Raw genomic sequence first — 109,349 nt, 5'->3', positions numbered from 1 at the left:
TAGGTTTCTCATAATAATCGCTACCAATGCAATTAGTTTTTCAACAGCTAGAAAATCTTGATTCTTCTAGCGCGCTGCAGGTTTAATTTCAAAGTGTAAGCAGAGCAGCTACTTCAGAGCTAAGGTAGAGGAATGCCATTAGGACAAGTAAGAGTAGCCCTATGGTTTTATTAAGCTAGCTAGGTAGGTGAGCTGATTGGGAAAGATGAAACGACAGCACTACTGTGTATATGTACGTAAATGAAATCTTTACTTTTTACGTCCTCCAAGTTTTTACTTTAAGTCACTTTGATCTTTGATCTCATATGTCGGGAACCCAGTAGCTAACTTGCTTTCTGAATTGTGGAGGAAGCAAGACCATGCTTACATATATAAATAGGTAAAGTTAACTGTGACTTGACAAACACTTTCCTAAGAAATATGAAACACATGCATGGGTGCCAATCATGATTTCGGCTATTTCCCAAATTCAAAAATTACTCGAATGCATATTCTGGCGATTGACAATTATCAGTTGGAGACATGCATGCAGCTAGTTCGATCTTATATGTTTTCATATGAATATATCTCAAAGAGTTAGAGTGGCTGTGGAATCTTCTGGCAGATTAGCAGCACGAAAATAACGTCGTAAACGCAGAGAAGATTTTCGAGCAAGAAATCTTGCAAAAGAAGAAAATGGGGGAACAAAAAAGGAGAAACTGATGGTACATTTATCAGAAAGTGAGTGAGGTGTATATATGAAACCCAACTCGAACTTTTCCGGAGAGATCGAACCATGCAAAGAAGAAGCAAGATATACAAATGGATGCACAAACCAATAAGTTTGGGAACATTAACTTTTCAGTGAAATGAAGGAAACAAACAAAAGTTTGGAAAGCAAGATTGAGGGTTTCCTCACTTCCGCAGGAAAAAAAAATGCAAAACGATCAAAAATATTTTGTTTTGGGACCCAAATTATTTGCAAAAAGCTGAACCAGAATATATTTGTTTATCCCTACAAACCGACCATGACCTTTATTTTCTCTCTCTCAATCTTGCTTAATCAATCAACATTAAAGAGCCATGGCCGACTGCTTCTGCTGCCTTCTGGTATGATCATTTATTTTTTAACAAATGTAACAGTAAAAAATAAAAAAGGAATTCTGTTTCTGGCAAATGCTGCTGTTGTTGTTGTTTATAATTTGAAATCTTGGAGAATCAATGCTCAGATGATGCTGATTTGAGCATCTCATTTTTCAATTGGGCACCACTACAATAACTTTTCCTTACTGCTCTATCATATATTCTCATTTCAGGGTAAACGACAGTTCGTATTATCATCACTCTTTTTGTTTAATGCTGATCATCGGGTTCTGTCAAGCAAACCCTATATTTAAATAGTCGATGACAAAGGGAAAAGATGAGAATCATAAGGCAAATGTAGTTGGAAGAAGAAAGGAAATTGAACGATCCACAATCAATGTTGCGATCAGATAATCTTAAATTAATTGTTAATATTGCTTTCCCTTGATTAAGATCGATCCCTTTCTGGAAGCTTGGAATATTAAGGATACGTGGTGCCATACAATTCATATACAGTACAAGATTCCCTCTCAACCTTCGATCTATGCGATCTGTACAAGCTTGGAAACTGTAAACACATACCTCTCAAGCTAGTCTCCGCAACATACTTTCTTTTCTAATGGATAAACAACTCAAATGTTACTTACGAGTCGGACCTTGCAACCGCCGACTCATGAGACTGTCACTAATCAAAATGGTACTATTTATTTCTTATGTAAGTCTTTTTTTTTTGGTAATTAAAATTTCTTATGTAAGTCGGTTACGAGAAACAAATAATATCAACACTACCATTTCAAAAAAATAATAATATCAACACTGTGGGGTGATTGTTTTGAACAACGGCAACATCACGATTCGCCCTACTGAAAACCTTATCGTCGACATGGTAGCAGAAGCGGATTAATGAATGCACGGAAGTGGGTAGGGGCACAACTAGTGTCTCCTCATATGGATCTAGGTACTCTCCACTCGATTTTCCCTAAGTTATCATCTACTCTATAAATGTATGTATGGACACTTGCTTAGCCTGTGGCTCCAATTCGACCTTTAAGTCTTTTACCAGATTTATAACGGTGGGCTTTTCCTCACCGTCGCTATCTAGCTCAAAGGGACCACTCCGTCATTTCAAAATCACCATGAGTGTACATCACGACGCCTTTGTACGTTTAGTAAACACTCACTCGACTTTAGGCTCCAACCACAATAATTGAGGTGAAACTCATATGAGATACGGTAAATTTCTCACCAACTAGTGCGACCAACTCAATCTGGGTATAGTTGGATCGATACACTTCTCATCAATTTGCGCTTCTGGGTCATTGTCAGGAATAATTGCCAGCTCCATATAAATTTGAGCTGGCCATAATACACAAGTTGGAGAGTTAAATATAGAAAGCTCACTATAGAGTTAATAAGTAAATTTCAAAGAGAGATTACTCTCTTTCGCAAGTACTATTTGCGTCTTTCTCACTTTTTTACTTTGTGCTTTATTAATGGCATTATGGAGCACTTTAGTGACTTTACTCAGTAATCAGTATAGACTATAGACGCATAGTAGGACAATTCGGATAACTCGACAATGAACTCGATTTTTGTCGAATCATTTCATGAGAGACGACGTACATATATAGCTGAGTAAATAATTTTGAACATTTTAAACTATTTCTGAATATTACAATGTTACACTAGACCGAAGTTTGGCATTCCAGAATTATGTTCTTCGACCAACAATTGAAAAAGCTGTTTTGAATTTCACTATCAATCGAGTGTATTATTGTGAAGATAAAATGTATGTAATTTGGACTTCATTAGATCGAAATAAATAATTAAGTGTACGTATTAGGATTTCATCATCACATTGCATTTTTCTTAACGTTGGAAGTATGGATGGAGAAAGGAAGCAAACCATATAATAAGTTAGAAAATTAGGTCCTCACTCTGCATCAGAAAAACACATGATCGAAAGACATGGACATAAGCCAATGAGATATTTTTGATCCCCTCTCTTTCCAAAGGCCATATATAACTACATATATAACTACATATAATCTTAACTCTTCTTTCTCATTATTTGCAGGGTGCATGCAAACCGTGCAGTACTACTACTGCTATGCGCCCTACTTCAAATCCCGCAACCATTATCCACGCGCGCAAAAAAAAAACGTACAAGTTCGAGCTGTACTGTTGAAATTTGGCAAACTATGCATTAGATTAGCCAAAACTTGTGGTATGAGACCGGACAATCGATCTATCTCCTCGCGCCTCTTGTGCTATTGAAAAGAAAAAGCAAGGCCACTGCATGCATATACTAAACTATACTACTAATCTAAAGTTGTTAGTATGTACTACAAGTTTCTTGGAGCCAATTTATTCGCGATTGATTTCTTGAATTATCATTACGTATACGAATTAAAATAATCTCTGTGTTGTCAAACTTCAGATTAGGGTACCGTATACCTAGCTAGGGTTTATATTCATGAGAAATTATTGTGGATCGAATAGTCGTACGTACGTTATTGGACATATGTCGCTCTATTTATGCGACTTTGCATCACTTTTGTTAGGGGTCTGCAAGTAATTTAGACTTATATGCTTACACTAGACTATATATACTATTATCTACATCACTTAGCAGAGAAAGGCTGTATACTATATATACAAATACTCTACACAAAGAGCAAAGCAGTAGAAGCATCTGGCATCATTTTTTGGGGCAAACTGAAGAAACTGTAAGAACCAGTATCTATACTCTTTATAATGAAGTGGGCGGCTTCAATGGTTGAAAGAAGAGAACCATGCCAAACTATATACATAATATATATGTCTCATGTGTATCATACCAAGGAAAAATATGTGTATTTATATGGGCCTCTTGTGTCGTAAACAATCAAAACTATACGGAATATATATACTGTACGTACGTACCTTTAGACGGCTAGAGAGAGCGTCTTTAGTTGTAGTAAGTCTAGGTCAATCGCCCCGTTCATGTAAAGTCAACCACCAGTAAGGCAGTAATCAAGTTATATTTTTACTATTCTGTTAGTCTGAGCTATAGCCTATAGAGCATGCATGCAGTTTATATAATTTTTCGTATATAGATACTTATTAGTAAATATATAAGTATATATATAGTACTGATGTGCCTCTCCTTTCGATATGTTATTACGTACTCTGATTTTCAACCTTTGATGCCCTAAGAAACCGCCTCCTTCGAATGCTTGTTCGTAAAAGTTGCAAATGTTTTGTGTAATGTGAATTAATTAATAATCTGTGGAAGCCTTATAATTAGAGGATTGCATGCAAATGGTTGAAACTTGAAATCCTAATTGCCTAAAGATTAGTCTGATGGGACTTTGAAAGCCGAGCTAGCTAAAATATAGGTCAACTTAGTTACCCTAAAATGTCTAGCTAGCTCGACCGCTAAACATAATTTTCAAAAATGATAAGATCACATAATGGTCCAATTAATGCGTCTAATTCAAGACATTATGTATGTCGATCTTACTCTTTGCCGGCTCGAACTAGTGATTCTGTCTTCTAAGCCAATTATCATGCATGTTTAAGACGGAGGTGTTTCGATCGATCATGCATTGTCGAAGACAAACGTACGTGGACAATCCAAAGAAAGAAAAGACACATAACAGTGGGAGATGGGACATGTTTCATAATGATTTGATCGAAAATAATGGCCTAATTCGAACAATCAAACCTCTATGATGAAAGAGTTGTGTTATGTGAAATGAAGAAATTAAAAGAAGTACGTCATTTTGGACAATCGATTATTGCAAGTTTCGGATTACATGGTTAAAGAATGTTGAGTAAACAATATAACTACGATTTGGTATGAAGTTCTATTAGCAGACGATATCATATAGTCGCTAAACTCTCTTATTGATTAACCACGATAAATTGCTAGTCAGTACCTAGTCACTCCGAAATCAACTTCATTAATTAACGTTAATTTAGAAAATGAACCACCCCTCTAGACCTTGTACTAAACTTTTCAACCAAGTTAATCCGAGTCCTTCAGAATGTGACACTTAACTGAAAATAACGTAAATTACGTTACTATCATCGCTGAACTTTCTTATACCACCTCCATCCCAGAGATTCCCTCTGGGCTCTGCCCTCTGCTACATTCTCAGGTGCCCACTTGTTTCTTTGCCCATCATGTAAAGGACAAACCGGTCAAATTAACAAACCGTGTGCCCTAACGGTTAAATCTGGTACAGACATGGCGGTGAAAAAGAGAGGTTAAATAAAACACTAGCCAATAGGAAAATTGCAAAGTGTTTCTCTGCTCGCCAGCTGGAAATATTGGACGGTCGTGGAAATTCTACCCACATGCCCAGGCACACCCTCCCGTTAGGCCTCAACAAACTCCCTCATTTGATAATTGCAGTAGATTTCAATGCACACCCTTTACTTTTTATAACCCTTTAATTTCTTAATTTCCATTTTAATATGAGGTTTAATTTTCCTCTGTAATCACTTTTCCTTCTATAAATTGGCCCCTCCTCACCTTCATCAACCTCTTCCTCTTCTCCTTCCCTTCTCTAGCTTTCAGATCTTAGCCTCCCTCCTCCTCCTCCTTCCTTCAAGGGCTGAAGCTCTGCTGGTTTAGGGTTTTGTCTTCTGAGTTCTGTGGGGTTGTTCTGGAGTTCCGTTCTTGAATCTTGTGTTTTGTGTTGTTTAATTTAACAACAAAACCCCACATAGATCCAATCAACTTAGGTTTAATTTGTTTTCTCCGAAGCAAAAAAAAACCCTGGAAAATTAATCTTAATTAGATGCTGGCTCTTTTGTCCTTGATGTTTGAGATTCATGTCTCCGGTGCTCAGTGAAATCCTCCTTTCCGGGTTTATGGTAGATTCCGCCCTCCGGCGCAGGACCCATTTAGTTCAATCCTTCTCCGTCGTCTTCCTTTACTGGTTCTATGTGTTTTCATAAATCAGCTCCCAACTCAGCTTCGTAATACTACTATTATACTACCAAATTATTATCATCAGTAAACTATAATTATCAGAATAATCGTGGTCCTGCGTCGTGTCGTTTTAAATCTAAAAGAGTTTCTGTTCTGTTTGATATATATTATATCGATCACTCTACCATATTTATGGCTTCTTCGAGTGGAAACTCATCGGGGTCTCAACTTCTGAATTCGGGGTCGGAAGGCGACCTTCAGCATGTGATGGATCAGCGGAAAAGGAAGAGAATGCAGTCCAACCGGGAATCGGCGCGGCGGTCGCGGATGCGGAAACAGCAACACTTGGATGAGCTGACGGCTCAGGTGACGCAGCTGAGGAAGGAAAATGGTCAAATTCTGACCAGCATAAACATCACCACCCAGCACTACATGAACGTGGAGGCCGATAATTCGGTTCTCAGGGCACAGATGACGGAGCTCAGCCATAGACTGGAATCTCTGACCGAGATCCTCAACTATATCAATGGAAACAACAATGGTAATAATAATAATGGGGTGTTTGAAACCGAACCGGCCCAGCTGCTTCAGACCGGCTCCACCGCTGCCGATCATAACAGCTTCATTATGAACCCTTGGAATAATTTGCTCTACTCAAACCAGCCCATCATGGCCACTGCAGACATGCTTCAGTACTAACTGTTCATGATCATCACCACAATGGCCCCCCAAAGAGGTCTGTGATTGGTCTATATCCTTGTTGTCTTGTTCTGGGTCTCAATGAGTGGGAGAGGAAAGAACAGAGTGTTCTTTTATTTTGTTTGCTGCTATATAATAAAGATTATATATAGATATAATGTAAAGCTAGATTTATGTATCAGGCGAGTGATTAGGTGAAGCAACATGACTGGTGACGAGAGCTTAATTGGCCTGATGGACAATTGGAAAGGTAGCTAGCTAGGGACCCAGAAAAGGGTGTTCTTGATTTGAAAATGGAATTTGGGTCATTAATGAAGTATTGTTATGTATTAGTATTTGTGTTGAGGGATTTTATGTAATATTTCTATATTTAATTTTCTTGGTCTTCACTTGAGTATTATGTTTATTAATTAGCTCTTAATCTTCTTCTTTTGTTCTAAGGTAGTACTTTTGTCTGAATTTCTTTGAGCTAATATATATTGTTATACAGAACTGTATTGTTATATATGATGATGACCACTCTTTCAAAGGGAAGTTCACACCAAAAGAGCCTTTGGTTGCTTTCAAAGAGTTAGTTTTTTTTATGCGGTTGATGACAAATAATTGACAACTTGTTTAAACCAGGTTTGTCCAACCTATTTTCTTATCGTCCATGATGGTTACATGAGAGTTTGGTTGGATTCATGTACTGGTTTTGGTAGATGATTGTCTCAAGCACTTCAAAAGTCATTTTACAGTTTAGAAAACATGTCATTTTCAACTCACAAAATAACTACAGAGGAATGCAGAATGGCTGCCAGGACTGCAATACGTATATAAAGTTTGTAAAAGCTTTGTAAATCAAATGGTCAATTATAATGGTGCCAAGATAAACAAATTAAATTTTCAGTTAGAGACAAATTCAAGGATGAAACTTGACCTAAATCGAAAGTGAATACTATATGTTAGAATCTTAAAAAATGATGTATTTGAATCTTCTTCTACTTTCTCTTTGCGATTCTACAAAAAAAAATATATAAAAACAATATACTACACTTAAAACGTAAAATCGATAATGTTGTTTGTCAAACATATAACCAAGAAATTACTTAAACATCGATGAGGAGAGACTTTAATAATTTGTTGGTTCCTTTTTTTTGAAACTATGACGTAAGGTCTTATATTAATAAGGTAATTGTACGAACCAACATGAATATACTTCCACTCCCATTTTGGAGCCACGATACTTGAAAGTATGCGAAATATCTAACTATTGGCAATAACCCTAGACAAACTAGAAATATAACTAGAAGTCAAACATGATGAGGGTTTGCAATCGGCCCAGAAGTAACCAATAACAATGCCCTGTTAGCACATCTAACTTATTTAGAGCAACTAGAACCTTAGATTTGGACTTCCAATCTAGATAGAATTAGAAACCCAAATATGCTAAAACCAACCACTAGGATTCCATATCTGATCCCACCTGTGAGTGAGCCTAAAAGTAACATAATTAAGCTCAAGGAAAATCCTGAGCCAGCCCAAGCCCACATAGATGTGATTTGGGCACCTCGCCTCTGCCCTTGACCCTAAGGCAACCAAGAGCTCGGCCGCATCCAAACCAAACCACCATGAGATGGCGACCAATGACTGCACCTCCACCTACTCAGCCAACAACAATGAGCACCCTCCTTATCGAAATAAACCCTAACTTCAAACCATGAAGGAAGGATGAGGTGTCGCCGATGTAGCAAGGTCTCGTACCTTAGCTCCGGATATGGACATGGATCCCACTGCCAAATACGAGTCCCCATATCTAGCAATAACGGCCTTAGAGCAGCCCCACGACGATCTAGAAGCACCACACACCTTTGAAACCATGATAACGCAGACTTGGCCGGAAACCCGCAGAGAGCCACGCCACTGCGCAACTTTAAGGAGAGACTGACGCTGGGATGGGAAGAACGATCTTAGAAGGGTCGACTAAGAGATCCCACAAAGGGGATTGAAGATTTGGCGCCACGAAGAAACTAACCCTAAAGTTAGCAGCCGCCTAAGATGAGAGAGCACTCTCGTTTTTTTATTTAAATTTCTTAATTTGTTGGCCCATTTGAAATGAAAAATTTAAGAATTAATAGAGACATCGTCATATTTCAACATGTTATGGTTTCTCGAATTTGGGAGCATTGCGAAAACCGGAGGCACTCTAGGGTTCTAAAAAAAATATCTCGTTTTCTATCCAACGGCGCGTTATTTGACGTTGCCGTTGGATGAGAGTGGCGCTGGGTCCGATGGGGGCTTAGTTCGGGGGCGCTTGTGGTGGATCTTTGGAGGGTGGAGGTTTGGTGCGGTCGGAGGGGTTGAATCGGTTTTTCTGGTGGCGGTTGTTGCTTTCGGCGGAGATATTTTCGCGTCGCCTTTGAGCTAATGGTTGGGTTTGTGTTGTCGGGTGGAGCTAGGGTTTGTACAGAGTTCAAAGATTGGGAAGCGGCAGTGGCGGTGACAATATACCTAGTTTGGTATTCAAATCCGGGTCGGATTTTGGTGCCTCGGTGTTGGGCTGAATCCTAAAGGCGGAGGAGCTGTATCTTGGCGTTAGATTTGGCAGGAGGCTCTCTGACGGAGGCAGGCGTCAACAACAAGGTAACAAGTCGGTGATCGGAAGACTGGGGCGTGTCCGGCAGCCGCTAGGCTTGCTGGTCTTTGGTGATTCAATGGTGATGGACCTGGGCCTTTTGGGTTTGGGCTTAGGTCAATGTAGGTGGGCTTGGGTCTTTTGGCCTAGGTCTGTTTTTTTTCTTCCTTTTGTTGGGTTTTTTCAGTTTTTTTTTGTCGTCCATCCCCCTTGTCTGAGGTTTTGGTGTCGGTAAGTAGTGTTTGGTCGTGTCGTTAAGTGCACATGTTTATGGTGTATGTCATATCCAGGGATTATCTAAAAGTTGATTCTTTATGGGTGTCTATGTAATATAGCTTGTATTTGTAAATATGTCGGAGGTTTTAGTATGTGATGCTATTAGAGCAGTTCTCTTCTCGAGATTGGCAGCGAGTAGGTTATCAGCTACTTTTGAAATTGGTTTTGATTGGTTTGGAATTTGGCATTCTTGACTTATGTCTATTACTTATTGCGATAGTCCTATGATTAGCAGTAAGATGACGTGTAAAAAAAATATAGTTTCACCACCGAGTATTCATTTGTTTGTAACCTTATTTTGGTGATATTTTTTTTTTCTTAAAAAAAAATAATGTGTTTGTTTTTCTGATTGCCCCCTTTCTTTTACCTCCTTTGGTGTGTATCTTTTATGCGTAAAATCTAATCATAAAAACATGTAGTGGCAATTAGAAGAAGGAAATCGGCAAACGAATATGCCAGTTTTCAAATTCACCACCCCTGTTATCGAATATGGATGATAATTTAAACTATATAAGATACATTATCAAAATGCCTCTGATCACTATCTCTACCTCTTTCCCATGTTTCCTATTTATTTATTTTATTTAAATATGATACGACTACGTAAGGAGAGACAACTTCATATCATATAGTTTACTTTAGCACTAATGTACTACATTACGTCTTGTTGCCTACTTGTTACATGATAAATCTCCAATTCAATACGTTTCGACCTAGAACATATATATGCTATACCCAAATAAGGTAGTGATGTGCTCGTATTATCTTATATTTATATGCATCATATCATTTGTTTATATGTTTAGTTCTCTAATTTATGATGATTTATGTTATTTTAGTGTGTTTGTAGGTTTGTGTCAAAGAGAGAAGAAAAGAAGCTAAAATAAGTTAACAAAGATTAAATGACGATTATATTTTTCATTTTTCAGAATATATGAGAGTTACGGATCGAATCAGCCATGAGCTTATATCATTGGAAAGCTACGGATGTCTATTTTATGTAATAAGTTACGGATCTTGATTTAGATACTATGAGAGGAAGTTATGATTATTTGAGTGACGAAATGTCATAGCTGAAATTTGCTCGGGTTTGCTAACATTCATGGAGAGCTCAAGTTGTGTTTCCAAGTTCATTCAATTTCAACACATCGAGGTTAGTGATTCAGAAGAAGATGTAGAGAGTACATGAATTCCTAGTTTTACAAGAGATATTTCAAGGTTTTCCCATTCCATATGAAGTTGGGAGTCTGAAACCAAGTCTGACAAGGAAACTGAAGTCAAAGATGAGCAATAGTCTTCCTTATATAAAGGAGCACGAATTTCATATGAGAAGAGGTATCTGGAGCACAATGTAGACGCCAAAGGAGCAGAGACCATCCATCCATTTTTCACCATTCCATTCTTTTATGTTTTTGTTATGTTTTTCTTAGTCATAGTTTGTGGAACCTTTTTCTAGGGTTAGGATGGTGCTCTATCATGATTGTTTATATAGTTTGATGTTTTATTGATGAATTTATAATTTCTTTATGATGAATTCTTAGTCACTATTTGAATTGATGCTTTATGTTTAAGTTTTCTAATTGATCACCTTAGGGCTTTGCATATAGTAATTCGAAGATAAATTTGAATAAAAGATGCAATATAATTTATGTAGCTTCTTATGATTAAGTGTGGTGAATTACATTGTTACTCGAGAGAAAATGATAGTTTGCTTGATTTTCTTGTTTTCTATAATGTAGTGAGTCATGCATGTTAAATTTATACATGAGAATGATAAACTGCATGAGAATGATAAACTGCTTAGCTAGGATATGTGACATTTACCCAAGAGGGAGATCATCATACACTTAAGGAAAACTATGGTCTAGTGTACATGAGAAAGACATAGATACGGGAATTGTCATCTTGAGAGATGAAAAAATCCATTAGTTGTATTGATACATAAATAAGATTGTTGGTGGTTGATTCTGATATCCTAGGCACTATCTTATTTATTTATTTCTTTCTTTAACACTCGTATCATTTGTTATATGAAAATCTTAAAACCACATCTTGATTGTTTTTGTGTTCTTAGATTAGATTAATTAAGTTAGAATTTAGACCGATTCTCAATCCTCAGTTGGAACGATCTCGTACTTGCACACTATATTAACGACGATTCGTGCGCTTGCGAGTTTTTAAATAAAATTTCACGACATGTAGTAACCAATAATCATATCTCAAAGAAAGGTGGGAGAAGTGGGTAAATTAGGTAGAGTATCTTTGATTAATGCAAAAAAGGAAGCGAAGGATGATGAAATCAAGAGTAATGCATTTTCCATGTTTGTTGTATTGAGTCCATAAGTCGGGTGCTAATGGTATAAAGTTTGAAAGTTGAGCTTAAACAATGTAATGAGGAAGATGATGATGAAAGTAACTCACCTTATCAGATATGAAACGAAAACGCAGTGAGCTACACTGCCTGCACTTGCATCATGGTGTCGTTTTCGATCTCTATCAATATCGGGCTTTAAGTGTAGTGGGAAGCTTAGCTAGTAATTGTTTATAGTGAATGGCTTTACGTATTGGGGAAAGGTTGTGATGGTATATACAATATACTACACACTTACTCAAGTGTGTTTTAGGTCGTCATTCTTATATTTGAAAGCAACAATCAAATGGTAGGCTTTGTTGAAAAATTTATAGTAGTTCTATAGTAGTTTTCATCGTATGATGACATGCATGAGCGCCTGATCACCAAATAAAAATTAAACATTTCGCCTCCAAATGTCTCTGAGCCTGCAATAACATAATGTGCTAGTGTTACATCAGCCCTATATATAGTTTACTAGTTTTCAGAAGTGACATTCCACTTATATTATGTCGAAGAAAATGACATTGGAGCAGCTCACCATGATTGAAGACTAGAACACAGAGGGCTCACCTCACATTATCTACTTTGCAGCCATTGTTAATTCAATTAAAATGATTGTAATAGGTAGAGTTAACATCATTCAAGGTTTCAAGTCATCCATCCACAATTCCATTTTAAGCTATCCAGAAACATGCCTCAAGTTTCTTATCCGCTTTTGAATGGGCATCTGCACATATCTACTATCAGGCCCAAACCCAACACCGCACCGGTAGGTTTCAGGGGTAAAACTGTTATACGGGCATGGTGTTTATCTAAACAATTATTAGGAAGCTTGCTTAACTATTTAAATGCATATCAGACTGACCTCCGTACCACCTATAGTACCATTTCCTTTGAGTTTCTTAACCACACAACAGCAGAACATTAGCATTTGAAAGTTGAAACTACAAATCTGATTAACAGCAATGGAATTAGCAAACACCACCTTGGTGAGAATTCAGCTACAACACAAATGCGACATATCCAATTGCAACCTCTACACAAACGCTGTTTCAGAACAAAAATCACTTCTGCTAACAAGATTCCTCTCTTACAACGAAATTCAAACAGATGGAAAGACAGCTGATTTTACTCCTATATATGCTTTCCTTTGACCTATTAGTCATAGGGAATTTGAATATATGCAGCATCACAAACAAATGGGATATCAGCGTACATACCGGCAAGAGCACAGCGTATGCACTCCAACACTGTAAATAGGTAAGCAAATGCAACGGCTGTCCAAAAGTGCATCCCGAATTTGCCCCAGTAAACAGCAAGTGGCATCCAACGGCTCACAGTCCCTATTACTTGCAAGGCAATCTCCAGAAGCATGCCCATCACTACATGAAATCTGAAGAAGTGAGGCCACTCCTTTCTCCTCACAATTCCAAGATATGCAACGAAAAAGTATGCCATCAAAAACCAGCTGGGCAAGCTCCCAATCGCGCCAAGGAAAGGGTATGTGAAGAACTCAAAGTCTTCCAGGAACGGGTGCAAGTGATAGGCTGTCTCAGCATACATCCATGTCTCGTGTAGGGGCATCAAGTAAGGGAGACATGCTAATGTCCTCCACCACCACTTTGGCTTCTTCATCATGGGAGGGAACCGAAAACTGTATGGGACATCCTTAGACGCTTGAGGAGCCATACTAGATCTGCCTCGCCTTTGCAATGTGGGGATGGTGCGTAGAAGGCTGCCTTGATCCCCACTGAAAAATGGGCTTGATGCAGCACAAGGATGCACAAGTGGCATAGCTACAACCAACATACAGTACTATGCAGAATCAAATCAAGCACTCACCATATGTATTAGCACGAGATGGCAAATCACTGTCCTAGTTTTCTGATAAGTCTATTCAACAAAATATGTGATTGTTTGAGTAAATGTCAAGTGTAATGTGGGTGGAGCAATTTCAGAGAATGATGCCTTAAATTGAGAAAGACAAGACATATAAGAACTAAAACTACACAAAACACAAGCACAATGAAACATGACTAAATCATTCACAGTGTCGTATTCGACCAGGATAAGGCTAACCTTTCTGATGAGAACTCCATGAACTGATGCATTGAGAAGCACTCTTGCTCCGAAAACGAGGAACACATGACAACACAGGGCTACTGCATATCGACGGCTTACATACTCCCGAATTCACAGAGCCTAACCCACTGGGTCTAGCACACGCATTTGGAATCATAGCCAAGTACCTAATGCAAACCCAAATCTCATAAGTGAAAAAAACTCGTAAAGCACAGAAAGTTAACTAATGTAAAATTAACAAGAACAAACGCAGAAACCAAATGAACCGTAAAGTTCGAATCTTTACATCAATTACAGACCAAAAAGGCTAAGAACTCAGAAACCTAATCATAACTCAGCTTTTGGATATCAACAATGCTAAGAGAAATGAAATTGAGCGCAACCCAATCTCTAAATTCATGTTGGAAATGAAGAAAGGAGCTACCTTTTGGTGATACAAAGCCGGAGTAGCTACTACGAGAGCTCCACTGCTCCAGCTCGATCAATTTAGGGTTTTCCGCAGCCAATTTCTTGTTGGGAGAGATGACACTAAAGACTGAGAGCCACCGTATCTGAATTAGAGCTAAGAGTCTAAGACTAGAGAGAGAGACAAAAGCAGGCCGTCTGATATGGGCCTAAAGCCCAACTTAATAAGTGGGCCGAATAGGTCAAACCATTGTATCGTGGAGCGTAATAGTGAGCTAATAAATCAATTTAATTTACTAGAACTGAATTATGTTTCCTAAGTCGGTCGGTGTTTTCCTATTCAGGTTCGGGTTTATATATAATGAGGGGGAGTGGGTTTGTTGTAATTGAAATCCAATTTCGTTTCACTCTATTCGAAGAGAAGAATTAAGAAGGGAATCAATGGCATTCCGAAAGCGATCCAAGGCGAGGCAACAGCAACAAGCTGATGATAAGGGCTCAAGTACATCAGATTCAGATAGTAGTGATCATGTCTCAGAAAGCCTTTCTGAGATTGATGACGCCGAGATTTCTCCATACCTGTTAACCAAGGAGGAGGCAATCTATAAAACCATACTCTGGGAAGCAATGAACAGAGATTATGTGGAGGAGAGAAGTAAAAGAAAAAGAGGCAGTAAAGCCAATGAAGCCGGTCCTCGGAGAAAGGCAACCAAAACTTCTACCAACTCGACGGCTAACACAAAGAAATCGAAGGACGGGGGCAGTAATCTTGCACCGGACGTGAAAAGACGGAGTTCGAAAATCAACTATGATGTCGTAAACGAAGAGGAATGCGGATTTGAGGAAGGTTTGGGTCGTAGTGAGAAAGTCACCAGTACAGGGCACAGTGAAGAGGCTCAAGACGAACAAGGCTACGACGACAATCTTGAGTACGAGCATGAAGATCAGTACAATGAAGAGGATGAGTCTTACTATGCAAATGATGATGATAATGGGCATAATGATGGATGGTTTTGATAAATTTCGATTTATGTTTGATGACGTACATACCCTGTATGTAATTATTCTGACCTGTAATATCATGATTTATCTTTATATTCATGCTTGAATTGCATTATGTACACAGAAAAAAAGATGTCGATAACAGTTGAAAGAAAAGGGATTTGGAAAAGCTTAAGATTAGTAACAACATGCATCAGCTGCTATACTTCACGATTCATGTTAACATGAGACTGGGTTACTTCAGTTGATCAAAGCTACAGCTTGACTGAAATCCTTTGTTTTATTTTGAATCCACTATCATAAACAAATTCACTATGTTGCAAACGGTTTATCCATTTGGTCAATAATACTCTGTAATCCAGATCTATAACTAGGATGAAGAAGCCTGACTCCTAGTTCATTTTTCAAATGAGCATTGCAAACTCTCTTCTCACCTAACAAACCATCTTTCATAACAGTTGCTGTAGATTCTCTTTGTTTAGAAGAATGTTTGATCCAGCCTGGCCACTTTTTGTCAACCAAGTATCTTGCATACTCGAACACTGCTTCCCTCGGGGCTGGGTCATCATCAACGATATTGTAAATTTCCCTGAAAGTAATTTAAGAAACCAGTGAAAACAGTACATTATGGTAACATAAGACTATTATATACACATCAAAGTGTGCAACGGAATTTTATATACATATATATGCTATGTATGAAAGTTGCATGGTGAAATATTAGATAGGTTAAAATAAAAACCAGTATGAACAATAAAGACCTTTTGGAAGAAGATGCGCAGATACTGGCCTTAATGGCTTGACAAATGTCCTCGACATGAATCCTTGATGTGAACTGCTTATCTCCCCTCATTCTCTGAGTTTTTGATAACGTTTCCTGCTTGATTATGGTGTCAACAGCACTGTAGCAGGAAACATTTTATAAATCTTTTAGAATGAGAGAGAGGAAATCTAAATCTGCCAGCAAGAAATGTCACAGTAAAATAAAAAAATTCGAAATCCTCCTAGCCTTGCAGGCAGACAATCATTTTTGTATTACTAAAGGAGCACTTCTCAACATTTCTATGAGAACATGAGAAAAGTTCCTATTATTACTATTGATCACATAAAGAACGAAAAGGAAAGGCTATTTTGTTCATACAGCAGTAGCATCAATCACAACCTTCTACCAGGACCATAGATACCTCCAAGCCGAAATACTTTGGTTGAGAGGCCCAAACTCTGCCCCAAGTGTAACCATCCTTTCTCAGCAGCTAACCTTAATTTTCCTACCTCCCTTGTCGGGTTAGTGGGATAACTACCACATGATACGTAACGATTCAGTAACTGTTGATATTGCCCATAAAATAATTTCCACACCAACCAATTCAACACGTACTCACTTACTCCTCATCAACCCATGCCCCTCCACAATCTCCATATACACCTAACAGAAGAAATTCCACATTGTCAAAACTAAAACTATGAACACATTTGAGGGATAGTGGAGATAAATATACCAGATTGCATTACTTAGACAAAAATCACAATGCTAGATCGTCCAGAAAACTATTTCCAATAAGCTAAAACTAAAACGATCGATAAACTGAATCATCGCGAAATGAAGACATACTAGTTGAGGACAAATAACAGAGCCACTGAAGATTTCCACCCAAAAGTGCTTTCTTTAGAAGTTGTTCATGTTGCAGCATCTAGGACACAACAATCACCATCAGTTGAAGCTAAAGAACTGACACTAAATACATTTGAAACAGCTTTACACACACATTAAAGAAGCACTTATCAATATCGTACCGGATCACCAACACCAGGAATTGGAGGGATTGAGACAACCGCGTGAGTATGGAACTTCATAACATCAATGGTGGCCACACTGCACAAATAAACAACATTGGGTACCCAAAATAAGCAAAAAGAAACAAACTTTGTAAAAGTTCATCATTATCTCAATGAAACAAGAAATGAAAATTTGACCAACTCTGGTTCATATGCATCAAAGAGGTACATATCAAAGCCCATTTCTTCCTCAAGTTTCTTCTTCTTGGTAATGCTTGTACATGTCCCAGAGACACCCCTAACAATTCAAAGACTTGAGCTTTAGCTAAACCCTAAACCCTGAATATGAAATTGAGTTCAGAGCAAACATTACCATCCCTGTTTCTTGAGGTCAATCGCCAAGGCCTTTCCGACGAAACCCATCCCGGCGATGAATATCCGGTTCGGAGATTTTACTTCAGGTGAGCCGGTCATTCGGGTGGCGGAGTTCCGGGGCAGGTGACCCGATTTGAATGCCGATTGACCCGAAATTCGACACAACTCCATCCGAGAGATAGTGAGGCGATTGAGCTGAGATAGCAACTGTTACTTACTCCAAACTCCAAAGTCCAAGTTAGTAAGTTTTACAAGGCAACCATTTTTACTTTTTTACAATTTACATTCCTTTTAATTTCCGGATAAAAAGAAAAAAGCATTTTACATTCCTCAATGGGTAAATGTCTCAAACCTGAAAGGCAGTGCTTATTGAGCTTTCACACAAATATGAACAAATTAAACTAGTAAAAAGTCATCCTATCCAACAAAGAATTATTCATCTAAATGTTCTGCTTGGATGAAAGTCTCCGCTACAAGACTCAGCTACCTCAAAACTTTTATTGATCACTATATTCTTGAGTCGATTCTCATTTCTTGATTTCCTACCTCAAAGGTTTATCATGAGGGCTAAGTTTTTTTGTCGACCACCTTATAGTTTGACTATTGATTTGTTTGTGGTGAGTGACAATTTTCTTTAGAACAAAAATGATATGAAGGAATCAAAAATAATTGATTTGTCAACTAACACACTTATTCTAAGAGTTTATATATATGTTTTTTTTGGTAATGAGTTTATATTTTTCTTTGCCAAATTATTGATGGAAGGGGAAAGAAACATGGCTGTGGTTCTTCTTTGATTAACGTATAATATTGAGGATTGACCAAGAAAAGAGAAATAAACAAAGTTGATGATGATATGTGTTCCTGTCAGCACACATGCGTGATTCAAATTTCAAACAGAATGCTGCAAATAAACCAATCAGTTCTTGTTTTCGGGTAGTTATTAGATATATTAGAAGTTTGGTGTAGATTATCGACTCATATATAAACCTTGAATTCTTGATTGCACAACTAACCTACCCTCACCCACATCTAGCTCCGAAATTAAATGAGGTTCAACTATAGTGAGCATACATACCTCTCTCTCCTCTCGTTTTCTTCCTTAACTAGGCTCATTGATTTGACACAGTCCCAGAAAACCAGGTTATAAGCTTCAGGAGTAGAAGAAGAAGAAGAAGAATGTGTCCAAAGAGATCAATTAAGATGGAAGAGCATGGAGTTACAAGTCTTGTAGTGTTGGGAGTTATATCATGGACAACAGCATTTCTATTCATCAGAAAAATGTGTCCAAAGAGATCATTCGGATTCTGCAACCGCCTTGTTTCGACAATCCATGCAACAATTGCTGTAACCCTAGCTTCACTCTCCGTGGAATACTGGAGCTGCCCAGTTTGTCCTCTGGCTGCTCAGTCTTCTCCTCAGCAGGTTTTTCAGTAAAGTTTCATGAAGATTAATCTGTGTCTGTAATGGTTTGTTTCTGAACTTGGTTAGCTAAATTAACTTTTGAGGTTTTTGGTGCAGATGAAGGCACTAGCAGTGAGCCTTTCCTATCTCATCTATGACCTCATCTGTTGCCTCTTTGACAAGCAAATCAGTCTTGACAATTTCTTCCACCATCTGGTGAGCATTGTTGGAATTGGAGCAGGCCTTTCATACCGAAGGGTTAGTACTCTGACCATTTTCCAAACTTGATTACCATTTTTTATCCTAGATTTGAGCAAGTACTTTGTATTTTTTTTAGTCCGAGTACATTAGTAGCAATAATGTAGTAACATTAATTTTTGATTATGATGGATTACTGATGTCCTTTACCCTCTGCAGAGAAAGAGACAACTCCATGGGGAGCTGTTGAAAAACCATACAGAGTTGGTCCTAGTCATCCTACCATTATTTTTTTGAAAGATCCTACCATTTTATATAGTTAGTTATCACTTATCAGTATGGGAAATTGGTATAAATCAGTTTAACTTTGAAGAAAACATCAAAATTTTATCTTTTCACCACTAATAGTACATTTTGTTGGGCTCATTATAGTGTGGATCAGAGATGGTAGCAGCACTGTGGATAACGGAGGTCTCTAGTCCTTTCCTCCACTTGAGGGAGATTCTCAAAGAGCTTGGTTACAGGGACACTGATATAAACTTAGCAGCAGATGTATGCTAATATCTCAAACAGACTTAACAATGCTGTAAACTTTCGTATTGCAGAAACAGAAGCTAATCTGAATTTCCTTTTTCATGTTTGTGTGTAGATTTTATTTGCAGCTATATTCTCCGTTGCAAGGATGGGAGTCGGACCTTATCTCACCTATGTAACACTATCTGCTCACAATCCTTTGCTCATTAAGGTTCGCATTATAAACAACCGAACCTAACAACACAGCAGTAATAGTTATAGGCTGACGCCTCAAAGTAACTTTGCATGTATTTTAAGATGTTGAATAAATTGTCTATGATCAACAGGGAATGGCTGCTGGACTGCAGCTGGTGAGTGTTTTCTGGTTCTACAAGATTGCACGAATGGTGATATATAAATTGACCAAGAGGACTACTACTGCAACGAAGAAGACTGACATCAATCATAATGGTGAAAATTGAATGACTGAGACAAATTTTTACATTTGCAAAACTGTATGTACACCATTGATAAATAAACATTTAGCAACTCAACGACCGTACATGATTTCTTGGTATCAGTATCACTTTCTCTATTTACCATATCTTGCTACATATGATATAAATGACTTACAAAATGATGCAGCACATTCTTCGTCAAGAATTGGAGGGGAGCGAAATATTTTATCAATATTGTGCTCCTGCAAATCAAGAATTGGCATGGCTCTTTGCATTCTGCAATACCTCCTTTAAAACCAAAGCGATCCTTTGCACCATGTGCGGTTCCAAAAATCTTTCTTTGACTCTCTCATATCCCTTCTTGCCCATTGTCAATCTCCTCTCTATATGTGTGGCCAGTTTCACAATGTTGTTTGTTAGGGATGATACACCTTCTTTACCAACAGGATGCAGCAGTCCGGTCGTGCCATTCACTACAATCTCCATGGTGCCCCCAGCTGCTGTCCCCTGGAGTGATTCACAAGAAAGAAAAGTAAAATTACTTGGATCCTGTTAATGTAATCTACCAACAAAATACATTGATAAGACAACTAGAGGACATAAGCATGATTTTTGCACACTAATACAGGTAGATCATACACCGGAAGACCAAGTATGATTGTGTAGTAAAGAACAAACCAGTACAGGCAGCTGAAAGGCCATTGCTTCAATAGTTATCCTTCCAAAGCACTCTCCTCGAGCCTACACATGATTATAAAGTTAAGCTCTAAGATACTTAATCTCAAATAAAAACTACCCAGCAAGATATCATCTCCAACAAAAGTTGCTGACTTGAGTGGAACCTACCTGAGAATTCTGAACAAGAACGTCAATAGAAGCCAGATAAGGAGCTACAGTCAGGGTTTTGTTCACAAAGTGAACACAATCCTGAAGCTTTTTCTCTATCACAAAATTACGCAGCTCCGTTTCAAATTTAGTCTGCTTATCCATGTCACTTCCTACTATTACTGCATGCATAGATGGCACTTGCAATTTCTTCTCCTTAACAATTTGCAGACTTTCATGAAAAGCGCGAAGAAATAGGTCCTGACCTTTCCCACGTGATACACCTACATTAAATCATCAATTTTTTTTTCTGAATGCAATAGTCATGCACAATGCATGAAACTGAGTTGTGCTTAGATAAACAGAGAAGTGAACAAGTAACATATTGGTAGAATATCTGTGTATGGCTCACTGATGCAATGCAAAGCATAATGGCGTAGGTACAATTCTACACATTTAAGATAGGGAACTGATGAAAAAATCTTAAACAAAGGGATTGTAAAGAAAGAGTTTAAGTTCAATCGGGAAGTACTACAGCCTCAAACCACAAAAGCAATCTTTCACCAAATAAAAATGTGAACTTCCGGAAGAGAATAAGTGTTTGTAATTCTTAGTTGGCCTCAATCAAAAACAATATGGGTTCAGTTTTGTTTTATATTAACACTCCCCTGAAGAGGTCAAAGGCAAACTGATGCTATAATAACAGATGTAATTGAATAGCAAGGATTTAAACTATAATCTCTCACTGTAATCCGATTGCGTACAAATAGAAATTTATGTAAAGAAAAAAGAAGCTTACTATTTATGATGGCAAAGAGTAGATCTTCACTCCGCACTCCAAGAGATTCTCTGACATGTTCACGGAGGACCCTCCTGGATACACTATCTTCTGCAACTTCCATTAACTCCTTACTATTTCCAAGGTGCACAACATATGTATTAGGCATTTTAATCCTGCAAGTCACAATCAGACTATATCAAAATCCAATATCACCGCTAATATAACACTGACGAAACAAACTAAGATGCATGTAATCATGCGATTCTTTCTCACCCTAAACGTTCCCGAGTCCTAGTCTTCCAATACTCTGCTGTCGTATGTGAATCAATCATGGCACCTGCAACAAAAGGGAGATGCTTAACATACTCCATTTTGAAATAATGCCCTCGCATTTCATGAATCCACCACAACACCTTAGGTAGAACCCGAGGTACATTCTCCTTGAGCACAGCATCCAGCCATTTTCCAGCAACAGCAGTATTCAAAACAACCAAATCAGCCTTAAGTGCTGTGTCTATAGCCTTCTGACCCTTTGCAGACAGCACCTACCAAGCGTAATTTTGCGAAAGTCATAAGTTCATAAAGCTATTGACAAAGTAACACATTTTTGCCCCGACGAATTGAATTGACAAAACTACAGATAAAGCAAGATTACCTGTACTCCTCTGTCCAGCATTTTATTCTCCAAACTGTAAATCACCTCGTCGGACTCCGGCGGCTTTTGGCTTGTTATCCAAACAACCTCTGATCCCACTCCTCTTAACAAGAATGCCAACTCCATCAACAACAATGGACCCCCTTTTTTTTTTTACCATAAACAAAAAAATAAATTAACCACACCAAAAGTTTCCATCTTTTTACTTTTCTCTTTTCCAGAAACACAAAGAAAATAAGAGAAAGCGAAACTGTTACCGGAAAGAGAGAGCTCGTGTGAGACCAACAGCACCAGCTTCGACTTCATGAACCGCAGGGCGCTCGGCTCGCCGGCAACGGCGTCGTTCCGACGAACCGCCGCCGGCGCGGCTCGGTTGTCATCGTCTTCAAAACGAGCGGCGGTACTTGCGTTGCAGGAAGAATCAAAAGCGGTTCGCATCAAGAAAACCATGGCGGTGGAGAGAGAAAACAATGCGAGAACCACCAGAGACCATTTCTTCTTCTTCTGCATAATCCAAGCACTGCTCGCCTGCTTCGCCATTGGAGAAAGAATCAATCTTTAATCTTACTCTGTCATGGGTTTTGTGTGATGTGATTTAGATCGGCAGTAGAAGAGTGTAGAAGATCAAATCTGGGATCTTTGAGCGTTTTGAGTATTTTAATTACTGAAGAAAGCTTCAGCCTTTGAGACTTGAGAGTACTTGATGTTAGAATGTTGGATAACTACTAAAGTAGTAAAGTGTGGGCCCAACTACTCTCTACCCTACAGGCTTTAGAAGCTCTTTAAAAAGTTACCCACGCTTACTGGGCTTTCCGGTCAGACTAACCCGGAAACCGTTTTACTAGTAGTTCCGGTGAAAGTTGAGAACGCTAGACATATGTATTAATACATATGTTAGACTCGAAGGCTAGACATATACGGTCTATGTTCAGTTCTGTTCACGTTCAGTAACTGATCATGAAATTCATGATTAACCACTATTAGATGTAAATTCAAGAGTTGAAAACAAAATAACTTAATTTCAAAAAGATTAATTCATGTTCAACTACTGATCGTGTGAACGATACTGACTCTATGTTAAGTTGCTTCACTAATCTTATCGCACCAAATGGTTAATGTGATCTAAGTTTATGTCAAAGCTGTCATTTTATAAACCATTGATAAATACTAAATAGTAAAACAATATGTAGGATGAGGTGTGTTATTGTCTAATTACATGCTTAAGATGTAATTAGAGTGGGGTATTATGAATCTAGGATATTAAAGACTTTAGGTGCTTAGTGTAATCAGCAAGACGAAGGAGATTATGGAATACTAATTGGGAAAAGAGGAGTGGAAAAATGGGATAAAAGAGGAAGCAAAGGTAACGAAGAAAAGAACTTTGGCATTTGATCCTCAAGAGTTCATACACGTGAAAAGGTAGTCACATTCTGAAGAGATGAAAGAAACGAATTATACTTTCTTTTCTCGTATGGGGAAAGAAAAGAATTTATACTTGGTGTGCATGAAGTTCCTGATACAGTGATACCTGAAACTGCATAACCACCAAGAGAGAAAAGGAACAATGATTAAAGATGTGTTTAACTTTCTTTGATTAAGATGTGCTTAACTTTTGGATTACAATGTGCTTAGCTTTTCTGTATTGAAAGAAAGAAAAAAAAAAAAGCCGAAAGTGGAAACTGGGAAAGTGCTTGAGGATTTGGTTTTGTTCTGCAGCTTGCTAAAGTTAAGTTACGGCTTATCTAAGTAATTAACCATAGTGGTTGGTTGAAAATTCTCATTCAATCCAAATCTCCATTGGTTTACAGGAATTGAAGTCTATAGAACACACCAAGTTAACAGTTCTGAATTATTCAGCACATAAAATTTAAGAAGCTAGTGCTTCTTAGTTAAGTACTTAATTAACTCGGCGACAGTTCTTCCTAACTTGACCCTTAAGCCCAGTAAGAGGACTTATGTTCCCCATCTTAACCATAGACTTAGCAAAGTGCTGGAAGAAGAGGCCCTCATTATCCGAAAAGCTCTTGACCAGCTCCATGGTCTTCCCCTTGTTCCCGGTGAGAAGCACTTGGTCCGAAGTAAGAAGTCCCTTTCCCAAAAGTATGAGCTTGAAGTACGTATTGTCAAATCTTGCGGGAGAAGCAAAGTCCAAGGGACTTATGTTGTTGTCACCACCTGATCTAGGGCAAACTGATTTCAAACCAAATAAGTAGGATCTTTCAAGAGTAGAGTCAGGTTGGTTGTTCCCGTTTTGGTTGTATAGCCTCTGCTTGAATGTCACACACCTTGCAATACCAATAGTATGCCCTCCTGCATGAACAAATGTTAATGAAAAAATGATATATAAACAAGGTCGGCGAGGTGAAATTCAGTACCTGAGAGTGCAACAAGGTCTACTTCATCGAGGCCTTGACGCTGGAAGAAGTTTAAGAGGGTTGAAAGAGTGGAATTTGGTGCAGGAATGTTTCTGTTCGAGCCACTTAAACTTGCAGTCGTCGAGTCCCTTCTTCCTAGTGGTAACACCCAATTCGGTCCACCACTCTGTTCATGCAAACTTGATTAGTTAGTAAAATTCTTGGATGATCAAGTTTATCAAAATTAACTGAGGCTTAGTTAATAAAAGACTGCTTACTAGTACTGTGGAGCCTCTAGCAGATAGGGCAAGAATGTCAGCACAAGAAACAGTATGAGGGCATGCTTCTTCTAACTTGGCCTTGATCTCATCTATCACTTCAAACCCTCTAAGTGAGTTCTTGTTTGGACCAGAATTCTTTTCACTCGAAACTGTCGCGCTGTCGTCCAGCAGAACAGATGCATCACAACCCTGTCGAAATATAATCTCATAAATTAGCCATACACATTTGCAATTAGTATAACAAGCAGTACTGCTACTAGAGCCAAATCATAGTGAACAATACTGATACAGACCTGAACAAAGCAATCATGGAAGTGAAGCCTAAGCAAAGAAGCAGCCACTCTTGGATTGTTTGCAATGGCCTTGTGCAACACAGACATGACAATGTCATTAGCTTGAGGGCATGAGGAGTGATAGTATTCGGGAGAAAGACCAGAGTTCCCTCCTCCACCACTGCCACTGTTTCCACCGTGACCGCCATTGCCACCGGGACTGCCCCATCCCCAGCCAAAGTTGAAACCTACCGGGTGAGCTAGGCAGAGTGTCGCTGAGTATGTTATTGCCACAAGAGCCATACAAGTTACTTTGAAGACTGCCATTGAATATTTTTCAAGATTTCTCAAGTCCAAGTTAAGTGTCTGGTTTACTATTTCGCACCATGGCAATTTATAGAGCTTGATAGATCGAGAACCAATAGAACCACTCCTCTACCAATTCCTCTCTGACATACCTAATGTGGATACACGACCCAAGAGTCCAAGAAAATGTCAAAGTATTCGTGTTTCTGCCTTTCTGGTATTACCTGCTCCGGTGCAAGTACAAGTTCTATTACATTATTTTCCATGGGCCCGAATCTTCTTCACGTCACTATTGCCATATTGGAAGACCCCTCATTCCTTATATGGGCAGGTGACTTGTTCGTTTGGTGAAATGCCAGTGCTGAACATACGAATCTGGAATAGCTTCACCTTTGAACCTGAGCCTGGAGTTTTGGAGCATCATTTTTACAGAAAATGGCAAAGATAACAACACAACAATATGAAACCGCGTATCTGGTGAATACATTCTGACATTATTGGTGTCACATTGTTGATTTTGTATAGGTGTTTGAATGCTTCAATGGTGCAAGATATTAATGATGTAACAAGAAATCAAATATGACCCTAAATGCTGTAAATTACTCCTGATAATCTATTAGACCGTCACTTGTTTAGTAACAAGATACAAGACCATGTGTACAACATTATTTACAATTTCTATCACCGGGAATCAAATATGAGACTTGGAAGCCGTATTGGATATTGCTTGTAGAAAATCAAGATTGTGTACACACAATTGCCTCAATGGTGTTAGTAGCCTGGCAAACCGTAGAGGTACGTGTGCCTTAATCAGTGTACCATGTTCAGTATATTCCTATAGATATAGAGAATGTTAGGACTTGAAAATAATATGTAATTCCAACACTTGAGAAAATTTCAGAAAAGAAGGAAAAAAAAAGATTGTAGGAAAAAAGAAAGTAATCAACATTCACCGGATACTTACTGTTTTCTCCACGATTCCAACCTTATGTATGGTACTAAGAAGCTCTCCTTGTTCAAAAGGGATCAAGGCTTCCACCCATACCATAGAATCCTGTTAAATAAAAGACATTCTGATCATTAACTTTGTATACATAGACAATACTCGAGTTGAAAATGTGACGGAGGAACAAGCACAAGTACCTTCAATGCCTCCTGGACTGCACTGCAGAAATCATTTAAGCCCTGGCCACTCAGAGCAGATATGCAAACAACATCATCTCTCTTTTCTGCTTCTTTTCTAATGCTGTCAGGATCGCTCACCTTATCAACCTGCAAAATGTAGCTATCTATCATCAAGGGTGCACATAAATTAGAGGAACTAAAGCTAGTACATTACATATACTGTAGAGAATATAATCTAGGAATTTAAAATTAACATGACAATTACCATGCCAATCATTTGTTCAGTAGTCTAAATGGAATCAACAGAATAGCTTCCCATCTAATATAATGATCTGACTACAAAAATCTTTTCGCACATTCAGCAGGTAAGGTGATGCGATACATTGTCAACTTACTGAAACACCAAAAGAATTGACTGTACCTTGTTCCACACCATCAACCTTGGTATTGCAGACACATCTAGTTCTGACAAAACTCTGTCCACAGCTTCCATCTGTTGCTCAGCCAGTGGATGACTGAAGTTGATAGCAATATAATAAGTACTCGATGTCTGTTGCCATGAATGTATCATTTTAATAGGTGGCCACTCTGTACCTGATATCAACCACATGCACCAGTAATGCTGACTCTGATATCTCCTCGAGAGTTGCTCTGAAGGCAGCAACCTGTAAGATGCAGTTGACAAAAATAAGTGAAAGAAATTATCAGCTTGACTCTGGAATTGGATTGCCATTCATCAAAAACCTTGTCTCTAGCAGTAAAGTCCAAAATGAACAAGGGGATATAATTAAACTGCACAAGTGGTGGTAACTTATCAATAAATTGGTCAAATATCTTACCACTGTAGTAGGTAACTTCTGAATGAAACCAACAGTATCTGTAAGGAGAAATTCTTTCCCATTCTTCATCTGGAAAAGATTGAAACAAGAATATAACATTCCACAAATTATTCAACATATAACATATTAAAAAGTTGCGCAGGATACTAGCATAGCAATAGGAAAACTTGAAATGATTTTACATAGATTATATGGGCATATCAATGAAGTCCTGATGTTTCTGTCGTAGAAGATACAACAATGACATAAACCCCAAAATCTGGCCTATAGGCCATTGATATTAGTTCATAAATCATAATCACGCAAAGAAACAAAGAGTATCACATCCCAATCAAGCTTTGCAATACATGCGACCTTGTGAAACTAGGTAAAGTCACTGTACTGTTCAGTAATTTAGATGGTTAAGAACTCATACTCGTGCTATATTATGAGATTCCTCGAGTGTGATCGTACCTGAACCCTTCTTGTGGTTGGATCTAGTGTTGCAAATAATTGATCCTCGGCATACACATTGGCTCCAGTCAATTGATTTAAGAGAGTACTCTTTCCAGCATTGGTGTACCCAACCTAAGTTTCCCAAAGCATTACATGTACAGCATCAACAACAGGTAGAAGTAGAACCCTCTATAAATTTTGAATCTATGATGGTACGTATTTACTTACCAAGGATACCACTGGGACTGGTACTGAACGCCGCTGATTCCGGTACTGCTTTCTATGCTTCCTAACAGAATCTAGCTCTGACTTGAGAGAACCAATCTAGCATCCCAAACATGTTTGTAGGCAAATCAATTTCAAGAGACAATTGCTTTTTTAACAGAAAAGAACCTACGGTCTAATATTGATATAGAAATAACTGTATTATTAAGACAAATCATATTGGAATAATGATGATTCGATTATGAGGCCTCACTTGAGCACGTAAGATACGTTTATCCACTTCAATTTGTTTCTCACCCATACCCTTCACTTGACCTCCTGATTGGCGCTCAAGATGCGTCCACATTTTTGTTAATCGAGGTAGCTGGTACTCCATCTGTGCCAATGCAACCTAGAAACATCACAATCATTACTGTGAGAATTCTGGAAATATAATAGTTTTAGTGATGAACAACTTAAAACACCCAAAAGGAGGTGAAACTTCCAACTATCACCAGTTCGTATTTAAGGTAGCTTTAAATGGAAATGAATAAAGTAGAACTACTAATTAAACAAGAATAATAAAGTGCCTGAAGAGCTGCTTCATGTGTTGCTGCCCGCTGGTTGAAAATATCAAGAATGAGGGCAGTGCGGTCACAAACTCTAACATCTCCACCAAAAGCCTTTTCCAAATTGCGTAATTGCCTAGAATAGTAACACTTGAATAATTAAAAAAAAACGAAAAAGAATCTCAAGAGTACAAAATGTGTGTCATCAAGGCTCATCATACCGAGCCTAATCTTTCCTACAAATTAAAAAGAAGTTGGTCATCTAAAGATCTATATAGCTGTCAAGAATATGGCATTGTTGATGATGACTAATGAGTGAAGGTTGTGTATGATAAACACATATCTGCTGATAAAATTTTATGAAGGATTCAGGATAAGCAGGTGAAATCTAAACAACTATTATATCAATGCCCAAGAAAAGACAGTTCAATTCTGGTTAAAAATCTTCTAATGCAAAATAAAATTTCGTAGAAATCTATCTCAACGGAATCACATACACGTATGAAACAACTATAATGTCATTATGTTCCATACCCTGCAGAGAGCTCATCATCAAATATCACAGTCTCAACACCCAATGCCTGAATTGCAGTCTTGATTTCTGCAACCTTGCCGGATCCAATGTACGACCTTGGATTCGGATTTGCTAGTCTGCGTTAAGTACAACACAAGCAATTTAAGCTAACTAAGCTAGGTTGAAAATAGCTATATACTAGCAACAAAACAATCTGATCATCGAGAATTACTCACTTCTGATATGTTGAACCAACAACCATTAGTCCAGCAGTATCAGCTAGCTGGGTCAGTTCATTAAGTGACTCCTCTACTCCAAACAAATCCGGCGAACTTCGTTTCAGTTCAACACCAACAATGTAGGCTTTTTCTTCAAATATCTGGGGAAAAATGTAGTATCACACATCATTTACCTAGCAAGAACAGGAAATAAATATCTTTACCTTTCTAAAAGTAAAAGAAGTAAAAAAATCCAATGCCATAGTAAACAGTTAACAGTAAAAACTAAATTTTTACCTCCTTCCCGTTCCTCAGCTTGAACCGATTCTCCAGCTCGTTCTCATCGTTCTTCTTCTTCTTCTTGTACCTCGGCGACGGCAGCAAATCCTTCTCCTCCGATTTACTCTCCGCAGCTCCATCAACCTCTCCAATTCCTTCTTCCTCAGCCTCAACCACCGCCGCGTCGTCCTCAAACGACGAGTCGTTTGGCGACACGAAGCCGACGCCGTCGGCGACGGCTCGTACGACGACGGTGGCGGAAGCGCGGGCGTCGTATTTGAGAGCGTGAGATGAAATAGGGCGGTGGCTAGGGTTGGGGAGAGGCCATGAGAGATAGGGTTGGTGGTGAAGTAGAGGTGAGGAGGGAATCAGAGTGAAGCTCATCATCATCGGACTTTGCTTCTTCGAGTTTCAATTTCCGACTCTATTTAATGGTCGTTTTTGCACTTATCTCGCGCGTTCTGCACACGACAGGTCGTGTTTTCAGTTTTTTTTTTCGTTATTTTTTTTTTGTTTAATTTTTAAAGTTTTTGATCACAAACTGATGAAAGTTGAGACTCGAGCCCTCAATGGATTTCGCCCTTTAGTATCATAGGTTATGAAAGAAAAATGCGTGACTTCCTATTTATTAAGACCTGTTGATTGTTCGATTTGAAAGACACAATGAACTATTTTTATTTCGATGTCTCGAAATAAATGTAAATGTCAATATTGATATCAATCATGTTCACATAGTCAGTAGCTGATTATGAAACTCATGCTCAATTACCATTAAATTTACATCCTCATTCATCTAAGAATGATGAGAATCTTTTTAAAGTTGAGTTATTTAGTTTTCAACCATTTGATGTAAATCCAATGATAGTTGAGTATGTATTTTATGATTAGCTACTGATCGTGTGAACGAGACTAGTATTGATATAATGCTATATCAACCACAAATTGATGAGATTTAAGAATCGAAAGTGTAAGATTCTAAAACCTCTGGAACTTGTTAGTTAAAAGTTTAAAAATGCACATTTAAAAAAAATTCAAAAGTGCACGAGCTTTAAAACCTCACAAACTTGCTGGTTAAAAGTTCGAAATGCACAAATTTATAAGCCTTTAAACCAAATGGTCAGAAACTTTATTGGAGTTTTATTTATTTAATTTTTTTTGGATATAAAAAACGACACAAAACTGATCACTACACTGGAACATAATTAAAACCCGCCGGAAAACCCGAAGGTTCAAAACCTCCACATTTTCACAGCTACACTACACAAAAAAAACGGCGTAGAATGAACTGCTTGTCGCAGGTCTCGTCATTCGCCGCAGTGTTTCTCCGGACGACAGGTCGTTCCTTTGGGACGACGGGTGCTCTGTACCAACCTTGCAACCGAAAATTGACCGTCTCCGCCGGTGTGAACCTAACCACCTTCGAATCGGCGGTTTCAAGATTCCGAACTCAGCTCTACTCGTCTCAAACCAAAGCGGCGTCGCCTCGGCCGCGGAAGAAGAAGAAGAAGTCAGCTATGGACCAGGAGAAGGACGCATTCTACGTCGTCCGGAAAGGGAACGTCATCGGCGTCTATAAGAGCTTCGCTGATTGCCAAGCTCAGCAAGGCTCGTCGGTAATTTCACTAAACCCTAAACCCTAAATTTTAAATTGAATTTTTGAAGTAAAGTTTTGATTTTTTATGATGTTTGTTTGAATTGGGTTTGTGGTAGATCCGTGATCCTCCTGTGAGTGTGTATAAAGGGTGCTCTTTAAGGAAGAAGGATGAGAAGTATCTTGCTTCTTGTGGACTTAAGAATGCACTTTATACGATTTCGGTTGAGGATATGGAAGATGGGCTTTTTGGCAAGCTTGTGGAGTGCCCTCTTCAAGTAAGCTGTTTAATTTATGAGAAATGTTTAGATTTGAGCAAAGAGGAATACTTGTTTAGGGCTTAGGCTGTAATGTACTGTGTTTCGGTGTTAATGTGATGTGATTTTGTTTGGCATTATAGGATCCGGCAGCTTCGGAAGTGGAAATGTCTGGTAAGACTGCAGCCAAAAAGAGATCCCAACAAGAGGCTGAATCAGAAAATGTGGTGAGTTTTAGAATCATAAGAACCTCCTAATGTTGTTGTTCAAGACTGTAGAGAACCGTGTATTTCTGATTAGTGAAAACTTTTATCGTGTTCTATGGCGTTGTTAGCCATGTTGTGTCGCTGTGATTTATCTTTTTCGATCTTAAGTTCATCGCTGTATGTGATGTGGCTACAACATACTGCTGTCGTTAGTTGATTATAGTATGATTCATTCCTGAAAGGATATGTGTCGATGGCCTTTCATATGGCTGCATTGAGTGTAAACAATTTCAAATGCTTGTAGGAAGTAGCTGGTTCAACTTCTATATCAGATACGCCTTCGGGAAAGCAGGCCAAGAAAAAGACTGATGTTGAAGTTCCCCCTTCCGGCCGTGTAAGTTCAAGTCCAAGTGATTATTTATCTGGAACTCTGTAATCATAATAAGAAGATGTGTTGTATGCCCCCACCTAGCCACTCTCTCTATTTAACAAAAAGGGAAAAAAGAATATAAGACTAATGTGTCCCATGCTACAATTGTAGGGCTGTACTCTTAAATTTGATGGTGCATCAAAAGGAAATCCTGGAGCAGCTGGTGCTGGAGCTGTACTGCAAGCGGATGATGGAACCTTGGTATAAACTTTATCTTGTGAGTTTTATATTTGTTCATTTGTGTCTTTTGTAGTCCTGACCATGTATTTCTTTTAGATCTGTAAACTACGTGAAGGTCTGGGTGTTGCAACCTGTAATGTTGCCGAGTACCGAGCTATTATTTTAGGGTTGAAACATGCACTGGAAAAAGGGTTTTCCAGGATTTTCGTCCAAGGTGACTCCAAACTCGTCTGCATGCAGGTTGGTTATGTAGTTTGTGTTATCTCTAATTCATGGTCTTCGATTATTGTTCTTGCATGCCTTTTCTGTTTTAAGTAATTTTCATGAACCCTTGGACCCTGTTAACAAATATATTGGTTGGCGTACTGAGATGGCATCTTAGGTAAGACAATCTCTTATTATATATTCAACTGATAAAAAGGTTACTGGTACAGGTTCAGGGTTTATGGCAGGTGAAAAACCAGAACTTGTCTACTTTGTATCAAGAAGTGAAGAAACTTAAGGATAGATTTGTTTCCTTCAAGATCAATCATGTTCTTAGGGTGAGAAAATTTACTTCTATTTGTCTCGGTATTTTTGTGGATAATCTTGTTTGTTTATTGCATGCGTGTATAAAATCTGCCTTCATATCTGTCAAGTTTACTGCCTCATTGGGGATGCTTATAACATCCTGACATGTTCTTGTATACCTGTATAGGAGAAAAATTCTGAGGCAGATACTCAAGCGAATCTGGCAATTACTCTTGCCGGTAGGACTTTTAAACTTGACTTTGCATCTATGCAAGTACTAGATCCTTGAAACGTTCAAATGAGCTAATGGCACATCTTCTCTTTAATTTGCAGATGGTCAAGTCCAGGAGGAGTGTGAGAAGTAGATAAAGGGATACAAGTTGCTGGTTATGTCCCAGGTGTGTAAATATGATATAATGAAAAACCCTGACGAGTAGAGGATTTTTTGGCTTCCCTCTTGGTATTCTGAGAATGTGGCTTGCTTGGTACATGCTACTATGTGACATCTGGGATACCACCATCAAACACCAGAAGGCAGGATTCAACACCAAAATTGAAGCTTCTGTGGTTGTAGAGCCAGGTAAACCAGGATCAAAGTGACATTCAGATTGACAAGCAACTTGCTTTTGAAAAAGAAAGATGTAGTTCATAGAGGGAATGGTAAGAGCAGAATATGTAATCTCTTACTAGCATTATTAATAGTTTTTTTCATTTTGCAATAGGTTCTTTAGGTGTTTATGTATCTTTGTTTCTCGCCTGCAGTTATCACTTTGTGATCTTCAGCATTTAGTCTTAATACAAATAATTCTACTCAATACTAACATGAGCTCCAAAATCAAATATAATTAGTAGTTCAAAGTACATGTAAACAACCCCTCGACTTTCCAAGAGTCGCTGATCAACTTCACAAAACAACCTTCTAACTCTTTCTAGGTTGGTAACTCTCAACACTGAACTCCACACTTGAAATTATTGCCAACACTTGAAAATGACAGTCCAATCTAATTCTTCTCTGCTCTAATCATCTGTGTGATCTGTGTTGCTTTCACCGGTCATGGAATTACTAGCTACTGGATTATCTTGTGAAGAATCTGCAAATTCTTCTCTGTACATTTCCTCTATCATAGGTTTCCAAAGTCGAACCCTTGCATTTATGAACCAATTTGAAACCTGAAACAGACATCGATTCCATGAACATATCGACAATGATCACAGTCAGACTAACTATATGAAATTATTACGATGATGGCATGTTATGAGATCAAGGAATAGACAGTATTACTTGGTTCTTGGACAGGCCTGTTTGTGATGCCAGCATTAGCTTCTCAGAGTCATTTGGATAACTGCACCATGAGTAAATGCACCATTACCAGTCAAGTTAATTTGAATCAAACCTCAAGGAAAGGGCAAGTTACTAATTCGATTGGGGATTATAACTTACGGATGAAGAAAGTGTTCAAAAAGCCAAGTGCGGAGAATTGCCACTGAGGTCTCAGGCAACCCTCTGATAGGTCTCCAAGCTGCTTGCCTTTGGCTATGAATAACCCCAATCTGTTGGAGCGACATTCTCTTTTGTCTACTCTCTCGATCTAGCAAGCTGAGTTGTGCTAGTCCGCTGCTCACTTTCGGAAAATCAGGCATCAACTTTCGCTTTTCTGCATATATATGTGACATTATGGCATCCCTTAAACTGCCAAAGTGCCTGGACATTGCCTTGAGAGCCAGAGCTGTGTAAGACTTGGCTGCTCCTGCACCTACTACCATCTCAAATGATTGCATCACTTCGTCCATTTGATGGTAGTACTTCTCACATCTGTCCTCAACCTGACCAAAGTAGCAAACCAAATGCATCATACATAATAGTTTAATTAAGAAAAATCATTCCAACAAATTAACTAAGAATCAAGATAATGCATAATAAACACAATGCACTACCTCTTCCAGCAAGGTGATGAGGTTTGCGATTTTCGCTTGGAATTCATGTCTGTCAGCTGATATGAGGCCATTGTTACACAACTCTGCTTTCAATTGAGAACAAAGGCTTATTGAACCTTTCCTACCTCCACCATACATCTTCCCTGCTTGTTTTTCACTGCTGATATCAACTGACTTTCCACCAACACTAACTATCTCCTCTAACAGTGACTGAGTTGGCTTCAGATATCTTGAATTCCCAATTACTGCTGCCAAAGACTGCGGATTCATCAAGCTCGAAGACGAAGCAAGCGCATTTCCCATGAACGAGTAGTCATCACTTGCATAATGAGCAGAATGTGAATTAGGAGCAAGAAACATCTGTGAGCCAAGGGACAGTGAGAGTGCTTGGTGCTGATCCATTAGAAGCCTTGTGTGGCTCATATGATCTGACCCCTCTGCTGCAACAGTTGGAGGAGCATGGAGAAGGTCTAGTGATCTAGACATTCTCTCCTCAAGAGAATGAATGCTGGGAAGTAGACCAACAGACTGAGGTAATGTGCTAGTGTTGGTTCTAAAATTAGAGTAAGCAGCACCAAGCTGGTGTTGGTTTTCCATGTGGTTTTGGGCAGCCATGGAGTCTGAGACAATGAAGTGGTGGAGAACACCTGAGGCTTGGTTTGGGGGTGAGTCTTGTGAAACCATTGGAGACCTGAAGTTGAAGGCTTAAAGGTACCAAAATTTAAAACTGCTGTCAATTAACTTGTGATACACAGCAATGGTAACATGTCTATGTCAAGTTGTAAAGGAAAGACATTAGCAAATCTAGGAATGGACAGAAGAAGAAATCAATGTGAAATAGGGAAGGTGGGTGAGACCTAGCATTCAAGAAGAAAGCTTATCTGAAAGACTGAAAACAAGGAACTTTGACCCGTTAAGATGAAAGGTGCAGTAATTAGTAATTACTGAATCAGATGCTCAAAGAGAAAACCTTTTGATGGGACAGCAGAGGAAAACCCAACCAGGTTATGAGAATGTACAAGCTGGGCTGAGATGACCCATGACAAAACTGAATTGATGATCAACAGTGAAAGGGATGAAGTGAGATGAAAACAAGATGCAAAATTGATTAATTAGATTAATGGGGCTACTAATACCAAACCTGATTGGTAGAGGAAAGAAGGAAGACCTACCTAGCTAGTTATACAAGCATGGCAAGCACCAATCTGTGAATTCAAACATTGCCTTTAATTTTGTTGAAGCAATGATTCTCTCCCTCTCTATATACATGTCTTGTCCTAACATGTACAGGTCTAATCCAAGCAGCAAGAAGCTATAAAACATAGACGTGTGCTAGTTCTTCAAAAGAAACCAAGTTAATTGGCTAAGTTAAATCTCAGAAAATGACAGGAGAAAGCTGGACCCCAAGAGCAAAAGCACCATCAAGCTTCCAGCTTTAGTTGTCCTGCAATGCAATGCTCACATTTCTTTGGGAAACTCAAAAGGAGGCTTCTTTCATCTCCCCTCTCTCTCTTCAACAGTGTATGGTGCAACATTTCACAGATTCACAGGGCAATGTCAAAAATGAATATTGTTCTATTCACTAGTCTGATACACACTGCATTCTGTAAAAGGCAGAGAAAAAAGTGTGCTGTCTTTTGCACACTCCCAGTTCTAGGATTGTCAGCTTCTGAGCCTCTAAACATATGGGAATATCAATCTTTTTTTTTTCCTGCTAGATAATGAGAGCACATTGTAATGGTTACTGAACTGTAAATGAAGGTGGGTTCTTGTGCAGCTAATTAATTGGGGATTGGGTACTAATTCTTGGTTTTCTGGGTGGGATTGATTCTATTTTTGGATGGTCTATTTGTGAATGGCTAGTAATCATTGCCATCTTTGTTCCTTTGGCCTCCTCACCAGTTGTCACTCTCTGATTCTTCTGCTTTTGTAGCTTTGCTATTCAATTGGGCCCTAAAGGCCTACAGTCCTTTCTCCTATTACTATGATTAAAGCTGTGTCTGTCTCTGTCACTCTGTCTCTCTCTCTCTCTCTCTCTCTGCAAACCCTGCATCATCAACCATCCCAGTAGATTTCAAATCTAAAATTTGCGCCAGAACTCACTACTGTTTCCCGTGATTATGCTTTGGGATAATCACCTTCCAACTCTGTCCAAAATAAAAGGGTACCCTTTTGTTTTTGGGACAATCTGGTTGCAAATGCACAAAGAGATCCATCAGAAATATCAAATCCTTGGATCAGTTGGATGCATAGTGTCACTGTCATTCTACTACTCATTCCCAAGTTCTAAAGCTTGCCACTGAGTTCTTCTTAGGGAGGGGAGAGAAGAAACAATGGTTAAAGAAGCAAACCTGAAAACATGTTAGAATGTTAGATTAACTGTCCAAAAGAAACGATTACATTGTTGAAGATTTGAGGTAAATTCTGAAGTAAACTCTTAGCTAGATGATCTTTATTCACATAAAAATAAGCACTTCTTGTATCACATCTATTTCCAAATGAGACTACTAGACATGGAGCACTTATGCATAGTGCAATGTTCAAGTACCTTATTTATGGAATGCACAAGATATTCCTTCATCTTATCTTTACAATTTTTCTTTACATATATGACTAGGACTAGGGATTCATCACCAATCTCTGTTATATTACATGTTGGTACGATACACGCATCTACATCTAATTCCGTTGCTAGCAGCTTCAATGTTCTCGAGCTATAAGCAATCGAATTCAGCACAGCTAAAGCAACAAAACAAGAATTCCCATTTATGTTCTTCAGTTTCTTCAGACTACAAAATCATGTAGCAGGTGTGAATTGCCAAACCTGTATTGCTGCTGCCCTGGTTCTCCATAGTAACAATCTAAAGACCCTTCTGGATCATTACCTCTTATTTCGGATACATTAGGTGCTGGAAATCCATCACGTTCCTCACAGTGCCGCAACTCCAATGCAAGAGAGACCTCATTACCAACTGCATTCCCCAACCCTGACATATTATATGTAGCAACTGCATTCTCGTTGGGATTCAGATAAACACTGCGGTTGTCTGCATTAAGCCTTTGATCATGATCTTGTAACTTTGTTATTCCAGACTTTGAGTCATGCAATTGGCCTGGTTCGACACTATCAGCTGTCGCAGACATCAGGCTTTCCTGTAACTCATCTCTCCTATCCTCCGATGAAAATTCAACTCTTGCTTCTTTTAGCCTATTTTCTGGTGAAGATTTTGAATCCATGTCTTCCCCAAATTCTTCTTTGTACATTTCCTCAATCATCGGCTTCCAAAGACGTACCCTTGCATTAATAAACCAATTGGCAACCTAAACAAGAATAATGTTAGGTAATTATTATTATTAAAAATTTGAAAAGAGAATAATGTAAGGTTTCACAAGTCACAGTGGATCCATGTTCACATTTTCAGCCAACTAATTATCGAATCCCAATTACAATACAAATGGATGTTAAGAAACCATTACAGAATATATAGTGGTGATCAAACTGTAAGAAAGCTATAATTGACCTTACCTGGTTTCTGGTTAACCCTGTCTGCCTTGCTAGCATAACCTTTTCAGCATCCTTTGGGTACCTGACACCAAAATTTCGAAAGAATCAGTGACATGAAGTTTGTAAAAAGTTGGGGTAACAATTTCAAGAATTCATGCAAGTGGAAAATATTTCCAGTTACATACGGGAGAAGGAAGTGTTCAAACAACCAAGCGCGAAGGATTGTGACAGAGCTTTCAGGAAGTCCCCTTTGAGGTCTCCAAGAATGTTGCATTACACCATGCTGCTGCAATGCCCTTTGCTGTCTGAGCTGCTGGTCCACGTAACGAAGGCGAGGTATTACTTCTCCTTGAGCTTCTGATGGAGCATCTTTCTCTCCCAGGCTTTTTTGTGCCGCTTGAATCTGGCCCTTGATTGCATCATGCAAACTACGAAAATGACGGGAAATAGCTTGTAGAGCTAATGCTGTATATGGTGCTGCAGCGCCATTCCCAGCAGCCTTGTCAAAAGAGGACACCACATTTTGCATTTGATGGTAGTAGTGCTTGTATCTTCGATCTACCTGCATCAAGGACATACATTTAGACATTTACTGATCTTATAAAATATGTACAGATCACCAAAAAAGAAAACTATAAGATCAGGCTAATAATTTGAATTAAACCAACTCTATCACAAACAATTTATTTGTCCTCTCAAACATATTATAATAGCAAAGTAATTTACAAATACTTAGCTATTAGTCTTACCTCATCCAACATGGACAAAAGTTTGGTCTTTTTGTTCTGCAAATCCTGCCTTTCTGCCGGTGATAACTCAACTGATGACACAGCATTTGCCTCACTACGATCGGATGACATATTTGTCCCATTGTTCTCTTTTGAGCCATCTGTTCTTTGATGTTTGTTCGATCTAGACTGATTCAAAGCCTTTCGTACATTTACCACTTCATCAAGCAATTGCTGAGCTGCCTTGAGGTACTTGGTGTTTGATAAAGAGTTGGACAAACCTGATGAGTCATACAAGTATGCTTCGGATTGCATTTCTTTGGGAACCATAGGGCACATAGGATTGGAGAGATTCTGTGTTTTGAGTGAGTCATATAGACCGGATGTCAAATTTTCAAAGTTTCTAAACAGGTCACTCTGGCTGTAATCATCACCTTTACATTGGAATTCTCCCTTCCCTAGGAATTGAGAAGTGCTCAACACCGAAGGGAGACTTGAATTCAGATACTGGTACTGAAATGAAGGAACAGAAACCGCAGGTGGAATTTGTGTGGAAAGGCTAAGAGACAATCCATGATCCTGCATACCATGTTTGCCATCAAGAGACCCTAACAATGAATCTCCACCAACACAATCTCTGACCGGGCCGCTTGTAGGTGGAATAAACATCATTTCATTCCTACCACCATCAGACTCAATGCATTTGTTTGGGGAGAAAGAGCCGCCGGGCAACACCTCGGTGTAGGATCCAGGATATGAAGCTTGATTCAAATACATCATCATGTTACTAGGCTGTTCAGGATAAGAAGCAAGCTTCTCATCCCCTGGATAGGGGGTCAACAAATTTTGGTTACTTAAATTTTGGAAATATGTAGCCATAGTCTGTTGCCTCCACTTTGTCCAAAAGCTCGACTAATCAGAACTTGAAGGCAGGATCACCAGTATGAATTGGTAATTCCCATCTATATATATTTTCAACTACTGAAGTACAGAATCCTAACACAAAAAAACAATAAACTCATCAAACACTAATGTAAAAAAAGGTCAAACTTAGCAACCACAAAGCAATCAAACAACCAGAATCAATTTATAAATCTTGAAGAACAACACACCAAATAAATCTCCTAAGCCCATGAAACCAAACTAGATGAAAATCCAAACTGAACTCAAAATCAAATCACCCATGTACTTTAACCCTTGTTTACTACTGCTAAAAAGAAAGCATCTTTAACTAATTAGACACAATCAAGCTCTTAAAGAAAGCATCTTTAACTAATCAGAGACAGAATCAACCTCGAAAAAGTCCATGACAAATAAGTCTGCTTGATCACTATCTATAACTAACAACTGAACAACACTTGAAAAGGGTAAAACAGCAACATAGAGAAAGTGTGAATTATCCAAAGAATACCTGAAACTGAAAGCAAGCTCTGGGAAATGAATTGTGTTGAGCTTAATTGAAGTAGGAAAAGTCTATGCAAGCAAAGACTATGAGACTATCTCCCAGAATCGGAGACAAACAGCAATCCCAAGAGATTTAAATTCCTTGCCAAACAAGACCAACCTCCTTATGATTGGAGCAGCGGTTACCAACTCGTTTAATAGTAATCATATAAAACTCGAAAATCCAATAATAAAAGAAATGAAGGGGGGAGAATAATCAACACCAACTTGAATATAATATTCCAATACGATACCGTTTCTCTATCTTTTTTAATAGTTTTGACCATATGCGTACGCTAACACCCTAAAAAACAAGCAAAGAGAAAGTTCCTGCAGAAGAAGAACAAGAACAAGAAGAGAAGGAAGGTGGTGATATTGGTGGTGGTGGTTGTTTGCTAAGTAGTGTTTTTTAGACGCTATTACGCTAACGGCTAACCAGTAACCACCAGCTGGTAAGTTTAGTCTTTCTGGGCTTTGTTGGGCTTAGGTTGTGTTTGCGTTGGGGCTAATTAGCTGTAGGTTGTGGAGGGAGGGAGGTAGGTAGTAGTTGAAAACGTGGACATGACGAAGTGGAAGGAGGAGTGCAAATATGGACGTGTTTAGTTAAAGACTTCACAGGTTAGTAGCTTTGTTGTCATGTCTGAAAGGGTCTGCATTACCAGCTTCTATCTATCTAGCTTATGTTTCTGTTAGACCAAACTAAACCTCACAACTCATCAAAACTTATTAGGGATTTGATTATAGCGTAAGTTTATACCTCACATTTCAAAACCCGGTGGCTTAATTCATCATGGGTATAAGGTTGGTGCCATAATCCAAATCATTGTGGATATGGATGTTGAATTTAGCATCTTGCAAATAATTGAAATTGTTGAATGAAAGAAAATTTGACGGAAACGCCGATAAATAAACGGAAAAAACGTCTATTGACATAGTTAATAACCGAAGTTGTGTTACAATGTCGCGACTCGCCAGATGTATCATCAATTATTAAGTATTTATGTACACCAAGTTTATAATTTCAATAGTTAAAAATATACTATCTTGTTGAACTCACGATAACCGAGCACTATTTTAAAACTCAAAAATTTCAAAGAAATTCAAATCATTACTCATACATCGGCAAACATCCAACGCCTTCAATTCTTCTTAATCTTTACATTGATATTGAGTTGAAGTCACAATCTTTCAATTACGAGCATCTTTTTCAAGCAAGTAATACACAATTAGACCAACCGGTATTGAAGTCGGAAACTAGCTAAAGTTAGTACTATTTTAAGTTCAACACACTATCTCGTGAGGAAGAAGACCTTTTGATCCCACTAAAAGAAACAAGAGAGAAACGATGTAACCGAAAGAGAACAAGAAGCTAAACCGGACCACCGACGATGACGAACATCACGCAACCACACAACCACCGTGGCAACTGGCAACATCGCCCACCTCCCAAAACCCCAGATATTTCCACTCTTTCACTCTTTACGCGCGTGTGATTCACCACCCAAATTTTCTTCTTTATTCCCACACACACACTCGTAGCAAAAAAAACATTAACAAAAAAAACAAAAAACCAAACAGAAAGAAAGAAAGAGAGAGATCAGTTGTGTCGCGTAAAACCACGACTTATTCTCAAATCCCATTCATTGACTAATTTTAGTTTCTCCAACATTTCCCCGATGAGAAGAACAAACTAGAACCCCCGCCGATACTCACCTCCCCGAAACGCCGCCGTTCCGCCCCTCACTCGCCATGACCAGCTCCTCTGCCGCTTCACGCAAGGTTTGTTTTTCTCTCATGGTTTTTTTTAATTCTTTTTAATCTGACTAATTCGTGTATTTATTTAATCTGACAATCTATATGTGCTTAGGCTTTGAGCAAGATTGCCTGCAATCGGCTCCAGAAGGAGCTCGTGGAGTGGCAGGTGAATCCTCCGACAGGATTCAAGCATAAGGTCACTGATAATCTTCAAAGGTTGATTCTTTTTTGTGTTTTTCTCAATTGGTCTGATCAAAGTTTTGATTTTGATTTTGATTTTTTTTTTGTGTGGAGTGATTATAATTTTGTGGTTTGGTTTTGGATTAATGGTAAAGATGGGTGATTGAAGTCGACGGAGCTCCGGGGACTCTGTATGCCAATGAAATGTATCAGCTCCAAGTTGATTTTCCTGAGCATTATCCCATGGAAGCTCCACAGGTCTATTAAAGATTCCCAAATTTGCATTAAAGATTCCGACTTTATAATACTCTAAATGTTGTGTTACCTGTTGAGTGTGTGGAAAAGAAAAGAATTGGATGAGTTGGGAATTTAGTTTTCGTGTGTGGTGGTAGAGTACTAGAATGTGGTTGTGTTAGTGTTTGAGAGTGCTTGAAGAGAAACTAAGGAGTTGAATTGTATTGTATTCGCTGCAACGTAACGGTGCCTTACTGCGTGTGATTTGTAGTTTTGATAATACGTTTTGCTCTTTCAGGTGATATTTCTCTCACCAGCTCCTCAGCATCCGCACATTTATAGCAATGGCCATATCTGCTTGGGTACCCTTTTCACTCTTTCAAGTTGTTTTCATGCTTTTACCTCTCAATTTAGTTTATAGTTATCATGCCTTTATCCTTTTTGCGGTTTGATGAAGATTGGTTTATTTGGTAAAGACACTCAAATAAGCAAGATAGTTAGGTAACTACATGTGAGTCGTTGCTTTGACTGATGTGATTGTAAGAATGATGACTGGTTGTGAGGCTGTTCGACTGTCACATCTTTTGTTGTTTACTTACAAATTAGGTAACTTCACAATAAAGTTGATTTGGTTCTATTGAATTCGTAGGCCATGCAAGTTTGGCAGTTCTCTAATCTAAGCTTGAAGAAGTTTGCCACTTGCATCTCATTGGATTATAGCACTTCTTATAATGTTTCATTTTCTTATTTTGTTCCTTTTTAATTGTTGGAGAAATTACAAGCAAGTGCAGGTCTCATACCTGAAATATTATTTCAGGATTAGACTTACAGTAGTGACTATAAAGAAAACAGTATGTATTTGGGTTCCAGCTATGCTGGAATGAGGCTGTTAAATTATAATGGGCAAGGTGTAAGCAGCCAGAGTTTGCAGTGCTCGCCCACAATCAGGTCTAGTAGCAAACTCTGAAAGTTAGGCAGATACGGGCACGGAAGTTTAACGTTTAGGTGCCGTAGATAATTGCAACTGAAATTACCGGGGCCACTTCTATTTAGGTGCCCATATATGTTTATAAAATCTACTAGACTAACTCTACCCTAAAAACCCCAAGGCATATACCAGTTCAGCCACTGATAGAGAATAATTAGTATCAATTGATTTGGTCGCTTATGAGACAAATCTTGGTACTCCAAAGGCATAAGGGGTACCAGCAAGATCTTTCATAGGTGTGTTACTGAATGAAATGCTATGAGCTTTAAAATAATTGTGTTTCGTAGACTTTGTATGTCATAAACCATGCAGTAGTACACTTTTAGTCTACAATTGTGTTAGTTTCTGGAGAAGATAAGATAACGAAAATCGACATGACTACCCTTCCGTGTTCTTCTATTATTTCCTCTGAAATATCAGCTAAGGGAAGCAGAGTTTGCTTTAAGCAACGATAACCTTCTGACTAGTTACTCCTATTTTTTAATCTTGTGTTGTCTCCTACATATTCTTGCTTCGGCGACAGAATACTTAATCCGTGTTGGTTGTTATCTGATTGCAACACTTGAGCTACTTCACTATTTCTGTGTGCACTTACCGGTTTTGATAATCATTTGGCAGATATATTGTATGACTCATGGTCTCCGGCCATGACCGTCAGTTCTATCTGTATCAGCATTCTCTCCATGTTGTCCAGTTCCCCTGCAAAGGTTTGTGTTGATTTGTTGGTGAATTGTAATTTTTGATGGTTTACTCCTTCTGTAATTTAAGTGAACTCATGACCCACTATTCATGCAATTCATCCCTTTGCAGCAACGCCCAGCAGATAATGATCGATACGTGAAGAACTGTAGGAATGGCCGATCTCCCAAGGAGACAAGGTGGTGGTTCCATGATGACAAGGTGTAACAACATAACAAATAATTGTTAACTTATGTATGAAGAAATGAGGCTCTGAGCCTGAAATACTATTTAATCAATGGCATTCAAAAGGGGAGCTGGCTGGGGCCGATGTCTCCCCCACCCTTCTATACATCTTGCCCGCAATTGCATACAAATACATATCGCTTGTGACATGTTTATTCAAATCCCAAATCGCATACAAGTTGGCATGCATGTTTCTCTGGTTGATGGGGAAAAGAGCATCAGCGAGTCTTGCACCATACCGGAAAAGCAATGCTGCAGCCATATCCGCAGTGATAGACATTTGTGTTTTCTTGCTTGTGATCAAGAAACAACTTTGCTTGTGATCAAGAAACAACTTGGTTGATCAAACAAAATTATGCCTCCACTTTTGAAGATAAATCTCCCTCCAAAGCAGATAGTATCGTCACTCGCTCTACAAATTTGAGCATAACTATAATCTCAGTGGCTGTCTATGCCCATAAATTTTTAACTTAATTTGGCGCTCGTGTAATACTCTATTCATACATTGTGGTTATGTCCTCAAAGGATTCTTAGACTCCTAGCTTCGCACAAAACGCTCCAATTATGAATTGCAGTGTGCTGCATTTGAATGTTGGGTTTGTTTCGGGGTTAGGAGCCCAAATCATCTTCACTGTATATTGGGCCTGTATACGTACATACAGCTCATTTCAGCAAAGAGATAGGTCCTCTGTTTGTCCTCTGAACACTAAATTGACTAAAACAAATGCTAACACGCCGACTTCCCTCTACGGCGGCCGCTTTCTCGCGCCGCCGGGCCGGACAAAACCTGCTTCGTACTCGGACATCTCTTCAAACACTCCCTCTTTCCCCCAATAAACTCACCCTTGTTTCTCTCTGTTCCACCGCACAACTCTCCGACTCGATCTCAAAACAAGTAATCAACACTCCACTTTCATACTACAATTTCGACAAAGATTGTACATTTCCGTAATTTCAGGTTGGTTTGTGTTTCACAGGGTGCTCTTAAACCCGGTTTATACCTGGTCGGAACTCCTATTGGTAACCTTAAAGATATTACCTTCCGGTAACTCCTTAACTGTCTTAAGCAAACCTCTTTTCTTTTTTACTTTTACTTTTTATCCGACGGTTGATTAGAAGTTCATCAATGCAGGGCTCTGCGTGTGCTGAGATTTATGGTTTTAGAGTGCAGCTGAGCTATCACAAGTTCAACGAAGCACAGAGGGAGCTGACAGTGTTGAAGAGGTTGAAGGAAGGTGAGATTGTCGCGCTTATTAGCGATGCTGGCATGCCGGGAATTTGTGATCCTGGTACTGAACTGGTGAGTGTCTTCCCCTACATTTTGCTTTGTTTGTGTTAGTTAACATCTAGGTACATCTTAGGTAGAACTTAGAAGCTTGAATTAGTATATGTTATGAAGAATGTAACTGGTGCATGTATAAATTTCGAGTCTTGATGTAGGCAAAACTTTGTGCGAATGAGAATATACCTGTTATTCCTATACCTGTACGAACGAGTTTACTTTTGGTAAGATAGACATATTCCTTGATTCTTGGTGTGACTAGTGATGTACTAGTTATACTTCTTTAGTTGGATTCCTCTCCAAACATGCTGGAACTAGAAAAGAGAGGCTAGCAGTTTCTGCAAGTGAGGCAACAACACAGATATTTTATGTTCCTCCACACAAGTTTATTTAATTCCTTGAAGAGACTTCTGCAATTCTCGGTGTTACAAGGTGCATGTTTTTCTTGCCTTCCGTAAGACACAAATGTCAAGTCTTTGCACCTTTCAACAAACCTTGCTTCACCAATCCCTGCATTGCTTTCTCACCAGCAACGCATATGCCATAATCTGGTAGTGTCTGCATCATCATCTGTAGTCTCAGATATTTAATATAAAGACTAATATTTTTGAAGTGATAGTGGCTTTTCAAGTAGATCATCGTCTAACTTTAGGTTTAATTTGCAATGCAGACAATGTGTAATAGCTCGTGAACTGACAAAAATTCATGAAGAGGTATTATATTTTTACCTCTCTCATATTGTCAGTGTTATGTTGTTTTGATGGGTTTCTTAGAACCTTAACTGTGACAAGCACTATTTAGTTGTGACTGAATTATTGAAGATGTGCGCAACTGTGATGAATCTCACAGCATCATACCTTATAGGGTTGTAAAATCAGTGTTTTGGTATCATTAAGTGCAGTACTATAGTTTCACAAGTGATTGAGAAATGAGATATTACCTGTTTCAATTGTAGTATCTGTGCTACTCTTCGGACTGTACTTGTGTTTCTTATTATTTTGTACTGCTGCAGTTTGTAGATTTGAGCAGACTAAACTACAGCATATTACACCTAAAGTTTACAAACATAATAGACGACTGATGACTCATAACAGCACTGATCATTGGTTAGTGGATAAATGGGTTGATGGGTGCGCTATCTAGGACAAAGATATCCACTGGGAAACAAGCTTGTCAACCTTGACCGATACATCTTCCAATTTCGACTGACCTATCTGCCAATTAAAGATATGAGTTGGTTCAACAGTTATTTCACCTTGTCTCTATACTATTCATTCTGTACTTCTGGATCTTTGTTTTGTCAGGCTTTTCCTGCATTCTTTGGATTTGAGCAGGATATAACCACATTAGTAACTTAGTTATATGATTAATACCTCTTCAACTGAGATTGGATATTTAGGGGAATAGCTGAGTAAATCCATTATTTAACCTTAAGATACAGAACATGTTAGAACACTGCTGCTATTGATTTCATTCTCATTTTTGGCTTATGACACGCCTCATTAGTTTTGGCGAGGTACATTGGGAGAAGCAGAAGAATGGTTTACGATCCACCAGCCAAGAGGTGAAATTACAGTGTTAATTGAAGGAAAAGAAGAAACTCCAGCTGAAGCTCCATCAGAGTCTCAGCTTGAGAATGACTTGAGAGATTTGATCTCCAATGGGCAGTCTTTCCACGGTAATGACACCTATCTTGCATTCCTTAGGAGCTCATTTGAAGCTTGTTTATACTTTTGCTACTTGATTAGAATTACTTGTTAGTGTAGTGATTTTTCCTGGTGATAGCAATCTATTATATTTTAGAAATAAGTACTAGTGACCGAAAGATCCAGTTACCACATCTTACTAAATCATTTGAAGCTCTCTCTTTTCCTGTTCACAATATAAGCATCAGAAAATTTTGAGTGATCATTAGCAGATTGGAAGTGAGTTTACTGTATATACATCTTGTTTTAATTCCATCGGACCATCTCATCATGATCCTTTGTATTCTAGGCTGTCAAATTAGTAGCTGATGGAAATCGGTGAAAAGGAAAACAATATATTCAATGGCATTGAGAAAATTCGGGAAGCAACAACTTGTTTCAGAGAGTGATCCTTCAGATCAATCGGATCTACAACAAGAGTGACCTCAGATGCTTACTGGTGTAAAAGTACAATTTGCTGAGTAACCTGTATGTCCAGTGTGCTTAACATTTCTTTTTTCCAATCTGTATGTCTCCCAGATTACAGGTGCTGGTGAAATCTCTCTGAGACTACTAATAGTCACTGTTTTACCATTTTATTCAATGATGTCTCTAATTAATTACAAGGCTGTAGTAGTTCCCATAAACTTTTTACCTAGCGGACCAATTCAGAAGGTTACAAAAATGGTAAAACAGTAAATTGCCAAACCGTTATGTTGAAGGCCCAGACACAATGGGATGTCGGGCTCGGGGGGCTGCATGATACAGTTACAAACAAACATCACTTTGGTTTGGGACACCCCTGAAAAAAAAAACCTTTTTATAAGCCTTTTCTAGTTTTACTTGTTAAGAGAATACCCTTCGCTAGTATTAATTTGTACATCGAGCCAGTTAATTCAAGAGGTTTGTCCCTCGCTAAGGCTGCTGCTACTACTATCGAATCGTTTGTACATGATGGAACACTTTTCCGATCACAATTGATCGTAACCCCGGTTAGAAACCGTAGACGGGCCGCTGAATATACGTTGGCCGGTGGCCAAAATCTGCCGGGGATCGAACTCCATCTTCCGCTGGTAAAACCGAGGCCACTTATCTCCGAAATGGTCCATCCATTCTTGCTGTGTTGTGTAGTGGGGGAGGTATTGCTTCACCTTGATCCCTGCTTTTTCACAGAACTTGAATATCTGACGGTTTTGATTGGTCAGGTACTCCAACGTATGAATCTCGTCCCCGGAATCCAACGCCGATCTCAGCAATGCCACCAGGTAAAACACATCCTCATCCGGCGTCACCACCGAGCTCCGCTGGTCCCACCTACACAATCAAAAGGTAAAAACTAAAACCACCACCAAACGCCAAAAGCAGCGGCATCGTATAAGGTGGTTGGGATTTGATGCTTCTGATCGAGTGAATCATCATCAGAGTGACATGTCGTTCTATGCCCATGCAATGCAACGATGCATTGAGCTGTGTTTTTCTGGAGCTGTCTACGTTAAACGACATGGATGCCGTCGTAAACTTGATTGGCGCTGTTCATTCATATATGAAGCTGTGTTTTTGAGCTGGGAATTAGAACTTACTTGTCTTTGTTCATAGGGTAGATGAGGACCGGGCCGCTTGTCTTGTTTCCCAGTATGCCCTTGAAGACTCCCTCGTCGAAGTCAGAAATCCTTGATTTGGGGACAAAAAGGTTGAGCCAAGGATGGGGAACATCCCACAATCCCTTGGACCGGAGCTTCAGCTCCGCCTTGTGAACCCGGTCCAAGAAATCCACGTAAGGAAGATCAGTAGTGAACACTGATGTCGGTACGAAATCCAGTTTGTTTAACAAAGCCTCTACTTCCTGCGAGAATTTGAAAATGAAAGAAACCCAACTCATCAGACCTTAATTTGAAGGGTTTAATAAAATGTAATCAAAGTACACAAATATGACCTAAAGCTGCTACCAAACAGATGCTTTTGTCAGGATAAGTGCCATTCTAATTAGTTCCTAGCTAGCTGCTTAATTAGAAGAATAATACGGTGGGTGGGCGGCTTAGATTTGGTAATAATATAATTAGAACAAATTAAACAAAGCTTGTATTCAATCTTAGGTTTTGGCATACAATAATAGATCACAGATCTTCCAAGTTTACTTGCGTGTGTCTGATACATTATTATAGTAACAAATTAATGAGTATATTACAAACTTAAAGACTCTAATCTCAATCATATAATAGCTTTAGTACGTAAAACACCAAAAATTAGCTAGCAAATTAAACTATACATGCTATCATTGGATTAAATGTGAACAATGCCAGGCCTGGAAGCTACTCTAACCAAGCATAAAACAATGTGATGTACGTTAATCATCTAGTCTTTAATTAAATTCCTGGAGCACCAACCATCCGATCGGTGGTCTTGCTTGTTTAGTATGCAGGTTGCTAGTGACCAGACCCTTGATTAATGTGTCCAGATTAACGACCATATATGCTTTAGGGTTCGCTATCTGTTTTGGACAATTACCCTCTCTCTCTCTCTCTCTCTCTCTCTCTCTCTCTATATATATATATATATATATATATATCTGTTTTGGATAGGCTGCTTCTCTACTTAATTAACTTGCAAGCCTTAAATTCTATCTTGACGAATTAGATCCACTGAATGCTGCTTTGTCTTATAAAGGCTAGGAACAATAAGGTGGCCAATTAAATTAGTAATCAAGCGAATAAGCATGCATGTAAATATGTATATACCTGGTCAATAGAATCAGCTGTTGAATCATCGTAGTTTTTGGTTATTTCCAAGCAATATAAAACACCACCATTCCCATTAGAATCAATGGATGAAATTTTGACAGGATTCCTTGGGGAGAAGAAAGATGACCTCCAGTTGTTGATGAGGCCTTCGTCGACAATAACGAAACCCTCAACGTAATCAAATTTCTGGCTGCTGGGTTGCCCATGCAGAGAGATCAGATATTCCTGGTCTTTGGTAAATGCCGTAAAATTTGAATACAGTACTCGGATCCACCTCACCTATTGACAATAAGAACAAAATACTAATTAAACTAAGAAGCAAAAAAGAAGAAACCAGATTATAATTAGCAGCTAGCACGTACAGAAATGGGACACGTCAACAACATCGCCAGCTATGGAAGAGCCGTTGAATAAGCATTCGAGTAAATGGACTACACATTTTATTCGATATCCCTTAAAAGAAGTACTTCAAAGGGGAAGGAAAAGGGAACCATTAGGTCATGATATCTAAGCTTTTTAGGTTTTGTGGCTTTTGTCCAACATAAACAAAAACCAGGAATTACTTCCTTTCTGCAAAAGCAGTATATGAATGTCTATCTGTCCCACTAACACCGTGGAAGGCGGAACCAACCAGATTATAATCTGTAGTGAAACAATCATATAAGTTTTGGAAAAGTGAATTGTACCCTTGTGGGTGCTGGTTCGACGGCAATTCTAGCCCTAGTGATGATTCCAAACTGGCCAAGCCCTCCAAGAACAGCGTGGAACAGCTCTGCGTTCTTCTCTTCTGAACATGACAGGAGTTCACCTTTGCCTGCATCGCAGCATTGGCTCACATGTTAAGCATATTTCAAATCACACATGCTGATTAGCAATTTCGGGTAATAAGGCAGACGATTAACGACAACAACTACATGATTTTAGAGTACGTACTGTTGTTATGTCACCAATAATATCAGGTACATAACAAAAAAGAGGCCATGTGATGGTATATCTTGTTGTACCAAAGAAGTGATTTCATCAACTACCTTGCTACTTTGGACAACTCTATTAATTAGCAAAAACAAATAATTGTACCGAATTTGTGCTAAATGATTGAAACCAATAGAATATCACGAAGGAACGGACCTGTGACAACGTCAAGCTCAAGAACATTACTAGTCTGAGGTCCATGATTGAAAGCTTGGCCACTGATTCCGGCGTTGGAGAGTGTACCGCCGACTGACAAGTATAAATAGTCCGTCCACGACTTGGGGGCGAGTCCATACTCCAGCGTTGCCGCCAACACCTCTATCCACAACTCTCCTCCCCAGGCGTCCACGTACAAACCTTTCTCTGAGACAATTGGACCTGCCTTCTCGCTCCGGCCGGCAGCAATCTTCCCCGATCCTGCGCGGTTGCCACCGCTCATCTCCACCACCACTCCATTTATCGCCTGAGCCTGGCCGTTGATCGAGTGTCCATGCCCGCGAGCTGAGACTCTGAAGCCATTGGCCGACGAGTACGCGGCCCTCACGAGCCGTGCTACGTCTTCCGCCGAAGACGGGTGCACAACGGCCAAGGGCTCCGCTCTACTCATGAGACCGAAGTCCTTGGACGCCGTCTCCACTTCCGACGGATCCAAGCTGAGCTGTCCCTCTACCGCGAGACGGAGCAGCTCTGCCGGGTCCATAGTCAGTCCTACCGTAACAAGCAACCTACATATCGCGAATATAATCAAAACAAGCTTCGTAGCCATCTTGATTGTTCGTCTTCTCTACACAACACCGGCGGCGACGGGGAAGGTGAAGAAAACAGTAGAAAGGAACCTTGAGGCAGAGATGTTGGGATCTAGGGGTCGTGAGGAGAACGTAAGCTGTGATTGGCTTTATTTTGGAAGCAACCAACATGCACGTACGATGGTCGATGGACGAGTGTGAGTTTTGGTTGGACCATACACTACTGATGCATCACATTCTAATAATACTATTGAGGCTAACGAGGAGAAAGGAAATCACAGAACGATTCAACCGAGTCGAGCCTGGCAGTGTTTGTTTCTGTGCTAGCTGGTTAAGTTCTCTCTGCGCTTGTGTCTTGGATATAACATGCAGGTCCTCAATTTAAAGAACAGAGGGCTCGGGGAGGGAGGGTCCCCTAACACGTGTTTGTTCACGTGATAGGGTGATGAACACGTGTCGGGAGATAGAGTATGGGACATGATGGGAGATGATATATCCACACCCACTCTTTGGGGGAAGAGGATGCATGGGATGGGGCCCAGGGGTGGATACGGAGGATCTGCGTGGGGACACGAGCAAGGTACAGTCACGTGGGTGCAGACACCGGCGACGATGTTAGGCTTATGCAACAACGGCGACTAATCAAGATTCTCTGGTTCTCTTTTCCAAAGAGAGCTTTTCTTAGGGTTAGGGCTTTATGATCCTCATCAGACTCCAACCAAAGCGGATATTTCCTTTTTGGTTACCTTTTGTTATCGGAAAGAATGTTTCTTCATTCACATCTTTAAGAATATATACTGGCCTCACCGGAAACATGACACAAATCGGTGATCGAAATAATATTACACTGTATAACTGTATTAATCTTTATACAACGTTTAGAGAGCCAATTTGCATAATCTTTGGTGCCCGGCATGTAAATGCACGACTATATGTGAATAGTAATCCTACTTTAATGTGAGTGGTTGAAATAGATAACTTTAATATAGAATATATAGACGATTAAAATTGCATCATATTCTTGCACATACATACAAGAACTTTTAGCCAAATTGTACTTTTGGCCAATTTGACATTATTTTCCACAAACATGTAGCAAAAATTAGGGAGAACGCAACCCAAGCGAGAATATCTCCAACTACATGATTAAGAATAATTAATCAACTGATTGTTAATAAACGGATAATAAATACTAAATTAGTATTCTGATTTTTTATTCAAATATGAATTATCAAGTTCTAAGAATATCACATAAATCTAACCCTTGGATTGCATGAGGCTAGCGGGAAGTTATGATTTGCCAAAGCTAAGGTAAAATACGAGAGCTTAGCTGATCAAGACAATCACACACAACAAGTGGGTACGTGTGTTTGGAAATTAAGTAGTCAGTTGGATCATTAAACTAATTGAAGTCTTACGAAAAATGTCAATTTCGCTGCTATGAGCTCAAGTGGGTTTCAATTAATAAAAATGGTAGCCACTTTTGGATTATCTGAGCTATATATATATAAGTATAATTTCTCCATTTAATTAAGTAGTTAGCTGATGATAAATGCAATAGATATGCCGATATGGAATACCGACTAGGAACACTTTGGTGGATAAGAATAGAACGAATGATCGTTTTCCAAGTGTTCTTATTCTTGATCCAACAAGCTACCTGCTTCCAAGGAGTTTTCCATGCCACTTAGTTGCGTGGAAGATTGTTATACAGCCTTAATTATTTTCTAGGAAAGATAATTATTCACCTTTATCTCACCATGTCCAACGTACATAATGGTGTGAAACTTTCATGACTCGATTTCGTGGAAATGGGAAGAAGAAGTTAAGTAGCAGACGTTTTTAATTATACAATGACGATCGACATCTCCATACTGTCAATAGCAAATGTTGTTTCACATCGATCGTATGGGGCCTGTCAGCGTCCAGTCGATCACTACGTATCTTGATCGTTTTACATCATGGACCACTTAATAATTGCTTGTCTAAAGTCTAGACTAAGTAGTTTTGAATTAACTATAGATGTACGTGGTTGCTCATATTTCAAAGTTATTTTTGTTTCTTTCCTTTTCTTTTATGAAGGAAAATAAAACAAATAGTACGTATCACAACTCGACTCATTTTACGTCCGTCGAATTTTAAGATCGGGATGATTTTACGTTCAATTAAGATATATAGGGTATCTGGTGTGATATTGCTTGCACTTGCATAGTTCCTGGGCAGTAGCCAACAACATCAAATAATTGGCCGGTGTTGAAAATAATACGTACATAAACCAGATTGATATTGACCCTGTTTGAAACGATCGGTCATGGACGTAGATACGCAATTCCTTCTTCTTCTTTTTTCTTCAAAAAACATGCCCACATGATCAGATGGGCACGCCTTCATTAATTTGTGATTTGAATTTTTGGTGTGAACATTAATCGAACACCATTAATAGTTGGAACTTAGATACCATATCGACACAGGAAAATACCTTGATCAAAATGTCAGATCGATCATGCATGTAAACGAGGAAAACATTTCGAAGTCAAGACCCATCGGTTTTTTCCTTAATATTAAGCCTTGAATATGAAGTCTTGTCTCTGTCGGGATGACACAGCTAGCCAAGAACAATGATCGAGTGGTTTAGAATATCTCCAACAGCTCTTTTAAAATCTAAATAATCTTTATTATAAAATAAAATTATTAATTTTTAGCTCTAACAACTTCTCTAAATAGTTCTCTATAATAGAGAAAATGGGAAGAGAGATAAACAAAATATCTACATTTGTAGAATTTTCAAAATCTGTATAATTTTCAAAACAATTTATAAACTTTATTTCTTACCAAAACAAATTCACTTTTTATCCTAAATAATAACAAAAAAAAGGAATGATTTATTACTCATTTTCTAGTCTTAGTATAAATTATGACATTATGAGATCAATGTAATTTTCATTTAATTATACACATTTTCGTTTAATTTTATACAATATAATAGAAAAACTGTTAGAATTGAGGTATTTTTTTAATATAATTTGGTGTTTTCACCCTCTATAATAGATAATTTTGAGAATAACGGTTAGATATGCACTTAATAAGCCTGAAATGCGAACACTAGCTAGTCAATATTTAGAGCCAAATTATTTTGATTTGTCGATGGAGTGGTGCCTAAATGTCTTTGAGACTAGCTTAGGGATTGCAACACGAGGTCCTGTTTTGGGACCAAAATACCTACCAACAACTTGGACGCACTCCAGCAATTTAATACCCAATTGGTTTGGTCACAATCCAATTGGTTAATATATAATAATGCATGATTTCCATAAGGTAAGGGGTAGTAGGACACGACTAATTAACACTAGCTATTATTCAGCTTCATAATGAATTTCAGATGGACGTTGAGTAAGCTTGATCTTAGGGTTTTCTATTATGGCGCGTAACTGATATGCGGTTGTGTTGTGGAATTTCTTTAGCAACAAACGTTGCCTCATCCTCAAGCTGATCAGTTGCCAGACTGATGTTTTCCTAGTTCAATTTAACTTAACGTCAGAAGATCGACATAGCATAATATGCTTGATAATGTTCTTATTCTTTTTTCTTTGAAAACGAATGTTCTTATTCTTTAATTTGTTAATTTGCTACGACCTAGCAGCTAGGGGTCCTAATTGGAATCTATTATCACTATTTAGGTACTAGTTTCCCTAAAGTATATATACATTAATTATGCCATAAATAGTATCAACTTGGAAAAATGCATGGTTGCTATATAATTATTTAAGATTGACACGAGCGTATTGCCCAAATTTTCTATTATGCAGCTCTCTAGACTAAATAAGTTTCAGGTACGGTATAGGGAATATACCCAATTATAAACACTAACTGTTTCTCCCAAATGATCGATTATCTCTTAAATAATGATAATGCGTTGTGCATGCATGTTTTCCTTATCCAGATTATATACCTGCTTTTGTTGTAAAAAAAAAAGATTAACTAGGTTTTTTTTTATGCTTATTATATGCTTGATAATGTTCTTATTCTTTAACTTAACGTCAGAAGATCGACATAGCAACCTAGTTTTCAATAATTCATAAAAAAAAACCTAGTTTTCAATAAAATTGATTGAGTTCTATATGTAATTATCTATAGCTATAATAAGCTCATTAGTATACACATACATTGTCCAACTAATTCTGTCAGGCATGACCATTATAATGCAACTGACCACTTTTCCCCGTTTAAATTATATATATTGTTTGGAAAATAAGTGCAAACATATGATGCATGGGAGGTAAGATTGAACGTCATGTAGATGATCGATCGAGGATTTATCAATAAGTTCCACAAAAAGAAAAAAGAAGAAGAAGCAATGCCATTCTTTTTATACGTACAGTATATGTATATTGTTTAGTATGTTCCTCTTAAATACTAAAACATACTGCAGATCGAAGATTAGATCTAGAGATTGTGTACTCATATAGATCATTCAAGTCCTGCGAATAAAATCTGCTCCTGAATAGCCAACTCGATCGATCAACCGGACTATTTTCGGTTTTCGGCAAATATATAGTTAGCTGGGAAGATTCGAGATGTAATGAATATAAAGGAGCTAGTGTTTGTTTGTAAAGTGGCTGTGATCGAAAAAGAAAGACATAATTTTGTCCATTTGCTTATTGCGCGCTTCGTGATTTGCTCATGTTGCTGTCTTGCTTTTTGAGTTTGAATTTAACTTGATGCAGGCCATCTTTTAGAGCCAGGAAAGAGGCAAAACCAATGTACAAATTAAAGTGCAGCAAATCAAAGATATGAATATTGGCTACAAATTAAGGACCTACAGAGCTTTGGCTTTACAGGCAAGCTGCTCAGTAAAGCAATGCACAATCTCCTTTGTGTTACTGAGAAAGATAGCAGCTAGCTCTCACTGCCATGCATGCCCGGCCTCTTTTTCCCATCCTGACACCATTATATTGCATCTTCTTTACATCAGATTCTTCTCCACTCCTTTTCTATAGAGAATATAACGACTAATTAAATTGGAGCAGAATCGACCATATATAGCTTGATCTAGGTATATATATATGTAATATGTGTTACAGACTCGTGTAGCCTTTATAAAAAGGAAACAGCGCGCAGTGCTTGCAATCTTAGATATAATTAGCGAGAAAAGTTGCGCGCTTTCCTTAGCTTCTGTTTTCCTGGTTTTCATTACATGCAGGCCAATACCGATCTTCGATTTTGAATATTCATTCTCCATTTTTAATTTACAGGACATCCAAAGCCCCTGGTAATCTGGTATAGTGGTATAACCCTAATTAACAGGGGAGCTGTGACAGCTCAGGTAGTCGACCAGATGAGAGAATTTAGTTCTTCAACATTATTAGTTAATTGGCCACCTAATTAACTAATAGTTTGTTAGCTAGAGATCGAGTGACTCCACGTTGTTGCTGTTAGGGTTTGTTAATTAGAAGGATGCTGCATAATTGCACATGCATAAACGACAGGAACTATCTGAAAGCAACACAACACAGCACAACGATCATTTTTCCTTTATTCTTCTCAAATTTTTTTTCTGTATCAAATATATAGTTGCGATTCCCACTTCTTATATTTATCTCTTTCTCTTCTATCATACAATCTAACAAGATTCGTTTTCCATTTATTAAAATGCATGGATTTTTCTACTAAATGCGTCCTAATAGTCTTCTTTAAAAAAACTCAATTATAGAGTAAACAGTCTGATACAAATTAATTTATGAAATCTAGATTCTCTTTATCCTTCTCATAGCACGATATAAATCGAATAATACAAACCTCGATATAATGCAATCGAGCTTGTAGTCTTGGTTTCTGTCAAGTAAAATGTACCCCTTTGCATCATCTGGTCCTCCAATGATCCATTAATTATACCCCTTGACCTGCATGCGCTGAAACATATTTGATCCCCGGCCGTAACCCTATATGATCGAGAACTTGATACATATTATGCTTTTATAAACTACCATGTATTTTAAACAAATTAAAGCTCTGAAGCGCTTGCGTTCCCCCATGCACAAGATAGCTAAGCTACAGGAATAAAATCTAGAACAGAATCTCGGTCCATCATCTAGGGCCTAGCCTCTGTGTATGGTATAAGAAATATAATAGCAGTCTGCCCTGGAGATTTCCCCAAATCCATTTTGTTACTCGTAAACAATTAGTTGCATCAGATCTGACATCATTTGCTCACAAGTGGTACTGGTACGCGAAGTTAAGTTACATAGGTCTCTGTTAAACAGCGACATGCGTGATTCATTGACCAATTGCACCGATATTGTCCCAACATAGTCACCTCACAGGTATTGAGTTTTAATCTCAAAATGTCTCGGTACAATTAGTTATTATCCACCCACTTATAATCTCTATTTTATTTGTCACTTCTTAGATATGAGATCTCTCATCTCCAACACGCTCCCTCATATGCAACCTAATTTTTAGGTATGCACGTGACAGATTAACATCCCACACACTGAGATGAAATAAACCAAGGTCCAGTAACTAACGACACTTAGTGACCATCCAATCGGAAAACCCTCCGATGACATGATAATGGCACCCATCATGACCCATGACAAAGTGACACCCAATTCAAGCCCACTACAGATTGAAGGCGCACTGGAGAGGGACATGCTTTGATACCATGTTAAACATCGACAAGCGTGACCCATGGATCAACTGTACCGATATTGTCTCAAATTAGACACCTCACAGGTGTTGGGTTTTAATCACAAAAGACCTCGGTACAATTAATTATTATCCACCCACTTATAATCTTTATTTTATTTGTCACTTCTTAGATGTGAAATCTCTCCTCTGCAACAGTCTCATGCATTATATTTCTTTTCTCTTCTTGGCAAGAGTCTCTTAGCCATGCTTATTTATTTCATTTTCAGCTGTGATCTATGGGCATCATCCAGTTTTACATTACAACGAATCGACCATATTGGCATAGAAGCGTGGATCAACTTTTTCCAATGACGTCATTGGATTCTGATGTGTGAGGAGTTGTGTTGTAAACTTGTAATATTATTTTCTCAGCCCAACAAAAAAAACGAAGAAGAGCAAGTATGTGAGGCCTATGCTTTTATACGATGAGCATAATGTCCCAGATGAACAAAAGCTAGTTCATGTAAAAATTGAACAACACTTGCTGAAAGAGCAACATGTAAGAATCTAAAGACGACATCACCAAATCAAACACACACACACATCAGAAGTTCTACCGATACTGAGAAGACACGGTACAAGCCGATCTATCGTACCCTTGGTCGTTTGGCGTATAAATAAGTACAACAATATGTGTGCTCACTGCCTCAGGCTTCTGCCCGATCACAGAGCAAGCAAATGCAAATAAGGCACCTTCGCCTAACCTAAACGTAACTGATGGTCGCACAAGTTGGCACCGGAAATATACAATTTTTGGGTTCTTCTAGCAAAACGTTCAAGTTCAGCATTGGAGCTACGAGTAGGAGCCGCTTGTTTGACCTCCATTGGACTAGCATTTGGCACCTGATTGAAGAATGAAACTAGTAAGTTGATTTAAGTGATTATAGTCCAAAACCAGAAGGACAGCAATCATGATGAAATTTCTCACATTGTATCTAGTTTCTGCACCAAATTCAGTATGCTACGTTGATGGTCTGTTCGGCACTGCAGGATACAAAGAACAGTTGTACACCTGCGGAGCATATGCACACTTAATTAACACCTTATGAAGGCACGTTGAGGAGGACTTTATGCACATATAAACATTTTGCAAATTAGCTTGTAGCAATATCATATTTGTACGTGTGATGAGTTACAAGATGCTAATTTCTCACCTTGTGTTCGGTTCTTACATCACCCTCTTCATCTACTTTATCAGATTCACACCACTATTACTGGATTTGTCCGACTTTAAGGTGAACTTGTTAGGCCTCGCTTGTTTTACCACCATCGGTGCTGCTTGTTTTACCACTGTCGGCTCTGCTTCTGTTACCACCACCAGCGCTTGTTTTAGGAGATCATAAATTACCACCTTCGGCCTATGATCTAGCACCTGATTGAAGAATGAAACTAATAAGTTGAATGATGAAAGAGCAAAACCACAAGGAAAGCAATTATGATGAAATTTCTCACATTGAATTCGGTTTCTGCACCAAATTTAGTATGCTGCGTTGATCGTCTGTTCCGCCATGCAGAATACTTTCCCAAAGGACGGGCGTTGTACACCTGCAGAGTATACGCACACTTAACACCCCCTGAAGGTATGTTGGGGAAGACTTTGAGTACATATGATCATTTTGCAAATTAGCGTGTAGTATTGTCATATATGTGTGCAGTGAATCACAAAACGCTAATTCCTCACCTTGTGTTCGGAAATAAAAGCAAACTCTTCTGCTACCTCATCAGATGCATTCCTTCTCCATGGTTTCTGATGGCAGTAAAGTTGTAAGTCATTGTTTGTACGACGTAACGGGTAAGTTCTTGAACACACATTTCCCTATATCAAGTAGAGCAACCGATGAACAGGTCTGGAGTAATTTTAATCCGCATGCCATAGAAGGGTTTATACACATAATTATCTTTCATAATAATTGTTAGTGCTCGACCATATCATATATATGAACCTGATTCCGAGCTCCAATATTGACCCAAATAAAGATAGATCGAACCTGAAAGATCCTCCATGCACAGTAACTTTATTCTGCAGAAGAAATTACATGCCTCTCGTCGTGCCTGGATCTTAGATTCCATAAAATGTCATTCCATATGCAGCACAGGGGAAAGAAGGGATCAATCTTAACACCTGTCTCTACAGAAATCCAACTTGTATCTTTTTACCTTCATCAATAGTCAGATTGAATGTAGTGCGGAATAAGTGGAACGATCTTTTATAGAACTTTTTTTTTTCTATCTCTCCATTACTCTTGATTTTCCATACGAGAAGTAAATTTTTGGACTATATTCCTCTATATCTATTTGCTTCTTAGGGTTGAACATCTGCTTGAACAATCAAAATTGTGTGACTGCTCGACTAATTCAATCAGGTACTCTGCTGAACTAAGTTATAAGTTTAAGCCTGCAAGAAGATAATTTCCTTTTTTTTTTTTTGCTCGGGTATCAAATACGTATATATCCTAGCCCCCCTGATAAACTCGACTCCTATATACGAGAAAACCAAACTGTAAAGTACTTCATCAGTAGATGGAACTAGATTATCTTAGACGCAATAGCTAGTAACAATAAAATAAATAGAATTGATAAGTGGGAGAAAAAAATTGCACTGTACCTGTCATCAAAATGCAGCAAGCAGGAGGGGTTAGCCTCACATCTCCGCAGTATCATGTCTAAGTGTATATATTGCAATCTCTGTTTTGCGTGAGCCCATTTCACTAGTAGTGGTATGCAAATACGCAGAAAAAGTTAACATCTTTGTATTCATATATAATCAATCAGATACATGACAGATACAAGGTTAAGTAGGTCTGCAAGAAAAAAGGATCGCATGCGGGATATTCACCTCTAGAACATGACAATCCCTTCCAAAAAAATCCTGTTTCAAGTATCACCAATCTATACAAGTCCTAGATCATATCTCCCCCTACCAATAATCGCCACAAGAACAACGCCCATTACTAAAATGGTGCCAGGACATTGAATCACTTAAATATATATCACATCCAAAAGCCGCCGATAAATATTTAGCTGTTCGATGGCAATCTCCACAAATTCTCAGATCTTTCACTATCCTAATACTTTTGGGTATAGATGGGGAGCCAATGAGGGCAAAAGCAAGTGCAAGTTTTTCACTGTGGACCATGCTGATTCCCTCCTCTTCTTCTTCTGCAATACCAAGCCCACAACGAAAATCAGGTTCATTTGCCTTTTCTGCTATGTCTTGTAACCACAAGTTTACATACTTTGAGCATAATTTCGACCTATCTCCTGCAATAAACGTATGCACGGTGTTGTTAACTTCCATCCAACACTGACCAAGAGATCTCTTTATTGTTGCATTCTCTTTATAAAACCTTCTCAATTTTGAGGTATCATCCGGTTTCCCGGATAAAGCATATGCCTGCAACATTAACTGTTGAATCAGAACATTTCCTGGTTCCAAGTCAATTAAGTGCTCCCCTGCATGAATTGCCAGGCCAAGATTCCCATGATTTCTGCATGCTGTGAGTAAGGCAGCCCAAACAGAGGAGTCTAGTTCTATTGTCATATCTTCAATGAACCCCATTGCTTCTTGAAGCCTACCCGAACGTCCATATAGATCCACAATAGCTGCATAATGCTCTGGACCTGGTATTATTTGATACTCTTCACTGATACTAGACAGAGCTTCTGTTCCCTCGTGTACCATTCCAGCAAGACTGTAAGCATATAGAATACTTGCAAAGGTACCTCTGTTAGGTTTCAGCCCCAACGTCTTCATCTGGTCAAAAAGATCAAGTGCAACATCTGGATGACCATGTAAAACATAACTAGAAATTGCTGAGTTCCAGGTGATAATATCTTTGGATGACATTCTATCAAATATGGTTCTGGAATACTTTAAGTTTCCTGATTTTGCATAAGTGTCTATCAGAGAATTTGCAACAGGGACTTCAGACTCCAATTTTCTTCGAAATACACTACAATGGATCTCTTTTACCTTTTTCATGGCAACTAAACTCGCACAAGCAGGGAGGATACTCAACAATGTAACTGAATTGGGACTAACACCAAAGGCCTGCATCTTCCTGAATATCCTAAGTGCCTCGTTAATTTCTCCAAGTTGTGCATAACCAGCAATAAGAGAGTTCCACGATGCTGTATTTCGCTTAACTGTCCCATCTCGTTCCATAAAATGGAAGAGATCCATAGCTTGATCTGCATCTCCATTCTGAATATACCCCGTGATCATCACATTATACGTGATGGCATTAGGTATTACATCTGATTCCTGCATCTTCATGAACAGTTCATAGGCCTTACCACAGTACCTAGCTTGACAATATCCCCCTATCATGGAGTTCCAAGTATACACATCTTTCTCTGAGATCATATCAAAGACCTGCTCAGCAGCTTCCAGGTCCCCACACTTTGAGAACATGTCAATGAGCGAATTTCCAACGAGTACATCATCAATGAGACCCATCTTCACAGCAAAAGCATAAATCTCCAAACCTTTTGCCAGCGATTTCAAAGACGTGCAAGCAGAGATTGCACTAGCAATCGTAATGCCATTCGGTTGCACTCCCGACAATATCATCTTCTTCCAAAAATCCAACGCCTGATTCGTCCTGTTGTTCTGAGCAAACCCCGAGATCATAGAAGTCCAAGTATACACATCAGCACTGATCTCACAATTCTCCATCTTCTTCATCAGCTCCATGGCAACATCACACTGCCCCGACTTGTTAAAACTCGAAATCAATATATTCCAAGTAACCAACCCCGGTTCAATCCCCTGTTCCATCATTTCATCAATCAGCCTACGAGCTTCCACATTCTCACCCTTCCTGCAATAACCAGATATAACACTGTTCCAGCTCACCCCATCCCTCACTTCCATCGTCTCGAAAAACCTCCTCGCCGACTCCAACTCCCCACATTTCGCATAAACAGCCAACAAAGCATTACTAACATGCAAATTGCCACTCAAACCACACCTCACCACCTGGGAATGCATCATCCTCCCCGCCTCCAAGTCCCCACAGTCCCCACACGCCTGCAGCACTTTCGGAAACAGAAACCAATCCGGCAACACTCCATCTCTCACCATCCGCCCGAAAAGCTCCACCACCTCGCCCCACCTCCGGTCTCTCAAGCACGCGCCGATCATAGCCGACCAGGTGTACAAATTCCTCTCGCGCATTTCGTCGAACACCTTGCGTGCGTCTTCAATGGACCCGCATTTCGCGTACATGCTCACCAGCTTGGTCTCCACGAAGGGGTTGACTCCGTCCACCGCGCCGATGCTCCGGTGGAGCTTCCGACCTAATTGGATAGAATTGGACTCAATGCAGCCCTGGAGGAGGCTCATGTAGGTAGTCGGAGGTACCTTGGAGCCGGTCTGGGCTAACGAGTCGAGGACGGCGACGGCCTCGGTGAACTGGCGGTTCTTGCAGAGGAGGTTAAGGGTTTCTAGGGGCGGAGCTTTCTTGGAGAAAGTGAAGGTGGGCTTGCCGGGTCGGTCGGGTTTGGAGGGTATTATGGGAATTAGAGGGTTGGATTTGCATGGGAGAGTGAAATTCTCCATTTTTGAAGGATTGGAGAGAGGTGTAAAGATTTTTTGATGTTTCAGTTAGTTCATGACTGAAGTATGAAGCAAAGATTTGCAGGGTGTGTTTTCTGTGGAACTCACTGGATTGTGGAATAGAGTTTTAACCACTATTATTCGGCCACGTGGAAGCATAAACTACGAGTGAACAATTATTATGGATTTACAAAATTTATCAAAACAATAGTAATAGTCCAGCATGCACAACATCAACATTCCGTTGTAGTCTAGTTGGTCAGGATATTCGGCTCTCACCCGAAAGACCCGGGTTCAAGTCCCGGCAACGGAAATGGTGGAATTGTTTTTGCCGCAACAGGAAAAGGTATTATTCTGGAAGCAAACTCTAATAATGGTGTACAAATTAAAGTTGAGAGCTTATAAACTTTTGTGTTCTGTGATAAACTCTTAGGCTGAATTAGTATAGAAATGATCAGAATTTCTTGAAGAGAGAAATCCTGGAGGTTTTCTGAGTGCTTCCCAGCCAATGTTGCATATGAACTCCGACGGAATCCAAATACAAGCTGCTCCGGCCATGGAAGCCAACTACCTTGCCCTCAGTGGTAGTGGAAGTGAAAAAGGTTCCGACTTCCTCTCCGAATGGACCATACTTGCCTCTGCTTGTGTAGAATGTCAGTGACTTTATTATCTGAGGTCTCTCATTTTTACTAATGCAACCATAATAGCCTGATATACAAGACAGCACTTCATGTGGATACTCCAATTTTATCTGCAAAGTGTTAAACAATCACAGTTAGATTCACATAAACAACGAAGATTATTCTTTGGATCCGGGAATAAGGTGTACATACTCGATGTGGGGAAGTGCCTCCATTGCCTCCATGCTTAACAGACCAAATGAACTGACCGCTTCGATCATATTCAATCTGCATTGAGCAGATTCCTTCTGCTGATCTTGTCAAATGTATCTGCCTGATACCGGTAAACACTCCATCATCCCAAGCTCTCCCTCCATCTCCACCCCAAGGCCCCGGTCCAAATGGAGCCGGTTCCTTTACCACCCCACAACTAACCTGCCAAAAGAAAGAAAAAAATTACTTGCATACCAATCATCCTTACTCCACTGTCAATTAGTTTAAATTGGGTTGGATGCACTTACTTCTTCAAATGTTCCTTTTTTTGTGCAAACTAGTTTGCTAGACCAGTGAGAATGATCTATCTCAGTAATGGCACCTGCAGGTTCCTTTGTCAACAAAGCACCTGCAGGTTCTTTTTTCACCAAAGCACCTGCAGGTTCCTTTAGGACCATAGCACCTGCAGGTTCCTTTGGGATCATAGTGGTGATGGCATTATGAGAAGAAGTTGTGAGAGCCAAAGTCGGTGACTTCTCGGTATGAGTCTGAGTAGTCTCAACCTTCACCCTTCCCTCTATAACATGGACTCCAAAAGCATCTAGGAACAAACCGTTCCTCCCATGAATTCCAACAATTTTTCCTTCTTTGAGCTGAGTGCTGAATTGGGTGCCTTGTTCTTCTCCATATGGCCCGTGCTTCTTCTTTGTCGTGTGAAAGCTCATTGACTTGATCACATTAGGCCCCATCCCCATTACAGGACCAAATGTTCCAGTGATGTGAGTCAAGATTTCGTTCGGATAATCAAAAATGATCTGCAACAGAATTGTAATGTGTCCAAACTGCATAAGTAACTATGCAAGTCATTGCTTAAATTGAGATACAAGTATAAGAACCAACTGACCCTGTCACTTTTGTATCCTCCAGTTCCTCCATGTTTGGATCCCCATACAGCTCCACCATCGCAATCATACTCGACCTTTATGTAAACAACTCCTATGTTCCTGGACAACTTGATTTGTCGAATACCTGAATAAACTCCATCATCAAACACATAACCACCACTCCCTCCCCAAGGACCATATGTCACCACCCCTTCAACCTTTGAAGGAAGTCTCTCAATAGTTGGAGTCTGCAATTAAATTTTTTCATGTTATATAATTGAAATTGAAAGAAAAAAAAAAGATCCGAGTCTAATTTTACCTTGTGTTTGGTTCCTTCATCACTGGAGTCTTCAGAACTAGAAGATTGCCTAGAGAGATTTTTAGGCACTGATACTACAGGTTTAGTGGTAACAGAATCATCCTTGGGTCTTATAGCAAGAAACACATCACAGTTTTGGAGCAGTGAGTAGCCAGCAGGCATGTCAGTACCACCAGACATATAATTGTACTGTGTGTGAGTCATAACTACCTTTGAGAAGTGATTTTGATCATTCTGAACCGGCTTGAGGTAAGCTCCAATTGCATCAAGATACCAGCCAGACTTCCCATGAAACCCAACAATTTTGTTACCAGGTGTTACTGGGAGGGAAAAATAGGTTCCTTGTTCCATTCCAAAAGGTCCATAAGATCTTTTGTTGCTTATGAAAGTAAGCGATCGGACTGAGACAGCTCCCCAGTCACTTATCTTACCATAATGTCCATGAACTGAAGTCAAAAATTCCTCTGGATAATCAAGCTTCACCTGCAGTAGTAATATGTTAGCTAGCTAGTTTGTAAAGTACTGTTAATAATATACATGGGACTAAAATGAGGGCTAACCATGTCTGTTTTCCAGCCTCCATTTCCACCATGCCTGTCTGACCAAAATGAGCACCCTTTGCTATCATACTCAATCTGGATGGAGTCAACCCCAGAGCCATGAGCTATCACCAACTGCCTCACGGTTGAGTAAACTCCATCATCCCACATGAGCCCGTTGTGGCCTCCCCATGGTCCAACTGATATAGCTTTCTTCTCCGTTTCCTCAAATGTACTCTGTATCATTTTAATGTACATGTAGTACTCTAATTTGTTAGTTACAAGGAACAAGAATTGCAAAGACAAATAAATGATTTGCAGAATACGTATACTTAGTTACCATTTCAGTATAGTGATCTCTGAGAGAGGTGGAAAGCTAAGTGATGTTGTGGGTGAATGAGATTGAATGGCAGCTGCAATGAGAAGAGTGAGTATAGGGAATGAGGAATTTATACCAAGTAGGTGATGATATAAAAATAGAAGAGTGCAGAGGAAGCTAATTCTGTTTTCCACTATGGAGCGATGGGGTTCCAAGTTAAAGCATCAAATTATTCAAATCCTGTATGGTGTAGGATTGGTATGATCGCCATATGTGTTAAAGAGCCTTATATCTTTTCTTAGCTAGATTGCATTAACTTTTTGTCCAGTCTATTTTACAGTTCTATCAAAACGAAATAATATTGTGAAACTGAAACCAGCACCCACTCACTCATGAATAGAGGAAAGCTTGTGTGAAACTGCGAATATAGGAAGCTAAACTTTCTGGTGATAAGAGTATTAAATTGCAGGAGGATAATTTAGATACGCATACGTACGTAATCTGAAAATATCTGATATATGTAATATGTTCAACCTTGTTCTATTCCATAGAATTTTCGACACGTACATGACTAATCAAGAATCATCCTTTCAGAATTTCTGAGGCACAATGTTCTTCTTTCTGGCAATCTTGGTTTGCTTTAGAACATACAAGAAAGAATCTGGTTAGTTTTCCCACTTGCCAATGTATTGATTATTGACCACAATTTCTGTCCTCAGTCTACTACACCAGTTTAAATCAATCCAGGACAGTGTGCTAACTAGCTAAGATTTATTGTGAACAGTTTATCGAATACATCCATTAATTACCATATTCTTCTTCTGTTCTATTACATATATCTGCAGGAATTTGCAAATTTAGTTGTGTCATCATTTAGCTGTGAATAAAGTACATACTTGATGAGTTGATGAGACAACTCACAACTCATATTTTTACCCTAACAAACAATTTTAAGCTGGTCTGTCTAGCTTTATGATAATCATCCACATATTTCTCATAATTTCATGATGAAAATTTTATTAACTCGTTCAACTACAACTCAGAAGTATGGATATGGCTACATCCAAACTAATATCATCATCCTCATCTACCATGGAGTTTAAAAGAGGATCCAGATTCTCAGGTACTGAGGCAAGAAGAGCTGCAACCTTGTCTTCCTCGGTGATCCTCACCTTCGAGTCAGACAGTTCCTTTAGCAAATTGTTGAACTCCGTAATATGGTCATTCATTGTTGTATGTTCACCCATGGTGAACCTATGAAGCTTCTTCTTGAGGTCGATCCGCTTTGCGCAAGTTTCTTCATTAGAATTTTCAAGTTTTCCCCAAATCTCCTTTGCAGACGTTGTTTCACTTGTGATGGTAGACTTGATCTCCTTCGGCAGATAGCACCGAATTATAGAACAAGCATAAGTATCAAGCTTACGCCACTCGTCCTCCTCCATATGAGAGGGTTTTCCATCCAAAACAACATCCAAATCCTCCTCGGCTAAGATGTTCCTCACTTCACGTTGCCATGTCCTCAAATCGTTCTTCCCATCATTTTTATCGATGTAATCAATTTCATGCATCGTGAATTGACCTAGTTCTTGTGCTTTGATCTCACTAAAGCCTGAGATACTACTTGCATGGCGATATATATATATAGTATATACTGTAGTCTGTGTATATGTTCTTAATCTGCAGCTTACCTTTTCTTGCTTTGCAATATTGATTTGAGAAAATCTGAACATAGTATCTTTAAACCATGAAAAAGAAGAAGAAAATCACCAGACTTGCCGATTTTCTTTTACCATCTTTTTCCATAATGAGAAACTACAGAGCGTCCTTTATCAAAAGAAGTAACTAAATCCACAGAAAGGATTTACTTCAGCTAAATTATTCTTCGTAATCGCAATATGATTAAGAATACACAAGTTTTATGATCGGAAAAAATCAACTTAAAACCTTTGTGACATGTTCGCCATCTTAAGCAGTAAACTATTGATATACAGCGTGAGCAAGGGTGCTTGTTTTGTGTTGTTGCTCGGGTTGCTTGTGTGTCGATTCAAACAATACTTAGTTTTGCCTGCACCAGCCAAAAAGAAACGAAGATTTCAAACCAAAAAACTGAAATAATCGTCATGGCTTCATAATGTAATTCACCACCTTCAATTTGAAGACAATATCATTAAACTGAAAACTTCATCATAATGTTTAGACTACTAATAATCAAGGAAGAATAAAGGAAGAAACTTAGCAGACCATGGTTGGTCTGCTCTAACTGACCACATCCACTCATATAATGACACCTGCTTGTTTTTACAAAACTAACGGAGGGGACTTCCTTTTCATCAGACTTCACTTGTTCAGATGTCTTCTCTTCCTCAAAATTCTTGCTATTGCCTTATATCTGTGTTCAGTGTGTTATACACTGGTTTTGGCCCATAACTTGAGAACATTATGATTCACAACAGCCTGATTATCAGTAGAACTATGTTTCATGTATGGTCGTATATATGGATATCAATTTGCAAAAGGAATTTAATATCCACGGGTGAATATGAGCACAGTGGATCAATGGTAATACCATGACCTTTTCTTTTCTCCAAAAGAATAGCAACGCCACGGTTTTGTTTTGGGGTAAGAAGAACCATTGTACTGGGGAATGAGTTCTTATCGCCACGGAGATGGAGATCGATAGAGAAAGAGGCACAACATCATTTGGTTTCGACAGCAAAATGAAATAAAGTTGCAGAATAGACATATGTCATTATATGGCTGTGGTCAGGTAGTGCTAACCAGGACTGATCTGCCAAGTTTCTTCCAAGAATAAATACATTCATAATGCCATTATAAGCTAAGCCTGATGCATTCGACCTAAGTAATATGCTTTATAAATTCATACTAGTATTCCTCAATTTCTTCAGCTCCAGTTTGGGGCAGTGATTCAGAACATGTCCGATTTCGTGACAGTAATGACACTACAACTTTATTATTTCTGGACTTGGACGATCCAGAGGAACTCACTGCAACTCCACAGAAACCCTGATCTTTGTTTACTCCAGTTTTCGCTTCAGCACTCCTGTTCTGATTTCTGGTCACTGCATTTCTATTCTCATTAAAGAGGAGCATTTCTTCGACATCATCACAGACTGCAGTGTCCTTGGCATACAGCATTCCCATCACCAAGTCATTATACTTCTCAGGAAGAGAAGCCAGAAGAATCGAGACCTTGTCTTCCTCACTCAGCTCCACATCAAAGTCCGACAGCTCCAACACCCTCCTGTCAAACTCTTCAAGATGGTCCCCAAACTAGTAGTGCTCTCATCCATCCGCATCTTGTATAGTTGCTCCTTGAGACTGATCCTCTCAATGAAAGATTCCCTTTTCAAATAAATCCTTTCAAGTTTATCCAAAATGTCCTTGGAAGTGTTCCGCCATTTTGTGTTAAAATGCGACAAGCGTTGGTCCGTTGACCAACTGTACTGATATTGTCCCAAATTAGCCACCTCACAAGTGTTGAGTTTTAATCACAAAATGGCTCAGTACAATTGAGTATTATTCACTCACTTATAATATCTATTTTATTTGTCATTTTTTAGATGTGAGATCTCTTATCTCCAACAATTTTTGGACATCTTCGGATAAATAGAAATCTTCCTCAAAAGTATTGATCATTAAGAAATATATGGATTATGCAGATGGATCATTATATTCTCATTAGTCATTAGGAGCAAATGTTTGCTCACTTGCGGCTGATTTTTATAGCAGAAAAGTTGGCCTACATAACGTTCAAATGCCAAAGTCTTAATCAAAACTAAATTCAGCATTAGCTACCTACACATTGAGCATTGAACATCCTCTTGATCAAATTGTTATTTCTCTTCTTCAGCTCCAGCTTGGGACAGTAATTCAGAATGTGTCCGATTTCATGACAGTAATAACACTCTTTGGCTTCATAATTTCTCGAGTTAGAAGCCCTGGAACTCTTCGAACCACTGCAACTCGATCTTTTGTAACTCCAGCTTTAGCTTCAGCACTCTTACTCTCCATATACAGAAGCAATGATACGACATGATAAAAAACCACACTGTCCTTCCCATGCATCATTCCCGTCACTACATCATTATACTTCTCCGGAAGCGAGGCCATAAGAATGGCTTGTCTTCATCGCTAAACTCCACATCATACCCTGAAAGCTCCCACACCCTCCTGTTAAACTCATTAAGATGCTCCTGCACGCTAGTAGTCCGATCAAGCGCATTCCACTCGGCTTGCTTCATGTAACTGGGTTTCCCATCCAGAGCTTCGACTAAACCCTCAACAACTAGAACATCGCATATCTCAACTCGCCACATTTTGAAATTGTTCTTCCCATTGAACTCGTCTATTTCCCAGGACAGAGCATGTAGACTATAGTCTTGGTCGCACCCTAGTTGCGGATGCCAAATATTGTCGTGACTAACTGGTTTAGACATTTTCACAAACACCTGGTAGGCATTTTCACCATGTTAAGTTTTTAACTTGAATGACCGTGTACTGTGTATCATGTTTATGGAATGTAAAAATCACCATTAGAAATATAACTTGAGTGATTACGACAGTTCAGAATGAAACTTACAGAGTTACAAGCAGCCTCCACGGCTCCCCAAGGTTATGTAATGACCGCCATCTTCAACTGCTCTGTTTCTTCAGTAAAAATTGGCAGTTTTTCTTCTAACAATTACTATTTCGAATCAAAAGAGTTAATGGGCTTGAACCGGGAAATGGCCTAGCCCAACCTTCTTCAGTTCGGGCCTCAGGCCCGGTGTGGATCTCCAGATGGATTATGATGATTCGCACCGACGTAAACGGAACGGAGATTTAGTGAAACAGAGTGAAGTGGGACCCGCTAATTATAAGTAGAGGGAAACAGACGGCCGTAGACGGTGGCCCGTTACACGTTCCTAACTCATCGTTCAATGATATCTTCAACTTTTAAAACAGACATTTTTTAACTTCTTCTTTAAGTTTGAGCCAATATAGAAGATAGTTGGAAAAGCAACAGTTAATTGTTAAATCTTGTCGACAAGAACATTTAATTTTTGTTTCAGGAGACTTCTAATTATTTGAAATAGTTCATTATACACTTTAAAACATTACACTAAAACTCACCGACAATTTTCACATGATAAATCCGATATAAATGTATAACAACTCATCTTTCTTCTCTTGTCTCTAATGAGGTTGTTATCGATACCTTTCCTTTGGTGATTGGTAGCTTCTATCAATTATTTGTGTGCTTTCCCTTTTCTATGAAATGGTGATGATGATTAGACTGATTTGAAGTATCAAATCTGACTTTAATACTAATATATTTTTTCAGTGATATCACCCTCATGAGTACAGCCCCCGTTCCCATAGTCAGCAGTTGAGCACCAGATGACGCTCAACTGCCATCCGATTTGACCGGCCGGCCACTATTTGGCCAAATCAAACAACAGTTGAAAGTCACGTGTTGCTCAACTGCTGACCAGGTGATCAGAACACCTTATGAGTATGTTATAAGTCTGATATAAAGGTTATCTAATTGAAAAACATTGGTCATCACTGTCTTCTCCCCTCTATGATTTCATGCTTCAGATTCAAGTTATACTAGAAATAACCTTAATCACATGGCCTTTGCTTGAAAAATACAAAACTCATGAACAGAGTTATTGCTTCTGCTACATATTGAAATCATAACAAGAAAAACCACTAGGGAGTTTCATGGATTGTCGAGTTTTCCACCTGTTTACAAGGACCATGGTGCCTTAAACATTAGGGTAGGTGTCCTCCCGCACTAAATAAACACCCAACAATAAGAGTGGAAATGAAGCAAACTGTCTGAAGAGGAGTGGACCAGACCAGTGTCAATGACTTTGAACATCCAGCATGTTCCTGCAAATATCTGGGCCGCTGTTATAATGTCGACCTTGCTTCTTATCCAACCTGATTTATTGCCCTTTATTCACAAAGTCATGAGAACAAAAAATACTTAATGAAAATGAATATGTAATTAGTATCACATGATATATACTATGCTTTTGAAGTATTGTAGTGTAGAGTTGAAAACACAAAGACCTACGCAAGTAACACAACAAACGACACATCATATGATGTCCAAATTCGATCCTGAAATTTAAGATCTCGAATGATGTTCATATCGACAGTTATCAACATTATCGAGTTTCAGAGGTGAAGGTGCATATGCAGTCTGGTTGGTGTTGAGTCACGAGCAAGTTCCAATCAGTCCACCCCATTTGGATATATAAAGATATTCCATTAAGCTCATCACCTCCCTCAGAGTGGTTGGTTCAATACCATAAATATTCTGGTTAATATGAAAAGGATTTGTTATCAGAAGCTTAAGGACATCTCACATGGCCATCAGACAAAGACAAAGCTCTCTGTCTTTAGCTTATATATAGATTTAGACTTACAGCAATGCATTACCCTTATCATATATACATACATCAATAATTTGAATGGAGTTGGCCAACAAAACAAAAAAAGGCAAATAGCACAATCGAATGGGCTCCATTTTCAGAAGCAAATGCATTATCGGACATGGCAAGAAAAGCACGGGAGCTTGTTTTACATGTTTTTGGGAGCATGTGGGTGTATCATGTCCATGTGAATCATCATCTTCCTAATCCATCTTACCTACTGGGATTAGTTTACTAATGCATGATTAATCACTTCAAATTCGAGTGCTTTAGTGTTATGAGCCTTCGTTTTATCGACTACACGCGGTTTGCTCAAAAACTTTCAATACGATAATCGTTTAGAACTTTAGATTAGTACAAAACACTAAATGTAATAATAAAGTAATCTAACGTCTTACGCATTCCGCCTACAGTAAATTTTTTGAACTTCACAAGTAGAAAACAATGCTATAATTTCCTATAGGGTTATAGTATGACTTTTGATTAGCCAAGTTCAGATTTTGTTTGACTGAAAAATCTTACAGTCAGTATGAGATTTAAACAAATACTTAAACAAATACCATGACAAGAGTAGGCATTGATTATAAAGTTGGATAGTTGCTGTACTAGTCAGTACAACATATTTCAAAACAAGAACTCAGTGGTTGCTGTCAGCCACTGCAGAGTTGCAGAGTTGAAGATCAGAAAGCTCATAGCTGCTGCTTCTTCTTCTTCTTTGCCTTTCCATACATTCCACCATTAAAGCTCGCATTTTAAATTTCCCTCCACAAAAAATGGAAACTCACTCGGTTTCCAAGCTCTTAGCCCTGTACATGGTGGCCATGTTGCTTCTGGGCTCTGAGCTGATCCAATGCGCCACCGTGAGCTACGACAAGAAGGCTATTCTGATAAATGGCCGGAGAAGACTACTCATTTCCGGCTCAATTCACTATCCCAGAAGCACCCCTGAAGTATGTACACTTCACTCTCTTTTCCTGTTCTGCTTTTGTCTGGTTTTTCTGTAATTCTTGTGGTGTTTTTGGTGATTTTGTTTTATGTGAGTACTGAAATGGGAGGTAATAATTGTTGCAGATGTGGGAAGGTCTTATACAGAAAGCTAAAGATGGAGGGTTGGATATGATTGATACTTATGTTTTCTGGAATGGTCATGAACCTTCTCCAGGCAATGTACTATTCTCGATCTCCACTCTCTCTTATTTGCTTCTATCAAAGTTTCAGTCTTGAAGTTTTAATTGTGGTTTCTAATTTTGTTTTTGTTTTTTTCAGTACTATTTTGAAGGGAGGTACGATCTTGTACGGTTCATAAGGACAGTACAGAAAGCAGGGCTCTACCTTCATCTGCGAATTGGACCTTATGTCTGTGCAGAATGGAATTTTGGGTACAGTACTGGTTTTATTTTTCTCTGTATATTAATTCTAGACTTACAGTACTGGTTAATGATTCATATCAGATTTATTTCTTCAGCTTCTTTTTTTGTTTCTTGGCAAAAAGAAAATATCTCATTTTGATTGTTTGATTTGACACAGAGGATTTCCTGTTTGGCTGAAGTATGTTCCTGGAATCAGCTTCAGAACAGACAATGGGCCATTCAAGGTACTTCTGAATTCCCTTATCTTCCTAAATTTTCAATTTTTTTTTAAATTTTCAAAATTTAATTTGGATTTGGAATTTATGTGATTTTCTTTTTTACTTTCATATGAAGATGGCAATGCAAGGGTTTACCCAGAAAATTGTCCAGATGATGAAGAATGAAAGGCTATTTGCATCACAAGGAGGCCCCATAATCCTTTCTCAGGTAACCAGGTTCTTGGATGTACATGTTATTGATAGATTTGTATCTTGTGAACTTTTTGTGGTAGAATTTTAGCACATTCTATTGAAACTGCATTTTGTCCCAAAACTTATGAACTTGTTTGGTCCTATGTTGTGCGTGCAGATTGAGAATGAATATGGGCCAGAAGGCAGGTCACTTGGAGCTGCTGGTCATAACTACATAACCTGGGCTGCCAAAATGGCTGTTGGAATGGACACTGGAGTCCCATGGGTTATGTGCAAGGAAGATGATGCCCCTGACCCTATGGTGAGCTACTTCGGTAGTTACAGTTTTTTCGAATAGTAAATCAACATTTGGTTCAAGAGTTAATATCCTGGATTTGGTCTAATTATATCTTTGTTACAGATAAATTCATGCAATGGCTTCTACTGTGATGGTTTCACTCCTAACAAACCTTACAAGCCTACTTTATGGACTGAGGCTTGGAGTGGCTGGTAAGTGTGATCTGTACTATTACCTCTGAAGTTGATTGATGTTTCTCTGCAAGCTTACTCTTCTGATCTCTGCAACACAACAAAATGATTAGGTTTTCTGAGTTTGGCGGCACAGTACCCCACCGACCTGTTCAAGATTTGGCATTTGCAGTTGCTCGCTTCCTGCAGAAGGGTGGCTCGTATGTTAATTACTACATGGTTTGTATCCTTGTTAATAAGTTCAAAGTACAAGACTAGAATATGAAGCTGAATTGTTGAGCCTCACTGTTTATAGTTTATGACAGTATCATGGTGGTACGAACTTTGGACGCACTGCAGGAGGTCCATTCATTACAACAAGCTATGACTATGATGCTCCAATTGATGAATATGGTAAAATTTAAAGACTATCTTCAATTCCAACATCCCAAGACTTTGAATTTAACTTCAGAAATCAAGGATAGTTTCTCTAGAATATCTTGGCACAAGGGGATCGAGTTTATATAGTTGAGCTCTCAGTTGGAACTAACTGCATAACTGTTTTCAGGTTTGATCAGAGAACCTAAATATTCTCATTTGAAGGCGCTTCATAGGGCTATCAAGCTATCCGAACATGCTTTAGTTTCTTCTGATCCTACTGTTACTTCACTAGGAACCTATCATCAGGTACGCCTTTTCCTATGCATAATTTTTCTGCTAGTATGAAATTTCTGGTTATCATGACGTTACAGAAAAAGCTTACATGTGTTATGGTTATCTTGCAGGCTCATGTGTTCCATTCAGGGCCAGGAAGTTGTGTTGCTTTTCTCTCGAACTTTCATATGACATCTGATGCAACGGTGACTTTTAATAACAGGCACTATGATCTACCTGCTTGGTCTATCAGCATACTTCCTGATTGCAGAAATGAAGTATTTAACACTGCAAAGGTGCAAAGTGGGGGCCATATTGAAATCTCAGTTCAATTTTAATAGTAGCCTGCAAACTTACGATGAGCCTTAATCTTTACATCTCTCTTAAGTTACTAAAACATTGTCCTTATTTCATCAAGGTGGGTGTTCCAACTTCACATCAGCATATGACCCCGTCCAGCAGTCGGTTGCTTTATTGGGAGACTTATGGTGAAGATCTTTCCTCTCTACATGATAGGTTGAGCATATCAACTATTGGACTTCTAGAGCAGATAAATGTCACTAGAGATACCAGTGACTATCTGTGGTACATGACCAAGTAAGCGCACTCCCTTTAATAAGAAAACAATGTCATAGATTTTCTGGTACTAGTAGTGGTCTTGTAGTAATTTTTTCTCAAAATACATCATCTGTGATCATACTTGACGTTTTCTGGCTTTTATGTTATGTAGCGTTGATATCAATTCATGGGAGTCATTTCTCCATGGAGGAAAATGGCCAACTCTTACTCTGCAGTCCGCAGGTCATGCCGTCCATGTCTTCATCAATGGACAGTTCTCAGGTATGTCATAGCATTTTTGTTAGATAACAGAAAGACTTATTGTTCTATCTGATCAGGCTTCAAACTTTGCATCAGTCTTGACTCTTATCTGAACATAATGACAGGGTCGGCCTTTGGAACTAGGGAGCAGACGGAATTTACATTTACAGGACCAGTAAACCTCCGTGCTGGAATAAACAGAATTGCACTGCTTAGCATAGCTGTTGGACTACCGGTTAGTGGCCTTCCTGCATCGACTTCCAGATATGGGACAGCATGAGCTGAACCAAAATTTAATTTCAACACATACCTAAATGAGTCCCATTAGTTATCTAGTCACTTATGAAGTTTTTGTTTGGTTGTTGAAGAATGTGGGGTTGCATTTTGAGACATGGAAAACAGGAATTAAAGGTCCAGTTTTTCTGGATGGTCTTAGCCGGGGAAGGAAAGATTTAACAATGCAGAAGTGGTTCTACAAGGTCAGAAAAAAGAGCTGTCCCTATAATTTTAGGCACACTCTTGTACTCTTTTTTCTCGAAAGATTTTAGTCTCATGCAAACTCTTCGCAAACAGGTTGGTCTAAATGGAGAGGCAATGAACTTGATCTCTCCCACTGGAGCCTCATCCGTTGATTGGATAAGAGCATCACTAGCTACTGGAAACCAGCAGTTAAAATGGTACAAGGTAAGGATATCAAAACAGTGAAGGAAATAGGAAGAACAAGAACACATAAGCAGCTGTCTGTGGTAAAAATTAGTAAGATCTTAAGTAACTGTTGTCTGTTGGCTTTGGATGTGCAGGCCTATTTTAATGCACCAGAAGGAAATGAACCATTGGCTTTGGACTTGCGGAGCATGGGAAAGGGTCAAGTATGGATCAACGGGCAGAGTATTGGAAGATACTGGATGGCTTTTGCCAAGGGGGACTGTAGTATGTGCAGTTACGCCGGGACGTACCGACAGACAAAGTGTCAACTAGGCTGTGGTCGACCAACTCAACGATGGTAATACTTAAACTTACTGAACTGTTCAGACAAATATGAATTCTTCTCCTAGTTTGTCAAACAAAGTTTGGTTTCATTTTACAGGTATCACGTCCCTCGGTCTTGGTTAAAGCCAACACACAACTTACTAGTAGTATTTGAAGAACTTGGTGGCGATCCATCTAGGATTACCCTGGTTAAGAGATCTGTGACATGAAAGCCTATCAATCACCGTAGAAAACATTGTCTGCAGTCTGCACACCAAGCTAGCACTGAAGCAAAGAATCAGGCATTTATTTATCAATACTTACCAAAATGAGTGTTTGGGTTGGCAATATGATTCTGTATAGTAGCTTTTTAAGTATAGGCAAATGCTTGTTGCCGCAAAGTTCAATTACATGGCTCGGTTTACACGAATATGACTTGAATATGATTCTTGATTGGCAATTTAGCAAAAGATGGAATGGAATTATGATATTGATGCTTGTTGTTGAGACATCGTTCACAATACACTATTTATGTCAAGGAAAATATGTTGAAACTGTGAGCAAAGGGGAGGCAATTCAAATTTTAAAACATTGGATAGCTAGAATATCATCTTAAGAATCTGAACATTGTAACAAAAGCATACACAGATGCTTCACATAACAAGGGAAACTAAAGATGGCAATATACATACGCATAGTAAAACACTGAAATTGTAGGAGGATCACATTTCTCTCCAGATAGAAACTAAGCAGAAGCAGTAGCAACAGAAGCAGCAGCATACTGTCCAACTTTGAGCACAAGGTCATCCTTCTTGGCACCAACAACCTTGTCAACAATCTTGCCTTCTTTAAGGAACACAAAGGTGGGCATTGCCTCCACAGCCCAGTCCTCAGCAACCTTCTTCAGCTCATCAACATCCACCTTCAGGAAAGTGATCTCCGGGGTCTTCTTGGCCAGCTCCGCCAAGATTGGGGCAATAAAACGGCATGGTCCGCACCATGAAGCAGTGAAGTCCACAACAATCTATTCAAACAGGCACCACGATAATGCATGTTAGTTCCAACTCTAGAATCAGAGAGCATAACTCTAAAACAAGATTTTACAAGCCAAAGTACATATCACAAAAGCAGTAGCAGCAAATTCTTTCTATACACAAAAGTAACCAAAAATCCGTTTCTTGAAACTCACATAATAGCCGTAAACAACTTCCATCTACTGACATTGACGACACCGACAAAACAACTCAATCAGATAAGACAACTTGTTCCACGGTTCTACCTATAAAACAAACTGTATACTTGTGTTCTTGTAAACCAAAACTTGACCTCATTCGAAACCAAAATTGTGGCAACACAATAATCAATCCAATCTACAAGGTCAAACAATGTCCATAATCATTTCTCTAAAATATAAGAGGGCCCATCACCACAGCCTAAATGCAAATCACAAAGCAGATTCAGACAAAAACTCAAATTCGCTTTTGCTTACCATAAAAAATCGCAACCTAACCTAAATCTGTAGCCACAAATTCAACATCTTCAAACACAGCATCATAGTATGCAAATCCAGAGTAAGATTAATTTCATTCTCTCGAATCAAACTTAGGAGCAAAAAATCAGCTGAAAATTGGGATTGAAAATAGGAGTAAATACCAGCTTCTTGGTCTCGTTGCCCTTCCTAAGCTGCTCTTCCCAGGCCTCAGTGGTGTGGCAGGCGATGACTTGTCCCTCTTCAGCGGCCATTTTCTTCTTCTTCTTCTCTCTTAGCTTGTTCGAAAGGTTTGTGATTTTTCGGTCTCTGACTTTTGTCTTCTTCTTTTTTCTGCGGTGAATGAAAATGGGCTGAGCTGCGGGGTTTATATATAGCCCACAGCCGACCGACCAAGAAGTCAAGTTTTATTTCGTAAGTGCCATTAGGTGTGGCCGTGTGATTGTCGTGGTGTAAAACGCGGCGTTTTGGGGGATGAGAGTGACGCAGGCGCATATGTCAGTGACGTTAACAACTTTTACTTTTGTTTGGGTCCGTTTGGAATTCGGCTGAAGAAAAGAACGCCCAAGTCGATGTGTTCACGCGGCGTCGATGGAACTCATGGAAGCTCAGAGACCGGGAGACTAGATAAGGAATATATTTACAAATTAGGAATTCAGAACCTAAATTATATTAGATTTGGTGTAATTTGATTGAAAGTACGTTTTAGGATATTTTCATTTGACATTAACTGTAAATTCCTTATAAAAAAACATTTCCATTTAAAAATATTTGAATTCAAGATAATATCACATCATGCCTAACTTCATGCAGGCATGAATCCAATTTTCATCAAAACCGTATCAACATGCCTTCACATTCATTCACCAAGAAAAGGAAAAGAAAAAAAAAAAAACTTCTCTATCTCATTTCCAAAACAACTTGTTGATCCTCTATTACTAATCCAAAAACATCTATGGCTTCCCCCGTTATTAAAGAATTGAAGGCTCAGGTCAGTGTCCACAAGCCTCTAAGTATTGCAATATTTACATACGCATGCATGTAAGCAAGTGTGATTGCATTTTCTATGTGTTTGGCCGTGTACGTATTTGTTTTTGATTTGCACCAATATATGATTCTTTATTTTTTAGGGTTTGTTCATGGGTATGTTTTACATGAATAACAATTATAGAATGCTGCAAATAATATTGTTTGCTTGTATGGTTTCCTACCACGGTCTCTTTCCCTTTATCCCAACCTTGTGTTATATTAAGGCACATTAATTTGAGAAATTTTGATGCTGCAGCCACATCGAAAGAGGATTGTCAAGACAGTTTGTTCGATAAATGCTCCTCGGCCGAAGAAAAAGTTCGCATGGGACACGAGTGTTGTAAGTAATATATGGCGTTAAATCCTTGTAGCATTCGTAACACGCGTAATTTTAGTCATATACGCTGATCCACTGATGCCTCAAATTTCAAATTAATGCAATCTTGAATTTTCATAAGCTAACCAAACGAATTGGACTTTGATTTCAGTTGTTCCAGCAGCCCCAGCAGAATGCAGAGGTAGTTAGAGCTGCTTCTCCTGAAGTAAGGATCATTGCTCTAAAAGCTGATCGATTTATGCCGCTTGATTATAAATGTGGTCTTTGATGTTTCATAAGCTAACAAATTTGAATCGACTTTTTTTTCCATTGCAGAAAAAGCCAAGGAAGAAGCCTAAGACATCAACGAAGCGAAAAAATAAGTTCGCACCGGTTTCTAAGACACAGCTAGAGATCGCAGAGGAGTTTAGAGATGCTCCAGCTGAAGTAAGGCGCATTGCTCTAAAAGCTGATCGATTTATGCCTCTTCATTATAAATGTGGTCTTAGATTTTTCATTAGCTTACACATTTGAATGGAATTATTTTCCGTTGCAGGAAAAGCCAAAGAAGAAGAAGCCCATGACTTCATTCGAGCAGAAAGAGAAGAAAAACGTACCGGTCTCTGATAGACAACCAGAGATTGATGCAGAGGTTTCTAAAGTTGCTTCTGCTGAAGTAAGAAGCATTGCTCTCCAAGCTAATTATAGACTCATACCTCATCTTATACCTAGCTAGGGTATCTTCCTTCCTTTATATCTAACACTAAACCCTAACAATGCAGATTGAGATTAGCAAAACAGATGTACCCAATTTGAAGGCGAGATCAGCTCCACCCCGACTTCCGAAAACGAAGCCATCAACAACTCTTGAGGTAAAAGCTGAGGCCATTTCTGGGAGGAAACGTGCAATAGCTATTGTCGAGTGCAAAGAAGCTTCGAAAGCAGCCATAGATGCAGCTTTTAAATTTGCAGAAGCAAATATGACTCCTGGAACTCAATCGGTGGTTAAAACGATGAAACCTGCCAATGTTTATAGAGTATTTTGGTTGGTAAGTTGCAAATACCAGTTTTACGCATTTTTGATCGACAATGTAGTGAGTAGTAGAGCTAATACTATATGTAATTATAGCTCCGAGTATCTAATCGATCGATCTGTTTGTTCATCTCATCTTCAAGGGACTTCCAAAAGCTTTTTGTAAACCGAATTTACCCAAGGCCAAGTCCGAAGTAACCTTAGTGGACAATAACGGGAAGGAATTTAAAGTTGTGTATATTCCTGAGAAGTTCGGCCTTAGCGGAGGGTGGGTCGAATTTGCAAGAAAGAAACAGTTGCACGACGGCGACGCCGTATTGTTTGAAAGCATTGAACGATCACGATTAAAGGTGAGCACCCTTTATACAAGTACATGTATACTTTCATGGCTCTACTTAAATCTGGTTTAACATTCTATTCATTTTACTAATTGATTGAGAATATATGCGTATTTTTTTTGTAAGCGTAGAGATGACCAACATCCTCCTCATACGAAAATTTATTGAAACAAAAAATGATAGATACAAAGAGGAATAAAGAATACAAAACACAATTATCCCTCAACCAACTAAGAAACAGCTAACGAAAATGAAAATTAGGAAATCTTAATCGATCACTATTACAACGACTCACCATAAAATCTAAAACTAAATCCCACCAAATAAAACTATCTGAATAAGCACCGAAATTAGTATTTTAAATATATGTGTGTATAGTTGTGCTTTCATTTTAAAAGGCTGGATATTGAATTAATAAGTTTGTAAAATGGCAGGTTCATATTTTCAGATCGACGGATAGTGGAGACATCACTGAAATCGAATAAAGTAGAGACCCCGAAGAACAACTAACTATATACAATTCATGTGATATGAGCCTAACGAGATTGTTCGCTATGGAACACAAGAATGTGAGCTGACATATACTTAAGGGGGTGTATTCAACTTTGATTTCAAATGATTATGATTGATTTATTATAATCAATGGATTCTGAAAATCCATAGATTATTTCAACTCCACATAGATTCAGCCAGATTTCATTGTATTGTATTTACCAGATTTGTCTTGATTTGCTTGGATTTCACAAGTGCATGTATGATTTTTATATTATTATTAAATAATAAAATATAGAACATGGAGAATTAATAAGTTGGTTTTCTTTTTTAACAGGCTGCATACTCATCCATTCCAACCTCATTGTCATCATAGTCTTCATGATCCATCTCATTCGCATTGTCCTCATTACTTTCATTCGCATTGCCTTCAATATCATTGTTATCTTTTTGACTTTCATTATCACAATTTTGTGGTCTATCTTCCCACATAGCTTCAGCAATATTAAGTCTCCAAGTATTAGCCTCTACTCTTTGTTGTAGTTGACTTTGAGAAAGTAGTTCAAGATTCTCGTCTTCCATATCAAGTTCTTCATCATTTTCTATTTCAGGAGAAAATTCATCGGAACGACATTCTTTATGCATACATGTTAAGCAATAACAAACATTCATATGTATTGATTTGAGCAATTAAAATATAAAACACATGATTAAGAACATAAAAATTTTCGGTCTTATTGAGAGAGAGAGAGAGAGAGTACATCAAAATCTCATGTCTAGATGCTTGATTTCTAACAAGCATGATATAGTGTAAAAATACTTCAAAATCCAACAAAATCAACTAATAAATGAAATCATTCAAAATCAATCGATTTTTGAATACCACCAGAATTCATAGGAGTTTTTGAAATCTTAATTGAATACCTTGAGATTTCAATGGATTGTTTAAAATCTTAATTGAATACCACAAGATTTCAAAAGATTCTTCAAATATAAGAAAATCTTATAGAATCCTAATTGAATACACCCCCCTTAGTGTGGTTTATCTTTTAAGTCACTAAATTCTATGGTTTCCCTAGCTTGCTCTATCTATGTTTTAGTTCTCCTTTCAAACAATTTGTACAATGCCTACATTGAGATTTAAGACTCAAGATTTTGCGATTTATTCGTAAACGTTAAGAACTTCTATCATGTCTCTATGGATATGCTCAGTCTCGTTTACACGGTTAGTAGCTGACCATGAAATTCATGCTTAACTACTATTTGATATAAATCTAAGGGTTGAAAACAAAATAATTTAATTTAAAAAATGATCTCATTACCTTTGAATTTACATCTAATAGTGGTTGAACATGAATTTTATAGTCAGTTACTGACTGTGTAAACGAGATTGTGGATATGTTATGCACTTGCACATCAAGATATTTGTGGTGTTAGGATGAAAACGACAGCCCAAACATCACAGACCACCAGGCCCAACTCCCACGTGGAAAATCCAATTACCACATCCAAACCAGGAGAGGCCCCAAAATTCCCTTCTCCATTCTCTCTCCATTTTATCCACACCCTCTAGTCTCTCCCTCTTCAAATCCACCACATTTTAATTATTTCAAAAATTAAAATTAAAATCAGATAGCACAGAAACACTAAAAACACTCTCACCCCCACTCATGGCGCTCTAGATTCTCCAGAATCTCAAATCTTTATTATCGTCTCCATCAATGGCTCTCCCTCAGCTCATTCCCTCTCCTTCTTCTTCTTCCTCTCTCCATCCTAAACCCTCCTTCGCTCCCTATCCCCTAAACCCTAACCCTAATTTCGTCCCTTCCTCCCCCCTCCGCCGCCGCCGCCACCGCCACCGCTCATCCTCCCTAAAATGCTCTGATTCTTCCTTCTCTGAGCGCCACCACACGAACTCGAAGTCCGACGACGTCGTCGAGCTCCCGCTGTTCCCGTTGCCGCTGGTTTTGTTTCCCGGCGCGATTCTCCCGCTGCAGATCTTCGAGTTCCGGTACCGGATGATGATGCACTCGCTCCTCCAGACCGATCTCCGGTTCGGCGTCATCTACAGCGACGCCGTCTCCGGCACCGCCGACGTCGGCTGCGTCGGCGAGGTCGTGAAGCACGAGCGCCTCGTCGACGATCGGTTCTTCCTGATTTGTAAAGGCCAGGAGCGGTTTAGGGTTACGGATTTGGTCCGGACCAAGCCGTATCTGGTGGGGGAGGTCACGTGGCTCGAGGACCGGCCCTCCGGCGAGGAGGACCTGGACACATTGGCGACGGAGGTGGAGTCCTACATGAAGGACGTGATTCGGCTCTCGAACCGGCTCGGCGGCAAGCCGGAGAAGGAGGTGCAGGACCTGCGGCGGAACCTATTTCCGACGCCGTTTTCGTTCTTCGTCGGCAGCACTTTCGAAGGCGCGCCGAGGGAGCAGCAGGCCTTGCTGGAGCTGGAGGACACGGCGGCGAGGCTCAAGAGGGAGAAGGAGACTCTGAGGAACACGCTCAATTACTTAACGGCGGCCTCCGCCGTTAAAGACGTGTTCCCGTCGTCGTCGTCATCGTCTTCGTGATCGGATCAAGTCTCCGGTGTGATGTTTATTGAGGTATCAATGATCAAAAGCCCAACTTAATGATCAAAAGCTCAACTGTTGCTCTAGGATTTTTAGATATATTATTGATTAGATGTTTGGCCTATACAAGTTGAATTTGCACATATATTTGAAACTCTATTGGAATGTTTGTGTTGAACAAAGTCGAATTGATAAGGCCCTGGTCTGGAAAGTCCTATACCTACCAGGTTTCCTAATATTGCTATGATTCAAATCCTATATATGAACCTTGCCGTATATAGCTCCTATTTATAAATAGATTGAATAAGAAGAACCTGTAGTTTTTAAACGGTATTAGATGCATTGTTCAGAAAAAAAGTAAGACTGCTCCGGAAAGCCCAGAAGCTTCAACTTCGTCACCTGTCTTGCGCTTTGATCAGTCTAAACAGTTGACGGAACAAAGCATGCCGTCTGCATCTGTTGATCGATCTGCTCCGGCGGGGGAGAATACTGATTCTGATGACGAGAAATCGTTGAGTGCGTTCGCGGAGGTTGGATCCAATGAGGCAGAAGATTCAGATTCTGAGGATGATGATAAATGGCCTCTGTCGTCAAGGTGTTTTTAAAGGGTAAAGGGAAAGCTTGCAAGAGACCTTCAGATCACCAGACCAGTATTTCTGAGCAGTCTAAAGCTAAAAAACCAAAAATTTCAGGTTCTCGTCTCCCTTTAAAGAATAAGCAGGTTTCCTTATCGAAACATGAACCAGAAGTAGATTATGATGACATTACAGTTGCACAGAGAATGAAAAAAACTAGATCAGTTAACAAATCATCGACGAAGACAAAACAAAACGCACCGCAAATCAGTTCATCCTCCAAAACGATCAATAAGGGCAAAAGGCCAGATAAAGTATTGAAGAATCAAGCTAGCTTTAAATCTGAGAATAGGCAGAAGAAGTGGACTAATTTAGTTCACAATGGGGTTATTTTTCCACCACCTTACCAGCCTCATGGGGTGAAGATGCTTTACAATGGGAAACCAGTCGACCTAACTCCTGAGCAAGAAGAGGTAGCCACAATGTTCGCAGTGATGAGAGATACAGATTATGTGAAAAAACAGAGATTCAGAGATAATTTCTGGATGGATTGGAGCAAGTTGCTTGGTAAAAAGCATGTGATACAGAAACTGGATGCTTGTGATTTCCAACCAATATATGAATGGTGGTGCCGAGAGAAAGAGAAGAAGAAACAGATGAGTACAGAAGAGAAGAAGGCTGCAACGGAGGAAAGATTGAAACAAGAGGAGAAGTATAAGTGGGTTACTATTGATGGTGTAAAAGAGGAGGTGCAGAACTTTAGAGTTGAGCCACCTGGATTATTTCGCGGCCGTGGCGAGCAGCCACAGTCAGGCAGGTTGAAAAGGCGGATTGTTCCAAATGATATTACAATCAACATAGGAATGTCCCGATTCCTGAATGCCCCATTCCCGGTGAAAGGTGGAAAGAAATAAGGCATGACAATACTGTTTCATGGTTAGCTTGCTGGGATGATCCAATTTTTGAGGAGGAAACAAAATATGTAATGCTGGGAAGTAGTAGCTCCTTGAGGGGTCAGAGTGACAAGGAGAAATATGAGAAAGCGAGGAAGTTGAAGGACTAAATAGAGGATATCAGGTCTGCATACACAAGAGCTTTTACTATTGCTAGTAAAGAAGGTGGTGCAAATTTGAAGCAGCAGATAGCAGTGGCTACTTATCTCATTGACAGGTTTGCGCTAAGGGCTGGGAACGAGAAAGATGTTGATGTGGAAGCTGATACTGTTGGCTGCTGCACATTAAAGGTAGAGAATGTAAAAGCAATCCCCCCTAACTTGCTGGAGTTTGATTTTCTCGGTAAGGATTCCATCAGATATCATCAGACTCATCAAGTTGAGCTTCCTGTTCACAATGCAATCAAGCAGTTCCAGAAGGGAAAGAGTGGCAGTAATAAACTCTTTGACCAGTTGGACACACATATATTGAATGCACACCTGAAGGAACTGATGCCTGACCTTACGGCTAAAGTGTTCCGAACGTACAATGCTTCTATCACATTGGATAACATGTTGAATGAGAAGACTAAAGAAGAGGGAGATGTTTCAGCTAGAGTTGACGTTCATAAGAATGCAAACAAGAAGGTTGCCATCCTTTGCAATCATCAGCGTGCTGAACCAAAATCTTTCGGGGAGCAAATATCTAAGCTAAACAAGAAGATTGAGGACTTGAGAGACGTAATGGAAGCTCTGGAAACAGATCTGGTCAGAGCAAGAAAAGGAAACTCCCCGCTGAAAGACAGTGGCGGAAAACAAAAGAGGAACTTGACCCCATTGGAGAAGAAGATGGCTCAAACAAAAAAGAGTATCGAAGCCATTGAAAGGAAAATTGCTGACAAAGAGGACAAGAACAATGTTGCAATGGAGACATCCAAAAACAATTATCTGGACCCTCGAATCACTGTTCCATGGTGCAAGCGACATGAAGTTCACATTCAGAAGGTGTTCAGCAAAATTCTCCTCAAGAAATTTGTTTGGGCAATGGATGTGCACCCCGACTTCAGATTCTGATATGAGATTCTATTTCGAGTGATCTCCTTTGTCTTTCATAATGAATCATAACATGTACCTTCTCAAGTTCTCATAATGAAATGTATATTGGGTTTGGAGATTATTTGGATTGAATCTCTATAGTGGGTTTGGCTTCCTGTAAAGTAGTTTCGTTTTGGATATCAGCAGTGCCTTGGTTCTCTTGGCAAATCTTCATTGTAAGGCATTGTTAATAGTTCGAGAGAACAACAGAATGAGCACACATTCTAAATAGTAGAGATTAGCAACACATTATAATAGTCTACCTTACTTGGCAAACATGAAACTGTAAGACGTATACTGCTTCAGTCTTACACGAGCAGCCATTACAAATGTACATGCCGCAATGATCTGATTCTCTACAATTTACAGTAAATGCTGCACATCAACTGACTCAATGCTGCTGAACAATCTGTTTCCTAGCACATCATGTCATTAAGTGTGAATTATTTGAAAGTGAATCAATTGAGATGAGATGATCAGCCGAAGATTTATTCCCTAGCAAGAAGTACGACTTATTGTACTCCAGAATTACTTGAACAGAGCTAGGAGGATCGCTAGGTATATGCCAATCTATAACCAAGGGATGCTGTAGTGGAGGCTATAGTCTTGGTTCCGTTGACTTCTCAGTAACACTGTACTTGGCTTCCCAGCACTGCTCCTACCCTCGAGCACTTTCATTGTTAAGTTCCCATAAGCCTGCAACCACATCATATCCATTACTGTATGCTAGTTCGAAATCTTATCTAAAGAATTCAGACAGAATCCCAAAAATTATATGACAGGCAAGATATAGAGTTTATACATAAGAGCTTTGTGGACTAGACCTACTGTAATAATATAGGCATCTATGTTATAGAGTGGTTTAACACACAATGGGAGTAAAGGATAAATAGAAATCAAGATCCATAACTCTTTCTAACTTGAGTAAGTAAGAGTTGTCACACACATGTAAGCACAATTTTCTTTCTGTATCACAAATTGGATAATCAGTGGGGCAACAGTGAATGTTATCCTCACAACAGACACCAAAGTTGTCACAGCATGTCCAAGAAAGGCATGTTTCACGAAACCGCATCCAACAACAGCAGGTTTCCCCTCCATTGCAATGCCACAACGCATCACAATTCACAGGACCTTGCGGAGGAGGATCTGCACCAGTCTTTGTTGGATATAAAGCTAACATGTTGATACCATAAAGCCCTTCGCGGTTTCCATGATCACATCGTAGGTACATATAGCCATCCATTCCCCAATATTTGCCCCATGAATTCTTTAGAATCCAATAGTCCACTCCAGTTTCTGAACCATAACCTATGAGGCTATGATTAATACAGCATGATCCAACGAACCATGATCCAAATAATTTGAACGTGAACTGGTGACTATCCCCTATCAGAAAAATATATGAATAAGTCAACTTGACACATCTGATGAATATCAATATATTTAATGTCCTGTAGTTGAGAGCATTCACACAAACCTTGGAGTAGAACTGTAGAACTGAAAAGTAAAGTTACTGGCAGCGATACTTGAACTCACAGGTTGCCTTGCCACAGCTTGTAGTAGTTGTTCCTCATCATATAGGGGCACGTTTTTGAAAGAATCAATCGTCACAACGCACTTGTTTACCTAAAATGCAAACTCAAGTTAGCAAGCAAGAAATTAAAGCATGTAATAAAATTAAGTACAGTAACGAAGTAATTGAGGGTGGAGACAGCTGGAAGTGAAAAGAGTAGATACCTTTTCCTCATTGCAGTCCATATCATTAGCTTGATACGGGTAATCCATATCAGTGTCAATTCCCTTGTTTATTATGACAAACTGATATGCGCTCCATACTTCTCCACCACTGCAGCCTTCAGTTGTGGGACTTTTGTTACAATCCATCAACTCTTGTTCAGAGAGGCTGATAAGTGATCCGGTCACAATCTTGTTGATACCTTCTATGGCACCAATAGATGAGAATGCCCAAGAAGAACCTACAGAGTCCAAAACAAGAGTTTCTCTGAAACATTAATCAAGAGAGTAATACTCAGTCATCATACTGACACCTGCACTGATTAAAGAAGACTCTTTTATTGACCATGAGCTTCAGGAATGACAAACAGATAAAGCAGTCAATCCACTGATTGGTTAATCGTTTAAAGCAATCATCTCTCCACAAATCCAGAATAGCACAAACTCAGATGACACTAAGAGAACTTATACAGTAGTGACTAGTGACTTAATGCAAACAACCAACTCATAGTAGATTGAAGAAGACAACCAAACCTAATGCCATATCTCACTAACTTGCCTCAACTTCTCAATTCATGGTGCTAACATAAGCTGACTGAGTAGCGCTAGAAGCCAAAATTTTCATCAAAAATTATAAAATCTCCAAGATCATTAACAAACCCAAATTCAGTCAAACTCAGAAAAACAAAAAAAACAAGAAAACCAGAGCAAAAATCTAATAAAGACAACATCTTTAGCCACAAACACAATCTACGATAAAGATTCAAGAACTGAAATTTCATAAAAGACTGAGAACAAGAACAAACATACCACAGGAGCCTTGATCTTTAACACTAGTGACAGCCCCTTTCAACCTCCAATCAATCTCAGAAGGCACATCACCAGCCACACCGGGTTCCTTCTCTGCATTGTGCTCAACAGTGAGAAGCATAGGCCTGAATCCTAACCGAGTTGCCCTGAACTCATCAAGGGTCATATCAGCAAACGAATTCAGGGAAAGTGTATAAGAGAAACCCATCTCATTGCGTTGGTTAATCAAGGCAAGGTTTTGCTCAAACACATTGCGCCTGTAAACCTCTTCTTGCTCTGTTGGGTATGACTTTCCATACTCTTTGCACCAAGATTCAAACACCTCAGAACCTTTAGAACAAGAAGATGGGTTAGACAAGTGAAGAAGAAGAAGGGTCAGGAGAGTCAAGAAAAGCGAGGAGGAGTTCATTGTGGGGTTTTGGGTTTATGGTTGAGTTGGGAATCTTGAAGAAAGAAGCAAACTTTGGATTGTGTGGACAAATTTGATGAAGGGTTTTGGGAAATGAGGGTTCTTGCCTTCTTGGTGGTTTATATAGTTGGGATTAACCGATTCTGTTAGGGGAGATTTTGGGCGGGTAGGTAAAGAGAGAAGCTTTATACGACGTCGTTTTGGTCTGGGAGAAGTTTTGGGTGAGAGATGACGGCTGTGGTGGAACGACGACGATGGAGAATCAGACATTGTGAGTTTCGGTGAATTGGGATTCCGGTGCCGGAGAGCAGCCTTGGTTCAGACTTTCACAGTGATAAATGTTAAGAGCAGCATGGGTTCTTGTTTATTTAAAAGTAAGGCCCCATTGCCGACGAATAATCGTCGACAATGTTTTTGGTCATTTGGTGAATCTTGTGAGCTAAAAATAACAAACTCTCTCTCTCTCTCTCTCTCGGTTTTGTGATTGTCCTATTTGTGTTCTCCTTGTTAAGGCTGAAAAAAGAAAGCTTTGATGTTCTATGAGCTATTGTTAATGTAAGTTCATAGCTATGTCTTTAAGCAACAGATATTGAACAAAATTGCTAGATTTGCACTAGAAAATGGTTGCCACAGGTATTAGGCATTGCCTGCAGACCAAAGTATAGACCTCGCCGATAAGAAGCTTTCGGCATTAGGTATAGAACACATTTCGGCTTAGAAGCATCTCCCAATCTTTGGTTGCCACAGGTATTAGGCATACAAGTGGTTCATAATACAAATGCTTGAGAGCAAAGAGACACGTATAAATTTATTCATATATCTTGAGTTGAAGGTATTACATGAGTAGCAGTATATTTTTACATCGAATTTGGTGCTTACAACATGACTATTTTGTTTCTGAGTTATATACAGAAGAAGAATCTCATCCGCTGCAAACAAATATGACATACCTCTCTGGTCATTACCAGTAGGACAACTTCACCTTCGACCGGCTTGACTTTCCTGAACTGCTTCTACTCTCATTTGCTCTCATTGTCAAGTTCCCATTAGCCTGCAACCACATCGAAACTTTGTCACTCTTGCATCATATATATTAGTAATGAAATGTATCAAATTCAGATGGTAGAGTACTTTATCAGAATGTCAATGATGATGCAAGTGTGTCAAATGAAAATATAATCTTTGTGCAAAGATTGCTATTGATGAACAACTTTTTATGAACTATACGGAGTGCAATTAAGAGCCTAAGAGGTATACGATATGTTGAATAGCAGAAAGACTCATACAAACCTGGAGGCAGTAATTCCTCTCTGTATCACAAATAGGGTAATCATGGGGACAACAGTGAAGGCGATCCTTACAACAAACAGCAGAGGCTAATTCGCAGCATCTCCAAGAGAGGCATATTCCAAAAAACTTCTTCGCACAACAGCAGGTTTCCCCAACTCCACACTTGGAAAATAAATCACATGTAGTTGGACCAGGAGGAGGAGAAGGCGGGGGAAGAGGAGGGTTTTCCCCAGTCTTTGTTGGATATGAAGCCAACATGTTGATTCCGCAGACCCCTTTGGAATTGCTATGATCACGCAGCATGTGAATATAGCCATTCATTCCCCAGTTCTTCCCCCATGAATTCTTAACAATCCAATAGTCCTTTCCATTTTCCGAACCATAACCTACAATCAATACAGCATGATCCAAAGAAGCTGAACAAGGGCCAGCAAAAATCCCCTGTCACACGAATAAGTAACGAGTTATTAACTCAGGAAATGATCAACAGCTGGTGAATATAATGCCAAAGGTCATTGAGACAGACCTTAGAGTAGAACTGAAATTCCCTGCCACTGCCAGCTATGCCTACACTCACAGGTTGAGTTGCCACAGCCTTCAGGAGTTGTTCCTCATTATTTGCAGGCACATCAGTATAGCCATCAATTGTCACAACATGCCTCTTCAACTGAAATGAGAATCAAAAATTTGCAGCATGAGAAAACTGAACATGATACTAAAACATGCTAAGAACACAATCAAGTACATCGGATGAGGTAATTCAGTCTACTTCATAAAGTTCACCTGTACTACATTATTCAATCACAGAACAATATGCAATTGATTGTATACAGTACTGAGGGAGGAAGAAAAGAAAGTAAATACCTTTTTCTTATTGCAAGTGCCATCCGCACCTCGATATGGGTAATCCTCCTCAGTGTCAATTCCATCGTTGTCTATGATAAACTGAAATGCATCGTCCATCAGTCCGCCATTGCAGCCACTATTTGGATAAACTCTATCACAATCAATCAACTCTTGTTCGGAGAGGCTGACAAGTGAGCCTGTGACAATCTTGCTGATGCCTTCAATGGCACCAGTAGCTGAGAAGGACCAACAAGCACCTGCGCGAATATTGAAATTGTTTTAATACACAAGAGAATACACTGTCCCCTAATTAATATTACATCACTGCAAACGTCCAATCACTCCAATGTCTTTAGAAGACATTTAACAAATATGCTTCTTATTAACATTGCCAACGTTTGCATACTGATCCGACTGAGAATGATTATAAGAAATGTAGCAAACCACAAAGAACCTACAACTTGAAGAATATACAGTAGATGCTATTTTGCAGACATCTTTACTTCACTAATTACACCAACAAACTCTGTTTGTAAATCTTCTTGCTTTATCATATTTATAGTGCAGAAACCTCAATTGACTTGATGCAATCAGTTAAGCCACAGTAAAATTGAAGCAGAAAATTAAACATTATAACATGCTTAATCTCATATATCTCTGTTGTTAGAAAAAGAATGTGCTAATCATTCAGAAAAGTAAACAATGTACACGAAATGGACTACAGTCACCACAGTAAATCCCAGAATGTGAATAAAAGTTAATAATGAACTAAAAGACAATATCTTTAATCTAGTAAATGTCACAACAATAAGAGAGAAAGTTGAAAGATAGAGAAGAGAGATCAACATACCACAACTGCCTTGATCTTTAACATTGGTCACAGCTCCCTTCTTCCTCCAATCAATCGAAGAAGGAACATCATGAACCACACTGGGTTTCGGGTCTGATTTTCGGTTAAGCCTGAGAAAAGTAGGCGAAAAACCTAACCGAGATGCCTTAAACTCATGATGAGCTAGATCAGAAAACGAATTAAGTGAAAGGGTGTAAGAGGAATTGCCCAATTCATTGCGTTGATTAATGAAGGCAAGGTTTTGCTCAAAAACACTAAGCCTGTAGAGCTTTTCTTGTTCTGAAGTGTATGACTTGCCATACTGTTTACACCAAGCTTCAAACAGTTCAGATGAAGAAGAACAAAGGCAAGGATGGGAGAGAAGAAGAAGAAGAAGAAGAGTTAGAAGACAAAGCAACAGATAGTTCATTTTGTGTGGAGGGAGGTCTGGTTTTTGATGCCTGGAAATATGGAGGAACTGTATGATTGGACCAAGTTTGTTTCTTCAAGGGTCTGGCGCTGACCAGTTAAAACTGGACATTGAATGGTAAATAGTAAGGTTGAATATTCCTAAATTTTCCCAATATAGAAATGGGAAGTCTTGTAGTGCACAGTAGCATTTCACTAGCATACTTGGACAAAGTGATAAGTACACCCAAGAGTATTTCGTATTAGGATGTGGTATGCTAACCCAGTAACAGGTTTCTAAGATCTATGAAATCAGACATAGCAAATCTGCATAATTCCGTGCAAAAAGGTCCAGTATTTGAGAAATACTAGAGTCAAAAGAGTGTAAGAGCTATCACAACATGCATAACAAGCCATGTATTGTTTGTCACATACATTATCAATATAATATTATTGAATTGAAATGTTAATGTGCATATCACATATGGTGTTTTTAATTAGAAAATCAAAACTTTATAGTAAAATTACAATAGAGCTTCACCATGGAGTATTTTATATTCAGTCTCTTATTCTGAGAAAAAAAAATAAGTAGTTTAGGAGACGTGATTGAAATTAGTGATCAACAATTACAAAAAAAAATAGTAATCAACCAATAAAAAACATGTTTAAATTACTAAACCATCCTTGATAAATACACCCGAACCCGAAGGCACGTGCGCAAGAACCCTATAGAGTACTGAAGAGAAGCAAAGACGATAGCGGTTGGAGTTTAGAGTTGGAGATATTACAGATAGCAATCAGATCACACACCTAGACAGACCAAAGCCTCGCGAACCCAGCAACCTTAAACCCCTCTTCTGTCTTGAAACCGCACTACTTCATCATGGACGTCGATCCTAATAACTACAATCAACTTGTAAGTACCTCTTCCTTGTTTTCGGTTTTTCGTTATCGACTTTTCAGGGTCAACTATGCTCCCCATCACTGTGATTATATGTGATTGTCGCACTTTGTTACTGTTAATTACAATCGGGACTGATTTTTGACTTGTATAGCTTCTTAGTTCTATTGTTTATGCTTTGTGATTTTGTATGTCATACTGGCCGGGTTTGAATAAAGATTAAATTTTGGAGGAAAATAATGCAGCTTTTCTTTTGATGATTAATTTGTGTTTCTGGGATTAATGGTTAGTTAGGAGATATAGTTTTGTTTCTTACTTTTCTTTGATTATTGTTATGAATGCTGTTTCTGGTTGTGCATTTATGTTTATGATGGCGATTTTATGTTTGTGTTTGGGGAATGGACAGGATATCAATGAGAACGACACTCATAGTGTGGTCCTATCATATCTCGTGCACAACTGTTATATAGAAACGATGGAGTCATTCGTTGCTTCTACGGGGATGAAGCAACCTGCCGATTGTATTGATGATATGGAGAAAAGAAAAAGTAGGTTATTCATCGTGGAGTATCATCACGTCTTACTTTAACTTGGAGATAGTGTTGTAGTGTTTAGTTGCTGAGGGTGCTAACTGCTAAGCATATGCTTTTTTTTTTTCTCAGGGATTTACCATTGTGCCGTTGAGGGGAATGCTCTAAAGGCGATTGACCTGACAGAACAGCTAGCGAATGACTTACTGGAGAAAAATAAAGACTTGCATTTTGATCTTCTGAGCCTTCACTTTGTCGAACTCGTTTGCTCTAGAAAATGGTGAGCTAAATCACAATTTGCCAAAGCTTGTATCAAGCATTCTTGCTTTTATAATTTGTTATTTCTTTGGCAGCACAGAGGCTTTGGAATTTGCTCAGACCAATATGACCCCATTTGGGAAGGTGGAAATTGAAAAACTCCAAGTATGCTTCAAAACCTTAGCTAGTTGTCCAGACTGTATTTTGTAATCATGTATGCCAATATGAAGTTGAACGTTGTTTTTGCTTTAGGACTTCTTGACTCTGCTTGCTTACGAAGAGCCAGAGAAATCCCCAATGTTTCATTTTCTTAGCAAGGAGTACCGACAGGAAGTTGCAGATAGTTTGAATCGAGCAATTCTAGGTTTTTTACCAACCCAACTGCCTTCATGCTTATGTATTGTACTTGTGCTGCCATGAATATATGTGTACCCTTGGAAATAGTGTAACTTATTACTTTGTTATCAATTGTCATTGAAGCAATTACTAAATTACTCCCTTTACTGTGTTTTTTGTTTTTAGCACATTCAAACCTTCCCAGTTATACAGCAATGGAAAGGCTAATACAACAGACAACAGCAGTTCGGCAGTTTATGAATGAAGACAATGCCAAGGTAGCATACAGCTTATTATCAATGTTTAGCTTTTTGCTAATTCAAGGTTGGATTTGTTTGGAGCTGAAGTTTCACTTCTCATCTTTGACCTGTCAGTTTTATGTGTTTGCATGATGCTGCTAAGTGGTTAAATTTAAATTTGTGGGTACGAACTTGTTCACTCTGTTGTACGTATGCTATCCAGAGTCAAATAGTGATTCTCTCAGATCAGAAGGATATATTTATTCTACCGAGTAGATTCACAGTGAATTCATCTGTTTGGGTTTTCAATGGGAGTGAGAATAATCATGCAGATGGGTATACTGGGGACATAGTCCCTTTTGTAGCCCATGTACAACGATGGGAATGTAAAGGGAAGTTGAGAATGTATGCTCATAAAAGAATGGTAATTGGAATAATGTTGTTGATTCTATGAGTATGGATTGAACTCATTGAAGTCATTGGACAATTATGCATTGTCATCCATTATTGTGATCGTGTTTGAGCGTGTGCGCTATTGTGTATGTTAGTGCATAATTACGAGGATCAACTTCCTAGGAAATGCTTCCTCACTCTAATCTGTGTTGTTTTGCAGAATGTATCCCAACCATTTTCACTGAAGGACTTTCTTAGCAGCTAAATCAAGGAACACTTCAAGTCCAATTGTTCAGGAAGTTTACTTCAAATCTTGTTGCCACAAGTTGAGTCTGGGTCACTGATTGTTTCTTGTATAGAAAGTAGTGACCAATGCTGCATGGATTTTCATATTAGCTTCCATATAGAAAATCTGAAGCTGGGTAAAAGGTTTGTGCCAATGGGTTTGTAAGTTTGTTTATGTGGGGAATGTTGGTGGATTGAATGCAAGGTTCGCATCTGGTGTTTCCCTTAGGACCTTTTTCTTATTCTCGGAGTTGCAAACTTTTGTAATCTATTCAGAAATGTCATATGTTAGCAATTAGTAATCTAGTTTATAAATGCGTACTTATCAATTAATGTGAACCGTATGGCTTTCTTTTAACAAATAAATTAAGCTGAAGTAAATTGAAGGGGAAATTACTTATTGGTACTAGATCACATTTGAATTAACTAAAAACCTATTTTTCATATTTTTATACATATTGGACATAAATCCAAGTCAAAAGAATAAGTAAAATAAAACTGATTAATTAATTAATGTAAAAATATCTAAAATACTTTTATTTTCGTGAAAATTACAAAATGTCACTTATAAATCTAGGGGTGGGCACGGGATGAGACGAGACAGGACTCATCCCACGTCCCGTCCCACTCTTTTGAATCGGGATAGGATCGAGACGGGACGAGGGTTTTTAAGAATGCATCTCACTTGGGATTTATTCCGGTTGGGACGGGACGGGACAAATCCCACCTTCCTATAAAGTTAAATAAAAACCTATATTTTTACTTTTTCATTAACAAAATAACATTTAATAATGAAATTTTAACCAAAAAATACATATTATGTTCAAAATATTATAATTTACCATTATTATTTGAATTGATATAATTTTTGAGTTATTAAGAACATAAATTAGTTTCATTTTGATACAAATATATAAGAATTTTTAAGTTTTCATTAAAGGTGGGACGGGATGGGACGAAACGGGATATAAGTTATTCGTCCCACGTCACATCCCACTATTATGAAACGGGACGGGACGAACGTTTTTAGACCTCCGTCCCATCCCGTCCCTACGAATTTCGGGACGGGATCAAGATTTTCGTTTTTTATGTCCACCCCTACATAAATCTAACAAAATTTTCTCTCCTCGTTTTTTAGTTTTTTCCGGTAAATTTAATTTTTCCGGTCAAACCACTTGTAATTTGGAGGTGAGCCAATACATAAAGTTGTTCTTTACGTCATGGACTTTCATTTAAGTACCATATTACATATGTTTTGAGAAATTTTGAAATTTTTCGAATTGTACTCACAAAAAACCACAGTAGCAGTTAGTTTCTCAGTCGACAGTAGCAGCTAGATTTATAGTTGACAGTAGCATGTACCTTCCAAGTCGACAGTAACATGTACCTTCCAAGTCGACAGTAGTAGGTGTCTTCCAACTCGACAATAGCAATTAGTTTTTATAATCGACAATAACAGTTAGTTTTTATAATCGACAATAGCAGTTAGTTTTTATAATCGACGGTAACAAATAACCTCTTCATTGATTGTAGCAAACACTATGGGTCAAAGATGGGTAAGAAAGTACAATATTTTATGACATGTGGCAATTTGCCATCATTTTGTCCTTATTTGTAAATTTTGGTCTTTATTTACTCTATCAAATTAAGTAATGAGTTATTTGTAAACTAAATTGTTGTCTGTTATTTTTGAGTAGTTTATTATAAAATTGAACAACTCAAGGTTACAAATTACACTAATAAGGGTACACTGGATCTGGAAGAAAAAAGAATTCATGTGCCAAGATTAGAACCCGGAAGAAACAAGATTTTCCTTAGTAATGTGCTACACCGGACTAGGTAGTAACAAGTATTAAATAGTATATAATATGTCCTCAAGCCAGCAAGAGTAATCAAGTCAACATGAAGCAGTGCGGTTCGTTATCCGGTTTAAACTAGTGCGAAACGGTGCACGCTTTTGTTTCTCCACTACAAATCTACAATTGCTAAGATGGGCTTAAATATGGGCTTTGAAATAGAGAACGCCATCACTGACCCAAAGTTAATGGGCCGGATACGGATAATCCTACCCGCCACACACTGCTTTGTCTACCTCACTCCCCTCCTCTTTCTTCAACAACTCTTTACTCACAGATATGGCGTCTCTCTTCTCCACACCAACTTCAACTTCAACTTCCTATCTCTTCCGTGAAAAATCCACCTTATACGGCACCGTTTTACCTCTCAGGTACTAATCTCTTATCATTACCCGTTTTAACATTTTTTCAGCCACTAATTTCACGGCTCCTTCTCCCTCACCGGAAACCCTCCAATTTCAGAAGCTCCGGTTACTTTGAAATCAGCTGCCGACTCATCGCCGGAGCCAAACGCTCGCCGCCGTCGCCGGCTTTGAATCCGGACAGTTTAATCAAGGAGCCGCACAAGTACTTTGACCAGGTCGTCATCACGGTCCGCTCCGGCGACGGCGGCCACGGCGCCGTGCTGAGCATGCCGAACCAGAGGCCTGCGAAGCCGCCGCAGGGGAAGGTCGAGAAGGAGAAGGCGAGGAGGAGAGGATTGTTGAAGAGGGACTTCGGTGGGTCCCTCATTCTTCCCACCGGTGGCCACGGCGGCGATGTGGTGGTCTATGCTGATGAGGAAGAAGATACATTGCTCAAGTTTCATAATAAAGGGAGGTACAATGCGAAGCGCGGCGGCAATGTGGCTGCCATGGGAGTCCTGACCTCGCAGGTGAGGGATGGACTTGCTGCACCGACTCTACGCATTGCTGTGCCTGTAGGTTTGTGGTGAAGAATTTGCAACTTTGTTTATCGAAGAGTTTCGATTTTGTTCGGATTGGCTATGTTGAGTAATGTAGTTACTGCAGCTATATATGTTGATAGGATGGAGAATTTGATTAAAATGCAGCATTTTTAATTTTGGCTTATATATGAATATCTGGTTGATGTTAGGTACTGTTGTGAAGCGGAAACGAGGGACGCTGTTGCGTGATCTAGCGCAGCCAGGTGATGAAATTCTTGTAGCGAGGGGCGGACAAGGAGGGGTGAGGCATTATGCGTCTTTATTGGAGTGGAAATTTTCTGTATTTCGTTGCATAATGCTGGTTTGAATGTTGTTTTGCGTTTGCATTTGGTTTTGTGTAGATGAGCTTGGTAGAAATGCCGGAGCGCAGCAAGAAAAAGGTGATGGCTTTGACCACTAATGTGATGCGAGATGATAGTGATAAGGTAAAGTGGTCATGTTTATCTTCACTTACTATTCGGATGTGGATTTCTGTGTGTTGATTCATGCTCAAGCAGGTGCTTACCTGTTACTGTACAATTATAAAACTAAACTGTAGGCAATAATCACATTCTTTTCTCTATTTTATATTTTGGAGAAGTTGCATAGTGATTTGTAGATTGTTGCAGGTTTTATCACTTGGTCAACCTGGAGAGGAGGTTACTTTGGAGTTGATTCTACGAGTTGTTGCTGATGTTGGTTTAGTTGTAAGTGTTTGTCCCTGTTTTCTCTATTCATATGCCTTTCATGGAATGAGGAGAAAACAAAATTATATAACACGACTACTTGTATTAGGTATTAATATGGTCTATAGACTGATAAAACTTATGTCTAATTGTAAAAGGGCCTCCCGAATGCTGGAAAGTCAACCCTTTTGGCATCTACTACCCTTGCAAAACCTGATATTGCTGATTATCCTTTCACAACCTTGATGCCGAATCTAGGACGTCTTAATGGTGACCCGAGTTTAGGGGCACAGATGTATACTTCTGAAGCAACATTGGCAGATTTGCCTGGTCTTATTGAAGGTGCTCATCTTGGAAAGGTAATGTCTAGTTACTCTTGTAGCTTATTTATACACATGTTTGAAGCTATAAGATGCTCATCTCAAACCGTCATCCTTTAGGGTCTTGGACGCAACTTCTTAAGGCATCTAAGGAGGACTCGGCTTTTGGTCCATGTTGTTGATGCAGCAGCTGAGGATCCTGTTAATGACTACAGAACTGTGAAAGAAGTACGTGGTCCATATTCTTGTGATACTAAAATCTATTCATTCTTATAGAAACTCAAATCATTCTCAAAGAAATAGGATCTTGACTTTAAGTTTACTTTGATATGGATAAGGCAAGAACTGGTTGTCATTAGCACAAAACTCTTAACTTTTACTTACCTCCAAAAATCAATATGTTGATCTTACACTGACTATAGATTTCACAATTTCTAGGAATTGCGAATGTACAACCCCGATTACCTCGAACGACCATACATTGTGGTATTGAACAAAATTGATATTCCAAAGGTTTGCAAACTTTCTTTTTCTTTATTCTTAGTGTGGGAAATGCTTTTTAAAAATGATCTTGTTGTCACAGCTATCTTATTAACAATTCTGTATATCAGGCAAGTGAGAGGCTTCCATCTCTGATTGAAGAAATAATGAAACTAGGTAGTGATAGGCCATCCACTTTAGATACAGCTCAACCACTGCCAAACGAAGGTGGAGATGCAGATGTGTCTTCTTCAGGAGTTCGTAGTAGAGACAGAAAAGAAAAGGGAATTGAAGAGTATCCACGACCGATTGCCATTGTAGGAGTCAGTGTTTTGTAAGTTCATCTCCACTATCACTTTGGATGCTCTGTCATGTTATTAGTTTTATGCTTAATCTTTCTTTTATGTATTGCAAGTACTAACTTAATTCTCTTAGCACAACAAAATGCACATATTTTCACTGCAATGCCAAACAAAAGAATTTTCCATCAAAAGTATAATACAGCCAGACCAGAGTTCCCTGTTGAGTGTATTGTTTATACCTTGTAGTCATCAGAACTACGCTTAGTTAGTACTTGTGGTACAAGAGCAGCAATCTAATCAAAAGTTGTATTATTATGGGTTTTCCAGGAAAGGTATCAATATTAGTGAGATGCTGAAGGAGATAAGGGCAGCTCTGAGAATGTGCCGCGACTGAGGTGGAAGTATGAAGATTGTGTAGAACAGAGACAACACCCTCTATGGCATGAGGCTCCTCTCAATTAGATAGGTTAGACAATTTTGCGGTGTATTTGTACATATGTTGTCATGTTGATGTATAGTTTCATGAGGTGGGCATTGTGATATCATGAATATATCCTCTTTGTTCTATGGATATAACCTAGTGAAGGAAATTCCCCCTCTGACATCTGTTTAACATTTTACTAATACTAAATATGAAGTGCTTTCCAAGACTAAAACATCCTGCACATGTTTGTATTCTCCCAATCGATTTTTCCATTAATTTGATATTTGTTTTAGGAAATTAAAATTTGCACTCCCCGGACGTGGGGCTGACCTCCCAGCTAGGCTGGATTCCAAACCCCTTTAAAAAAAAAATTTCACTCCTCAATCCTCATATTACAATCCACATTCTTGATTTAGTAAGTTCAGCTTTACGTCCCTTTGTATAGTAAAGTTTTAACTAAAAAAAGAAAATGAGTGTTGATTGTAAGATACTGGGAGTGCAAATTTCAGATAATCTCAAGCTTAGAGCCAGCGCAATGATTATTTACTGGGAAACAAAGACGTACAGCAGCACTCTTACAGTCTTACTATTATGGGGATAATCCATACGGCCTAAGATTCATATGAAGATGACTGCGTACGGCCTTATCGAAAACCTGGTGGATCCCACCCAGTCTCCATCAGGAATATATTAAAAATTCATCCTTGCATGGATTTGGGAGACCCCCACGTATCAACCTACATTGCGGCCTTTTCCGCTAATCTCTTTCAAAAAAAAAAAACCTACAGTGCTAATCGTCGTGCATGGAGGTTTAGGAACCCCACGTATCAATCTTATACCAATATATTAATTTGAAAGCTTCCATTTTGGGAAATAACGCAAGGTCTTATCTCTTAGCCCTAAACACATTCGACACCGCCCCGATAGTAAATGACCATTGTCCACAATCGCTCTCTCTTCTAAGTTCTAATCCCATAAACACATTTAAATATAAACAAGAGAGATCGACAGGAAAAAAAGAAAAGAAAACAGGAAATGAGAAGGGGAAAAATACGAAAAAGCAAAACAGAAAAGTTACTCCTGGTTGTTTGCCACCTGAGCAAGTATGCAATTCGGCCATGTGTGTATAAGAGAAGTAAACAGTGAGGCTTTGCCATGGACACGATCTGTCTTGGTCACCTTGACAAGTATCACTGCAGGCCACGTTTCAGGTATGTCCCATTACTGCAATATGGCTCATCTTCCTCTTATAAATCCGCCACCCTTTCAGTTTTGGCTTAGAAAAATCCTTCTTTCCCTCGCAAATTCTCTGAAAATGTTGAAAACCGGGATGGGTAGCAGTACTGTTGGGGTTGGGGAGAAGAAACCGGTGAAGAAGCCGGCGCAGGCCAGCTCTAGGAAGGGATGTATGAGAGGGAAAGGAGGGCCAGAAAATGCTATGTGCTCTTACAAGGGTGTTAGGCAAAGGACTTGGGGAAAATGGGTGGCCGAGATCCGCGAACCTAATCGAGGAGCTCGACTCTGGTTGGGGACGTTTGACACGTCCCATGAGGCTGCCATGGCCTATGATGCAGCTGCCAAAAAGCTCTACGGCTCCGAGGCCAAACTCAATTTGCCGGATCAGATTGTACCGGTACCCCAATTTTCAGATCCTCCTCCTGTTCAGAACAATAATCTCCAGATGGTGCAGATAGGGAATAGCACACCATCTGCTAGTGCTGCATGTTTTCCACCGGTGACCGGTGTAGTGAACAACGATATTTCTGTACCGATTATGCTCCAGGACGGTACTAACTTTCCGGCTCCGATTCCTTTTCCTAATCCGAGCATGCAGACTTCCTACGGTAACGCGTACGAGCATGACAGCAGCAGCAGCAGCAGAACCATCACCACCACCAGCAGTAGCACCACCATGCCTATGGACACAAAAAGGGAGAAGAACGAAGCAATTGACCAAAGGTTCTGGGAGAACGTAAATACGAACGCGTTGCCGGTGTTTGATGACTCCATATGGGCCGAGGCCGCCATGTCAATCGATTTTCCGGTGATCGAGAATCACGGGATTTTCGCCAGCAACTTCGTTGATGGAAATGCTTGGGAGGCTTTACCTGCTTCTTGGTGCGCTTAGGTACTTGGGAAGCTAGGCTACGTACACCTCAAGTCTCAAAGTATCAAAGTTTCGATCAATACTGAACATGGTGGGAAGCTAAGGTGGCATCTTGGAATAATGTAAAGTTGTAAACTAGTACTTGAAGCATATATATATACGTATGTATGGGGTGTGGACTGTGTGTATATCTATATTATATATAGTAGAAATATGTAAACCATATATGGAGGTATGGGCGGCATCGCCGAGTGGGTTTATGTGGAATTTGTCAGGATCGATGGCTCTCTCTATGATCATGTATATATCCATAACCAGATCGTCTGGTCATCTATGTTTCTGTTCTGTTTATCTTGTTTTAGGGTCTACTCAGTGATTCTGAGTCAGCCCTTGCGATTATATTATTATCTGCAAGGGGCTATTGTACTTGTTCATTTCTCGTATATGCACACGCTTTCTCACACATGCATCTTTCTCGCTTTACATGTAGATGCCAATCTGTTTGTCATTCTGGAATCGAAAAAAATGTCTGCTGTCATTCCGCTTCTGTTTCTGCCTGAGCTAGTTAATTTATGCTTACTTTATTTCGACCACAGATAAGATTTCGCAGAGGTAGAAGCTACAATTTTCGTCTTCTTTATCATAGCTAGTCAAAGTTACTAATTCCGTTTTGCTTCGAACTTCTATCTGAATGCATGTCCCTTCGTTCAGGTCCGGACTTCATGTTCTGAAGTCGGAGCTTTATCCATGTGAAACTAATCCTAGTCGATCAGTTGTCTAAAATCGAGCAATATTAGTGATAAAATTACTGCTTCAATCCTAATCCTCTGCACAGTGAAAACAAGAACGGAAATACTGAAAGCAAGGTGTCCGAAGATCACTTTCCGGCAAGCTGCTCACAAGTAATAATCAGAACTGATATGATAGGAAGCGTACTCCTCTGTTACATATGGAACTGCCAAATACGTAGTTTGCTGAAATCAATCAACTAAGACTAGGAACTAGACAGGAGAACCGAAACATCGGCCGAATTAATGCATTACCCTTCTTTGTGGGAAAGCATATATATAACAATTAGCTGAAGCCAACTCTCTGCCTTTGTGCCTCTGCAAGTTTTATTTATTACTTTCAGATATAGATATAAACCATGGGGAGTACGCATCCAATTTATATAACTCCACGGTCGTCAGCTTTTGGCTGCATGACCTTATAATCTGTTTGGAGCAGAGCAAGATGCTGCGAGCTATTTCGTCTCGTTATCGACTTTCAGGTTTCCTTTTCCTAGTTTGCTTACAACTTCTCTTTGAACATTTTCCGTCTTATTAGATTCGGGAGTCCGTTACTCTTTGAACCTTTGAACTTTTATCTAACACAGCTCAGGCTTCAATAGTACTAACATTGCATACAGCTTTGCAGCATATAAATTTACAGTATTTCAAAGTAACTGATTCTTTATGGAGGGAGTAACTTGTTATTGGGCCAAGAAATGGGCAATTATAATTTACAATGCAGTTAGGGATGATGACTGCTCCAAATTAGTTTTCCAATATCTGTTCTGTAGCCATAAAGAATCAGCTTCTACTGCTTCACCATCTTGATTTCTATGCCAACTGAAGAAGGCGTAGCTTCTGTTTTTGATCTCAAGAATCCCATGGCCAAAGCTAGGTTCACGAAATGCCGAGTAGCTTGGCTGCGGTTCTGTCATTCTGCATAACAAAAAAAAGCAGTCAATTCCCTTGATCAATAGAAAAGCCAAGATTGCTAATATGTTAGCACTACATACTCAGTAAGCAATCCTTCTAGATTTCCTCCATCTCCAATAGTTATGTAAACTGGGGCTGACTGGTCACTTATGGGAGAGCAAAGTCCATTTGTTATGTTGTATGCAATGTTTGATATCCTTTCCTGTGATTCAAACATATATAGTTTTAGAATAGCACACACTCAGTAAGCAATCCTTCTAGATTTCCTCCATCTCCAATAGTTATGTAAACTGGGGCTGACTGGTCACTCATGGGAGAGCAAAGTCCATTTGTTATGTTGTATGCAATGTTTGATATCCTTTCCTGTGATTCAAACATATATAGTGTTAGAATAGCATCACTGAAAAATCATCATCCTTGTATACATTATTGTCTACTGACAGATCGTTCATAGGCATGAACATGACCGGAAAAGACAACGTCTACTTTATAATCCATGAACCATTCCTCATACATAACTCTCATGGTTTCACCTTCCATATAATGATGCACATAGCTGCTATACAATGGACAATGCACAAGAACAATAAGCCATGGTGTCTCAGTTCTGTTCACTTTAGGCAACTCCTTTTCAAGCCACTTATAATGAGGAGTATATTTTCCTGCAATTTATAAATGCTGTGAAATTGCTGGGACTTCAAATAAAATGAGAGATACAGATTGATGAAACTAAACATTCATATTACCTAGCACCTAGTACCTACCATATGCTGAGTAAGAGGACAAGACTATGATATATGCTGAAGCTCTTTTGATGGAGTACCACAGAGGAGATGTACTATCTGAAGCTTTGTATGGAACAAAATAGCGACTTGTATATGGCTTGAATGGTATGCTTTCACCCTGCATTAACATTTGTACAGTTATTTAGGTATGCCTCAGTTGTTAGGTACAATCCTTCAGAAAAGAGAGAAGCATACATATTGAGGAACATAATCAATTTCATGATTTCCAGCAGTCCAAATCCAAGGTTGATAGGCAGCATTTCTCTCTACAAATCTCCCCCATGTATCCCATCTTCTATTGTCATGAAACGGATAAGCATCCGCATAAGAGAGGTCCCCAACGAACAACACTGTCTGTCCTTTTGCTGGGTTAAACTCATAATGAGTAAGTGTTCGATTTGAATCAGGGGTCTGACCAATATCCCCTGCTCAAAATACTCAGCTAAGTTAGAACAGGATACAGTGCACAACTATATAGTTCAAAAACAATGTCTAATATAGGCATATATGTAGTAGATGAGTTGTTGATCTTAATTTGATTTAGCAGCAATGCTTACTGCTTAGTCAGTTCAATGATTCCAGTAACTACAAATGATTTTAGAAGTCATAGTAAATCAGAAAACAGAAGTTAAATTACCTATGAGGCCAAAAGTATAGGGAACATCAGGACCGATTTTAGGAAAGAAGATGTCATGCAATAAAGTCTCGTGGTATTCCCAGTCCCAACTTCATAGTAGTATTTGGTGTCAAACTGCAGATGTCATGCAATAAAGTCTGCAACTTCAATTCTATTAAATCCAGAAACAAAGAAGAAGGTGAACTTGTACTAAGTACTTACCTCCAAGTTCTCAATAGTACAGTGATGAATGTAACCAGAAGTGTAGTTGATATATTTGTAAGTAAGAACAATGCCATAAGCAGTCTTTCTCAGATTGCTGCAATTCTCTGCCCAGTAAACCACAGTACTCAAACCAGGTTCATTTGGAGTCACCCAAGACACAATCACTCCCTTCCCTTCATGATCCCCTTGTGTTATATGAACCTTCAAAAATCAATCAGTCAATCACAGTTTCAACACCCAGACACTTGATTACAACACCACAGTCGCTCAAACAAATCGAAACCCACAAACCAAACTCATGAGTCAAAACCAAAGCAACGACCTTGAAGTATCCATACCTGTTGAGGGGCATTATAACTGGGAGGTGATCGGAACACATCAGAGTGTAGAGGCATGTCATGGACCAAGTCATCGTTCCTCAAATAGCTACTAGTGATCCCACTTTCACAAAGCTTCACGGAAAGAATCAGTACTAGTATTGAAGTTGCAACAAGCTCAGTTGAGCAGTTCACCTCTGTCTTCCTCATCTGTTGTTTCTCATCCAAAGACTGATACTTCCAAGGGTGGACTGTCTATGAAACCTTGGAGTAGATAGTAGTTCTTGTGCAAGTTGCTATTTTTGGAGTGTGAAAACATTCGGTAACAATGGCCAATTGCTTTCCAGTTTTACGCAGGGGACGAATATGAGAATGGGTTAGATTGGATACCTTTTCTGATTGCCCAGGTAAGGCCTTGGCTATATAGGGCCTAACATAAGTTGGCCCACTTAATAGTTTGATGATGAAACTCGCATGTTGCATTGTGGCGATCTCCCACAATTTTTCTGCTAATACTTTTTTTTTTTTGGTTAAGTTCTATTTTTCTGTCATTACAATTGGGGCACGTTTATTTATTTGGAATGGAATTCATCTGAAAAATAGAATCGGAAGGAATGAGAGACGGAATGGAATAATATGAGAGAAATGAGAATGAAACTAATTACGATTATTGTTGTTTATTTATAATAAAGAGTTTGAATTAAATCTAACTTGATTACTAAATTGTTCTTGAAATTAAGTAGTTTGGATTGGGTAGGTTTGTAATTTATTAAAAATATGAGGATATTTTCAGGTTTGAAAGATGGACCCCACCACAAATCCATTTTCCCTCCAAATACAAATCCGAGTTTATCCCATAATCCATTTCAGATTTAGAAGGTGAGCCCCATCACAATTCGCATTTCTTTGTGCAAATAAATACCGGAATGGAATTGATTCCGAGATAATACAATATCATTCCGAGGAATTAAACACGTCATTGGTCTCTTTTTCAAGGGAAATCATTTACTGTAGTTGGATTAGCTGCTTCACCTCATTATTTCAAATCTTTCCAATTGCAATGCATACGTTAAGGGCATTAACCTAATGCCATATGGATAGATGTAGAGATTGATTCT

The 109,349-nt window shown here is 39.0% G+C and overlaps 24 protein-coding genes, 1 non-coding gene and 2 pseudogenes across 25 annotated transcripts; 13 read left to right on the top strand and 14 right to left on the bottom strand.

Moving 5' to 3' along the window:
* Positions 1 to 5,592: 5,592 nt before the first annotated feature.
* On the top strand, positions 5,593 to 7,001 carry LOC126782579 (bZIP transcription factor 11-like). The gene is made up of 2 exons (XM_050507850.1): positions 5,593 to 6,722; positions 6,868 to 7,001. Exon 1 carries the CDS (start codon positions 6,179 to 6,181, stop codon positions 6,683 to 6,685), a length of 507 nt encoding a protein of 168 aa, XP_050363807.1. The 5' UTR covers positions 5,593 to 6,178; the 3' UTR covers positions 6,686 to 6,722; positions 6,868 to 7,001.
* A 5,880-nt stretch (positions 7,002 to 12,881) lies between these two features.
* On the bottom strand, positions 12,882 to 14,548 carry LOC126783601 (protein TIC 20-I, chloroplastic-like). Its single transcript, XM_050509100.1, has 3 exons — positions 14,435 to 14,548; positions 14,008 to 14,177; positions 12,882 to 13,724 (listed from the first exon to the last, which is right to left on the bottom strand). Exons 2-3 carry the CDS (start codon positions 14,165 to 14,167, stop codon positions 13,087 to 13,089), a joined length of 798 nt encoding a protein of 265 aa, XP_050365057.1. The 5' UTR covers positions 14,168 to 14,177; positions 14,435 to 14,548; the 3' UTR covers positions 12,882 to 13,086.
* Positions 14,549 to 15,616: 1,068 nt separating this feature from the next.
* On the bottom strand, positions 15,617 to 17,739 carry LOC126782088 (uncharacterized). The gene is made up of 8 exons (XM_050507250.1): positions 17,567 to 17,739; positions 17,396 to 17,491; positions 17,212 to 17,290; positions 17,030 to 17,108; positions 16,804 to 16,843; positions 16,580 to 16,714; positions 16,179 to 16,319; positions 15,617 to 16,006 (listed from the first exon to the last, which is right to left on the bottom strand). Exons 1-8 carry the CDS (start codon positions 17,737 to 17,739, stop codon positions 15,730 to 15,732), a joined length of 1,020 nt encoding a protein of 339 aa, XP_050363207.1. The 3' UTR covers positions 15,617 to 15,729.
* Positions 17,740 to 18,599: 860 nt separating this feature from the next.
* LOC126782089 (uncharacterized) lies at positions 18,600 to 20,174 on the top strand. Its single transcript, XM_050507251.1, has 5 exons — positions 18,600 to 18,993; positions 19,090 to 19,230; positions 19,603 to 19,722; positions 19,820 to 19,915; positions 20,031 to 20,174. The coding sequence occupies exons 1-5, from the start codon at positions 18,748 to 18,750 to the stop codon at positions 20,163 to 20,165; spliced, it is 738 nt and encodes a 245-aa protein (XP_050363208.1). The 5' UTR covers positions 18,600 to 18,747; the 3' UTR covers positions 20,166 to 20,174.
* On the bottom strand, positions 20,143 to 23,075 carry LOC126782085 (uncharacterized). The gene is made up of 7 exons (XM_050507248.1): positions 22,660 to 23,075; positions 22,403 to 22,545; positions 22,021 to 22,292; positions 21,766 to 21,920; positions 20,988 to 21,250; positions 20,820 to 20,882; positions 20,143 to 20,648 (listed from the first exon to the last, which is right to left on the bottom strand). Exons 1-7 carry the CDS (start codon positions 22,940 to 22,942, stop codon positions 20,391 to 20,393), a joined length of 1,437 nt encoding a protein of 478 aa, XP_050363205.1. The 5' UTR covers positions 22,943 to 23,075; the 3' UTR covers positions 20,143 to 20,390.
* A 1,076-nt stretch (positions 23,076 to 24,151) lies between these two features.
* On the bottom strand, positions 24,152 to 25,660 carry LOC126782086 (peroxidase 9). The gene is made up of 4 exons (XM_050507249.1): positions 25,331 to 25,660; positions 25,035 to 25,226; positions 24,778 to 24,943; positions 24,152 to 24,712 (listed from the first exon to the last, which is right to left on the bottom strand). Exons 1-4 carry the CDS (start codon positions 25,634 to 25,636, stop codon positions 24,300 to 24,302), a joined length of 1,077 nt encoding a protein of 358 aa, XP_050363206.1. The 5' UTR covers positions 25,637 to 25,660; the 3' UTR covers positions 24,152 to 24,299.
* Positions 25,661 to 26,063: 403 nt separating this feature from the next.
* On the bottom strand, positions 26,064 to 30,191 carry LOC126783051 (uncharacterized). The gene is made up of 13 exons (XM_050508433.1): positions 29,817 to 30,191; positions 29,538 to 29,680; positions 29,322 to 29,438; positions 28,809 to 28,923; positions 28,493 to 28,630; positions 28,243 to 28,338; positions 28,033 to 28,146; positions 27,580 to 27,648; positions 27,335 to 27,405; positions 27,162 to 27,255; positions 26,759 to 26,887; positions 26,580 to 26,669; positions 26,064 to 26,450 (listed from the first exon to the last, which is right to left on the bottom strand). Exons 1-13 carry the CDS (start codon positions 30,186 to 30,188, stop codon positions 26,307 to 26,309), a joined length of 1,692 nt encoding a protein of 563 aa, XP_050364390.1. The 5' UTR covers positions 30,189 to 30,191; the 3' UTR covers positions 26,064 to 26,306.
* Positions 30,192 to 31,006: 815 nt separating this feature from the next.
* On the top strand, positions 31,007 to 33,740 carry LOC126782621 (uncharacterized). The gene is made up of 9 exons (XM_050507903.1): positions 31,007 to 31,411; positions 31,509 to 31,667; positions 31,790 to 31,873; positions 32,157 to 32,246; positions 32,394 to 32,483; positions 32,559 to 32,702; positions 32,897 to 33,004; positions 33,160 to 33,211; positions 33,306 to 33,740. The coding sequence occupies exons 1-9, from the start codon at positions 31,079 to 31,081 to the stop codon at positions 33,335 to 33,337; spliced, it is 1,092 nt and encodes a 363-aa protein (XP_050363860.1). The 5' UTR covers positions 31,007 to 31,078; the 3' UTR covers positions 33,338 to 33,740.
* A 174-nt stretch (positions 33,741 to 33,914) lies between these two features.
* Positions 33,915 to 35,950, bottom strand: LOC126782620 (BEL1-like homeodomain protein 11). Its single transcript, XM_050507902.1, has 4 exons — positions 34,908 to 35,950; positions 34,414 to 34,796; positions 34,255 to 34,315; positions 33,915 to 34,142 (listed from the first exon to the last, which is right to left on the bottom strand). Exons 1-4 carry the CDS (start codon positions 35,589 to 35,591, stop codon positions 33,990 to 33,992), a joined length of 1,281 nt encoding a protein of 426 aa, XP_050363859.1. The 5' UTR covers positions 35,592 to 35,950; the 3' UTR covers positions 33,915 to 33,989.
* A 1,453-nt stretch (positions 35,951 to 37,403) lies between these two features.
* On the bottom strand, positions 37,404 to 40,917 carry LOC126782619 (BEL1-like homeodomain protein 3). The gene is given in 6 exon segments (XM_050507900.1): positions 37,404 to 37,736; positions 37,739 to 38,228; positions 38,434 to 38,494; positions 38,598 to 38,974; positions 39,162 to 40,136; positions 40,552 to 40,917. Coding segments are annotated over 5 exon segments (1,818 nt in total). The 5' UTR covers positions 40,020 to 40,136; positions 40,552 to 40,917; the 3' UTR covers positions 37,404 to 37,704.
* A 1,237-nt stretch (positions 40,918 to 42,154) lies between these two features.
* On the top strand, positions 42,155 to 44,772 carry LOC126782849 (ubiquitin-conjugating enzyme 15). Its single transcript, XM_050508177.1, has 6 exons — positions 42,155 to 42,362; positions 42,451 to 42,554; positions 42,674 to 42,776; positions 43,051 to 43,114; positions 44,359 to 44,447; positions 44,551 to 44,772. Exons 1-6 carry the CDS (start codon positions 42,333 to 42,335, stop codon positions 44,644 to 44,646), a joined length of 486 nt encoding a protein of 161 aa, XP_050364134.1. The 5' UTR covers positions 42,155 to 42,332; the 3' UTR covers positions 44,647 to 44,772.
* A 616-nt stretch (positions 44,773 to 45,388) lies between these two features.
* On the top strand, positions 45,389 to 48,253 carry LOC126782625 (uncharacterized). Its single transcript, XM_050507907.1, is given in 9 exon segments — positions 45,389 to 45,559; positions 45,642 to 45,709; positions 45,781 to 45,964; positions 46,105 to 46,147; positions 46,150 to 46,170; positions 46,234 to 46,378; positions 46,617 to 46,659; positions 47,453 to 47,624; positions 47,942 to 48,253. Coding segments are annotated over 9 exon segments (867 nt in total). The 3' UTR covers positions 47,962 to 48,253.
* Positions 48,254 to 48,451: 198 nt separating this feature from the next.
* On the bottom strand, positions 48,452 to 52,428 carry LOC126782624 (cytokinin dehydrogenase 5). Its single transcript, XM_050507906.1, has 5 exons — positions 51,498 to 52,428; positions 51,056 to 51,183; positions 50,367 to 50,648; positions 49,212 to 49,474; positions 48,452 to 48,945 (listed from the first exon to the last, which is right to left on the bottom strand). Exons 1-5 carry the CDS (start codon positions 52,105 to 52,107, stop codon positions 48,603 to 48,605), a joined length of 1,626 nt encoding a protein of 541 aa, XP_050363863.1. The 5' UTR covers positions 52,108 to 52,428; the 3' UTR covers positions 48,452 to 48,602.
* Positions 52,429 to 59,330: 6,902 nt separating this feature from the next.
* LOC126783480 (pentatricopeptide repeat-containing protein At1g19720) lies at positions 59,331 to 64,386 on the bottom strand. Its single transcript, XM_050508956.1, has 8 exons — positions 61,611 to 64,386; positions 61,380 to 61,482; positions 60,763 to 60,832; positions 60,456 to 60,590; positions 60,227 to 60,319; positions 59,929 to 60,146; positions 59,703 to 59,786; positions 59,331 to 59,617 (listed from the first exon to the last, which is right to left on the bottom strand). Exon 1 carries the CDS (start codon positions 64,335 to 64,337, stop codon positions 61,692 to 61,694), a length of 2,646 nt encoding a protein of 881 aa, XP_050364913.1. The 5' UTR covers positions 64,338 to 64,386; the 3' UTR covers positions 59,331 to 59,617; positions 59,703 to 59,786; positions 59,929 to 60,146; positions 60,227 to 60,319; positions 60,456 to 60,590; positions 60,763 to 60,832; positions 61,380 to 61,482; positions 61,611 to 61,691.
* Positions 64,387 to 64,570: 184 nt separating this feature from the next.
* On the bottom strand, positions 64,571 to 67,316 carry LOC126784644 (jacalin-related lectin 3). Its single transcript, XM_050510121.1, has 7 exons — positions 67,250 to 67,316; positions 66,931 to 67,146; positions 66,371 to 66,853; positions 66,072 to 66,299; positions 65,476 to 65,982; positions 65,168 to 65,389; positions 64,571 to 65,085 (listed from the first exon to the last, which is right to left on the bottom strand). The coding sequence occupies exons 1-7, from the start codon at positions 67,250 to 67,252 to the stop codon at positions 64,789 to 64,791; spliced, it is 1,956 nt and encodes a 651-aa protein (XP_050366078.1). The 5' UTR covers positions 67,253 to 67,316; the 3' UTR covers positions 64,571 to 64,788.
* Positions 64,575 to 64,647, top strand: TRNAE-CUC (transfer RNA glutamic acid (anticodon CUC)). The gene has a single exon. It is a non-coding gene; the product is annotated as a tRNA-Glu (tRNA).
* Positions 67,317 to 74,291: 6,975 nt separating the features above from the next.
* On the top strand, positions 74,292 to 78,773 carry LOC126784643 (beta-galactosidase 5). The gene is made up of 18 exons (XM_050510120.1): positions 74,292 to 74,624; positions 74,746 to 74,841; positions 74,941 to 75,053; positions 75,202 to 75,268; positions 75,378 to 75,470; positions 75,612 to 75,755; positions 75,855 to 75,943; positions 76,036 to 76,141; positions 76,228 to 76,315; positions 76,470 to 76,588; positions 76,687 to 76,851; positions 76,974 to 77,152; positions 77,286 to 77,395; positions 77,500 to 77,609; positions 77,743 to 77,853; positions 77,948 to 78,058; positions 78,175 to 78,377; positions 78,462 to 78,773. Exons 1-18 carry the CDS (start codon positions 74,448 to 74,450, stop codon positions 78,571 to 78,573), a joined length of 2,193 nt encoding a protein of 730 aa, XP_050366077.1. The 5' UTR covers positions 74,292 to 74,447; the 3' UTR covers positions 78,574 to 78,773.
* A 140-nt stretch (positions 78,774 to 78,913) lies between these two features.
* Positions 78,914 to 80,179, bottom strand: LOC126784649 (thioredoxin H-type-like). Its single transcript, XM_050510124.1, has 2 exons — positions 79,997 to 80,179; positions 78,914 to 79,367 (listed from the first exon to the last, which is right to left on the bottom strand). The coding sequence occupies exons 1-2, from the start codon at positions 80,084 to 80,086 to the stop codon at positions 79,089 to 79,091; spliced, it is 369 nt and encodes a 122-aa protein (XP_050366081.1). The 5' UTR covers positions 80,087 to 80,179; the 3' UTR covers positions 78,914 to 79,088.
* A 608-nt stretch (positions 80,180 to 80,787) lies between these two features.
* Positions 80,788 to 83,033, top strand: LOC126784340 (B3 domain-containing protein At5g42700-like). Its single transcript, XM_050509807.1, has 8 exons — positions 80,788 to 80,823; positions 81,118 to 81,201; positions 81,350 to 81,403; positions 81,514 to 81,624; positions 81,734 to 81,853; positions 81,960 to 82,226; positions 82,354 to 82,560; positions 82,983 to 83,033. Exons 1-8 carry the CDS (start codon positions 80,788 to 80,790, stop codon positions 83,031 to 83,033), a joined length of 930 nt encoding a protein of 309 aa, XP_050365764.1.
* A 1,645-nt stretch (positions 83,034 to 84,678) lies between these two features.
* On the top strand, positions 84,679 to 85,868 carry LOC126784648 (uncharacterized). Its single transcript, XM_050510123.1, has one exon. It carries the CDS (start codon positions 84,762 to 84,764, stop codon positions 85,611 to 85,613), a length of 852 nt encoding a protein of 283 aa, XP_050366080.1. The 5' UTR covers positions 84,679 to 84,761; the 3' UTR covers positions 85,614 to 85,868.
* On the top strand, positions 85,778 to 88,204 carry LOC126784339 (DNA topoisomerase 1 beta-like; annotated as a pseudogene).
* A 255-nt stretch (positions 88,205 to 88,459) lies between these two features.
* On the bottom strand, positions 88,460 to 91,170 carry LOC126784645 (low-temperature-induced cysteine proteinase-like; annotated as a pseudogene).
* A 792-nt stretch (positions 91,171 to 91,962) lies between these two features.
* On the bottom strand, positions 91,963 to 94,592 carry LOC126784647 (zingipain-2-like). The gene is made up of 5 exons (XM_050510122.1): positions 94,157 to 94,592; positions 93,325 to 93,563; positions 92,987 to 93,127; positions 92,461 to 92,901; positions 91,963 to 92,221 (listed from the first exon to the last, which is right to left on the bottom strand). The coding sequence occupies exons 1-5, from the start codon at positions 94,563 to 94,565 to the stop codon at positions 92,132 to 92,134; spliced, it is 1,320 nt and encodes a 439-aa protein (XP_050366079.1). The 5' UTR covers positions 94,566 to 94,592; the 3' UTR covers positions 91,963 to 92,131.
* A 721-nt stretch (positions 94,593 to 95,313) lies between these two features.
* Positions 95,314 to 97,767, top strand: LOC126783507 (uncharacterized). The gene is made up of 7 exons (XM_050508987.1): positions 95,314 to 95,459; positions 95,851 to 95,992; positions 96,107 to 96,254; positions 96,328 to 96,397; positions 96,485 to 96,596; positions 96,755 to 96,846; positions 97,421 to 97,767. Exons 1-7 carry the CDS (start codon positions 95,427 to 95,429, stop codon positions 97,463 to 97,465), a joined length of 642 nt encoding a protein of 213 aa, XP_050364944.1. The 5' UTR covers positions 95,314 to 95,426; the 3' UTR covers positions 97,466 to 97,767.
* A 1,853-nt stretch (positions 97,768 to 99,620) lies between these two features.
* Positions 99,621 to 102,704, top strand: LOC126783355 (probable GTP-binding protein OBGC2). The gene is made up of 10 exons (XM_050508812.1): positions 99,621 to 99,712; positions 99,804 to 100,264; positions 100,437 to 100,528; positions 100,629 to 100,712; positions 100,896 to 100,973; positions 101,111 to 101,311; positions 101,393 to 101,500; positions 101,711 to 101,785; positions 101,884 to 102,086; positions 102,382 to 102,704. The coding sequence occupies exons 1-10, from the start codon at positions 99,621 to 99,623 to the stop codon at positions 102,446 to 102,448; spliced, it is 1,461 nt and encodes a 486-aa protein (XP_050364769.1). The 3' UTR covers positions 102,449 to 102,704.
* Positions 102,705 to 103,793: 1,089 nt separating this feature from the next.
* LOC126784818 (dehydration-responsive element-binding protein 2D-like) lies at positions 103,794 to 104,606 on the top strand. The gene has a single exon (XM_050510327.1). The coding sequence runs from the start codon at positions 103,794 to 103,796 to the stop codon at positions 104,604 to 104,606; it is 813 nt and encodes a 270-aa protein (XP_050366284.1).
* A 1,398-nt stretch (positions 104,607 to 106,004) lies between these two features.
* Positions 106,005 to 108,536, bottom strand: LOC126782335 (purple acid phosphatase 2-like). The gene is given in 9 exon segments (XM_050507555.1): positions 106,005 to 106,291; positions 106,369 to 106,490; positions 106,730 to 106,950; positions 107,053 to 107,191; positions 107,269 to 107,498; positions 107,711 to 107,753; positions 107,756 to 107,824; positions 107,912 to 108,115; positions 108,253 to 108,536. Coding segments are annotated over 9 exon segments (1,422 nt in total). The 5' UTR covers positions 108,442 to 108,536; the 3' UTR covers positions 106,005 to 106,086.
* Positions 108,537 to 109,349: the final 813 nt, after the last annotated feature.

This window comes from Argentina anserina, chromosome 2, assembly GCF_933775445.1.
Source record: "Argentina anserina chromosome 2, drPotAnse1.1, whole genome shotgun sequence".
Lineage (NCBI taxonomy): Eukaryota > Viridiplantae > Streptophyta > Magnoliopsida > Rosales > Rosaceae > Argentina > Argentina anserina.
The sequence above is the reverse complement of the archived record's forward strand: the minus strand, read 5'-3'. Positions and strand labels throughout refer to the sequence as shown.

Bases quoted from the DNA above. Each gene is read 5' to 3' on its own strand.
- LOC126782579 (XM_050507850.1), top strand. From the start codon at position 6,179: ATGGCTTCTTCGAGTGGAAACTCATCGGGGTCTCAACTTCTGAATTCG.
- LOC126783601 (XM_050509100.1), bottom strand. From the start codon at position 14,167: ATGATTCCAAATGCGTGTGCTAGACCCAGTGGGTTAGGCTCTGTGAAT. The intron at 13,725-14,007 runs GTTAGCCTTATC...TGTTGGTTGTAG, and splicing joins ATGGAGTTCTCATCAGAAAG to CTATGCCACTTGTGCATCCT.
- LOC126782088 (XM_050507250.1), bottom strand. From the start codon at position 17,739: ATGGAGTTGTGTCGAATTTCGGGTCAATCGGCATTCAAATCGGGTCAC. The intron at 17,109-17,211 runs GTACGATATTGA...GTTGTGTCCTAG, and splicing joins TTCCTGGTGTTGGTGATCCG to ATGCTGCAACATGAACAACT. The intron at 16,320-16,579 runs GTTGTGATTGAT...TTCCTGCTACAG, and splicing joins ATCTATGGTCCTGGTAGAAG to TGCTGTTGACACCATAATCA.
- LOC126782089 (XM_050507251.1), top strand. From the start codon at position 18,748: ATGTGTCCAAAGAGATCAATTAAGATGGAAGAGCATGGAGTTACAAGT. The intron at 18,994-19,089 runs GTTTTTCAGTAA...TTTTTGGTGCAG, and splicing joins CTCAGTCTTCTCCTCAGCAG to ATGAAGGCACTAGCAGTGAG. The intron at 19,916-20,030 runs GTTCGCATTATA...TATGATCAACAG, and splicing joins ACAATCCTTTGCTCATTAAG to GGAATGGCTGCTGGACTGCA.
- LOC126782085 (XM_050507248.1), bottom strand. From the start codon at position 22,942: ATGGCGAAGCAGGCGAGCAGTGCTTGGATTATGCAGAAGAAGAAGAAA. The intron at 21,251-21,765 runs GTAAGCTTCTTT...GATTTAATGTAG, and splicing joins ACTCTTTGCCATCATAAATA to GTGTATCACGTGGGAAAGGT. The intron at 20,649-20,819 runs GTTTGTTCTTTA...GAATCACTCCAG, and splicing joins CCTTTCAGCTGCCTGTACTG to GGGACAGCAGCTGGGGGCAC.
- LOC126782086 (XM_050507249.1), bottom strand. From the start codon at position 25,636: ATGGCAGTCTTCAAAGTAACTTGTATGGCTCTTGTGGCAATAACATAC. The intron at 25,227-25,330 runs GTCTGTATCAGT...ATATTTCGACAG, and splicing joins TCCATGATTGCTTTGTTCAG to GGTTGTGATGCATCTGTTCT. The intron at 24,713-24,777 runs GTACTGAATTTC...TTGTTCATGCAG, and splicing joins AGACCTTGTTGCACTCTCAG to GAGGGCATACTATTGGTATT.
- LOC126783051 (XM_050508433.1), bottom strand. From the start codon at position 30,188: ATGATGATGAGCTTCACTCTGATTCCCTCCTCACCTCTACTTCACCAC. The intron at 29,439-29,537 runs GTGAGTAATTCT...TACTTAACGCAG, and splicing joins GTTGGTTCAACATATCAGAA to ACTAGCAAATCCGAATCCAA. The intron at 28,631-28,808 runs GCACTTTATTAT...TGATGTTTCTAG, and splicing joins CACATGAAGCAGCTCTTCAG to GTTGCATTGGCACAGATGGA.
- LOC126782621 (XM_050507903.1), top strand. From the start codon at position 31,079: ATGAACTGCTTGTCGCAGGTCTCGTCATTCGCCGCAGTGTTTCTCCGG. The intron at 31,874-32,156 runs GTGAGTTTTAGA...AAATGCTTGTAG, and splicing joins AGGCTGAATCAGAAAATGTG to GAAGTAGCTGGTTCAACTTC. The intron at 33,005-33,159 runs GTGAGAAAATTT...ATACCTGTATAG, and splicing joins AGATCAATCATGTTCTTAGG to GAGAAAAATTCTGAGGCAGA.
- LOC126782620 (XM_050507902.1), bottom strand. From the start codon at position 35,591: ATGGTTTCACAAGACTCACCCCCAAACCAAGCCTCAGGTGTTCTCCAC. The intron at 34,316-34,413 runs GTAAGTTATAAT...CTCATGGTGCAG, and splicing joins TTTGAACACTTTCTTCATCC to TTATCCAAATGACTCTGAGA. The intron at 34,143-34,254 runs GTAATACTGTCT...TGTCTGTTTCAG, and splicing joins CAGGCCTGTCCAAGAACCAA to GTTTCAAATTGGTTCATAAA.
- LOC126782849 (XM_050508177.1), top strand. From the start codon at position 42,333: ATGACCAGCTCCTCTGCCGCTTCACGCAAG. The intron at 42,363-42,450 runs GTTTGTTTTTCT...ATATGTGCTTAG, and splicing joins CCTCTGCCGCTTCACGCAAG to GCTTTGAGCAAGATTGCCTG. The intron at 42,555-42,673 runs GTTGATTCTTTT...TTAATGGTAAAG, and splicing joins GTCACTGATAATCTTCAAAG to ATGGGTGATTGAAGTCGACG.
- LOC126782624 (XM_050507906.1), bottom strand. From the start codon at position 52,107: ATGGCTACGAAGCTTGTTTTGATTATATTCGCGATATGTAGGTTGCTT. The intron at 51,184-51,497 runs GTCCGTTCCTTC...GCTGCGATGCAG, and splicing joins TGAGCTTGACGTTGTCACAG to GCAAAGGTGAACTCCTGTCA. The intron at 49,475-50,366 runs GTATATACATAT...AAATTCTCGCAG, and splicing joins CAGCTGATTCTATTGACCAG to GAAGTAGAGGCTTTGTTAAA.
- LOC126783480 (XM_050508956.1), bottom strand. From the start codon at position 64,337: ATGGAGAATTTCACTCTCCCATGCAAATCCAACCCTCTAATTCCCATA.
- LOC126784644 (XM_050510121.1), bottom strand. The intron at 66,854-66,930 runs GTTAGCCCTCAT...TTACTACTGCAG, and splicing joins GAGGCTGGAAAACAGACATG to GTGAAGCTTGATTATCCAGA. The intron at 65,390-65,475 runs GTAAGTGCATCC...TTCTTTTGGCAG, and splicing joins AAAAAGGAACATTTGAAGAA to GTTAGTTGTGGGGTGGTAAA.
- LOC126784643 (XM_050510120.1), top strand. From the start codon at position 74,448: ATGGAAACTCACTCGGTTTCCAAGCTCTTAGCCCTGTACATGGTGGCC. The intron at 75,269-75,377 runs GTACTTCTGAAT...TTTCATATGAAG, and splicing joins CAGACAATGGGCCATTCAAG to ATGGCAATGCAAGGGTTTAC. The intron at 77,854-77,947 runs GTCAGAAAAAAG...CTTCGCAAACAG, and splicing joins TGCAGAAGTGGTTCTACAAG to GTTGGTCTAAATGGAGAGGC.
- LOC126784649 (XM_050510124.1), bottom strand. From the start codon at position 80,086: ATGGCCGCTGAAGAGGGACAAGTCATCGCCTGCCACACCACTGAGGCC. The intron at 79,368-79,996 runs GTATTTACTCCT...CTGTTTGAATAG, and splicing joins GCAACGAGACCAAGAAGCTG to ATTGTTGTGGACTTCACTGC.
- LOC126784340 (XM_050509807.1), top strand. From the start codon at position 80,788: ATGGCTTCCCCCGTTATTAAAGAATTGAAGGCTCAG. The intron at 81,202-81,349 runs GTAAGTAATATA...CTTTGATTTCAG, and splicing joins TCGCATGGGACACGAGTGTT to TTGTTCCAGCAGCCCCAGCA. The intron at 81,404-81,513 runs GTAAGGATCATT...TTTCCATTGCAG, and splicing joins TTAGAGCTGCTTCTCCTGAA to AAAAAGCCAAGGAAGAAGCC.
- LOC126784648 (XM_050510123.1), top strand. From the start codon at position 84,762: ATGGCTCTCCCTCAGCTCATTCCCTCTCCTTCTTCTTCTTCCTCTCTC.
- LOC126784647 (XM_050510122.1), bottom strand. From the start codon at position 94,565: ATGAACTATCTGTTGCTTTGTCTTCTAACTCTTCTTCTTCTTCTTCTT. The intron at 93,128-93,324 runs GTATTTACTTTC...TTCTCATTTCAG, and splicing joins GCACTTGCAATAAGAAAAAG to TTGAAGAGGCATGTTGTGAC. The intron at 92,222-92,460 runs GTTTGTATGAGT...ATGTGGTTGCAG, and splicing joins AGAGGAATTACTGCCTCCAG to GCTAATGGGAACTTGACAAT.
- LOC126783507 (XM_050508987.1), top strand. From the start codon at position 95,427: ATGGACGTCGATCCTAATAACTACAATCAACTT. The intron at 96,597-96,754 runs GTTTTTTACCAA...TTTTGTTTTTAG, and splicing joins TTTGAATCGAGCAATTCTAG to CACATTCAAACCTTCCCAGT. The intron at 96,847-97,420 runs GTAGCATACAGC...GTTGTTTTGCAG, and splicing joins TGAATGAAGACAATGCCAAG to AATGTATCCCAACCATTTTC.
- LOC126783355 (XM_050508812.1), top strand. From the start codon at position 99,621: ATGGCGTCTCTCTTCTCCACACCAACTTCAACTTCAACTTCCTATCTC. The intron at 101,312-101,392 runs GTAATGTCTAGT...GTCATCCTTTAG, and splicing joins AAGGTGCTCATCTTGGAAAG to GGTCTTGGACGCAACTTCTT. The intron at 102,087-102,381 runs GTAAGTTCATCT...TGGGTTTTCCAG, and splicing joins ATTGTAGGAGTCAGTGTTTT to GAAAGGTATCAATATTAGTG.
- LOC126784818 (XM_050510327.1), top strand. From the start codon at position 103,794: ATGTTGAAAACCGGGATGGGTAGCAGTACTGTTGGGGTTGGGGAGAAG.